General features: G+C 52.6%; 1 long non-coding RNA gene across 1 annotated transcript; it reads right to left on the bottom strand.

The window, feature by feature from the left end:
• Nucleotides 1-35,712: 35,712 nt before the first annotated feature.
• On the bottom strand, nt 35,713-94,547 carry LOC140487211 (uncharacterized). The gene is made up of 5 exons (XR_011962763.1): nt 94,419-94,547; nt 90,388-90,516; nt 80,141-80,275; nt 41,572-41,699; nt 35,713-36,234 (listed from the first exon to the last, which is right to left on the bottom strand). It is a non-coding gene; the product is annotated as an uncharacterized lncRNA (long non-coding RNA).
• Between the last annotated feature and the right edge of the window lie 49,632 nt (nt 94,548-144,179).

Raw genomic sequence — 144,179 nt, 5'->3', positions numbered from 1 at the left:
TGGTGTTTTCTGGCTGGCATAGTTGTACTGGGCTGAAAGGCTCTATGACTCTATCACTTTAATTGTTGGAAACGGAGAATGTAGTCTCACTATTTCCATAGCTTGTGAGTATCAAGTAGTGAGGAATACAATCTCGAAGGGCACATAGGATATGCAGTTATATCATTATCCCTTCACTATCAAATTGTTCAGAACCCTTTTCTCTCTTTGTAACATATCTATGAGTGTTCCTGCAGCACATGAATCCCTGAAGTTCATTACTATATTCTGAATAGAAATTAAACACAGGCAACAGAATGCTGGCCTTGGTAAGGAATCGCACCTCACAAGAACAACTGAAAGGAATCTGAAGTATTAACGTTATCCATTCGACACAATCTGATTTTTAAAGCAGTTTCAAAGCAGGCTTTCCCTTTGTCCTGTGCTCCTGACCTCTCTACAACATCATGAACCTTTCTTGAGTGCTTTTCCCGTGCTCTTTAAAAGTCACATTTGGAAAGCTGTGCCCAATTATCTGAAAGGAGAGTTTTCTTGTTCATAAGAATTGTGTCAGTATTTTTCAGTATTTAACGACAACAGAAATGCAGAAACTAGCATCAGGAGTAAGGAATCAAAACAGCTCCATCATGCGATAAGACGATGGCCTCAATCAGACATTCCTCCTTTGCTCTTAAAACATTAGTGCATCATTCTTAGTCAAGAATCTGCCTGCCTTTGCATAAGGAATATTCAATGTCTTATCCTCCATCGCTCTCTAGGAAGGGAGTTCCACAAAGGCACAATACTTTGAGATGATTACACCAAATCACCATCTTCTTCACTGAGATATTCTTCAGCTTTACAACCCATCCACTCATGGTAATCTCTGACACAAGCTGAAACATTGTTTCAGAATTCAACTTGAAAAGGCTAGTTGGAATATTCTGGGGTTAAACAAGATCACATATTGTTCGCCTAAACTCCAGCAGATCCAGGGCCAGACAGTTCAAGATGTCCCCCATAAATAAACGCTCCTCCCAGGAGTCAGCTGAGTGAACCTTCTCTGGATTGCATTTCATATCATTGTGGCCATCACTCTCTTGGTGTGGTTACATCACAACATTATAAATCTGCACAAAATCGTCCCCACTTTTAAATGTATTCTGTTTCAGAAAGTTTCAACGTCTATTTTACTTCAATAAAAATTTTATTTTGTAATCGAGGTGCCTGGTTCCTCTGTGCCTCAAGTCAATCTCTCCACTGAAATAATCCCCTACTTTCCATTCAACCCGCAAATATCTTTCAGCATAGACACATTTTTTCTACTATATTCCATGCACCAATATATGCCTGTCCGCTTGGCCCACCTTAATCTTCTTATAGACTCATGTCCTCGTCATATCTTCCTTCTCTAAGAGTTTCAAAAGTTTGTATTTTTCCCTACTGCAGACAGAATATTTGGCCAAAGAAACACACTGTGGCGACATTTCAAAGTAATCGACAATGAAATATTTTTACTCCATGTCTAAGCTATAAATTTGATGCAAAGTTAAAGTGTTTTGCAGTCCCATCACTCAGTTCCCATTACTCAAAGTAGCGTCAGATGGTGTGGAGTGTGTGTGGGTAGATTTAAGGAATCACAAAGGTGGAAAACCATCGTTGGAGTAATGAATCGTAGTCAGGAGCTGGGGCGCATGATAGACCAGGAGATAGAAAAGATATGAAGGAGAGGCAAAGTCACAGTGATTGGGGGACTGGGAAAATTAGTGGCAGTAATTTGCAAGGAAACGAATTTGTGGAATGTCTACAATATGATTTTTTGGAGCAGCTTATCGTGCAGGCAACAAGGGAACGGCTAATACTAGATTTAGTATTGTGTAGTGAGACAGACTTGATAAGGAAACTTAAGCTTAAGCATAAGAGAAAGCAGATAACATGGCAAATGGCAGTGGGAAAACAGAGGATTAGGAAGCTTACAAAGAGGAACAGAGGGCAACAAAATAAGAAATAAGGATAGTGACGATTAAATACAAGGGTAAGCTATCCAGTGATATAAAGGACGACTGTAAGAGTCACTTTAGATATATAAAGGGCAAAAAAGAGAAGCATAAATGGATATTGGGGCACTGGAAAATGACGCTGATAAGATAGTAGTGTGGAACAAATAATAGATGAGAAACTAAATAATTATTTCACGTCAGGTTTCAAGGTGGAAGACATGAATAATATCCCAAAAATTCAAGAGAATGAGGAGGCAGAGCTGATTAGGGGAAGTTGCTCGAAAAACTAAATGGGTGAATAAGCCGGATGGAGACATTAACAGTGACCTTCCAGAAATCCTTGGAATCAGGGAGGGTCCCAGCAGACGAAAAAATTGTGAACGTGACACTTTTTTTTAATAGATATTTTTATGAAAAAAGAAGAATTTTGAATTTTTTTTACAAAACTACAAAAATAGTACAAACTAGTGTATTCTGCTTTACAATATAATAACAACCCCAATATAGAATTTAAAAACAAACTACTAATCTATTCTCCAAACTAGCAAAACATAAAATAGGATATCCTACATTACTAACAATAAAACAAAATGAGAAAAGAAAATAAATAAGTAAATAAATAACTAGATACTTTGTTTTATTTTTATAATAAGTCTTAACAGAACCTATATTGATATAGGATTCCTCCTCCCAGGGGCCCCTGAACCAGTCAGAACCATCCCCTTGGCTCAGCGGCACGGTGGCACAGTGGTTAGCACTGCTGCCTCACAGCGCCAGAGACCCGGGTTCAATTCCGCCTCAGGCGACTGACTGTGTGGAGTTTGCACGTTCTCCCCGTGTCTGTGTGGGTTTCCTCCGGGTGCTCCGGTTTCCTCCCACACTCCAAAGATGTGCAGGCCAGGTGAATTGGCCATGCTAAATTGCCCGTAGTGTTAGGTAAGGGGTAGATGTAGCTGTAGGGGTATGGGTGGGTTACGCTTCGGCGGGGCGGTGTGGACTTGTTGGGCCGAAGGGCCTGTTTCCACACTGTAAGTAATCTAATCTAATCAAAGGCTCTGATCAATGTGGCCGATATATCTGTGTCAATGTAGTTCAAAACGGACTGCCATGTTCTATAAAATAATTCCGTCTTTTGGTGCACCATATTCGTAAGGAAGTCAAGGGGGATATATTCCATGAATATCCTGTGACAATTTGAAAGTCTTGGGGGACTTTCACATATCGAATTCACTGAAATGCTTTTCCCACGGACAAAAGGAAATAATACTGAATAATTTCCTCCCATAGACATCCAAAGAGGGGAAATTTGGGGAGCCCAAAAGTAGAGGTATTGGGTCCAACCCAATCTCCGGACCCAAAATCTTTGCCAAGGCATTCGCTACTCTGCCCCAATACAGGCAGATCTTACAGCATATCCACAGACAATGTGTGGAAAGACCAAATCTTAGTTTGCACATAGGACACATTGGAGGTGCTCCTGCCTTGAACTTTGCAAGTCGCTCAGGTGCCATTTGAGCGCTATGAAGTATCTTCATTTGGATAGCCTGAGTTCTGCTAGTGGGCGGCACGGTGGCACAGTAGTTAGCACTGCTACCTCACAGCGCTAGAGACCCGGGTTCAATTCCCGCCTCAGGCGACTCTCTGTATGGAGTTTGCATATTCTCCCCGTGTCTGCCTGGGTTTCCTCCGGGTGCTCCGGTTTCCTCCCACACTCCAAAGATGTGCAGGTCAGGTGAATTGGCCATGCTAAATTGCCCGTAGTGTTAGGTAAGGGGTAAATGTAGGGGTATGGGTGGGTTGCGCTTCGGCAGGGCGGTGTGGACTTGTTGGGCCGAAGGGCCTGTTTCCACACTGTAATTAATCTAAATCTAATAACCAAGATCGAGATCTTCCGGGTGTTTTCCCAGAAGTCCTCCCACATCTCTAAAGATATTTCCATCCCCAACTCTTGACCATTATATAACCGTTCCATGTCCTATGATACCATATTAACTCGTTAGTGGTGGAGAGTACTGACCGCGGGTGGATGCATCCGCCGAAGCACTCTCCTTTCCCTATTAGATTGATATGGATTAATTATCAATGTTTTGTATAAAATCTCGTATTTGAAAATATTGAAAAAGATCTTTGCTAGGCCGCCCAAATTTCTAACGCAGCTGTTTGAAGGACATCGTGACCTCCCCATCAAAAAGGTCTCCCAAACAGGAGACACCGTTGGATTCCCACGTTCTGAATCCAGCATCAGTCTGCCCTGGCTAGAATCTCAACATTCCCACTATAGCAATATAAGGTTTTGTCGGTTGCCCTCATCCTGTTGCATTATCCTCCAGGCTTTGATTGTATTTAATACAATAGGATTTTTACAATGATCGTAATAACTCTCAACTTGTCCATAAATAGTAGATTGATGAAGGGATATTTTGATTGGGAGGCCTCAGTATCTAACCAGATTGTCCCAATCAGCAATATAGAATAATAGAGACCTCAATTGGTACCTCCTAAAATCCGGAAAAACCAGCCCACCCCTTACTTGTGGAAGCTGCAGCTTTTCTAATTTAACAAGGAGCCGTCTATGACTCCAAATAAAAGAGCCAAGCCAACCATAAAGCTTACGCAGCGCCTGTCTCGGCAACATCAAGGGGAGCATTCTCATAGCATATAAAAGGCCAGGTAGGATATTCATGTTGACCAAAGCCAGGATATTGGGAGATCTTCCCAGCATTGAAGGTCCTATCTTATTTTCTCCACTAATGTGTATAATTGACATTATATAGCCGACCAAATGCCGGAGTATTAAAAATACCGAAGTTAAGAAAGCCCCCCAGTGACCACTGAAAACGGAAACAGGATCCATCTGGAAAATTGAATATACTGGCAAGACCTCCCAGCGGCATGGCCTATGATTTCTCAGAATTGAGTTTATAACCTGAGAACATGCCAAGTAAGTTAACCACTTGAATTAAGCGGGGCACAGAAGTCAATGGATCAATTAAGAAAAGGAGGACATCATCCGCAGAGAGAGTAATTTTGTGCTTAACCGATCCAACCTGTGGAGCCATTATATTATGGTCAGCTCGTATAGCTTCCGCCAACGGCTCAATCAGTAGCGTAAATAATAATGGTGAGAGAGGGCATTCCTGACGACAACCTTGGCCAACGCCAAAGCTATCTGAACTTGAATTGTTGGTGATCACCGCTACTTTAGTAAAGACCTCTCCAACACCAAACCGTTCCAGCGTATAAAAGAGATATGGCCATTCTACCCAATCAAATGCCTTCTCTGCCTCTAGGGAGACAACTAATCCCGGTATCGCTCCCTGCTGGCAGGCTTGTACCATATATAAGGCTCTTCCAATGTTATTAGTTGATCTGCGACCCTTTATAAACCCCATCTGGTCCTCTTTTATAATGAATGGTAAAACCCTCTCCAGTCTTAATGCCAACATTTTTGAGAGAACTTTAAAATCCACACTCAACAAGGATATATGTATATACGAAGAGCAGTCATCTGGGGCCTTTCCCTTCTTAAGAATGAGAGAAACATTTGCTTCTCTCAGAGAAGGCGGCAGACAGCCCTGACTATGTGAATCTTTAAGCAAATTTATAAGTGGCCCAAACAATTCCCCAATCAATTCTTTATAGAACTCAGCCTGGAATCCATCTGGTCCGGGCGCTTTGCCACTCTGGAGCTGCTTCATCTCCACCTGTGCTTCCTGGGTTGCCAGGGGGGCATTCAAGAACAATACTTGCTCCGTGGTTAGGCCCGGGAGGGCCAGAGTTTCAAAGAAGACTCTATCTTCCTCGTTCTATCCTCACAGTCCTGTGATGTATGCAATTCGAAATAGAACTTTCTAAAGACTGCATTGATCTTTATACGATCACAAGTCAGGGTTACAGCACTCCTTCTAATAGACTTAATGACTTGTGGAGCCTTTTTCTTTCTGGCAAGGTATGCAAGATACCTGCCAGGCTTGTCACCTATTCAAATAATCTCTGCTTCGCAAGTCATAGCTCCCTCTTTGCTGTTTGAGTAAGTGTGGTATTCAAGTGTGGTAAAGTTGCCCTAAGTGCTGTGATCAGCTGTAGTTGAGTAATGGAGGGTCTGTCAACGTACGCTGTCTCAGCCGCCTTCAGGCGAGCCTCGATCAGACACTGTTGTTCTCCCTTTTGTCTTTTCCAGATCACATAATATGAGATAATCAAACCTCACACATATACCTTAGCAGTCTCCCAAATCACCGAAGGGTTACTGGCCGTGTTGAAGTTGATATCCCAGAAGGTTTTAAATTCCTGCCAGAAATATTTTATGAACTTACTATCCTTCAATACCCCAATGTCGGGAAGCGATATCATCATCACTCGTCTTAACCTTCATATATACTGCGGCAGGGTCGGAAATATTACCTACTTCACAAAACAATATTGAGTTCAAAAGGATTGAGGGGACAGAAACATATCGATTCCGGTATGGCACTTGTGAGGGTTAGAATAAATAGTAAAGTCTCTAGCCTCCGGTTGAAGACACCGCCACACATCCACCACCCCAACTCCATACTCAGATCCGCCAACTGCCTAGGTCTCATAGATATGCCTGCAGAGATCTTAGATATTCTGTCCAGCCCTGGGTTGATGATACAATTACAATCTCCCCCTATAATCATGTGGTGCACCCCGAGAGCGAGCAACTTACAGAACACTTCCATTTCAAATTTAAAAGGGTGCTCCGGGGGGGGGGCAACAGAGATTCAAAATCTCAAATTCCTCTCCATACATTACAGTTTAAATTAATATATACCATCCAGACTTATCTTTTATTGACTGAGCATTTGGAAGGGAAGATTCATCTGAATAAGAATGGCGACTCGCCTACTTTTTGAGCTGAAAGATGAAAAGAACACCTGGCCAAATCCATCCTATTTCAGCCTTAAATGCTCCTTAGAATGTAAATGTGTCTCCTGTAGAAAGGCTACATCCACCCTTCTTTTTTAAGACTTAAGTGGAGCTGAAATGCGCATCAGCCATGATTGAATGGCGGAGTGGACTCGACGGGCCGAATGGCCTTACTTCCACTCCTATGTCTTATGGTCTTATGATCTTTTTCCTTTTGATTTGTGAGTGGCTTTCCTTGACATTACCAGTGCACCACCTAAACGAATGACTAGCCATGATCATCCAAGCAAGCCCAAGACCCGCCAGGAGGAAGAACCCCACCCAAAAGACATCGAATAAAAACCAAAAGCGATTCACACATAAAACATTCTTTAAAGAGTGATACCAAAACAACTAAGAACTACTCCCAAAAACAAATAACATAAAACATACTTAAAAGGAGGCCTTCCCCATTGTTCACAGGAGGCACTACTAGCTTCCAATAATCCCGCAATAACATCTCCCAGCCAGAACCATGTCCTCGGCCCAGGCATTACAAAGTAGAGCAAATAAATTCCAATATCTTATAAAGCAGACATTAAAAATGTGCGAGCTAAACCACCCCCCCCCCCACCATCACCAAGATACACTTAGCAAAACAACACAAGATGAAAATATATAAAATTACAAAATTACAATCCCAGCAAGTAATAAGCAACCAAATAAAAATAACACTCAGAAACGTCCCCTAATAATCAAATAAACAGCACGAGCTCTAGATAAGAGTCCATAGAAAGGATACGGAAGGGGAACCCTAGCCCACACCCCCTCACCAAGGAAAGATGGAGAAGAGAAAGGAAGAAAGGAGGAGGAAAAAACAAAGGAGGGGGAGCAAAATAAAGTCATTATCAATATAATTCAAGTACCACAGTGTATTTGAGAGAAGCCAGGAATTATTTTATTTTTTCCGGTGATCCAAAGTTATATACAGATCCTCCATGACTGCAGCGCATAGATTACTGAATATTTAAATCCCTCAGATGCTTCTTCGCCTCATCAAATGCCTTGATCTTGCAGACCACAGCTGGAGTGAAGTCCTGGAAGAACATTATCCTGGACCCCTTGTATATCATGGCATGAGAATCATTCCCCAAGACTCTGGAGGCCTCTTGCAGCATTTGTTTTTCCCTGTAATGTTGAAGTTGAACTAGGACTGGACGGGGACGCTGGTCCGACCCGGGCCGGCGCACAACAACCCGGTGGGACCGTTCAACCCACACCTGACCCACCCCTGCAGGTGAGTCCCCCAGGACAGCCGCAGACATCTGTCTTGCTGCGGGGTGGGGGGAGGGGTCCCTCTCTGTTGTGAACTGCAAGACCCTTTGCCTTTGGACATTTTAAAAAGTATCAAACTGCTAAATGGCAAGGCTGCAGGGCGAAAACTCTTTTAAACTATTTAACAGGTGAGGTGAGAATGGGTCCCCCACTTTGCCTGAGTCTTGGGCAGAGCTCTGTAGACTCAGACCTGCTGGGTCGCCATCATCTTGGATCTCCCTGATACCCTGTTTAAAAGGGAATAAGACAAAAGGCAGAAAATTACAAACTGATCAACCTAACCTCGATCGTGGGTAACTTCCTGGAATCCACTGTGAAGGATGAGATTTGTGAATAATTAAGTAGGGCGAAGTCAGTATGGTTTCATCAAGGGCAGGTCATGCTAATGAATCTGTTAGAACACTTTGAGGATGTAACAGGCAGGTTAGATCAAGGAGAGCTAATGGATACTATGTGTCTGGACTTCAAGAAGGACGTTAACAAGGTGCTTCACAGGAGGCCTGGAGTAAGGGCCCATGGTATCAGAGATAAGGTACTAGTCTGTACAGAAGCTTGACTGTCTGGCAGAAGATAGAGAGTGGGAATAAAACGGTCCTTCTCCGGATAGCAGTCAATGACAACTGGTGTTTCGCAAGGGAACCACAACTTTATACTTTGTACGTTAACAATCTAGATGAAGGAACTGAGGGCAATCCAGCGAGGATTTCAGATGATGCAAAGGTAGATAGAGGGACAGGTATCATTGAGATGGCAGGGAGGATGCAGAAGGATTCAGACAGGGTAGGAGAGTGGGCAAAGACGTGGCAGATGGAGTACACTTGGGAAAGTGCGAGGTTATGCACTTTAGTCGGAAGAAGAGAGGCATGCACTATTTTATAGCTGGGGAGAAAATTCAGAAGTCTGAAGTGCAAAGTGTTGCGAGTTCCAGTCAGGATTATCTCAAGGTAAATGTGCAGGTTGTGTCAGTAGCTAGGAAGGTGCTGTATCTGTCACACAGTGTGGTTGAAATCTTATATTCAGCAAAAGAACTGAGTCAACTCTTATAAACAATGATATTTGTTTATTGAACGCAATTATAATTAGAACAATAAAACGTATTATAACGTAATGAAAAACACTACAATCTATCTTATGGGTTAACTTAAGCTTTGATGATTACATACCACCCCACCAGAAGTTGACCGGATTCCACGTGGTGAAGTCTTCGTTTTCTTCTGATTGCCTTGTAGGCGTCTTCTCTTTCAGTGGTTATTCTCGAGTTACCGCTCCCTGGGGGGTCTTATGGTGATTCTTATCCTTAAAGTCTTCACGCCTTTTGGGAGGGTGTGGAGGATCTGCCAATGAAATGATCAGGTTCATTTACCCTGATCAATCAGATCCAACCTGGGGTTGTCACATTGATGGCCCAAAGGGCGAATTTCCATTGTCCCATTCAGGTCCAACTTCAGGTTGGTATTACAGGGTCTGGAGCTGTCAGGTTTGTTTGGAAACCATCTCTGGGTAGCTGCAGTCGGTCATGATTCTGCAGCATATGGAAGACCACAGAGAGTTTGGTCAAGGATGGGTTCTACTTCCCAGCATGCTTTAATCATTGTTCATATTTGTAACTCCATGGTAAATTTATTATTGTCCATTGTAAGATTATTATTTCAGGTGGTCAGTCTGGTCAGAATGGCAAATAGAGTGATGACATTTCTTTTGTGATGACTTGAATGGATGGATTTCCGCAGCTCTATAAGACTCTGGTCAGACCACATTTGGTGGATTATGTACAGTTTTGGGCCGCATAACTCATAAAAAATGTAGCACCACGGAGCGTGTTCAGAGGAACTTCATAAGAATGGTCCTAGGAATAAAGAGCTAAACATATGAGGTCTCTCGGTCTATACTCGCTGGAGTGTATAAGCGTGAAGGGGGCTCTAATAGGAGCATACAGAATACTGGTTGCCTGGTCAGAGTAGACTTTGGGAAGATGCTTCCACTGTTCGGAGAGAAAGCACTCAAACATATAGCCTGAGAGTCAAGAGAAATTCTTTACAACGGAGATAAAGAGAAACGTCTTCAGTCTGAGAGTGTTGAGTCTATGGTAAGGATGGCAGTTTCCTTCCCTCAAGGACATCAGTGAACCAGGTATGTTTGTCTTGGCAATCGATTCGTAACCAACATCTCTTAATTCCAGATTTGAATTCAAGCTCCGCCACTTCCTGTGAAGGGATTTGGACCCAGGTCAGCAGAACATTATCTCAGTTTATCACAAAAGAATTCAGTTATAACACCACGAGGCCACTGACTTGCCCAATCCTCCACAGTGTGACTAACGTATGAAGTATGACATACACTGGGAGTTGTCGTCATGTAATCCTTGACTTCCTCATCAAGATATGTATGATTTTTTTCCATAATGCAATTCCTCTTTGGTCTTTAGTAACTCCCTAATTGTTTGCCAAATTTCTTCAGCTGTCCTGCCTTTGACTGTTCTTTTCTTCCCCCAGAGTGTTCACAGCCAAATCCCTCCTTCGGTCTGTATAATTATCATTGCCTAACACTAAAACTCTCATGTATGACTCAGTCTTCACTCTTTCAATCTGAATGTGAAACTCCAGCATGTTGTGGTTTTCCTTCCAAGGCAAAGATTATCCACCAATCCTTCCTTGTTACATAATATCAACTCTAAATTAGATTAGATGCCCTACAATTTGGAAACAGGCCCTTCGGCCCAACAAGTACACACCAACCCTCCGAAAAGTAACCCACCCAGACCCCTCTGAGTTACATACCTCACTCTATGGGCAATTTAGCATGGCCAATTCACCTGACCTGCACATCTTCAGACTGTGGGAGGAAACCCATGCAGACAGTTGGAAAATGTGCAAACTACACGCAGACAGTCCCCCGAGGCTGGAATCGAACCTGGGTGCCTGTTGCTGTGCTAACCACTGAGCCCCATTCTCCGGTTGTTTCCATGATGGCCTGCTCTCAGAAATAATCTCTCATACATTCTCTGAATCTTTATTCAAAGATATTACTGTCAAGTTGATTAATTGAGCCAATTTGCATGTTCAAACCACCCATAGTTACTGTTGTGCCCTTGTTACAAACCCTCACTCTTTTCTACCTTAGAAGTACTTTGGGGGGAATAGTGGCTGAAAATTACTCTTCCCAAGAGGTTTCTTCTCTTGCATTTATTTGCACTGAGACGAATTTCAAATTATTTTTGGCACAAAACACTTTGAAAAGATCTGAGTTCCCACTCGCATGAACAAATGTTTATTTTCTTTTCACTAGCCACATTTCCCCGTAAATATCGAGGATTCAAATGGGCTAAAAGTGGTCATGAGATAGCTTTAGTAAACAGGGTTGAGGAAAATCCCGAAGACTTATTTCCATATATAAGGAGCAAGAGGGTAACTAGTGAAATTTTTGGCCCACACAAGGACAAAGGAAGAAAGTTATGCATGGAGTCAGAGACAATGGGTGAGATTCTTAGGAAGTACTTTGCATCTGTATTCACCAAGGAGAGGGACATGACGGATGTTGAGGTTAGGGATAGATCTCTGAGTACTCTGGGTCAAGTCGACATAAAGAGGAAGGAAGTTTTGGATACTCTGAAAGGTATTAAGGTAGACAAGCCCCCAAGTCTGGATGGGATCAATCACAGGTTACTGAGGGATGTGAGTGTGGAAATAACTGGGGCTTTAACATTTATCTTTGCAGGATGATTGAACATGGGTGAGGTCCCGGAGGACTGGCGAATTTCTAATATTGTCCCCTTGTTTAACAAGGATAGCAGGGATAATCCAGGTAATTGTAGACCGGCAGGCCTGATATCATTGGTAGGGAAGCTGCTGCAGAAGATACTGAGGGACTTGAGTAAGGCGTTTTATTAGGTTCCCCATGGTCGGGTGATGGAGAAGGTGAAGTCGCATGGGGTCCAGAGTGTCCTATCTAGATGCATAGAGAACTGGCTGGCCAACAGGAGACAGAGAGGAGTAGTGGAAGGGGATGTCTCAAAATGGAGACCTATGACCAGTGGTGTGCAACAGCGATCCGTACTGGGACCACTGTTGTTTGTGATATATATCAATGATTTGGAAGAAGGTTGCCTGATTGCCAAGTTTGCAGATGACACCAAGACTGTTGGAGTAGCAGATAGTGAAGGAACTGTCAGAGAATACAGCAGAATATAGATAGATTGGGGAGCTGGGCACAGAAATAGCAGATGGAGTTCAATCTGTGCAACTGCAAGGTCGTGCATTTTAAAAGATCCAGTTCAAGAGTGAACAACACAGTAAACGGAACACTCCTGGGGAAAATTGACTTACAGCGAGATCTGGGTGTTTGGGTCCATTGTTTCCTGAAGATGCCAACACAGGTCAGCAAAGTGGTCAAGGCGGCATATGCCATGCTTTCCTTCATTGGATCAGGTGTTGAGTACAAGCGCTGGCAGGTCATGTTACAGTCGCATAGGACTTTGGTTTGGCCACATTTGGAATGCTGTATATAGATTACTTACAGTGTGGAAACAGGCCCTTCAGCCCAACAAGTCCACACCGATCTGCTGAAGCACAAACAACCCATACCCCTACATTTGCCCCTTACCTAACACTACTGGCAGTTTAGCATGACCAATTCACCTGACCCGCACATTTATTAGGTTCCCCATGGTCGGGTGATGGACAAGGTGAAACCAGAGCACCCAGAGGAAACCCACGCAGACACAGGGAGAATGTGCAAACTCCACACAGTCAGTCGCCTGTGGCGGGAATTGAACTCAGGTCTCTGGCGCTGTGAGGCAGCAGTGCTAACCACTGTGCCACCGTGTCACCTACAAAGATGAAGAAAGAAAGATTGAGTAGATTAGGACTATTTTCATTACAAAGTCGAAGGTTGAGGTCCACAAAATCAAGACAGATATATACAGGATGGATAGGAAGAAGCTTTTTTCCCCAGACTGTGGAACTCAATTAATCAGGGTCATGAGTTCAAAGTGAGAGGGGAAGGGTTTAGTGCAGATATATGTGGGAAGAACTTTACTCACAGGGTTGTGGCAGCCTGGAACGTGTGGCCATCTGAGGCGGTAGGGGCAGGAGTAATAGTGTTATCTAAGATGTATTTAGACAGAAACATGAATGGGGAGGGAGCAAAGGGATACAGACCATTAGAAAATATGTGCAGGTTTAGAAAATATGAGGATCTGGATCAGCACAGGCTAGGAGGGCCGAAGGGTCTGTTCCTGTGTCGGAATGTTCTTTGTTCTTTATCATTCATTCTAAAAATAGCAAGTTTTCAACTTATTGTATGCTACAATTTAATTATAAATAATTTATTTATTTGATAGTGCATGTCAAATTATTGCCATTTCTAAATTACAGTCACAGGGTCAAAGAGATGTACAGCATGGAAACATACCCTTCCGTCCAACTTGTCCATGCCGACCAGATATCCCAACCCAATCTCGTCCCACATGCCAGGACTCAGCCCATATCCCTCTAAATACTTTCTATTCATATACCCATCCAGACGCCATCTAAATGTTGCAATTGTACTAACTGCCACCACTTCCTCTGGCAGCTCATTCCACACACGTACAACTCTCTGAGTGAAAACGTTGCCCCTTACATCTCTTTTATATTTTTCCCTTCCCAACCGAAAACTATGCCCTCTAGTTGTGGGCTCCACCACACCAGGGAAAATACCTTGTCAATTTACCTGATCCATGGCCCCTCATGATTTTATAAACCTCTATAAAGTCACCCCCAGTCTCCAATGTTCCAGGGATAACAGCTCCAGCTTGTTCAACCTCCAGCTGTCGCTCAAACCCTCCAACCTTGGCAACATGCATGTAAATCTTTTCTGAACCCTTTCAAGTTTCACCGAATCTATCAGGTTCTGGGGATTTTTCCTCCTTTATGCATTTCAAGACATCCAGCACTTCTTCCTCTGTAATATGGACATTTTTCAAGACGTCACTATCTATTTCTCAGTATATCTACATCTCCCATGTCCTTCTCCTGAGTAAACACTAATACAAAATACTCGTTTAGTATCTCTCCCATCTCCTGCAGCTCCACACAAAGGCACCTTGCTGATCTTTGAGGACTCTATTCTCTCCCTATTTGCCCTTTTGTTTTCAATGTATTTGTAAAATCCTTTTGGATTCTCCTTAACTCTATTTGTCAAAGCTAACTCATGTCCCCTTTTTGCCTTCCTGATTTCCCTCTTTGGTATACTCCTCCTGCCTTTCTACTCTTCTAAGGATTCACTCGAACTATCCTGCCTGTACCTGTCATATGCTTCCTTCTTTTTCTTAGCCAGACCCTCAATTTCTTTAGTCATTCATCACTCTCTATACCTACCAGCCTTTCCTTTTACCCTAACAAGATTATACTGTCTCTGGACTCTGGCTATCTAATTTCTGAAGGCTTCCCATTTTCTCGCCGTCCACTTACCTGCGAACATTTGCCACCATCAGTTTTTGAAAGATATTGCCTAATACCGTCAAAATTGGCCTTTCTCCAATTTAGAATTTAACTTTTAGATCTAGTCTATCCTTTTCCATCATTATTTTAAAACTAATAGAATTATTGGCAAATAACTGAAACTCACACATTTCAGGTGAGAAATCAAATCGACTGGTTATATTTAAATGTGTAAGAGTTATAATTCTATTTGATTGTTCAATCATTTGCTCACTCTGAATATGCAATTAGTCAGAGGTCAATCATTTTGCAAATGATAGAGCGGCAATGTACGAATTTGAGTACTGAGATTCAATGTGTAATTGTGATCACCAAAATAGTCAGAAAACATTTTCTTCTTCAGTACAAAACAAAATGTAATTCTTTCCTTTTGTATCAAAAAACGTTGTTCGGTGTTTATATTTTAATTCCATCAAATAAAATTAAATTTATTGTTTTCAGAGATGATGCAGTTATTGTTCAGTTAAATAATTATAGCTCATATCTTATTATTGCCCAATTCACAAACATGGCAAACTCTTGATCATTGATCAGGTCAGTCAACCCATCACTTTGCATCATGATCGAAATTAAAAGTGGATTTCAAAAGGGTGAATTCGGGTACAGTGCTACTGAACCTCACAGCTGCCTGTGGCACTGAGTGAGACACCGGCCTGCTCCTGAATCTGCCCAGAGAGTTTCCATCCTGGGTCAGGGCAGTCATTCAAACACTCTCTCACAGAGAATCATTTAGGATCCGCCTTGAGCAGGAGTAAAGAAACCAACAGGATATCACTTCTCTCAGTGTAGGTATCAATGCTGTCTAAATTAGATACCAATGACTGACCAGGAATCAGCTGAAACAAATTCATCATCAGTCAGAGCCTGGCCCATGGAGCAGATGTATGGACATGGTGTGTCAGAATCACAACACACAAGCTACTTATGGTGATGACATCTGGCATGTCCCCCAGAGTCCATACATTTGCCCCCTGGACCAGACACTGGGTGTAAACAATTGACAGTCTATTGCAGCATCTTGTGTCTCACAGTGAACCCTCTGAAACTATATCCAATAAATGTACCTTCATATTCACCAGTATAAAAATAAAATTGTACATGTTTGTGGATGGTCTGATACTAATTGATAGGACACCCAACAGAATGCTTCTGAAGAAACCAGGAGCAAACGTCAAGCCAAGAAGAATTTTAATAATGGCACTTGATGGATTTTGTCTGGTCTAGGTAACCACACATATTGTGCTGGCACTTAGGTGAATGGAACAATGCACATCAAAACTGGAAGTCTTGGTCTAACGCTCTACCCCAGCTTCCTGACTTCACACAGCTCCCTCCCACGCACGCCTCACTCACTCAATCAAAAATTACTGAGAATCCACAAACTGAGTGAAACTTGGGACACAGAACAGTCCAGCACAGTAAGAGCCCTTCAGCCCTCAATGTTTTGCTGGCCTTTTATCCTAATCTTAGATCAGACTAACCTACATGCCCTTCAATGTACTAACTTCCATGTTCCTCTCCAAGAGTCTTCTTAACTATCTCTAATGTATCTGACTCTACTACCACCGCTGGCGGTGCATTCCGCCCACCCACCACTCTCGGAATAAAGAACCTACCTCTGGCATCTCCTCTAAACCTTCCTCCAATCACTTTAAAGTTATGCCCCTTGTTGATAGCCAATTCTACCCTGGGAAAAGGTTCTGGCTATCCACTCTATGTACATCTCTGTCAAGTCACCTCTCATCCTTCTTCGCTCCAGTGAGAAAAGCCCTAGCTCTCTCAACCTTTCTTCCTAAGACATGTCCTCCAGTCCTGGCAGCATCCTGGTAGATATGCTCCGCACATTCTCTGAGACTTCCACAGGTGAGTGCGAGCAGCAGCGGAGGAAAGACGAACCCGAAAGACTGCAGGTAAGGTAAGGCAGTATTACCAGACAGACTGATGTGGTAAAGGAATGAGTTGACATTTGGAGGTGTGACATTTTTGCCATCACAGAGACGTGTTTGAGGGAGGTCAGGGTCAAGAACTCAATGTTCAGTTATACTGTAAAATATGGGCAGGAGAGGAGAGGGTGTTGAAGAGGAGATGGTGTTGTATTATTAATTAAGGAGTCAGTTACAGCAGCAAGGAAGGACAATATCTTGGAAGAGTCTTCAAATGAGGGTTAATCGGCCAAGGTTAGGATCAAAATGTTGACAGAACATACTGCTGGGGATATTTTATATAGCCCCAGAAAGATGAAAATACAGGAGCAGATGTATAACCAATTCACTGAGGTGTCTAGGAATGCAAGGCTGAAGATGTTAGAGATAGGGAAGCAAAGCCTGAGATGTTACCGAGATAGGAAAACAAGGGTGGAGATGTTATGGAGAGAGGAAAGCAAGGCTAGAGATGTTACAGGAAAAGGAAAGCGAGGCTGGAGATGTTACAGGAAAAGGAAAGCGAGGCTGGAGATGGCCGAGAGATAGCGTGGCCTGTGCATGCTAGAACAGGTTAGTGAGATATTTTTAAATTCAATAACAGGATATAGGGAGAAGTGTAGCAGCTGGAAGGTATAGAGATAGGGAAGAATGCAGAGGCTGGCAGAATTTGCAGTCATAGATGGGACTGGAGTATGAGACAAAAATTGTGGAGGTATGGAGGGATACTGAGACACAGATGGATGTAGCGGCTGGAGCAGATGACAAGGAAAGATACAGATATCCAAGTAGATAGTTTAAAAATGGAATTGAGCAATGTCTTAATAGAGAAAATATTATTGAAATCTTTGGAATAGAGAAGACACTGGGAGGAACAGAAGGAGTGAGACCTTGGATTGTCCAATCACGAGAGAAATAGAGTCAGTGTCATACAGCACAGGACAGGCCCTTCGGTTGACAGCGACACAAATAAAAAGCCCTGCAGACCCTGAAAACCCCTCCTTCCTAATGTCTGGGGGAAAGGGTTAGATTTGGGAGAGGTGTCCTATAGACTGCTCAAACAACAATGTGACATAACAATACCAGACGGTGTCAGATCAAACACTGACATGGTAGCCTCCTGCTGATTCCCCTCCCTCAACCTCACGGTGTCAGATCAAACACTGACACAGAAACCTCCTGCTGACCCCCCTCCCTCAGCCTCACGGTGTCAGATCAAACACTGACACAGAAACCTCCTGCTGACCCCCCCCTCCCTCAGCCTCACGGTGTCAGATCAAACACTGACACAGAAACCTCCTGCTGACCCCCCTTCCCTCAGCCTCACGGTGTCAGATCAAACACTGACACAGAAACCTCCTGCTGACCCCCCTCCCTCAGCCTCACGGGGTCAGATCAAACACTGACACAGAAACCTCCTGCTGACCCCCCCCCCCCTCCCTCAGCCTCACGGGGTCAGATCAAACACTGACACAGAAACCTCCTGCTGACCCCCCCCTCCCTCAGCCTCACGGGGTCAGATCAAACACTGACACAGAAACCTCCTGCTGACCCCCCTCCCTCAGCCTCACGGTGTCAGATCAAACACTGACACAGAAACCTCCTGCTGACCCCCCCCCCCCCTCCCTCAGCCTCACGGTGTCAGATCAAACACTGACACAGAAACCTCCTGCTGACCCCCCTCCCTCAGCCTCACGGGGTCAGATCAAACACTGACACAGAAACCTCCTGCTGACCCCCCTCCCTCAGCCTCACGGGGTCAGATCAAACACTGACACAGAAACCTCCTGCTGACCCCCCCCTCCCTCAGCCTCACGGGGTCAGATCAAACACTGACACAGAAACCTCCTGCTGACCCCCCTCCCTCAGCCTCACGGTGTCAGATCAAACACTGACACAGAAACCTCCTGCTGACCCCCCCCTCCCTCAGCCTCACGGGGTCAGATCAAACACTGACACAGAAACCTCCTGCTGACCCCCCTCCCTCAGCCTCACGGTGTCAGATCAAACACTGACACAGAAACCTCCTGCTGAACCCCCACCCTCAGCCTCACGGTGTCCGATCAAACACTGACACAGAAACCTCCTGCTGACCCCCCCCCCCCCTCCCTCAGCCTCACGGTGTCAGATCAAACACTGACACAGAAACCTCCTGCTGACCCCCCTCCCTCAGCCTCACGGTGTCAGATCAAACACTGACACAGAAACCTCCTGCTGACCCCCCCCCCTCCCTCAGCCTCACGGTGTCAGATCAAACACTGACACAGAAACCTCCTGCTGACCCCCCTCCCTCAGTCTCGCGGTGTCAGATCAAACACTGACACAGAAACCTCCTGCTGACCCCCCCCCCTCAGCCTCACGATGTCAGATCAAACACTGACACAGAAACCTCCTGCTGACCCCCCTCCCTCAGCCTCACGGTGTCAGATCAAACACTGACACAGAAACCTCCTGCTGACCCCCCCCTCCCTCAGCCTCACGGTGTCAGATCAAACACTGACACAGAAACCTCCTGCTGACCCCCCCCCCCCCCCCTCACGGTGTCAGATCAAACACTGACACAGAAACCTCCTGCTGACCCCCCTCCCTCCCTCAGCCTCACGGTGTCAGATCAAACACTGACACAGAAACCTCCTGCTGACCCCCCTCCCTCAGCCTCACGGTGTCAGATCAAACACTGACACAGAAACCTCCTGCTGACCCCCCTCCCTCAGCCTCACGGTGTCAGATCAAACACTGACACAGAAACCTCCTGCTGACCCCCCTCCCTCAGCCTCACGGTGTCCGATCAAACACTGACACAGAAACCTCCTGCTGACCCCACCCCCCTCCCTCAGCCTCACGGGGTCAGATCAAACACTGACACAGAAACCTCCTGCTGACCCCCCCCTCCCTCAGCCTCACGGTGTCAGATCAAACACTGACACAGAAACCTCCTGCTGACCCCCCTCCCTCAGCCTCACGGTGTTAGATCAAACACTGACACAGAAACCTCCTGCTGACCCCCCTCCCTCAGCCTCACGGGGTCAGATCAAACACTGACACAGAAACCTCCTGCTGACTCCCCTCCCTCAGCCTCACGGTGTCCGATCAAACACTGACACAGAAACCTCCTGCTGACCCCCCCCCTCCCTCAGCCTCACGGTCAGATCAAACACTGACACAGAAACCTCCTGCTGACCCCACCCCCCTCCCTCAGCCTCACGGGGTCAGATCAAACACTGACACAGAAACCTCCTGCTGACCCCCCCTCCCTCAGCCTCACGGTGTCAGATCAAACACTGACACAGAAACCTCCTGCTGACCCCCCTCCCTCAGCCTCACGGGGTCAGATCAAACACTGACACAGAAACCTCCTGCTGACTCCCCCCTCCCTCAGCCTCACGGTGTCAGATCAAACACTGACACAGAAACCTCCTGCTGACCCCCCTCCCTCAGCCTCACGGGGTCAGATCAAACACTGACACAGAAACCTCCTGCTGACCCCCCCCTCCCTCAGCCTCACGGTGTCAGATCAAACACTGACACGGAAACCTCCTGCTGACCCCCCTCGCTCAGCCTCACGGGGTCAGATCAAACACTGACACAGAAACCTCCTGCTGACCCCCCCCTCCCTCAGCCTCACGGTGTCAGATCAAACACTGACACAGAAACCTCCTGCTGACCCCCCCCCTCCCTCAGCCTCACGGTCAGATCAAACACTGACACAGAAACCTCCTGCTGACTCCCCTCCCTCAGCCTCACGGGGTCAGATCAAACACTGACACAGAAACCTCCTGCTGACCCCCCTCCCTCAGCCTCACGGTGTCAGATCAAACACTGACACAGAAACCTCCTGCTGACTCCCCTCCCTCACGGTGTCAGATCAAACACTGACACAGAAACCTCCTGCTGACCCCCCTCCCTCAGCCTCACGGGGTCAGATCAAACACTGACACAGAAACCTCCTGCTGACCCCCCCCTCCCTCAGCCTCACGGTGTCAGATCAAACACTGACACAGAAACCTCCTGCTGACCCCCCCCCTCCCTCAGCCTCACGGTCAGATCAAACACTGACACAGAAACCTCCTGCTGACCCCCCTCCCTCAGCCTCACGGTGTCTGATCAAACACTGACACAGAAACCTCCTGCTGACCCCCTCCTCCCTCAGCCTCCCGGGGTCAGATCAAACACTGACACAGAAACCTCCTGCTGACCCCCCCCTCCCTCAGCCTCACGGGGTCAGATCAAACACTGACACAGAAACCTCCTGCTGACCCCCCCCCTCCCTCAGCCTCACGGTGTCAGATCAAACACTGACACAGAAACCTCCTGCTGACCCCCCCCTCAGCCTCACGGTGTCAGATCAAACACTGACACAGAAACCTCCTGCTGACTCCCCTCCCTCAGCCTCACGGTGTCCGATCAAACACTGACACAGAAACCTCCTGCTGACCCCACCCCCCTCCCTCAGCCTCACGGGGTCAGATCAAACACTGACACAGAAACCTCCTGCTGACCCCCCCCTCCCTCAGCCTCACGGTGTCAGATCAAACACTGACACAGAAACCTCCTGCTGACCCCCCTCCCTCAGCCTCACGGTGTTAGATCAAACACTGACACAGAAACCTCCTGCTGACCCCCCTCCCTCAGCCTCACGGGGTCAGATCAAACACTGACACAGAAACCTCCTGCTGACTCCCCTCCCTCAGCCTCACGGTGTCCGATCAAACACTGACACAGAAACCTCCTGCTGACCCCCCCCCTCCCTCAGCCTCACGGTCAGATCAAACACTGACACAGAAACCTCCTGCTGACCCCACCCCCCTCCCTCAGCCTCACGGGGTCAGATCAAACACTGACACAGAAACCTCCTGCTGACCCCCCCTCCCTCAGCCTCACGGTGTCAGATCAAACACTGACACAGAAACCTCCTGCTGACCCCCCTCCCTCAGCCTCACGGGGTCAGATCAAACACTGACACAGAAACCTCCTGCTGACTCCCCCCTCCCTCAGCCTCACGGTGTGAGATCAAACACTGACACAGAAACCTCCTGCTGAACCCCCTCCCTCAGCCTCACGGGGTCAGATCAAACACTGACACAGAAACCTCCTGCTGACCCCCCCCTCCCTCAGCCTCACGGTGTCAGATCAAACACTGACACGGAAACCTCCTGCTGACCCCCCTCGCTCAGCCTCACGGGGTCAGATCAAACACTGACACAGAAACCTCCTGCTGACCCCCCCCTCCCTCAGCCTCACGGTGTCAGATCAAACACTGACACAGAAACCTCCTGCTGACCCCCCCCCTCCCTCAGCCTCACGGTCAGATCAAACACTGACACAGAAACCTCCTGCTGACTCCCCTCCCTCAGCCTCACGGGGTCAGATCAAACACTGACACAGAAACCTCCTGCTGACCCCCCTCCCTCAGCCTCACGGTGTCAGATCAAACACTGACACAGAAACCTCCTGCTGACTCCCCTCCCTCACGGTGTCAGATCAAACACTGACACAGAAACCTCCTGCTGACCCCCCTCCCTCAGCCTCACGGGGTCAGATCAAACACTGACACAGAAACCTCCTGCTGACCCCCCCCTCCCTCAGCCTCACGGTGTCAGATCAAACACTGACACAGAAACCTCCTGCTGACCCCCCCCCCTCCCTCAGCCTCACGGTCAGATCAAACACTGACACAGAAACCTCCTGCTGACCCCCCTCCCTCAGCCTCACGGTGTCTGATCAAACACTGACACAGAAACCTCCTGCTGACCCCCTCCTCCCTCAGCCTCCCGGGGTCAGATCAAACACTGACACAGAAACCTCCTGCTGACCCCCCCCTCCCTCAGCCTCACGGGGTCAGATCAAACACTGACACAGAAACCTCCTGCTGACCCCCCCCCTCCCTCAGCCTCACGGTGTCAGATCAAACACTGACACAGAAACCTCCTGCTGACCCCCCCCTCAGCCTCACGGTGTCAGATCAAACACTGACACAGAAACCTCCTGCTGACTCCCCTCCCTCAGCCTCACGGTGTCCGATCAAACACTGACACAGAAACCTCCTGCTGACCCCCCTCCCTCAGCCTCACGGTGTCAGATCAAACACTGACACAGAAACCTCCTGCTGACCCCCCCCTCCCTCAGCCTCACGGTGTCAGATCAAACACTGACACAGAAACCTCCTGCTGACCCCCCCCTCCCTCAGCCTCACGGTGTCAGATCAAACACTGACACAGAAACCTCCTGCTGACCCCCCCCCCCTCCCTCAGCCTCACGGTGTCAGATCAAACACTGACACAGAAACCTCCTGCTGACCCCCCCCTCCCTCAGCCTCACGGTGTCAGATCAAACACTGACACAGAAACCTCCTGCTGACCCCCCTCCCTCAGCCTCACGGGGTCAGAACAAACACTGACACAGAAACCTCCTGCTGACTCCCCTCCCTCAGCCTCACGGTGTCAGATAAAACACTGACGGAAACCTCCTGATGACTCCCCGCCCTCAGCCTCACGGTGACAGATCAAACACTGACACGGAAACCTCCTGCTGACCCCCCTCCTCAGCTGGTGGATCAGTGTCCCTCTACATTGAACACCACTTGGTGGAAGCACTGAGAGAGTGACAGAGCTGGAGAATGTTTACTGGGTGGGCCATTTCAAAACCAACATCAAGAGGGGCTCAGCAGCTGCGTTGCTGATAGAGATGGTCGCGTCCAAAAGGACATAACTGCTTCACTGCGTCTGCACCGAGTCGGGGGGAATGACTGATAGGGAGAAACATCCTTGACTTCATCCTCACCAACCTACCGGCTGCAGACACATTGTTCGATGACCGTATTGGGAACGGCGAATTACCGCACACAGTATTTCTGGAGACAAAGTTCCACTTTTACATCGTGAAGACCCCCTGTGTATATGTGACACCATCACTGTGCTAAACAGGGCAGATTTCCAACAGATTTTGGAACTTTGCACTGGCCTATGTGAGGCAGTTCGGGTCATTACCAACAGCAGCAGAATTGTCCTCCAGCATAAGTTTCACTATCACTGCCTGGTGTATGCTCCACTTTATCCTGACCATCAAGCCAGGGATACAGCCTTATTAAATGGAGAATAATGGAGGGTCTGCCTATAGTAGCACCAAATACACCTCAGAATGAGATGAAGTTCCTAAATTGGGCCACTTACTCACCACATGGTATAAATAGAAAATGATACACAGATCTATCCAATGAATCAGGACTCATCTCTGCAATCCTCTCATATACAGTCTGGGTGAGTGGTGGTGGACAATCACACAACTCACCGGAGGAGGAGGATCCACAAAGACCACCTTCCTCAAAGATTGAAGAGCCCAGCACAATAACAGGAAAGCTAAGGCTGAAACTTTCACAACAATGTTTAGACAGAAATATCGATGGGAGGATCAACTTTAGTCTCCTCCAGATGGCAGTCTTCAGCTAAACGATTTACAACAAGAAAACACACAGCTGAATTCGAGAGGTGAGGTGACAGTGACTTCACTTTTTTAACATGATCATAACTGCATTTGACCAAATGTCGTATCCAGGATTAACGGCAAACCTGGATCAAATAGGAATCGTCTGCATTGGCAGAAGTTACACCTGGTACAAAGGAAGGTGGCTGGGGTTGGTGGAGAGCAACCATCTCAGATCTGCCACAGTTCCCCAAGGGAGGGGTTTCTGGGTAAGCCTGTAGATCAGAAATGGAAAGGTAAGGCACCATACCCCGACAGGATGATTAGGCTGCTCTCTCGTTAGACAGAGACGACTAGCGGTAGATTAACTGGACAGTCATCATGCCTCAAGTGAGGGAGACCTTGAGTAGGACAGCCCTTATCATACACCTCAGTCAGTGCAGGAATTGAACCCACACTGTTAGTATTAATCTGCATTACAAACCAGCTGTCCAACTAACCAAGTCATCACTCAGCTCCATGTGGTAGCTATTGTAATATTATTCCGTTCAGATATGTTGCGAAACACCTTTGGAGCAAGTTGAACTCGAAGCCAGCTTCCGAGCTCAGAGAGAGGGACAGCATCAGTGAGCTGTAAAAGTGCTCTCTGTCCTAGGCCCAATAATTATCAGCTGCTTCATAAATGACCATCCCGACTCAAGTGAAGTCACAACTGGGATTGTTTGCCAATGACTGGACAATATTCACCACTATTAATGATTTACTCTGATACTGAAGCAATCCTTATCCAAATGCAACAAGGCCCTGGAAATATGAAGGTTTGTGTTTAACAGTGACAAGTCCCATTCCCATTGCACACATGACAGACAACAACTACCTCTAATAATTGAAAATGGAATCATATCCTCTAACGTTCAATGTCACCACCATCACTGAACTCCCAACGACCAATATCCCGCGGATTACCATTAACCAGAACTGGTCTGACCGTATACTTTCATTACCCAGTCCTGTAAAGGCCTTATGCTAAAACGTCGACTCTCCTGTACCTCAGATGCTGCCTGACCTGTTGTGCTTTTCCAGTGTCACACTTTGACGCATATAAATTAATTGGCTCCAAGAATATCTCAGGGGCTAGGAATCCTGCAGAAATAACATACCTCATGATTTCCAAAAGCCTGTACACCATCTATAAGACACACACATTGAAGGTGTGTGCGATGAAATACCCGCCCCCTCCCCATTTTCCCTGTGAATGCAGCTTCACCCCTCAACCACTGACACTCAGGAGCATCAATACCTGCCATCTACACGGTGCTCTGCAGAAACTTATCAAGGCTCCTTACAACGTACCTCTGAAACCATGACCGTCAAGAAGGACAAGGGAAACAGACACATGGGATTATCAGCATATTCGTTTTCCATTCCAAGCCAACCACCATCCTGTTTGGGAAGTATATTGCCATTCCTTCAGTATCACTATTTATAGGTCCCCCCCCTAATGGTATTAGAACATAGAACAGTACAGCACAGAACAGGCCCTTCAGCCCACGATGTTGTGCCGACCACTGATCCTCATGTATGCACCCTCAAATTTCTGTGACCATATGCATGTCCAGCAGTCTCTTAAATGTACCCAATGACCTTGCTTCTACAACTACTGTTGGCAACGCATTCCATGCTCTCACAAATCTCTGTGTAACGAACCCGCCTCTGACATCCCCTCTATACTTTCCTCCAACCAGCTGAAAACTATGACCCCTCGTATTAGCCATTTCTGCCCTTTGAAATAGTCTCTGGCTATCGACTCTATCTATGCCTCTCATTATCTTGTATACCTCAATTAGGTCCCCTCTTCTCCTCCTTTTCTCCAATGAAAGGAGTCCGAGCTCAGTCGACCTCTCTTCATAAGATAAGCCCTCCAGTCCAGGCAGCATCCTGGTAAACCTCCTCTGAACCCTCTCCAAAACATCCGCATCTTTCCTATAATAGGGCGACCAGAACTAGAAGCAATATTCCAAGTGCGGTCTAACCAAAGTTTTATAGAGCTGCAACAAGATCTCACGACTCTTGAACTCAATCCCCCGTTAATGAAAGCCAAAACACCATGTGCTTTCTGAACAACCTGTCCACTTGGGTGGCCATTTTAAGGGATCTATGTACCTGCAGAGCAAGATCCCTCTGTTCCTCCACACTGCCAAGAATCCTATCCTTAATCCTGTACTCAGCTTTCAAATTCAAACTTCCAAAATGCATCACCTCACATTTATCCAGGTTGAGGTCCATATACCACCTCTCAGCCCATCTCTGCATCCTGTTAATGTCCTGCTGCAGCCTACAACAGCCCTCTATACTGTGAACAACACCTATAACCTTTGTGTCATCTGCAATCTTGCTGACCCATTCTTCAATCCCCTCACCCAAGTCTTTAATAAAAATTACAAACAGTAGAGGGCCAAGGACAGAGCCCTGTGGAACACCCATTCACTTCCAGGCAGAATATTTTCCTTCTACTACCACTCGCTGTCTTCAGTTGGCCAGCTAATTCTGTATCCAGACAGCTAAGTTCCCTTGTATCCCATTCCTCCTGACCTTCTGATTGAGCCTACCATGGGGAACCTTATCAAATGCCTTGCTGAAGTCCATATACACCACATCCACAGCTCGACCCTCATCAACGTTTCTAGTCAGATCCTCAAAGTATTGTAAGTCTAATTACAGCACATCGACTGCAGTGGTTCAATGTGGCAACACACCCTCACCTTCTCAAGGGCAACAAGGGATGGATAATAAATACTGGCCCAATCATATTCCATGAATAAATGAAATGAAAATATTGTCCAGACCTGCCCAATGTTGGACACTTTGGGTTTTGAGAGCTCAGGCTGTTAGTGTCTAGGCAGTAACCTGTTTGTTTTAAACAGCTGAAGGGATGTGCTGTTTTAAACAATCTGTCAGTCTCTCAGAGGTATGGCCTACATACCGAGCATCACACAGACACTGACATTCACATCTCACATTACTGAGCTCTGAGATAGACAGAAGCAATTCAAAATGTACCCAGATCTGACTGTAACATGTTTAAACACACAGTGATATTGTTGCCATGAGAATGATTATGCGTGAATATTAGCAGGGAGAAAGTGAGGACTGCAGGTGCTGGAGATCAGAGTCAAAAAGGGTGGTTCTGAAAAAATAGCACAGCCAATCATGTAGCCGCTGAGGAGCAGGAGAGTCGACAATGAGTTCACAATGTTAATAAAAGGGATAATAAATGTATATTTTCAAATTCCTTGTACTTAATCATAATTTGGTCTTGGATGCGGGAATGAGACTCATCATTTCAATGTTCCTTACTGTCAGTTGGGCTCTGTTTTCATCATATTGTTGTTATTATAAAGTTGGTATTATGAAAGGATGTCAGACCTTCAGTAAAGAGAGTTTGCTGTTAATGGTTAAAACAATGCTGCAAACATTTACACAGAGATTTCCAGCTCAAGTCACACACAAGAACGTTGGTCTGGGATGATGCCGGCCATCAATGGAGCTGTACAATTCTGTTTGGATACTGACATTGTGGGACTAACATACACTGGATATGGTTTATGAGGGATTCAATGTAAGATGCCATGTGCTGCAGGAGCCCATCACCTTTATAACACCTTCATTCAGGATCAGGTCTAAGGTGCAGAATTACAGAGTTTACGTGCCATACCAGAAGCGTTATACTTGCAAGACATGGTTGTTTACAGATCATTGTTAAAAATGTTGAACTGAGCCATGTAGTAGTCCATTGACCAGTCTGCCCCACACACCTCTCCCCGTTGGTCAGGTATGTCTCTAACCAGTCTATTGCGTGAGTAACTGCCCAGTTCCAGTTTGGAAGCTCTCTGGACAGATTTTGGAGATGGTCAGTGTTTTGGAGGTCATGGTGAGGCCCAGTAACACTGTGTCTGAGTTCAGGCTTGTCCTCAAAGTTATTTCCAACAGCTTTGCTGCCTGCAAGATGGTGTGTTCACTGATCTAAACATGAATTGGCTGTTTACTACAATCACTGAATTGTGTAATAGTTAGGTGTGCGCTCTGGTATTTCAATTATTGTTCACTTCAATTGTTTTCAATTGAAAAATATTGATGTTTGGGTTATTTTAAAATATGTAAGAAACAAAGTGATATTAAAACTTCATTACACAAAATGTAAAAAGTGACCTGTTGTATGTTTCCCACAAACTAATCAAAAAACAGTCAGATATTGCCTGTAAAGCAGGATTCTGTGAACAGGACTATGTCACTGGCAACTTCACCATCCTCTCTGGTAGGTTCTGTCCCACTAACAGGACATAGCCAGGCTGAGGGGAAAGTTCTTGGCATATAGTCAATACAGTGCTCAGCATTGATGCTGGATCCTGTAGCTGCTAGACTGCTCTGCGACAGGTTATGGGGGAATCAGTAAAAGGGAAACATATCATTGACCAAATCATCACCGATCTGCCTGATGCAGATACACTTCTACATTTCATATACAGGTAAGAATGGGCACTGCACAGTCCTTATGGGGAGCAAGGGCTACCTTTACATTTTGCAGACCCACCTCACCATGATATGGGTTTTTAGATTAGATTACTTACAGTGTAGAAACAGGCCCTTCGGCCCAACAAGTCCACACTGCCCCGCCGAAGCGCAACCCACCCATACCCCTGCATCTACCCCTTACCTACACTACAGGCAATTTAGGATGGCCAATTCACCTGACCTGCACATCTTTGGACTGTGGGAGGAAACCGGAGCACCCGGAGGAAACCCACGCAGACACGGGGAGAACGTGCAAACTCCTACTGAGACAGGCGTTAAACAGATTGAGCAACAAATGATGATGCATCTATGAGGTGCAATGGGCCTTCTGCAGCAGCAGAATCATACTCTGTACAACTCAGTCTGCAACCTCACACCCGACATACCTCCCACTGTACAGTAACCATCACGCCCCAACATACCCCCCACTGTACAGTAACCATTACGGCCCGACATACCTCCCACTGTACAGTAACCATCACGGACCGACATACCTCCCACTGTACAGTAACCATCACACCCCGACATACCTCCCACTGTACAGTAACCATCACGGACCGACATACCTCCCACTGTACAGTAACCATCACACCCCGACATACCTCCCACTGCACAGTAACCATTACACCCCGACATACCTCCCACTGTACAGTAACCATCACACCCCGACATACCTCCCACTGCACAGTAACCATCACACCCCGACATACCTCCCACTGTACAGTAACCATCACGGACCGACATACCTCCCACTGTACAGTAACCATCACACCCCGACATACCTCCCACTGCACAGTAACCATTACACCCCGACATACCTCCCACTGTACAGTAACCATCACACCCCAACATACCTCCCACTGTACAGTAACCATCACACCCCAACATACCTCCCACTGTACAGTAACCATCACACCCCGACATACCTCCCACTGTACAGTAACCATCACGGCCCGACATACCTCCCACTGAACAGTAACCATCACAGCCCGACATACCTCCCACTGTACAGTAACCACCACAGCCCGACATACCTCCCACTGTACAGTAACCATCACACCCCGACATACCTCCCACTGTACAGTAACCATCACACCCCGACATACCTCCCACTGTACAGTAACCATCACACCCCGACATACCTCCCACTGTACAGTAACCATCACACCCCGACATACCTCCCACTGAACAGTAACCATCACAGCCCGACATACCTCCCACTGTACAGTAACCATCACACCCCGACATACCTCCCACTGTACAGTAACCATCACACCCCGACATACCTCCCACTGTACAGTAACCATCACACCCCGACATACCTCCCACTGTACAGTAACCATCACGGACCGACATAACTCCCACTGTACAGTAACCATCACGGTCGGACATACCTCCCACTGTACAGTAACCATCACGGACCGACATAACTCCCACTGTACAGGAACCATCATGGCCCAATATACCTCCCACTGTACAGGAACTATCAAGAGCTCAGTGCTTAGCTCTGCTGCCTCACAGCACCAAAATCCGAGGTTCAATTCCGGCCTCGGTGACTGTCTGTGTGGAGTTTGCACATTCCCTCCAGTGCTTGCATAGGTTTCCTCCGGGTGCTCCGGTTTCCTCTCACAGTTCAAAGATGTGCAGTTCAGGTGAATTGGCCATGTTAAATTGCCCATAGTGTTAGGTGCATTAGTCAGGGTAAATATAGGGCAGGGGAATGTGTTTGGGTGGGTTACTCTTCGGAGGGTTGGTGTGAACTGGTTGGGCTGAAAGACCTGTATCCACACAGTAGGGAATCTAATCTAACCTCCAAGGTTCAAGTCAGGAATATGATGGAATAATCACTTGTCTGAATGAGTGCAGCTCCAACAGTACGCTAATATTGACTTACTAGCAACAGGCAACACAGTTGTGTGGGGAATATCCTGTTTCACAAACTTGATTGATTATTTTGAGGAAGTGACAGAATTGATTGATGAGGGCGTGGGGCTGGATGTTGGCCGATTGGACCTTAGCAAGGCCTTGGATATGGTTCCTTATGGCAGACTCATGCAGAAGGTGAAGTGAAGTGGGATCAGAGGTCAGTTAGTAAGATGGAGAGAGAACTGCTTGGTCATAGAAGGCAGAGTAGTGGTGGAACAGTGTTTTTGTGACTGGAGGTCTGTAAATAGATTGGCGGAGTTGCAGATTGTGTGGATGATTGCCAGAGAATACAGCAGGATATAGGTCAGCTGCAGACTTGGACAGTGAAAACACAGATGTAACTTTATTTGGACAGTTGTGACGTGATGTGTTTTCGAAGGTCTAATGCAGCAGTGAAGTATAAACTGGATGGAAAAACTACTGGCTGCATCAACATCCGAAGGGATCTTGGTGTACAGCTCCACAGTTCCCTGAAAGTGGTAACACGGGTGGAGAGGGTGATCAAGACGACTGATGGGAAACTTGCAGACAGGCATCGGAGCATGCAGTATGAAAATTAGCAGGTCATATTGCAGCTGTAGAGAAACTTAGTTCGGGTACATTTAGAATATTGTGTACAGTACTGGTTGCCACACCAGCAGAACAATGTGGAAGTGTTGGAGAGGCTATGGAAAAGGTTTACCAGGATGTTGTCTGGTTTGGAGGGTATTAGCCAGAAGGAGAAATTGAATAAACGTGATTTGTGTGCACCTGGGCATCATTGGCTATGGGGCTACCTGATAGATATTTACAAAATTATCAGAGACATAGAGAGAAGGACAGTTAGAGGCTTTTTCCCAGTCAATTGGTAAAAGGGAGAAAGTTCGGGAGACATGATCGGCAAGGTTTATTTTTGTGTTACAGACAGAATGTGCAAGTGCCTGGAATGCACTGATAGAGGATAAGAAGCTAATATAGCAAGGTTGAAGAAGGATCTTGGCACAAATATGAGTAAGTAGGAAACAGAATGATAGAGGGTGTCGGAGCAAAGACTTTCTTTTTAACTTTAGAAAAGCATCATGTGTCAGTGCGGGCTTACTGGGATGAAGGGCCTGTTCCTGTACTGGACTGATCTCTAAAACAAGATTTGAGCCCGGGAGTGGGAAGATGTTGACTGAATGATTACTGATGATCAACAGTCACATTCAGTGGATCTCTCCTCAACAACTTACAGCTTCATACCCTCCCTCCCTCCCACAGTAGGGAAACTCAATATGGAGAATTGGACGTGAAAGTCAGAGCTGGTAACTGGTGACTCCATCTTGCCCCTCGCTCCTACAGCCTTCTATCTTGGACACCAACGTCTCGGGGGACACTGCACAGACAGAAGCTGCATGTCCTCCACACCCACCAATGCTGGCACATGTCACATGCCATCCTCACCATGCCATCCCAGCACATCTCCGACCCACTGACAGTATACATTTGTACTTCAGTGCTGCAGCTCAGGGTGCACTCACAACTCTCATTACAATTCTGCTGCAAGGACATTATGCTCAGGGGCACGCACCCAGCTCATGGCCTGCCCCTCTGGGATGATCACTCCGTGTTTGTACGCACTCAATGCTGCCGCAAGGACACTGTGCTCAGAGACACACCCAGCTCATGGCCTGTCCCTCTGGGCTACTCACTCCGTGTTTGTACGCACTCAATGCTGCCTCAAGGACACTGTGCTCAGGGACACACCCAACTCATGGCCTGTCCCTCTGGGGTGCTCATTCGATGATTGTACACACTCACTTTGAACTGACTTGAATGCTCACAGAATGATTGCCTTGCTTTACACTGCCCTCAGCAGTGTTTCCCCTCAGCTCGAGCTACGAGGCTCACCCACCTGCTGTATTGTCATGGTGTTTAGCACAGACACAAAACCAGGAAGCCTGATATCATTGTCCACATTCAGTCACGGTGCCCAGCACAGTGAGTCAGGGGGAGTCTCAGATCCCAGTCAGCGAGCTTGGACACGGTCAGTCAGCCTCTCATGGTTGTTAGGGTCAGGATCCTTCCCTGTGATAGAGTGAGGAGCTGAATGTTGGGGAACCCCCTATCCCTCCTGGCTCTTTCTGCTCTTGTGTGGGTTGGTTCCTTCCGAACAGTGAGAATTATCAAACAGTACTAAGAGGGGTGGAATTATTTGTAACAGCTGGTACAGCTACAGGAAAGGTAGCGAGGTGTCCCGAGTGAGTGAGTAGGCTCTTTCTCTTGGGTGCCTTAACTAATGCTAATCAAAACCAATACTTCCACCTTCATCCTTTCCCTTCCCTTCTATAATTTCAGAATCCCTGATACTCAGCAATATTTCACACACAGTCCTGCCATTCCTTGAGCCAGCTCTTGGTGATCAGTCCATCAGATTTCCACACACCAATCTGCATCTAGAACTCCCCGCACTCCGAGTATTCATGTCTATGCAGAGAACCTCAGATTAAGGCTTTCTTTCTTACTCCATCTTCCACTGATAAATTTGTTGTTGTAAATTAGTACCAACTGTATCTCCCATTATTTTGAGAATCCTGGTAGTCTCCTCTACGATTCCTTTTTGGATCCAATGCACCCGCCAAGTTATTTTCAATCCCTCCCAAACACCGCACAAGGAACTCAGTCCCCGTTCTGTCACGTTAGCCCATCCAGCTTGTACAGCTGCTGCCTTCCCCAGAACCAGTCCCAATGTCCCAGGAAACCGAAGCACTTCCTGCTGCACCATCGTTCCAGTCACACTCTCATCTACCTAAAACTCCAAGTTCTGTTCTCACTTGGACACGGCACTGGCAGTAACCAAGAGATTGCGACATTTTCAGGTCCCGCTTGCTAACCATCCACCTAGCTCCCTAAATTCTGATTCCCAGACCGCTTCACCCTTCCTACCCAGGTCATTCCTACCAAAAGGGACATGACATTTGACTGCTCACTGTCCCCCAGATGAATGTCCTGCAGACACCGTTATATTCTTAACCCCACTATCCTGGAATAACAGAAACACTGACACCTTCTTCAATTTCCTGACTCCCCTGTGCCTATTGATCCTCCTTCCTTTTCCCTCCCCTCCTGCACAGTCAGCCTGCTTGTGGTGCCGCAGACATGGCTCCGACTGACCTCCCCTGAACAGCTCACACCTTCATCAGCTTCCAAACCAGGAAACTGAATTGGGAGGGAGATATCAGGATATCCATCCATTCCCTGAATGTTTCTCTTCGATTGTCTAGTCCCTTATTCCCTTTCTTCTTCTTGGCTGTCATGTCTGCAGGGTGATCTGCTCTCTGTGTGAGCTATTCACCTAACTCTCAGCATCACAATGTCCCATAGAGTCTCCAGTTACTATCTGAGCTCCAAGACCCAGTGTTCATCTAGGACACGAGCAGGGGCTATGACTTCACAACATAACAGAACATATTTTCCATCGAACAAACATGTCCTGTCATGTCTTAAAATGCAACCTGTCTAGAGTAACTTAATTAATTACTTACAATTAAATTAACATCAGGGAAAAAACAACATGATTAACTCCCTTATTCAACTGTGGCTTACTGAGGGTAATATATATATTGGCTCAGAATTTCACTTCTCCCTCTTATTTCCTGAGTTCAACCCTTATTTCAGAAGTTGAAAAAATAAATTTGCTAACTTCTATCAATTTACTGACAGTCCCTAATAACGGTGTATTATCTGCCAATGAATTTACAGCCTTTTCTGTGAAGGCTCTTGTACTTCTTCCACACTCAGTGCAGGCCCGTCCCAGCAGCAGAAAGTTATCTGTGTGACTCCCAGGTACGTGTAATCCTCCAGCTCCCACTCCACTCTGCTCCCTCACAGGGTCACTGTCTCTGTAACTCCCAGGTACGTGTAATCCTCCAGCTCCCACTCCACTCTGCTCCCTCACAGGGTCACTGTCTCTGTGACTCCCAGGTCCGTGTAATCCTCCAGCTCCCACTCCACTCTGCTCCCTCACAGGGTCACTGTCTCTGTCACTCCCAGGGATGTGTAATCCTCCAGCTCTCACTCCACTCTGCTCCCTCACAGGGTCACCGTCTCTGTGACTCCCAGGTACGTGTAATCCTCCAGCTCCCACTCTACCCTGTTCGCTCACAGGGTCACCGTCTCTGTGACTCCCAGGTATGTGTAATCCTCCAGCTCCGACTCCACTCTGCTCCCGCACAGGGTCACCGTCTCTGTGACTGCCAGGTACGTGTAATCCTCCAGCTCCCACTCCACTCTGCTCCCTCACTGGGTCACCGTCTCTGTGACTCCCAGGTACGTGTAATCCTCCAGCTCCCACTCCACTCTGCTCCCTCACAGGGTCACTGTCTCTGTGACTCCCAGGTCCGTGTAATCCTCCAGCTCCCACTCCACTCTGCTCCCTCACTGGGTCACCGTCTCTGTGACTCCCAGGCCCGTGTAATCCTCCAGCTCCCACTCCACTCTGCTCCCTCACAGGGTCACTGTCTCTGTGACTCCCAGGTCCGTGTAATCCTCCAGCTCATACTGCACTCTGCTCCCTCACTGGGTCACCGTCTCTGTGACTCCCAGGTACGTGTAATCCTCCAGCTCCCACTCCACTCTGCTCCCTCACAGGGTCACTGTCTCTGTCACTCCCAGGGATGTGTAATCCTCCAGCTCTCACTCCACTCTGCTCCCTCACAGGGTCACCGTCTCTGTGACTCCCAGGTACGTGTAATCCTCCAGCTCCCACTCCACTCTGCTCCCGCACAGGGTCACCGTCTCTGTGACTGCCAGGTACGTGTAATCCTCCAGCTCCCACTCCACTCTGCTCCCTCACAGGGTCACCGTCTCTGTGACTCCCAGGTACGTGTAATCCTCCAGCTCCCACTCCACTCTGCTCCCTCACAGGGTCACTGTCTCTGTCACTCCCAGGTACGTGTAATCCTCCAGCTCCCACTCCACTCTGCTCCCTCACAGGGTCACCGTCTCTGTGACTGCCAGGTACGTGTAATCCTCCAGCTCCCACTCCACTCTGCTCCCTCACTGGGTCACCGTCTCTGTGACTCCCAGGTACGTGTAATCCTCCAGCTCCCACTCCACTCTGCTCCCTCACAGGGTCACCGTCTCTGTGACTCCCAGGTACGTGTAATCCTCCAGCTCCCACTCCACTCTGCTCCCTCACAGGGTCACCGTCTCTGTGACTCCCAGGTACGTGTAATCCTCCAGCTCCCACTCCACTCTGTTCCCTCACAGGGTCACCGTCTCTGTAACTCCCAGGTACGTGTAATCCTCCAGCTCCCACTCCACTCTGCTCCCTCACAGGGTCACCGTCTCTGTGACTCCCAGGTACGTGTAATCCTCCAGCTCCCACTCCACTCTGCTCCCTCACAGGGTCACCGTCTCTGTGACTCCCAGGGACGATAAGGCCATGATCTTCAGTGCTGATTTCTATCCTCCCACTTTGCTGCCTCTGTAACTCCCAGGTGTGAGTGAGCCTCATGCTCCTGCTCCAAGTTGCTCCGTCACACGGTCACTCCTTCTGTGACTCGGTGCTGATATCGAGCCTCCTGCTCTGCTGCTTCTCCAACTCCAAGTCCTAGTCGACCTCGATCCTCGCTACTGATCAATATTCTCCCGCTTTGCGCTGCTCTCTCTCAGGTTCTCTCCCTTTGTGACTCCCAGGTAATGATAGGCCTCAGCCTCATCTAAGATTTACAACATCCCATTCCGCACTGCTGCCTTACAGAATCGCGGTTGTGCCTGGAAGACAGTGGGAAAGAGGAGGATTAGACAGAGCAGAGGGTGTTACAGTGATTGAGCGAGCTATATGGGATGCAGCAGGTTATCTGGGGAGCTAGGCAGACCTGCAGTGTCGAAAGCAGGTCATTGGAAGATACAGTGAGAGTTGCAGACACTGAAGAAGGCAAAGGAAATAGAGATAGTAGCTTGTTCATGACGGAGGTATGTAGAGTCAAAAGTGTTTTTTCTGAGCTGCTCACAGAGATGTGTAGACTTCAACAAATACAAATTGAGAGCCAGCAAGTGTTGTATGGTACTGGATACTGTTGGATATTACCGAATTAGAAGACTAGCAGTACATGAGGGGAATATAAATTTTTGGAGCACTGGTAGTGTTCAAGGACCCTCAGGACATGAGGAGGTGCAGAGAATGGGAGCGTTCCAAATAGTGGGATTGTGGGGGCTGGAAGTCCCGAGATGGATAAGGAGGATGAAAAGTTCCAATTTACCACACGCAACCATCGTAATTATAGAGATTTAAGGAAGGGAACTTGTGCTGTCATTGATTACACTTATATGGAGAGTTACAGAAACTGAAGGGGTTACAAATATAAAAGGGGAGAGATTTTAGGTGATCAGAAATTTAAACAAGAATAAAGAAATTTTAGTGACCTCTAACACAGATGGGAATGGAAGAGGTGCGATAGTGTGAGGAACTATAAGAGTTATAAGTCGGGGAGGATGTCAGATATAAAAGGGAGAGCTGCATTGTCTGTGTGCATTAGAGACATGAGGAGTGTTGTAGAGCCTGCTGGAGGTTACATGGATAACAGCAGTTCCAACGGCTGGTGCAGGGGCTCAGGAAGACAGCTCACTACCACCTTCTCAGGGACAACTCCAAATCAATAATAAATGCTGGCCTAGCCAGCAAAGCTCATGTTCAACAATGAATGAAGGAATAAAAGATCTACAAGTAGCACTGAGGTCACTCAGGAAGGCCCTTTCAACAGCACTTTACAAACCCGGAACCATTATACCCTGGAAGGAGAGGAACTCCAGGTGCAGAGGAACACCAACATTTCCAAGGTGCCCTCCAAGGCACGCTCCATCCTCCCAGCACTGAGTCTGTCCCTACACCCAAAGGGCTGCAATGGGTCAGGAAGGCAACTCCCCACCACCTTCTCCAGGGAATTACAGATGGGAAGGTAATGGGGAAACTCTGCTGTTTACAGCCAGACAGAAAAATAAATCCAGCAGTGGGTGTGAAATGAAATTTCTGTTTCACAACAACTTGTTGAACATGGAGAGAGGATTTGTCTGGTTGGCATAAGGCAGAGAGTGTGAAGGAAGGGGTCTTTTTCACGATGGGATCGGGTGATGGGGGAGCTCCGCAGGGGTCAGTGTTGGGACTACACTCAACACGTTATTCATTCAGAGTCTGAACAAAGGATGTGAAAGGGTATGACAAATGGGTTTCCAAGAAAGATTTCAGGGATGAAATTCGTGTCATATGAGGAGCAGGTGAAGTCTCTGGGTCTTCACTTGATGAAGTTTCAGAGGCGGCGGCAGTCTCATTCAAACTTACAGAATACTGAGGGGCCTGGATAGTGTGGGCAAGATGTTTCTACGAGCAGGAGAGACTCGGCGCCAAGGGCACAGCTTCAGAGTGAAGGGATGACCCTTTACAACAGAGATGTGGAGGAATTTATTCAGCCAGAGCGTGATGGATCTGTGGAACTCACTGCCTCATGGGGCTGTGGATGCGAAGTGATTCAGTGTATCTTACTTAGAGATAAGCAGGTTCTGGGTGAATAAGGAGATCAAGGGTTACAAGGAGTGAGAGAATGGGGTTGAGAAACAATTCATACACAATAGAATAGTGGAATAGACCTGATGGATTGCATGGTCTAATTCTACCCCTATATATGATGGTCTTATGGACTGCGCTTATTCCGTAAGTTTCTAAGTGTGCAGTTAGTATTTCTGGCATATCGTTTAACATACATTCCAGCACTTTCGTGATTATTGCTGTCAGCTCTTGGTTTCAGATCAACTGCAGAAAGCTACGCTATGGTGTAACGTGGGAATCCTGGTGTATAAATCTCAGAAAGGTAGCATACAGGGTCAGCAGGACATTGAGAAGGTAAATGGAATGCTGGCATTGATTTCAAAGGGAATGGAGAATAAAAATAGGGAAGGCTTGTCATAAATATAGAGGACTCCTGTCAGCCCACACTGAGAATACTGTGAACAGGTTTGGTCCCCTATCTGGAGGGAAAATGCCCTTGCAGTGGAGGCAGCCCAGAGAAGGTTCACCAGGCTGGTCTTCAAAATGGAGGGATATTTATGAGAAGAGGTGGAGAAGGTTGAACTTGCAATTGTTAACATTTAGAAAATGAGGCAAATTTATTGATACACCAAAGATTCTTGTGTTCTGACAGATTCGGTACCGAGACATTGTTTCACTGAGCAAGAATCTGTAACTGGAGATGAAGGGGAATACAGTTACTAGAGAAGTTAACAGAAAAGCTGGGCTGTAGAGACTGGAGGATGTTACAGAGTTTGGTGGTTTGAGATCACTGTTGGTGGTTAGAGATCAGGTGGTTGTTGGGCTGAAAGATGTCAAGTGGAGTTACAGGATTATCAATTCTGAAGGATTTACAGAGATCGGGAGGAATATAGGGACTAGAGATTACACAGTAGTAGTTGGAGCTACAGAAGGTTTTAGAGAAAGGGAGTGTTATAGGCACTGGAGAGTAGACAGATGGGGTGGTATTTGGAGCTACAGGAGTTTATAGAGAAAGGGAGGATTGGAGGGACTGGAGAGTACACAGATAGGGGTGATAGTTGGAGCTGCAGGAGTTTATAGAGACTGGGAGGATTCTTGGTGCTCGAATTACAGTGACAGAGGCAACAGATGGAGCTGCAGAAGTGAGTGAGATAGGGAGAGTGAAGGGGCTGGATCAGTTCACACAGCCAGGGAGAAATATAGGGATTGGAGGAGCCAGAGATACTGAGAGTTGTAGGGCTGCAGAAGTTCAGAGAGTTACTGAGGACTGAAGGCAGGTTTACAGCATTCCCATCAGTTACACAGAGATGTGGAGTGCTGTTCTGGAGTGGGTTACAAAAATCAAGAGGGTTGCAGATACTGGAAGATATTACAAAGACGGTGAGCTGTAGTATTTGAGGAGGTTACTGCGACAGGATGCGTTGAGGAGTTGGAGGCTGCTACAGGTGTTAAACATGCTGCAAGGGATCAATATCCTTACATCGATCGGGGGATTGGAAGCTCTGGAGATAAAGAATGAGAATTGCAGTAACTGAAGAATATCACAGAGATGGGGAGGAACATATGAGTTAGAGGAGTTATAACATGAGATGGGCTGTATTCAATGAAGTCAGGGAAGATACAGGGAGATCTGAAGGGACAACAGGTGATCAAAAGGTCAGTGAGGCTTCTCACTGTCGGATTGGGTCAGTTTATGCAGGCATGGGGTATTTTATAGAATTGTGCTACTTACAGAGATTAAGAGAGTTGTGTAGAATTGAGTAACGAACAGAGATATGGAAGGCTGTAGTTAATGAAGACTTTAATTATGTCAGTTAATGATGTCAGATGCTGAGGTTCTGGAAAGAATATTGTCCGGCAAGCTGTACAATCTGTTAGAGCTTACAGAGACAGGAACAGCAATAGATCCTGGGGACACAAACACAGATAGGGAGTATTGCAGACACTGGAGGAGGTTTCTGCTTTAGGGATGGTTGTAGGGGAGTGTAACGTTTACACAGATAGGGATGTAAGAGCTGGAGAAGGTTATGGAGATTATTAGATTGGTGGGGAGACCGGAGGAGTTTACATTGACAGGGCTGGTGATAGTGACGGGAGAATGTTACAGAGATAGTAAGTCTTGTAGAAACTGATCGGGAGAGTCACAAGCATTGGAGCTGGTTCCACAGATCGGTGGTTTTACAGGGTCCTGAGAGGATTACGCAGATAGGGAGGTTTGTAGGATGTCCACATTTTCAGAGTGTTTCAGGAATGGAAAAGGTTACACAGTTAAGGAGGGATGTTGGAGTTGTGGGAGTTCACAGAGATTCAGAGGTTTGAAGGGGTTGGGGCTGATTATGGATAGATGGATATATTTAGGGACAGAGTTTGGATTAGATTCCCTACAGCATGAGAACAGGTACTTCGGCCCAACAAGTCCACACCAACTCGACAAAGAGTAATCCACCCAGACCCATTTCTCTCTGACAATGCACCTAACACTATGGACAATTTAGCATGGCCAATTCACCTGAACTGCACATCTTTGGACTGTGGGAGGAAACTGGAACATCTGGAGGAAACCCACGCAGACACAGGGAGAAGGTGCAAACTCCACACAAACAGACATTCACCGAACGCTGGAATCGAACCTGGGTCCCTGGCAGTGTGAGGCACCATCGCTCACCACTGAGCCACCGTGCTGCCCCAAATTGCAGAATTACACAAACAGAGAGTGTTTGAGGTGCTGGGAGGACTGTAGGAAGTGGACGAGCAAACAGAGATGTGGAGTGCTGCTGTGGCTTGAAGAGGGTCTGGAGGTGTTCATATCGGTAAGGAGGTCGGTAGGGTTGGGAGAAGGTTACTGTGGTCGTGTGGTGCTATAGGCCAGGAGGCAGGAGTGTGATTGGACCTGCAGAAGGTTACAGTGATATCATGTTTTCTTGGGGCTTGTGGAAAGTACACAGGTGGGTATTTTGCTCCAGGCTGGAGGATTTTACAGAGAGAGGGGCACTGTAAGTATTGTGCAAAACTACAGAAAGAGGAATTATTGCACTGAATGCAGGATGATATTATTGAGATTGGGTATGTTATCGACATTGGAGCAATTTACATACAGGGAGAGTCGTCAGCATCGGAGTAGGTTTCAAATATACAGCGGGAATTTGGGAGGGGTGGAGGTTACAGAAATAGGAAAGTTTCTGGGAATTACAAGCATTCAAGAGATTGGCACAAACAAGTTAGACCGAAAGGCATGTTTCCTTGCTGTATGACTCTATCACATGACAAGAGACAGCGTGAGGAGGGAATATAGAACAGAAAGATCCCAGGTTTCAATACCATCTCCTTGAGGGAGGCCTGCTTTCCCCTCTGTTGAACTGATCCTCACTAAGACAGCACAGGCCTGCATTGATAACTGTCAACTTACTATATTGACATAGAAAGGCTCAGTACAGCAGAGATGAAAATTAACAAGCCTGGGACCATCATACTCTATGTTTACCCTTCAACACTGTATCTGTGCCATGTCTTCTGGACCAAAGTTCGATCCCTTAAATCCACTCTGCTCTGTTCACTGTGAGTGATCTTACCTCGCTGCAGGATTTACTGAAGGCTCCAGATCTCACTCTCCATCTCTCTGGCTGACCAACTGTCTTCAGTGTGGTGATGGACGAGACAGGAATTGGGAATTCTGTTGAGTCAGGAGCATCCTGAATATCTACAGGAGATAGAGAAACAGACAGAATGGGAAATGAGACTGATGCAGTGAGGGTTACACAGGGAGAATGGCACTAAGTTCCTCAGAGATCAGGAAAATCCCAGTCTCCATCCCTGGTCTGTGTTGCCTCATCTCCCTGGAGTGGAGAATTCTGTTGGCTCAGGATCTGGAGTAACTGCAAAAGGTGCAGTCACTGGCATCAATTAGACCCTCACAGTGAGGGATACCACATGGAGAGAGAATGTGTGATATCATCAGAGTGCAGGAAGGTATCAGGATCAAATCACGGTCAGGAAGAAGGTGCACTGGGATCAGTACTCAGGGATGAGGGAGCTCTCAGTGGACCAGGCAATGGCTTCGTGTTACTCTCACTAGACTGTTCATCCAGAATTTAACGCTGACCAGATATCCTTTCCTAATTTAATGCCAGAGGCAGGGATACCCATCTAACCACTTAATAATACCCTTTCAGTAAGCAAATCTGTTCTAGGCTGCCAGTCTGGCCTACATATGAATCCAGACCCAGGGCAATGGGATTGACGCTCAAATGCCCACTGTAATGATCTGACAAGTCACTCAGCTCTAAGGCTGGTCAGGGTGGGCATGCGATGCTGGCCAGCCAGAGACAGCAACATCCCATGAGTGATTTAAAATCAACACTGCTGGGAGCAGTGTCCTGTCCGATCATGTCGGTAGGTTTATGGACAGGACTTTAAACTGACAGAGAGGATGCAGGGACATAGTTCAGATGAAAGGAGCTTTCTAAATCCAAAGAGAAAATGTGAAGCCTCGGAACAGCATGGGAATGTGGCTGAAGACAAGCAGAAAGGAACAGGAAGGGACAGAGTTTAACTAAAACTGTACATTGATGAATCGGTTTGTGACAGGACATCGTGGGGAAGAGTAAATTATAATGTTGTTTTGATTTGGAATGGACAAAGTATCTACAATAAGGTAATAGACTTGGGACACAGAGATAAATGAGACTTAGTCACCAGACAGACGTGATTACAGGGTGAACAAAAGATGGAACATAAATATTCAACAGTAAACAACCTTCCAGGATCTCAGGGAGAATGGAAAAACAAGATGGGAACCCTGACACTAATGGATAACAAAGGCATTACAGAGAAAGCATTTGGCCTCAGATTATGCAGCTGAATCAGCCTGAATGCAAATTCTGGGTGCTATGTCAAAAACACAAGCAGGAAAACAGTTTGTATGCTGCCTTGCAGTATTTCATTGCTCATCCCTGCATTAAACAGAAATTCATTAGAAATTGCAGCAAAGGTGGTGTGATAATTTTTGGAGACTTCAATCTTTGTATAATCTGGGACAGACACATTGGCAAGAGTGATATTATCCGAGATCCTCCTTGAATGATTTTGTCAGTATTGCCTCGAATAACACATTGTGCAAATAGCTAGGGATGTAACTATCTCAGATCGACCATTGGGTGATGAAGCTAAGTGAATGAGTAATATCACATCGAGATCCTCCAAGAAATTATACCGGAATTCAAACAGATTACAACATTTTAAAGTGACCATAAAGCACACCCGAGCATCACTAACAAAGACCATTATATGATTTTGAGAGAGAACTGACCAAGGTAAACAGGGGAAACAGACTGAAATGTCAGGCTGTAAATGAACAGTGGAAAACATTTAGAGCCAGAGAGACCTAGAGATGTACAGCACATAAACGGACCCTTCGGTCCAACTCGTCCACGTCCTAATCTCGTCCCATCTGCCAGCACTTGGCCCATATCCCAATAAACCGGTTTTATTCATATACCAATCCAGATGCTTTTTGAATGCTGCAATTGAACCAGCCTCCACCACTTCCTCTGGCAGTACATTCCCTACATAACCTCACTCTGCGTGAAAAGGTTGCCCCTTAGGTCCCTTTTAAATCTTCCATCTCTCACCCTAAACCTACGCCCTCCATTTCTGGTCTCCACTACCCCAGGGAAAAGACCTTGTCTGTTTATCCTATCCATGCCCCTCATGATTTTATAAACCTCAGGAATGTCACCCCTTAGCCTCTGACACTCCAGGGAAAACAGTCTCAGTAGTTTCAGCCTCTCCCGATTGCTCAAATCCTCCAATCCTGGCAACATCCTTGTAAAGCTTTTCTAAACACTTTCAAGTTTCACAACATCCTTCCAATAGGAAAAAGATCAGAACTGCTTGAAATATTCCAAAAGTGCCCTAAACAGTGAGCTGTACAGCTGCAACATGACCTCCGAACTCCTATAATCAATGCTGTGACCAATAAAGGAAAGAATACCAAACACCTTCTTCACTATCTGCTTACCGAGGTAACACTCACGGGGGCATGGGCGTGGACATGGATTGGACGGTGGGTGTGGCGGGTGGGGGGGCGGTGTTGAACGGGTTTGGGGACGGGCTGAGGGTGATGTAGGATGTGTCTGGGAGGTGGGGGCAGGCGGCGAGTGGATGGTGGTGTCGGACACTTTTGGGGGCAGGATTCGCTGTTGGGTCAGTTTGGGGGGTGACGTTGAGAGGCAGGTGGGGGCGGTGTTGGATGGGTTTGGAGGTGAGCGGGGTGTGTTTTTGGGTGTCTGACAGGGTGTGGGGGCTCACTCATGGCTTGCTGCTGCCTAGTCACCTGAACAGGGAGCAGACTGGACTGAAAACTCCGAGCCCCAGAGGAAAGGTATTGAATCGATTAACCGAATAATCAATTATCCAAATGAAATAGTGCCCGCCCATCTCGTTCAGATAATCGAGGTTCCTCTGTAAACCATCTGGACGATACCCTAGTGTCGTGTGATTTTTACCTTCACCCAATCAACCCCTGCTCGATCTTGCTGAATGGTCCCAATATTGGCCCAGTTCCAGTATAAGACCTAAATCTGTCAACCTGCCTGATCTTTTTCCACAACTATGTTAAAACAAAGACCGTTGTGGTGACTGGATGCAATGTGCTCTCCGACTGGTACTTCAGTCACTTGCCTGACCTGGATTTCTGAGGAGAGGTCCAGTGTTGCACCCCCCTGAGTAGCATAGAGCCCTCTACGTCTTGGTTTAGGAAACTTTCTTGGACACATTTTACAAATGCCACCCAGTCCGGGCCTTTTACACTCTGGGTGACCCAGTCAATCCAGGGACAGTTAAAATCTCCATCCAATACTACTCTATTATTTGTATAGGTACCTGCAAACTCACTACACATTTGCTCCTCTCGTACCCGCTGGCTATTTGAGGGTCTAGAACACGATCCCAGCAGACTGACCATCCCCTTTTTGTTTCTAACTTTTAAATTTATGGCCTCATTTGATGACTGCTTAACGGAATTGTCTCGATACACAGGTGTCATGTCCTTCCGAATCAAAAGGACAACTCCCCCTCCTCACTTACTTGCCCTTCTGTCACGCCTGTAGTTTCTGTATCCTGGAACACTGAGCTGACAGTCCTGCCCTTCTCTCAGCCATGATTCTGTTATGGCTATACTATCCCAGTCCTCCAGAGACAATCCATGCTCTGAGCTCGTCTGCCTTACCAGTCAGGCCTCGTGTGTTGAAATAAATGCCCTTTAAACCAGAAGTCTTCTCCCTCCCTCGACTGTGCCCCTGGATATCCTGAATAGGTAACTTGCTCTTGATGGCTGATGTATTTCCCCTGACTTTTCGATGGTCCCTCTCCTCACTCAGAGTCTCAACTCCCTGCCAAACTAGTTTAAATCCTCCCGGGTAACACTAGCAAATCTCCTCCCTGGGATACTTGTGCCCCTTTGCTTCAACTGCAAACCATCCCCTTTGTACAGGTCCCCTCTACCCCAGAAGAGATCCCAATGACCCATGAACTGAAAACCCTGCCCACTATACCAGCTCCTCAGCCACACATCCATCCGGCCGACCTTTCTGTTTCTATCCTCATTGGCACTTGGCACTGGGAGTAATCTGGAGATCATTAAGGTCAATATCCTGCTTTTTTAACTTCTCACCTGACTCCCTGTACTCATTTCACAGGACCCCATCCCTTTGTCTACCCCTGTCATGTGGACCGATGAGCACAATGACCTCTGGATGTTCACCCTCCCCCTTCATAATGTTCAATAACGACTCAGAGACATCCTTGACCCTGGTACCTGGGAGGCAGCACACCATCCTGGGGTCTCCTCTGGAGCCACACAGTCTCCTGTCTGTCCCCCTCACAACTGAGCCTCCTATCAGTATCACGATCATTACAGAGGATCCGGCAAACAGAGACAGGGAGGAACTCCCTACAGTTGGGTCCATGTTAGGAAAGTGGAGAATTTTAAAGTGATGCAGTGAGAACGCAGGGCCAGTGTGCTCCTTGAAGAGTGAATAGTAAAGGCAGCAAGTCCAGGGAAAACTGATCAAGTGAATACCGGAAGTTTGATAAAGAAAATACAGTGCAATAAAATCAGGTGAAGCCCTTCACAAGTATAGAGAGTGCAAGGGGATTGTGGAAAATGAGGGACAAACAATGGTCATGAAATATATTTGGCAGATACAATTGCGGAAAAGCCACAGGTGTTTTATCAGCATCGTGAGAGTCAGAGGATTCCCAGGGAAAGAGGAAGGCCTGTGAGAAACCAAAGGGACAATCTGTGCATGGAGCCAGACAAAGCAGGTGAGGTCTTCAATGAATACTTCCCACCTGTATTCACACAGGAGAAAGGCATCGTAGCCGGGGATTTCAGTTGGGATGCTGAGGTCCCAGAACATGTTAAGATCAATAAGGAGGAGGTATTAAATGTTTTCACAGGCATAAAGGTGGATAAATCCCCAGTGCCCAGGGAAATGTATCCCAGGCTGCTATGTCATTCAGAGAAGGATATCTGTCCACCCTCACGTGGTCTGCACTACATAGCCACAGCAAAGTATTTGCCTCCCAATTACCATCTTCAAAGGCCAAGCAAGTTACTCAGTTCAAGGGCAGCTAGGACTGGGCAAGAAAGGCTGGTCAGCCAGAGACACCCACATCCCATACCTGATTTAATAAATAATCCATTAGGATGGTCCCACAGGAACCGTGCTGGGACCAGGGTCCTGCTGATCAGGTCAGTAGGTTTATGGACAGGGCTTTAAACTGACAGAGAGGATGCTGGGACAGGGTTCAGGTGAAAGGAGCTTTCCCAATCTAAAGGGAAAAGGCGAAGCAACGGAACAGCAAAGGGATGTGGCTGAAGACAAGCAGAGAGGAACAGGATGGGACAGAGTTTAACTAAAACTGTACATCAGCAAAAAGGTTTGTGACAGAAAATTGTGGGAAAGAGTAAGTTATGTTTTTTTTAATGGACAACGTCACTGTAATAAGGTCGATGGATTTGTGACATGGAGATAAAAGAGATTTAGACACCAGGGAGACATGGATACAGGGTGAACAAAAATATTCAATGGTTCACAATCTTGCGAAAACTCAGGAAAAATGGGTAACACTAAAAATAATGGATAACAAAGTCATTACAGAGAAAGCATTTGGCTGCATATCATGAAGTAGAGTCAGTCTGAATGTAATTACTACTTGCCAAGGACACAAGCAGCAGAACAGTTTTAGCCACTGAACAGTATGCCATTGCTCATCATTGCATTACACAGGGACTCGTTGGAATTTTTTAACAAAGGCATTGTGATAATTTTAGAAAACTTCAATATTCGTATAATCTGGGACAACACACGGTCAACATTGATAATGGAAAAGGAGTTCGGTTAATTTTTTTTCAGTGTTTCTTTGAAAAACGAATTGTGCAACTGTTAAGGGACGTAACTATCGCAGAGCGATCGTGTGATGAAACTTAGTGAATGAGTAATGTCACCTGGAGAGATCCTTCGGGAAATTGTGATAAAGTGCAGTTTAAAGAAATATAAAGTTTTAAAGTGATTCACAGAAAGGACAAGCTACAACTAGAAACAAAAATAGCCAATTACATGCGTGTGAGAGGAGAACTGACCAAGGTAAACAGGCTAAACAGACTGAGACATGTATCTGTAAATGGACAGCAGAAAACATTTGAAGGAACAGTGTAAAACACTCAACAGAAGGACATTCCATTGAAACAGTATAAACCTCAGCAAGAAATCCCCACTGGGCCCTCACTCAGGACAAAAGGGATCATACTAGATTATGAGGCTGAGAAGATCACCACAAAGTACTTAAAATTCTAAAGTGAGAGTGTGTTTCAGGAGTAGATGTTAAATAGATTGCAAAGGGTATGCTAGCAGGAGGAGGGCAGTGGGAAGGGGAACCATGGTCAGGGTTTATTGACACAATAGGAACAGGGAGAGGTAAAGGTGCTGGAGGTGGTGAGAGTGTTACTGCGAGTGGTCAGGGTTGGAACGGTGTTACAAAGCCAGTACGGATTGCTGTAGCTGGAGGGATTTGCAGAGGTAGGGAGGGACATATGTATTTTTATTTATTCATTCATGAGATGTGGGTGTCACTGCCTGGACAAACATTCTTTGACCCAACTGCTAATTACCCAGAGGGTAGCTCAGAGTCAGCCATATTGCTGTGGGTCTGGTGTCACATGTCGGTCAGACCAGGTTAGAATATTTGATGTCCATCCCTAAAGGAGGTTAGTGAATGAGATAAGTTCTTCCTCCTGGTCAACAATGTTTTAATGGTGGCCCCACCAATATCTTTTACAGATACAACATGACATCCCAACTCTTACTCCTAATGCTCTCCCCAATGAAGGTAACCATCCCAAACGCCTGCTTCACCAGCCTGTCTACCTGTGACACCACATTCAAAGAACTGTGTACCTGCATCCCTGGGTCTCTGACTGACAACACTACCCAGGGCCCGAACATTAACTGTACAGGTCCCACCCTGGATTGTTTCACCAAAATGGAACACCTCACCTTTATCTAATTAAACTCCATCTGCTATTCTTCAGCCCACTTTCCCAGCAGTACTGTCCATCCTGTTGTATCATAGATAACCTTCTTCACTGACCACTTTACCACCAATTTCAGTGTCACCGAAAACAATGACTTACCAGGAAACCAATATTCCCATCCAAACCATTTATCCAAATGACAAACAACAGTGGACCCACTCCACCGCTGGTCACATGTCTCCAGTCAGAAAAACAACATGTCTCCCATCACCCTCTGTCTCCTACCATCAAGCAAATTTTGTATCCAGTTCACGAGCTCCTCCTGAATGCATTATCCTTTTACACTGATCTGAGCTTATTCCCCAGTTTACCAGACAGAACACAGAACACAGAACAGTTCAGCCCATTACCCTTCGGCCATGATGCTATGCCAACCTTTTATCCAACTGTAAAATCAAACTAACCTACACACCCTTCATTTTACTCTATCCATGTGTCTGTCCAAGAGTCTATTCGCTGTCCCGAATGTGTCCAATTTTACTCCCACCATTGGCAGTCCATCCAACCACCTACCATCTCTATCCTCTTATCCATCTTCCAATCACCTTAAAATTATGCCGCCTTGTAATAGCCATTCATGCCACAGGAGAAAAAGTCTCTGACTATTCACTCTCTCTGTGCCTCTCATCACCTTGTTCACCTCTACCAAGTCACCCCGCCCCCTTCTTCACTCCAATGAGAAAAGCCACAGCTCCCCCATAAGAAATGCCCTCCATTCCAGGCAATATCCTGGTAAATCTCCTATGTACGCTCTCTAAAACTTGTACATCCTTCCTGTAAAGATGGGACAAGAACTGAACACAACATTCCAAGTGTGGTCTCACCAGGTCGCGATAAAGATAAAGTAAAACCTCATGGCTCTTGAAATTGATCCCCTTGCTAAAGAAAGCCAACACAACACTTGACTTTTAAAAAACCCTATCAATGTGCGTGGCAACTTTGAGGGATCTCTGGACATGGACCCCATGATCTCTCTGTTCCTCCACAATGCCAAGTATTCTGCCTTTCCACCTGTATTCTGTATTCAAATTCGACCTTCCAGAATGAATCACTTCACACTTTTCCAGATTGAACTCCATCTGCCACTTCCAGCCCAGCTCTGCGTCCTGTCAATGTCCCATTGCAACCTACAACAGCCCTCCACATTCCTCACCACTCCACTAAACTTGGTGTGATTGGCAAACTTACTAACCCATTCTCCAACATCCACATCCAAGTCATTTACAATAATCACAAACAGCAAAGTCCCAGAGCCGATTGTTACAGAACCCCACTGGTCACTGAGCTCTAGGCTCAAAACTGTCCATCTGCCGCCATACTCTGTCTTCTCTGGGCCATCCAATCCTGCATCCAGACAGACAGATTTCCCTGTATCCCAATCATCCTTCTTTTCTGAATGAGCCATCAACGTATTCTGTCATATCCTCAAAGAATTCAATAAGGTTTGTGAGGCATGACCTGACCCCTCACAAACCCATACTGACTGTGGCTAATGTAACTATGGTTTTCCAAGTTGTCAAAAATCCTTTCTTTAGAGTCCTCACCAATAATCTGCACACCACAAACATTAGACCAAATCTGTAATTCCCAGAATTCTACCTCTGTAACATGGCTCGGACTTTACAAATCTTCCCTCCTCTGCCATGTTCCCCAGAAGGGTACTGGAGGGTGGTGGGGATTACAGACTCAGGGAGGGATATCAGGACAGGAGGATTTTGCAGACATTAGGAGGGTTGCAATGCTAAAAGGAGGCTTCAGTAATTGTGAGGTTTCATGGTGATGAAGGCATTTGAGGAGGGAGGGAGGGAGGATTGTAGGGAAATGAGAGGTTTCACAGTTTAGGTGCTTTGTTAGGACTGTAAGTGGTTACTGAGTTGGGGGGGGTGTAAGCACTGGTGGATATTACATAAACATGTGATTTTGGTTGCAATGCAGGAAGAGGATTCAGGAAGCTGGAGAGTATGGGGTCTGAAAGAAGTTACACAAATGGGAAGAGTTGTCAGGAGTGGAGGTGTTTACAGAGACAGCAATGGTCTGATCTGGAGCAGAGGACCCAGATTGGGAGGGATGGGGGACTGGAGGTGGTTTCACAGGGAGGGAGGACCATAGACCCACAGGAGGTTACAGAAATGTGGAGAGCTGTAGGACTGACAGGGGTTCATGGAGTTGGGAAAGTTGGGAGGGATAGAGAAGTTTACAGGGATAAGGATGTTTGTAGGACAGGGCTAGATCACAGACAGGGACTGTTTTAGGGAGTTGAGCAGATTACAAAGATAAAGATGTTTGTATCATCTGGCGGAACAAACAGAGTTATGGAGGGTCATCGTGACTGAAGATGTTTATAGAGATAGGAAGGCTTAGGTTCTGGGGGTTATTTCAACATGGAGACTGTGGAATCTGGATTCTTTTTTGAGAGAATGAGGAGCAAGATTGGTTGGAGACAGTCTCACAGAGAAGGAAGCATAGCACAAACAGGAGGAAGTTCCTGTGATAGGGAGGGTTCGAGTGGAGAGTAATGTTTACACAGATGGGGGGGTAAGAGCTGGAGAAGGTTATGGAGATGAGTAAATGTTTGGAGATACAGGAGGAGCTTACATTGACGGGGTGGGTGATAGTGACGGGAGGATGTGACATTGTTAATGAGGAACAGGATCGGGAGAGGCACAGGCATTGGAGTGGGATCTACAGATCGGGTTGCAGGGACCTGAGAGGATAACACAGATAGGGATGATGGTAGGGTCTCTACAGACTGATGGCGTTTTAGGGACTGGAAGAGGTTTGGTCGATAGGGAGGGCTGGAAGAGCTGCAGGAGATTATGGAGAGTTGAAGAGTTGGAGCAGTTCACAGAGGGAGGGTTCTCCGACAGGAGTAGGTCACAGATAGTGAGGGATGTGTGGCCTGAGAAAGTTAAAGAGAGGGGAGTTTTCGGGACTGGAAGATATTACACTGACAGGGACAGTTGAAGAGACTGTAGCAAAAATGCATGGAGAAGGTTACACAGATAGGGAGGGATGTAGGGACTGAAGGTGAATACACAGACATGGAGGGTTGTATTTTTAGACGGAGCTGAGAGGGATAGGGACTGGTGTAGGGATTCACACAGATAGGGAAGGTTGTGTTTTTGGTGAAGGTTACACTGATACAGACAGTGTTAGGGAGTGTTTAGTGGACTACAGAGGAGCTCAGAGAAAATATATTATGGGGAGTGGAGGAGATTACAGACACAGAGATGGCTGTCGATTTGAAAAGAGGTTCTACAGATCCTCAGTGCTGTAAGGCTGGAGGGAGGTTACAATAATAAGAGTTACCTAAACTTAATGACTTTTTTTGATATAGAGAAAGTCTCAGAACGGGATTGTCAAAAGGAAGTATAGACAGTCCAGATGAGTTTACAGAGATATAAATGTTTTTGGAGGTTTCAGGATGGAACAGTGATTGGGAGTGATGTAACAAATGGCAATAGTTATCGGAATTGTTCTAAAAGCAGGAAGAGGTGACAGTCGTATCGATCTTTGTAAAGACTGGAGAAGCTGACATCGCCAAGGAATGTTTTAGAAACTGTTGGAGATTACACATATAAGGAGATTATTGGGGATGAGGCAAGGTTCAAGAGACAGGGATGGTTGTCAGGACTGGGCAGTAACCTGAATAGAATCTCCACAGTGAGGGAACAGGCCACTTGGCCCAAAAGTCCACACCAACCCTCTAAAGAGCATCCGAACCAGACCCATCCCTCTCCCTGTCCAATAAACCCTGCATTCCTGATGGTGAACTCACCTAAACCACCACTTGCCTGAATACTACAGTCAATTTATGATGGCCAATCACGTATCTTCTGTCTGTTGGACTATGGCAGGAAACCAGAGCAACCGGAAGAAACCCACACATTCTGGGGGAGAACATGCAAAGTCCACACAGACAGTCGGCCAAGGCTGGAATTGAAGCCAGGTTCCAGGCACAGTGAGGCTGATTATACAGAGCACTGCAGTGATTGGACTAGGTCACAAAGTTCACAAGGGTTTATTGGAACAGGAGGAAAATATAGTCAGGAACAGGAGAAGCTTACAGAGATGGTGTCCATGAGAGGGACTGGAGGGGGTTAACGCAATAGGGAGGGTTGTGCATTCTCTCGACAATTAGAGGTAGGGACGGTTGGGGAGACTGGATGAAGTTAGTCATACTCAGAGTTGTACACACTCTGAGTAATGGCAGATGGAGTTTACTTCTGATCACTGTGAGGTAATGCACTGTGGGAAGTCTCATAACCGAAGGATATACATCATGAAGGGTAGGTCCTCCTGGAGTACTGAGTAACACCGGGACCTTGGTGGGCAAGTCCCTGGATGTCTGAAGGTGTCAGCACAGGTTGACAGGGTGGGGAAGGCACCTGAACTGGGAGCAGGAGGGGGACCCACATCCTGATGGGGCGAATTGTTAGAGCTGCTTGAGAGGATGTAATCTAATCTGGCAGGGTGTTGGACCTTAAACAGTCATAAGGCCAGAAAGAAGATTGAGCTTGGTACACAAGTTAAAGACAGCAAGTTCAGCAGACAAGGCAGGCAAGAACATAGCAGGAAATGGGGGAGGGGGAACTGATGATTAAACTGCATTTATTTCAATGAAAGGGGCCTGCCAGCTAAGGAAGATGAACTCAGGGCATGGATTGGAACATGGGACTGGGATATAATTGTATTACAGAAACACAGCTGAGGGAGGGGCAGGACTGGCATCTCATTGTTTCAAGGTGGAGATGCTACAGGAAACATTGAAGGGGAGGCAAGAGAGGACGCGTGGTGGTGGGTTTTCATTGCATGAATCCCGAGAGAGGCTATTCCTGTGGGATCACCCAGTGACACTATGTTAGTGGAACTGAGAAATAAGAAGGGGTCATCGCTCTGACATGATTATCTTACTGACCCCGAATAATCAGTGGCAGACTGAGGAACAAACATATCAGGAGATCTCAAATATCAATCATAATAATAGGGCTGTTATGGTTGGGGTTTTTAAACTTTCCAAACCTAGACTGGGACTTCCAGTGTTCATTGTTTGGAAGAGAGGAATTTGGTAATTGTGTTCCATAAAACTCCCGATCAATATGTAAATAGCCTGAAAAGAGAAAGGGGCAAAACCTGACCTCCCCTTGGGAATTAAGGTAGGGAAAGGGACTGAGGTGTGAGTGGGAAAGCATTTTGCCAAAGTGACTCAAGTCTATTAGTTTGAAAATAGCGATGGAAAAGGACAGGGCTGGTCCACAGGTTCAAGTTATAAAATGGGGCCAGACTAATCTTGACGATATTAGCCAGGAACTCTCAAAAGGTGGTTGGTGAGTCTATTTGCAGGGAAAGGGAAGTCTGGCAAGTGAGAATATTTTAAAAGTGAGATAAATTGAGAGATCACCACCAGCATGTTCCTGTTTGTGTGCAGGTCAATGCTGACAGCATTCGGAAACACTGGCTGTCTACTGAGGGTCTGGTCAAGGAAAAGGGGGCACATGTCAGGTATAGCCAGATGGACCAAGGGAATCCCTGAGGATCACAGGGACTTTAGGAATACACTTTGGGTAGAAATCAGGATTGCAGAAAGTGTACATGCAATAGCTTTGGCAGAGAATGATAAGGAGAATCTAAAAGTGATTGTAAAAATATATTGAGTAAAAGAGTAACTCGAGACAAAATGCTGTCCCTTAAAGATCAATTAGACCATTGATGTGTGGAACAGCAGGATATGTTTAAGACCGTGAACAAATTTTTTACTCCAGAACTTATTGTGGACAAAGACTGGGGAACTCAGGGAACAAGAGTAATACGTTAGACCACATTTGGAGTTCTCTGCAATTCCAGTCTCCCCGCTATAGGAAGGATGTTGTGAAAGTTCAAAGTGCTCAGAAAAGATTGACAAGATATTACCAGGGTTACTGCTGAATAAGCTGGAGTTGTTTTTACTGGAACATCGGAGACTGAGGGGTGACCACACAGAGGTTTATATAAACATGAGGGGTATGGATTGGGTAAATATTCAAGGTCTTTTCCCAGGGGTTGGAGTGTCCAAAACTAGAGAGCATAAGTTTAAGGTTAAAGGGGAAAGGTTTAAATGGCACTGAAGGGACAGCTTTTTTATGCACACGGTGGTGTGTGTATGGAATGAGCTCAGAACATTACAGGTGATCACCATTGCACTACACACACATACACAGATATTCCTACACACACACACACCCTCACATACACACGGACACAGGTACACACAGACACCCACACACACCCTTATAGACACACACACTCACACATGCACTCCCTCACAGACCTAAGACACTCTGCACCCACTACACACACACTTTCTCACACTCACAACCCCCACCCCAGACAGACAAAGACCCACAGACACACATATATTTTGTGGGGTGAATTTGTACTTGCAGGATTACATTGTACTTTGATCAAATACTGCATGCATTCATGTAGAACTCTGAGCTCAAAAACTGCATGAATTTATGTCAAACTTTTATCTCACTTTTTAGATTAGAATCAATCTAAATATCAGGGCATAGACAGAGAACACAGGGGTCTAACACCTTCAACATATTGTCTAGTTATCACCATTGTTAACAGCTAACCCGAGAATGCAACTTAAAAAAAATGTTTTGTGATTTACACATGAAAGAAGTGAAACTATCACTGTATTCTAAACGATGAAAGGCTTAACAGACAATCAATTCTTCAATGTATAATGTCAGTTACATCACACTGTAATTTTTTGCTATAAATTCTGTGTTACGATCGAGCCCTCCACTATCACCTGATGAAGGAGCATCGCTCCGAAAGCTAGTGTGCTTCCAATTAAACCTGTTGGACTATAACCTGGTGTTGTGTGATTTTTAACTCTCTTCAAGAAGGTAGATTGATTTGTGACACAGAGATAAAATAAATTTAGACACCAGAGAGACCTGGTTACAGGGCGAACAAAAAGTGGACATAAATATTCAATGGATCACAACCTTGTGGAAACTCAGGAAAATGGGTAACGCTAACAATAATGGATAACAAAGGCATTACAGAGAAAGCATTTGGTCTCAGATCATGAAGTAGAGTCAGTCTGAATGTAAATTCTGGCTACTACTTGCCAAGGACACAAGGAGCAGAACAGTTTTAGCCACCGAACAGCATTCCATTGCTCATCACTGCATTACTCAGGAACTCATTGGAATTTTTTAATAAACACTTTGTGATAATTTTGGGAAACTTCAATATTCCCATAATCTGGGACAAACACTGACAACAGGAATATTGGAAGAGGAGTTCAGAGAATTTTTTTTCAGTGTTTCTTTGAATAACAAATTGTGCAACAGGCTAGGGACGTAACTGTCTCAGAGCGACCGTTGTGTGATGAAACTTAGTGAATAAGTAATGTCACCTGGAGAGATCCTTCGGGAAATTGTGATAAAGTGCAGTTGAAAGAAATATAAAGTTTTAAAGTGAATCACAGAAAGGACATGCTACAACGAGAAACAAAAACAGCCAATGACATGGTTTGAGATGAGAACTGACCAAGGTAAAGAGGCGAAACAGACTGAAATCTGTGCCTATAAATGAACAGTGGAAAACATTTGAAAGGACAGTGTAAATCACTCAACAAAAGAACATTCCACTGAAACAGACAAAACCTCAGCAAGAAATTCCCACCGGCCCCTCACTCAGGACAAAATGTATCATATTAGATTATGAGGCTTAGAAGATCACCAAAAAGTACTTAAAATCCTGTAGTGAGAGTGTTTTAAGAGTAAGTGTTAAAGGGATTGCAAAGGGTCTGCTCGCAGAAGTTGGGCAGTGGGAAGGGGAATCAGTGTCAGGGTTCAATGTCACAAAAGGAACAGGGAGAGGTAAAGGTGCCGGAGGTGGTAAGAGTGTTGCTGAGAGTGGTCAGGGCCTGAACGATGTTACAAAACCAGTGCGGATTGCTGCAGCTGGAGGGGTTTGTAGAGGTAGAGAGGGACATATGTATTTTTATTTATTCATTCATGGGATGTGGGAGTCACTGTTAATTACCCAGAGGACAGCTCAGAGTCAGCCGTATTGCAGTGGGTCTGGAGTCACATGTTAGCCAGGTCAGGTTAAAATGTCAGATGGTCTACACAAAAGGAGGTCAGTGAACCAGATGAGTTCTTCCCACTGATCAACAACGCTTTTATGGTGGCCTGACCAATGTCTTGTACAGATACAACATGACATCCCAACTCCTCCTCTCAATGCTCTCCCCAATGAAGGAAACCATCCCAAACGCCTGCTTCACCAGCCTGTCTATCTGTGACACCACTTTCAATGAACTGTGTACCTGCATCCCTGGGTCACTGACTGACAACATTCCCAGGGCCCAAACATTAACTGTACAGGTCCCACCCTGGTTTGTTTCACCAAAATGGAACACTTCACCTTTATCTAATTAAACTCCATCTGCTATTCTTCAGCCCACTTTCCCAGCAGTACTGTTCATCCTGTTGTATCATAGATAACCTTCATCACTGTCCAGTTTACCACCAATTTCAGTGTCACTCAAAAAACTTACTTAAACTTACTTAACAATATTCCCATCCAAACCATTTATCCAAATGACAAACAGCAGGGGACTCACTTCACCGCTGGTCACATGCCTCCAGTCAGAAAAACAACATGTCTCCCACCACCCTCTGTCTCCATCAAGCCCAATTTTCTGTCCAGTTGACAAACTCCTCCTGAACGCCATAACCTTTTACACTGATCTGAGCTTATTACCCAGCTTACCATACGACACGTAGAACACAGAACAAGACAGAACAAGATCCTTTGGCCATGATGACATGTCAATCTTTTATCCGACCATAAGATCAAAAATAAAAGTGGCAGATAGAGTTTAATTCAGATAAATACGAGGTGATGCAATTTGGGAAAGCAAATCTTAGCAGGACTTACACACTTAATGGTAAGGTCCTATGGTGTGTTGCTGAACCAAGAGACCTTCAGGTGCAGGTTCATAGCTCCTTGAAAGTGGAGTCGCAGATAGATAGGATAGTGAAGAAGGCGTTTGGTATGCTTTCCTTTATTGGTCAGAGTACTGAGTACAGGAGTTGGGAGGTCATGTTGCGGCTGTACAGGACTGTTGGAATATTGCGAGCATTTTTGGTTTCCTTACTATCGGAAAGATGTTGGGAAACCTGAAAGGGTTCAGAAAAGATTTACAAGGATGTTGCCAGGGCTGGAGGATTTGAGCTATAGGGAGAGGCTGAACAGGCTGGTGCTGTTTTCCTTGGAGCGTCGGAGGCTGAGGGATGACATGACAGAGGTTTACAAAATTATGAGAGGCATGGATAGGGTAAATAGACAAAGTCTTTTCCCTGGGATTGGGGCATCCAGAACTAGAGGGCATAGGTTATGGATGAAAGGGGATTGATATAAAAGAGACCTAAGGGACAACTTTTTCATGCAGAGGGTAGTAGGTGTATGGAATGAGCTGCCAGAGGAAGTGGTGGAGACTGATACAATTACAACATTTAAGAGGTATTTGTTTGGGTATTTGAATAGTAGGGATTTGGAGGGATATGGACCAGGTGCTGGCAGGTGGGACTCGATTGGGTTGGGATGTCTGGTCAGCATGGACAGGTTGGACTGAAGGGTCTGTTTCCATGCTATACATCTCTATGACTCTAACTTCCATACCCTTCATTTTATTATCATCCATGTTCCTATCCAGAAGTATATTAAATGTCCCTAATACATCGAATTTTACCGCCACCGCTGGCAGTGGATCCCACTCAGCCACCACTCTGTATGTAACGAACCTAGCTCTGAAATCTCCCCTTCACCATCCACTAACCACCCGAAAATTATACCCCCTTGTAATAACTATTTATATGAGGGTAAAAAATATCTCTCTCTATTGACTCTATCTCTGACTTTCATCACCTTGTTCACCTCTGCCAAGTCACCCCTCGTCCTTCTTCACTCCAATGAGAAAAGCCTTAGCTCCCTCAACCTTTCTTCATAAGACATGTTCTCCAGTACAGGCAGCATCCTGGTAAATCTCCTCTTTACCTTCTCTAAAGCTTCTGCATCCTTCGTGCAATGAAGGGACCAAAACTGAACACAATATTCCAAGTGGGGTCGAACTAGGTCTCTATAGAGCTGCAGCATAACCTCACGGCTTTAAAACTCAATCCCCAAACTAATGAAATCCCACAAAATATATTGCTTCTTAACAAGCGTATCAGCTTGGGTGGCTACTTTGAGGGATCTATGGACTTGGTACCCAAGATCCCTCTGTTCCTCCACACTGCCAAAGATCCTACCTGTAACTCTGCATTCTGCATTCAAATTCAATCTTCAAAATGAATGACTTCACACTTTTCCAAGATTGAACTCCATCTGCCACTTCTCAGCCCAACTCTGCATCCTGTCAATGTTCCGTTGCAACCTACAATAGCCCTCCACAATATCAACAACTTCACCATCCTTCGTGTCATTGGGAAACTTACTAACCCCTCTTTCAATCACACATCCAAGTCATTCATAAACTCACAAAGAGCAGAGGTCCTGTAACCTCTCCCTGCAGAAAACCACTGGTCACTGAGCTCCAGGATGAATGCTTTCCATCTATCATCACCCTCTGTCTTCTGTGGGCCAGTAATCCTGTATCCAGACAGACAGGTTTCCCTGTACCCCATGCCTCCGTACTTTCTGAATGAACCATAAAGATGTTTTGTCACATTCTCTAAAGATTCGATAAGACTTGTAAGGCATGTCCTGCCCCTTACAAATCCATACTGACTGTCTCTGATCAAACTAGGGTTTTCCAAGGAATAATAAATCCTGTCTCCCAGAGTCCTCTCCAATAATCTGCACACCACAGACATAAGACTGGCAGATGTGCAATTCCCAGGATTATCCCTATTCCCTTTCCTGAACAAGGGAATAATATTTTCCTGCCTCCAATCATCTGGTCCGACTCCAGTGGACAGTGAGGCTGCAAAGGTCATCACCAGGTGCGCAGCAACCACTCCATTGGTTCCTGTCGTAACTTTGGACGCATCCAGTCTGGTTCAGCGACTTTTCTATCCTTATCTTTTAGAAAATTCTCAGCACATCCTCCTTCTTAACACCCACCTGTTCACGTACATCAGCCTGTTTCACGCTGTCCTCACAAACGAAAAGACCCTTCTCAGCAGTGAATACTGAGACATAGTATTCATTAAGGACCTCCCCTACCTCCTGTGACTCCAGGCACAAGTTCCTTCCACTATCCCAGATTGACCTTATCCTCACTCTGGCCTTGCTCTTGTTCCTCGCATAAGTGGAGAATGCCTCGCGGTTTTCCTTAATCCTTCCCAACAATGCTTTTTCATGCCCCCTTCTAGTTGCCTTAAGTCCGTCTCTCGGTTCCTTCCTGGTACCTTCAGAGAATCCCTACTGTGTCGAAACAGGCCATTTGGCCCAGCACCTCCATATCAACCATCCAAACAGTATCCAACCCAGCCCCATTCCCCCACCCTATTACTCTCCATTTGCCCTGACTAATTCCCCAAACCTACCCATCCCTGAACACTATGGGTAATTTAGCATGGCTAAGGCACCAAACTGGCACATCTTTGGGCTATGGGGGAGAAACCGGAGAACCTGGAGGAAACCCACAGGGAGAATGCGCAAATACCCCAGAGACAGTTGCCTGAGGCTGTAATCGAAATGGAGTCCGTGGTGCTATGAGGTAGCAGTGCTAACCACTGAGACACCGTGCCATCCAATGTAACTCTCTGGAGCCCTGTCTGATCCTTGCTTCCTCGACCTTAAGTAAACTTCCTCCTTCCTCTTGACTAGATGCTAAAGTCCATGTGGACAACGTTGACTGCTCTGCTTTCATCTATCCTTGGCCACCTCCTCGAAGAGTCAATCCAGTTTGTGAAACGTGGTTTCCCACTCACAAAGCCATGCTGACCATCTCAAATCAGCCCTTGCCTTTGTAAATGTAAGGATCTCTTTTCTCTCAGAATCTCCTCCACCAACATCCCCATCACTGGTCTCACGGGGCTGTAATTTCCGGGCTTTTCCCTGCAGTCCTTCAGTGATGGAACAGCATTAGCCAACCTCCAGTCTTCCAACATCTTACTGTGCCTGTTGATAATATACATATCTCTGTAAGGGTTACTGCAATCTCTTCCCTAGCTTCCCACAATATTCTAGCATTGACCTAATGAGCTACTGAGGATTGATCTAGCTTTATTTGTTTTAAGATTCCAGCACTTTCTCTTCTCTGTTGAGGATTCTTTCCAAGACATCACTATTTATTTCCCCACGTTCCCGAGCTTCCATGTCTTTCTCCACAGTAAATACTGAGAAGACTATTTTGTCTATTATCTCACCCATCTCCTCTGGTTCTACATATAGGCGACCTTATGATCTTTAAGGAGCCCTATTCTCTCCCAAGTTACTCTTTAACCCTTATTGAAACTTGCATAAAGGCTTCTGATAATTCAAATACACTATATCCCCTATACTACTACACCCCTCCTACACCCTTACAATTCTGCCATTTATATTCACACCAACTAATTCAATCCAACAGGCTCGTTGCTGTATCAGTCGGCATGGAGACCACTGTCACACAGTTACTGTACTGCCCTTGCCATAAGTACATTCAGTGTCCCGACTGTAACCACATTGACATTCCCATCACAGGTTGGTGCCTACAAAAGAATTCCTGCTAACGGTTGCTGCTGCTTGCTTATTCTCAGCTCCACTTTTCATATTCAGATCCACAAGACTGTCTCATTAATGCATTAACCTCAAGCTTCCTTCATAAGTTGTTGGCTTTATGCCTAGTGTGCATATTGGGACTAGATTGGGTTGGGATATCTGCACAGCGTGGATGGGTTGGACCAAAGGGTCGGTTTCCATGCTGTACATCTCTCTGACACTGACTCTATTAAAACAACCCTTCAATATTCCCTTCCCAGTGATGGTCATTCTGCAGCTAAATCTCCGGAATGACGGTTCCATCATATCTGTTCCCTGTCATTCCATCTGCCTTATGGCGAATACAGGGAGTCATTCCTCAGGAGTGGGAGGGGGTTGAACAGATGGGTAGAGGTTACAGAGATAGGGAGGATTACAGGGACTCGAGGATGTTAGAGTTAAACAGAGTTACATCTGGTCAAGAATGTTCATGGGACAAAGGGGTTTGGGGGGATTGGAGGAATTTACAGAGATAGAGGGAGCTGGATTTGATTCTGGAGATAGGGATAGGGATAGATGTAGGGAGAGGCAGGCAGACTGAGAGGCACAGACAGGGGGCTGTTTCATCTCGGAGATTATTGTGTATACTAACAGAGATATGGAAGGTTGTCCTGACCGAAGACATTTACAGATATAAGAAGGCTTCTAGACTCTGGAGGCCTCATAGATAGGAAGGCAATGGAGAATGCCAGGTTACTGGGTTGGAGACAGTTACACAAATGGGGAGGGTTGCACAAACTGAAAGAGGTTCCTGTGGTCGGGAGGGGTATGGTGTCGGGAATGAGGGTGAAATTTAACAAGATAAAGATCAAAGAATTGGAGAAGGAGAAGGAGATTACAAATTTTTCACAGTTTAAGAAGGGTTGTAGGAGCTGGAGAAGATTACATAGGTAGGGACGGATGGAGAGGTTAAAGACAAATACATTGACATGGAGGGTGGTATTGGTGGGAGGAGCTTACAGGGATAGACAGGTCTATCAGGGTTTACAGGGATGAAGGAATTTAGTATCTACTGGAGAAGGTTAGGGATTAGGGTGTTAGGGACTGGAGAACCTGACAGAGACAGAGACAGAGACACAGAGAATGGTGTGGACGAGAGGAGATTCCAAACAGAGGAAGGATTATCGGGACTGGAGAATATTACAGAGATCGGCATGGGCCAGGATTGGTGCCTGCGATCCCTGTGCTGTCGCATTGAGGAACAGTACAGAAGAGGTGAAAGCAGGACCCTCACAAGATGGTGGGAATGAAACCTAGAATGTTGCTGTTCCTTACCCAGCTCTGTATCTATGTCCTATCTTCCAGGTATGAATATAGACTTCTCCTACCTCCACCCTGTGCTGTTTACTGTGAGTGATCTTACCGGCTGTAGGATTTACTGAAGGCTCCAGATCTCCCTCTCCATCTCTCTCTGGCTGACCAACCAGCTTCAATGAGGTGATGGATGAGACAGGAGTTAGGAACATCCTGATGACTTGCATGAGACAGAAATAGACAGAATGGGAAATTCGACTGATGCAATGAGGATAACTCATGCAGAGTGGCACTGAGTACAGCAGAGATCTCGATAATCCCAGTCTCCATCCCTTGCCTGTGCTGCTGCATGTCTCTGGAATGGACAATTCTGTTGACTCAGGATCTCAGACCATCTGTAAGAGGCAGAAATGCTGACAGAGGCAGTAAATAGACCGACACAGCGAGGGATACCAGATGGAGAGATAGTGAGTGATAGCATATTATTAGACACTGCATTAACAGGGAATTGTTTGAATTTGTAACAAAGGCACTGGGATAATTGTGAGGGGATTCAACCTTCCTATCTCATCATCTCTTTGACGGTGGGTCACAGATGAGGCTGACTCTCCCACTCTCGGGGTGGGGTGGGTTGGGCAGGGGAGGTCTGGAGTTGGCTGTACAGACCGATGTGGCTTTCCACAGACTCTGTTACACTTGGGGCAAAAGGTGGCCAAGGGAAGGGGGTGGGTGTGTGGTCACGCGCTCCTTGTGCTGTTTTCTCCTGGAGTCCCGTTTTCCCCACAGAAAGTCTTGAGGTGCTCGACACCTTCCCAATGCTCCTTCCCCACTTCAGACGGTCTTGGCCGATTTGATTAAGAGATGAAAAAGAACCGATCAATTCTGAAGTAACCAACATTTAGAAATGTGGAGGAGTGCAGTAGGAAGTGGAAATATTGTCAGTGTTTAATCAGAGTAGCGGAACAGGGAGAATTGAAGGTGCTGGAGGTGGTGAGAGTGTTACAGAGAGGGACAAAGGCCTGAACAACATTACAAAGCCAGTACGGATTGCTGCAGCTAGAGCTGTTTGCAAAGGGAGGGATAGACATCTGCATTTTTCATTGATTCATTCATGGCCTAAGGATGTCACCGGTTGGAGCAGCATACATTGCCCTCCTGCTAATTGCCCAGAGGCAGCTCAGACTCAGTTATATTGCTGTGGGACTGGAGTCACATGTGAGCCAGACCAGGTAAGAATGTCAGATATCCCTCCCTAAAGGACATACGTGAACTAGTTGATTTTTACCAGATAATCAACAATGTTTATACAGTGGCCTCACTAATGTCCTGTACAGATACACCATGACATCCCAACTCCTACTCTCAATGCTCTGCCCAATGAAGGGTAACCCTCCCAAACACCTGCTTCACCAGCCTGTCTACCCGTGACGCTACTTTCAAAAAACTGTGTACCTGCATCTTGCAATTCTCCACCTGTTATTCCTAACCTCACTGGTCCAGCAGTACTGCTGATCCCATTGTACTCTTCGATAACCCTCTTCACTGTCCACATTATCACCAATTTCAGTCTCAATCACAAACTTGATAATCATGACTCCTGCTTATCATTTATTATATAAGTGATGCACAACAGTGACCCAGCACCGAACCCCATGGCACACCGTTGGTCACAGGCCTGCAGTTTGAGCAGTAACCCTCTATGAACATGCTCTGTCTCCTACCGTCAATCTGTTTTGTATCTAGTTAGTGAGCGCTCCCTGGTTATGTGTGATCTAAACTTACTAACCAGTCTGCCATGCAGAACCTTGTCAAAGGCCTTGATAAAGTTCATGTGGACATCGTGTACTGCTCTGCTTTGACCTCTCACTTGTCTATCTCCACACTCAGGTTTGAGGCATGATTTCCCGTACACAAAGCCATGCTGATGATCATTAATCTGTCCTTACCTTTCCAAATGCACGATGATCGTTTCTCTCAGAATCTCCTCCAACACCTTACCATCCCTGCCGTCAGTCTCACTGGTCTGTACTAGCTGTTGATGATGCAAATATCTCTGGAAGGGGCCCTGTAATTTCCTCCCTCGCTTCTCACAAGGCGCTGGGGTATATTTGATCATGTCCCAAGGTTTTATCTAACTTTTTGCATTTTAAGACATCCTGTTCTCCAATGTGAACTCTTTTCAAGACATCCCTATGTATTTTCCCAAGTTCCCGAGCTTCCATGTCTTTCACCACAGTAAATCCTAAAACAACATATTTGTTCAATATCTCACCCAACAGCAGTGATCCCACACAGACAGCCTCATTGACCTTTCAGGGGCCCTATTCTCTCACGAGCTAAGTTTTAGCCCTGGTTGAAACTTGTCTAAATGCTTCTGAAATTTCAAATATCCCTCTACCGCAATTAGCCTCCCCACCCTTATCTATTCTGCATTTATGGTCACACCAAAATATAGAATCCATCAGATTTAAAAATATTCCCCTTTTATAAAATCATACACCTCCCATTGTTTCTAAGTATCCAGTTATTATTTATTGTCATATCCTTCATAACACATTCCAGCACGTTCCCGACTTACTGTCAAGCTAACACCGTTTGGTTCAGACTGACTGCACAAAGGTTTTGGGAATCCTTGTGTATCAATCTGAAAAAGGTAGCTTACAGGATCAGCAGGTCATAGAGAAGGCAAAGGGAATGGAGTCTAAAAATAGGGAGGTCTTGCTGAAATGATGTCAGACCACACCTAGATTATAATGAATAGGTTGCGTGCCCTAAGGAAAGACATTCTTGTATTGGAGGCAGGCCAGGGAAGGTTCACTCGGCTGATCCTGGAGATGGCGGGATTTTCCAATGAGAAGAGAACATAGAACATAGAACATAGAACAATACAGCACAGAACAGGCCCTTCGGCCCACGATGTTGTGCCAAACTTCTATCCTAGATTAAGCACCCATCCATGTACCTATCCCAATGTCGCTTAAAGGTCGCCAATGAATCTGACTCTACCACTCCCTCGGGCAGCGCATTCCATGCCCCCACCACTCTCTGGGTAAAGAACCCACCCCTGACATCTCCCCTATACCTTCCACCCTTCACCTTAAATTTATGTCCCCTTGTAACACTCTGTTGTACCCGGGGAAAAAGTTTCTGACTGTCTACTCTATCTATTCCTCTGATCATCTTATAAACCTCTATCAAGTCACCCCTCATCCTTCGCCGTTCCAACGAGAAAAGGCCGAGAACTCTCAACCTATCCTCGTACGACCTACTCTCCATTCCAGGCAACATCCTGGTAAATCTTCTCTGCACCCTCTCCAAAGCTTCCACATCTTTCCTAAAGTGAGGCGACCAGAACTGCACACAGTACTCCAAATGTGGCCTAACCAAAGTCCTGTACAGCTGCAACATCACCTCATGACTCTTGAATTCAATCCCTCTGCTAATGAACGATAATACTCCATAGGCCTTCTTACAAACTCTATCCACCTGAGTGGCAACCTTCAAAGATCTATGTACATAGACCCCAAGATCCCTCTGTTCCTCCACCTGACCAAGAACCCTACCATTAACCCTGTATTCCACATTCTTATTTGTTCTTCCAAAATGGACAACCTCACACTTGGCAGGGTTGAACTCCATCACCCACTCAAATACTAATCACTTACCTTCCCGCCCAGCTATGCGCTCCAACCTCACTTCCGCTGCCCGCTACAGGTAAGTAATTTTGAAACAAACTGTCTTACCTTAGCTGTAGTCTCCCGGGTTAGTTTTTCCTCGGCCGCTGCTCCCACTCAAAATTGCCCTTGAACCTACTGGGGTTTTGAAGAATGGGAGAGAAATTGAATGAAACATCCAGGATTCTGAGGGGCTTTGACAGGGTGGATGCCGGGAAGTTAGAAACTCGAACAGTACAGCAGAGTAATAGGCCCTTCGGCCCACCATGGCTGTGCTGACCATGATGCTATTCTAAACTAATCCCATCTGCCTGCACATGGGAGATATCCCTCTATTCTCGGCCTGTTCATGTTTGTGTCTAAATGCCACTTCAAAACTTTGCTCTTATTTCCACCTCTCCCACCTCCCGAGCAGCTTCTACCCTCTCGGTAAAGACAACTGGCCTCATTCATCTCACTTAAAACTTCTCACTCTCACCTTAAACCGATGCACCCTAGAATTTCATATTTCTACATTGGAAGGAAGATTCCAACTATCCACACTATTCACGCCTTTCCTAATGCTATATACCTGTACCAGGTCACCCCTCAGTCTCCGATACTCACGCAAAACAATCCAATTGCGTCCAACCTCCTTACAGTAAACACATTCTCATCCAGGCAACATTCTGCCAACCCTCTGTTACACCCTCCACATCCTTCCTGTAGTGTGGCAACGAGAATGACACGCAATCTTTCAAACATGGCTGACTGAAGTTTCATTCAGTCACAACATGACATGCAAACGTCTGTACTCAATACTGTGCCCAATAAAGGTAAGCATACCATACTCCCCCCTCGACCACTACATCCTGTGTTGTTATTTTTAGGGAGCTATGGACTTGCTTCCAATGTCTCTCTGTTTATCAATGTTTCCAGCTAGTCAATTAGTGTACTTCTCTCTTCCATTTGGCTTCATAAATGCATCACTTCACACCTGTCCAGATGAAATTCAATTTGCCCCATCTCTGCCCAGCGTTCCAGCTGATCTACATATTGCTGCAACCTTGAACACTCTTCCTCACTATCCACAATTCCCAAACTATCCCTAATCATTACATGCCTTTCCAAATGTCGTCTGTAAAATTACCACTCAAACTGCTGACCTTTTCATCTGAATCACAGATATAAATTACACACAGACATCGCAGCACTGATCCTTGTGAAACATCATTGGCCACAGACGTCCAATCAGAAATTGACCACTCCACATGCCTCTGTCTACTATCACCAAGAAAATATTGTATCCAACTTACCAATGAGCATGGATTGTGATTTGATCTTCCAGATCCCCCTTGCTATTTGGAAGCTGACCATTCAAAATGACTCTATATTTTGATTCCCAGATTAAATTGGCTGTCTCACTAATGCACTGACTGCGTCCTGTCTTCACAACAAAACGGGACCTTGTTTGGTTTTTTGCTGATCTGTCTAAATCCCTACAACCCCTCAATAATCACATTGCTGTCATGATCATTCTGCAGCCACACCTCCACAATAACAGTTCGATCATATCTGTTCCCTTCGGTTAATGCTGTCATTCCATCTGCCTTGTTGCAAATGCATGGCGCGTGTCACCGAGAGAGGGCCTTTGAGGGATGGATAGAGGTCACAGAATGGGAGAGATGTTTGGGGGCGTGACAATGTTGCAGGGTTAAACATAGTTACAGTTGCTACAGAATGTTCGCAGCAGAAAATATTTTATTGTTTGGTGGAAGTTAGACAGATAAAGCGTCTTTGATTAGATTCCAGAGATAGGGATGTGTGTAGGGTTGTGGATCTTTATATGGACTATGTTGATCAGGGTGTAGAAACATTCACAGGATTCCAGGATGTCGTACATTTAGCAACAGTTGTGGGATGTGGAGAATATCACAGTGATAGGGAGGATGGTATGGACTGGAGAATATTACAGGGAAAGGGTGGGTAGTATGGACTGGGGAATGTTGCAAGCACATGGACGATGATATAAGCTGGAGAATGCTGCAGCAATAGAGAGGATTATAGGGACTGGAGGATGTTGCAGGGAAAGGGATGAAGTTGTAGACTGGATACAGTTAGAAGGAGAGATGAATTTATGCACTGGAAGGGATGTCAGAGAGAGTGAGTGGTGTGCAAGCTGCAAGATACAAGAGGGATAGGGAAGCTTGGAGAGACTGGAAGAGAGAGTGATAGAGATCTTGTGAGAGACCAGGTTCACTTATGAGCATAGGATGTGCTACAATGAGCAGAGCCTTTTGCAGATATAAATGAGGATACAATGGCCACAAAGCAGTCACACCTATACATCGGTATATAGGAATTGAAGAGATTACACAGGCTAGGAGTGTTGTATGCAATGGAGGAGATTAACCTGATAGGGAAGCTTTTAGAGACTCAACAATGTTAGGAAATAATGGGAGTTGCAATGGTGAGAGCAGGTTTCAACAATTCGGAGGATATAGACCTGAAGGAGCTTTGACAGATAGTGATGGTACAGTAAAGGGAATTGTAGTGGCTTCCCTTTCATAAGCAATCCATAAGCCCTTAAAACAGCCTGTTTAACATGTGCATTATCTCTCGACCATTCATCAGACAGCGCTGCAAATATTTCACTGGCTCTGCCTCCCAGCTCAGACTGAACTAGCATTATCCAGAAGACCTCGGGCCACTCTACCTGTCTATGCAATTTTTCAAATGAAATCCAGAGTTCCTTGACAGTAGAGTCACAGATAGCGAAGAAGGTGCTTGGTATGCATTCCTTTATTGGTCAGAGTATTGAGTACAGGAGTTGGGAGGTCATGTTGCGGGTGTACAGGACAGTGGTTAGGCCACTTTTGGAATACTGCATGCAACTCTGTTCTACTTCCAATCGGAAGGATTTTGTGAAACTTGAAAGGGTCCAAGAAAAGATTTACAACAACGTTGCCAGGGCTGAGCTGTAGGGAGAGTTTGAACAGGTGGTGGTTGTTTTTCCTGGAGAGTCAGAGGCTGAGGGTGACCTGATAGAGGTTTATAAAATCAAGAGAGGCATGGACAGGGTAAATAGACAAAGGTTTTCTCCTGGGGTGTGCGAGTCCAGAATTATAGGGCGAGGTTTAGGGTGAGAGTAGAAAGATATAAAAGATAAAATGGGGCAACTGTTTCACGCAGAGGATAGTATATGTATGGAATGAGCTGCCAGAGGAAGTGGTGGAGGCTAGTACAACTGCAACAGTTAAAAGCCATCTGGATGGGTATCTGAATAGGAAGGGTTTAGAGGGAGATGGGCCGGGTGCTAGCAGGTGGGACTACATTGGGTTGGGATATCTGATCTGCAGGATGGGACCATGAATGGGTTGTGGAAACTGGAGGGTATTATGATTTGAACCACAGGTAATGTTTGATTGGATCTTTCAGCCAATCTTACAGATGGTACAACTACAACATTTAAGAAGCATTTGGATGGATATATGAATAGAAAGGGTTTGGAGGGAGATAGGCCAGGTACTGGCAGGTGGGACTAGATTGGGTTGGAATATCCTGTCGCCATGGCTGGGTTGGAATGAAGGGTCTGTTTCCATGCTGTACATCTCTATGACTATAAGATCGGCTGAATGTTCCAATCAAAAATTACCTGTGGTTCAAATCATAATATCCTCCAGGTTCCACAAGCCATCCCCTGTCCCATCCTGCAGGTTCAATGAATCCCAGAACACCTAACATTCTTCAAGACCCACGTCCCTTCCGACATTTGTACCATCCTCCAGGTTCTGCAGCCCTTCATACCTTGTAACATGGCCTAGACTCTCCAACTCCTCCTTCCTCTGCAATGTTCCCCAGAAAGGCACTGGAGGATGGTGGGGGTTACAGAGATATGGAGGGACATCAGGACGGGAGGATTTTGCAGACATTAGGAATATATGGACTTGAGGAGGTTTCACAGTTTATGAGTGTTGTAGGGACTGGAGGAACTTACAAAGATAGGGATAGTTTTCGATTGGAGGATTCTGCAAAAAACTTTACGTGGTTAAAGGCAGGATTCTTAGCAGTGTGCAGGAACAAAGGGATCCTGTGTCCCTCAGGTTCCCACCCAAGTTGACAGGCTGTTAAGAAGGCAGATGGTGTGTTGGCTTTCATTAGCAGGGGGATTGAGTTTAAGAGATGTGAGATTTTGCTGCAGCTCTACAGAACCCCAGTTAGACCACACTTCGAATATTGTGAACAGTTCGGTTCGCTTCATTATAGGAAGGATGTGGAAGCTTTAAAGACAGTGCAGAGGAGATTTAGCAGGAAGCTGCCTGGACTGGAGGGCATGCCCATAGAAGGTAGGTTGTGGAAGCTAGGGCTTTTCTGATCACAGCGAAGGAGGAAGAATGGTGACTTGATAGAGGTGTACAAGGGAATGAGAGGCATCGATAGAGCGGATAACCAGAGACTACATCCCATGGCGAAATGGCTATCACAAGGGGACATACGTTTAAGGTAATTGGCAGAAGGTTTAGTTTAGATATCAGAGGGATATGGGCCAGGTGCTGGCAGGTAGGACTAGATTGGGTTGGGATATCCTGTCGGCATGGAAGGGAATGGTACGTTATTTACACAGAGTGTGGTGGGTGCGTGGAATGGACTGCCAGCCATGGTAGTAGATTCAGACACATTACAGACATCTAAGCAAGTCTTGGATAGGCACAACAATGATAGTAATATGTAAGGTATGTAGGTTCGTTTCATCTTCAGAGTAGGATAAAAGGTCAGCACAATATTGAGGGCAGAAGGGCTTGTACTGGAATGTGCTATTCCATGTTGTAAATAGCAAGGGTTATGATGGCAGCAAGAGGTCTCGGGAAGCGGGAGAGGATGCGATCTGAATGAAGTGACACAAATAGGAGGCATTGCTAAAGTTGTATGAGGTAACAGAGACAGCAATGGTCTGATCTGGAGCAGATGACCAGACTGGGAGAATTGTGGGGACTGAAGGTGCTTTCACAGGGAGGGAGGAGCATAGAGCCACAGGAGGTTACAGAAATGTGGAGAGCTGTCGGGCCGACAGGAGTTCATGGAGATGGGGAGGTTGGGAGGAATGGCGCAGTTTACAGGGATAAGGATGTTGGTAGGATGGGGTGTTTTACACAGACAGGAATGTTTCAGGTGAATGGAGGTGAGTACAGAGATAAAGTGGGTTGTACAGATTGGAAAAACAATTAGACGTATGGAGGGTAGTCGTGACAGAAGATGTTTATAGACACAGGAAGGCTTAGGTTCTGCAGGTTATTTAGATAAAGGGGGTGTGGAATCAGACAGATTCTCCAAGTGATAAAGACAGCAATTTTGGTTGGAGACAGTTTCACAGATTAGGGAGCATTAGTAACCTCCTCCAGTTTGGTCAGAGTGGGAAGGGTTGTAGGGGAGGGGGATGTTTACACATGGAAGAGCTGGAGAAGATTGTGGAAATGAGTAGATGGATGGAGACACTGGAGGAGCTTACATTGACAGGGTGGGTGCTGGCAATGAAAAGATATCACATAGATAGTGGGTCTGGTAGGAACTGTATTGAAAGAGTCACAGACATTGGAACGACTTCTGCAGATTGGGAGTATTACAGGGCCTGAGAGGATTGTAGGGTCTCTACAGATTAATCGTGTCTTTAAGAATATGTAGATATGGAAATCTTAAACCCAATGTATGCAGTCTTCATTTCAAGACCAGAGCCTTATTATCCCTCACCAGCCAAGGATCCTTAACCCTGCCAGCTTTTCCCTTTACCCCAATGGGGCATACTGGTCCTGGATTCTTGAGATCACACTTTGAAAAGCCTCCCATTTGCCAGTTGTTCCTTTTCCTTCAAACAGACTCACCCAATCGATTAGAATCATAATATGGAGGTTCCGGTGTCGGACTGGGGGTGGACAAAGTTAAAAATCACCCGACACTCGGTTCCAGTCCAACCGGTTTATTTGAAAGCACTAGCTTTCAGAACACTGCTTCTTCATCAGGTGGTTGTGGAGCACAATCCTAAGGTACAGAATTCATATCAACAGAATGGCAGTGTCATGGAATATAATATCAAACAAATTTAGTTTAAGCCTTTCATCTGTTACAGTGATCACCAGCGCTTCCAAAGCGAGTTGGATTTTAGCTGGGCATTGTGCAATTTTAAATTCACAGCATTGACGCTGGCCAGATCCTGCAGAATGGCCCCAAACCTGGCCCTGTTCCAGTTGTCCTCTTCAATCTGTGGACCTGCTGATCTTTCTCCATAACTATGTTAAAACGAAGACAGTTGTGGGCACTGGACCCAAAGTGCTCTCTGAATGACACTTCAGTCACTTGCCCGACCTCGTTTTCTGAGGGAGGTCCAGTGTTGCACCTGCCTGAGTAGAGTAGGGCCCTCTGCATATTGATTTAGGAACCTCCCTTGGACACATTTGAAAAATTGCCCTCTGTCCAGGTCTTTTTATACTCTAGGTGGCCCAGTCAATACAGGGAATATTAAAATCTCCAGCCTGCACTCCTCTATTATTCCTATAGTTATCTACAATCTCTCTACACAGCTGCTCCTCTGGTATCTGTTGGGTCTACAACAGTCTACAATACAGTCCCAACAAAGTGACCACCCCCTTCTTCTTTCTAACTTCTAACCATGTGGAATTTTAAATGAATATATGTTTCATAAATTGGAAATAACAATCCATAAATACGTATTGATAAAAATCCAAACACTTGACCTTCAGAGAAAGACAACAGTTCACTCTCATGTGGTCTGCACGACATACCCACAGCAAAGTGTTTGCCTCTCAATGACCCTGTGAAATGGGCGAGCCAGCTGCTTAGCTCAAGGGTAGCAAGGGATGGGCAATAAAGGCTAGTCAGCCAGAGACACCCACATCCCATACCTGATTTTTAAAAAAAATCCATCCAGATTGGTCCCAGCACAGTTCCAGTGGAACAATGTCCTGGCCAATCACGTTGGTAGATTTACGGACAGGGCTTTAACCTGACAGAGAGGATGCAGGGACAGGCTTCAGGTGAAAGGAGCTTTCCAAATCCAAAGAGAAAAGGTGAAGCATCAGAGCAGCGTGGGAATGTGACTGAAGACAACAGAAAGGAACAGGATGGGACAAAGTTTAACTAAAACTGTAGATCAGCAAATCCATTTGTGACAGGAAATTGTGGGAACGAGTAAATTATGTTTTTTTTATTAATGGACAAAGTCTCTGCAACAAGGTAGATGGATTTGTGACACAGAGATAAAAGAGATTTAGACACCAGAGAGATGTGGTTACAGGGCGAACAAAAGGTGGAACGTAAATATTCAATGGTTCACAACCTTGTGCAAATTCAGGCAAAATGGATGATGCTAACAATAATGGGTAAGAAAGGCATTACAGAGAAAGGATTTGGCATCAGATCATGAAGTAGAGTCAGTCTGAATGTAAATTCTGGCTACTACTTGCCAAGGACACAAGCAGCAGAACAGTTTTCGACCACCCACCGAACAGCATTTCATGGCTCGTCACTGCAATAAATAGGAATTCATTGGAATGTTTAATACAGGCATGGTGAACATTTAGTGAAACGTCAATATTCGCAAAGTCCGGGACAATCACACTGACAACAGTGATATTGGAAGAGGAGTTCAGAGAATTTTTTTCAGTGTTTCTTAGAATAACACATTGTGCAACTGGCGAGGGACGTAACTGTCTCAGAGAGACTGTTGTGTGATAAAACTTAGTGAATGAGTAATGTCACCTGGAGAGATCCTCTGGGAAATTGTGATAAAGTGCAGTTTAAAGAAATATAAAGTTTTAAAGTGAATCACAGAAAGGACAAGCTACAACTAGAAACAAAAATAGCCAATTACATGAGTTTGAGAGGAGAACTGACCAAGATAAACAGGTGAAACAGACTGAAATATGTGCCTGTAAATGAACAGTGGAAAACTTTTGAAGGACAGTGTAAAATACTCAACAAAAGGACATTCCACTGAAACAGACAAAAACTCAGCAAGAAATCCCCACCGGTCCCTCACTCAGGACAAAATGGATCATATTAGATTATGAGGCTGAGAAGATCACCACAAAGTACTTAAAATCCTGAAGTGAGAGAGAGTTTTAGAGTAAGTTTTAAAGGGATTGCAATGGCTCTGCTCGCAGGAGGGGGGCAATGGGAAGGGGAATCGTTGTCAGGGTTTATTGACACGATACGAACATGGAGAGGTGAAGGTGCTGGAGGTGGTGAGAGTGTTACAGAGAGTGGTCGGGGTCTGAACGGTGTTACAAAGCCAGCACGGATTGCTGCAGCTGGAGGGGTTTGCAGAGGTAGGGAGGGTATATGTATTTTTATTTATTCATTCATGGGATGTGGGTGTCACTGCCTAGACCAGCATTCTATGACCCCACTGCTAATTACCCAGAGATTGTTGGGGCCCTGGTGGATAAATATAATACTTTGCTGGACACAGGTGAAGTGCTGAATGACTGGAGGATCAATAATGTGGGTCCGTTGTTCAAAAAGGGCAGCAGGGATAGGGCCAGGTAATTACAGAGCAGATAGTCTGACAGCAGGGGGAGGAACATTATTGGAAACTACTGTGAGGATGAATCAACACTTGCAAAGGTAAGGATCAACTCGGTTTAGTCATCACGGATTTGGTAGAGGAAGATACTGTCTGAGGAATTCAGTTCAGTTTTTTTGAAATGATGCTTAAGTATATTGATGAAGGCAGTGCAGATGATGTGGTTTACATGGACTTGAATAAGTCCTTAAACAAGATCCAACATGGAAGGCTGGTCCAAAAGGACTGGGTTCCAAGGCAAGTTGGCAAATTGGATGCAAAATTGATGGATAGAATATTTTCACCACCGGGTGTACCACAGGGAACTGTGCAGGAACCATTGAACATTAATAACTCGATGTGAAAGCAGAAGGTATCATTAGTCGGTTTGCAGATGACATGAAAGGTGAGGGTGTCGTTCACAGTGAGGAGGATGGTCTCTGTCTGTGGTCCGATGTCGATCGGATGATAATCTAAGCAGAGTTTAGTTCTGATTGAAGTGAGGTAATACTCTGTGGGAGGTACGATAAGAGAAGTACAGACATAATAAATGGTAGGTCCTTGTGGAGTACTGAGGAATACAGGGACCTTGGTGGACAAGTCCATAGATCCCTGAAGGTGTCAGCACAGGGAGACAGGGGGGCGGGGAAGGCATCTCAACTGGGAGGGGGAGAGGGACCCATATCCTGGTGGGGTGAATTGCTCGAGATGCTTGAGAGGATATAACCTAGTGTGGCAGGGTGTTGGACCTTAAATAAACGTAAGGTCAGAAAGAAGATTGAGGCTGGTACACGAGTTAAAGACAGCAATTTCAGCAGACAAGGCAGGCAAGAACATAGCAGGGAATGGGGAAAAACTGATCATTAAACAGCATTTATTTCAATACAAGGGGCCAGACAGCTAAGGAAGATGAACTCAGGGCATGGATTGGAACATGGGACTGGGATATTATAGTTATTACAGAAACACAGCTGGGGGAGGGACATGACTGGCAGTTCATTGTTTCAAGGTAGAGATGCTACAGGAAGGGGAGGCAAGAGAGGACGTGTGGTGGTGGGTTTTGATTGCATGAATCATCACAGCAGTACTTAGAGAGGATATTCCTGTGGGATCGCCCAGTGAAGCTATGTTAGTGGAACTGAGAAATAAGAATGGGTCATCACTTTGATACGATCGGACTGCTGACCCCGAATAATCTGTGGCAGACTGAGGAACAAATATGTCGGGACATCTTAAATAACAACCATAATAATAGGGCTGTTATGGTATGGCTTTAGAACTTTCCAAACCTAGACTGGGACTGCCAGTGTTCAGCGTTTGCAAGGGAGGAATTTGGTAATTTTGTTCCAGAAAACTCCCAATCAATATGTAAATAGCCTGAAAAGAGAAAGGGGCAAAACATGACCTCCACTTGGGAATTAAGGTAGGGAGAGGGACTGAGATGTGAGTGGGAAAGCATTTTGACAAAGTGAGCACAGTTCTAGTAGTTTGAAAACAGCTTTGGAAAAGGACAGGCCTGGTCCACAAGTGCAAGTTATAAAATGGGGCCCGACCAATCTTGATCGTATTAGCCAGGAAATTTCAAAATGTGATTGGGGAAGGGAATTATTTACAGGAAAAGGGAAGTTTGGCAAGTGAGAATATTTTAAAAGTGAGATAAACTGATCGATCAGCGCCAGCATTTTCCTGTTTGTGTGCAGGTCAATGCTGACAGCATTCGGAAACACTGGCTGGAAATTGAGGGTCTGGTCAAGGAAATGGGGGCAACATGTCAGTATAGCCATCTGGATCAAAGGAATCCCTGAGGATATACAGGGGCTGTTGGAATACACTTTGGGTGGAAAACAGGAATGGAGAAAGGCTAAATGAAATAGCCTCAGCAGAGAAGGAAAGGGTAATCCAAAAGTGATTGTATCAGTGTATTAACAGTGCATAAGTAACTCAGGACAAAATAGTGTCCATTAAAGATCAATGAGGCCATCGAAGTGTGGAATTGCAGGATATTTGCTAAGATCCTAAACATTTTTTTCACTCCAGAACTTACTGTGGAGAAAGACCGGGGAATTCAGGGAACAACAGTAATACATTCGACCACAATTGGAGTTCTCTGCAATTCCAGTCTCTCTGCTACAGGAAGGATGTTGCAAAACTTGAAAGGGCTCAGAAAAGATTAACAAGACATTGCCCGGGTTGTTGCTGAATAAGCTGGGGTTACTGTCACTGGAGAATCGGAGACAGAGGGATGACCTTACAGAGGTCCTGATATGAATATGAGCGGCATGGATAGGGTAAGCATTCAAGGCCTTTTCCCAGAAGTTGGGGAGTCCAAAACTAGAGGGCATAAGTTTAAGGTTAGAGGTGAATGGTTTACAGAGGGACTGAAGGGACAGCTTCTTCACACACATGGTGATGGGTGTATGGAATGAGCTGAGAGAGAAAGTAACGGAGACTGATACAATTACAACATTTAAAAGGGTGTAGTAAGGGTGTAGACGTATGTGGGCCAAATGCTGGAAAAGGGAATGGATTTATTTAGATCTTCTGGGAAGCCTGGATGAGTTGGGGACCGAAGGGTCTGTTTCTATGCTGTATATCTCTATGACTTGAAAAGAGTGCATGTTATAGAAGAGGTGGTGCTGGAGGTTTTAAAACACAAAGCTGTGGCAAGTCCCAGAACCTGATTAAGTGTATCACAGGACACTGTGGGATGCTAGGGAAGAAATTGTGGAGCCCCTAGCAAAGGTATGTGTACTACTGACAGCCATGTGTGATGGGCTGGCAGGCTGGAGGGTGGCATCATGGACAGTGAAGGAGGTTTTCTGAGATTACAAAGGGATCTTGATGAAGGGAGTGAATGGGCTGAAAAAAATGGAATTCAATCTGAATAAATATGAGATAATGCATTTTGTAAAACAAACAAGGGGAGAGCTTATACAATTAATGTTAGAGCTTCCGTTAGTGTTTTAGAGCAGAGGGACCTCCGGGTTCAGGTACATAATCCTTGAAGCTTACATCACAGGATGGATAAGACAGTGTTTGGCATGCCTGACTATTGCTCAGTCCATTGACTGGAGGATTTGGGACGTCATATTGAGATTGTACAGACATTTGTGAGGCCTGTTCTGCAATACTCTGTCCAGTTCTGGTCGCCCAGTTAACAGGGAGGATATTATTAAGCTGCAGGGCATTCAGAAGAGATTTCCCAGGATATTGATTGAGATTTGATTACTTTACAGTGCAGAAACAGGCCCTTCGGCCCAACAAGTCCACACCGACCCGCCGAAGCGCAACCCACCCATACCCCCACATTTACCCCTTACCTAACACTCCAGACAATTTAGCATGGCCTATTCACCTGACTTGCACGTCTTTGGACTGTGGAAACCCACGCTGACACGGGGAGAATGTGCAAACTCCACACAGTTAGTCACCAGAGGCAGGAATTGAACCTGGGACTCTGGCGCTGTGAGGCAGCATTGCTAACCACTGTGCCACTGTGCCACCGTGCCGCCCACTACCATGCTGGGTATGGAAGGCTTGAGTTCTGAAAAATGGCTGGATAGGCTGAGTCTTTTTTCACTGGAGCCTGGAGGTTGAGACATGATGCTATAAAGGTTTATGAAAAAAAATGATTTATAGATCAATTTTATGGTAGTTGCCTTTTCCTCAGGATGGGGGAGTCTCAAGAGGAGGGGCCACATTTTTAAGGTTAGCGGAGAGAGATGTTCAAAAAAAGATATGGGGCAATTTGCTACACAAAGGGTGGTTTGAGTGTGGAATGAACTTCCTGAGAAAGGGGTTGATGTGGGTACAATTACAATGTTTAAAAGATATTTGGATAAACAGGTGAATAGGGAAGGGTTGGAGTGATATGGGTCAGCAACAGGCAGCTGGGAAGAGTTTAGTTTTAGATTATGGTGGGTATCACCTGAAGGGTCAGTTTCCATGCTGTATGGCTCTATGACAAGAATATGGTTTTATTCCATTATTGAAAAAAGGATCGGGCTGGGTCCACTGATGTGCATCATCGACATAAACGATTTGGTTGAAACTTTAGGAGTGATTGTGCGAAAGTCTGTTGATGATCAAATGAATGGTGTCGTGGGCAGTGAATACGGTTATCAAAGGGGATCTTGACCAACTGGGCCAGTGGGCCAAGGAATGAAAGATGGAGTTTAATTCAGGTGTTGGATTTTGTTAAGTCAAACCAGGGAGGACTAATACAGTTAATGGAAGGGCTCTGGGCAGGGTTGTTGAACAGAGAGAGAGAGAGACCAGGGGGTGCAAGTTACATTGTTCCTCGGAAGTGGCATCACAGGTGGACAGGATGGGGAAAGTGGCATTTGGCACATTTGCCATCATTGGCCAATACTTTGTTCCATACATTGGAGATATTTGTAACATTGCCCTAAATATTTCCATTGGGCAGAGGAGGCCACGGGGTGACCCTAAGAATGGTGAATAATCAAATGTAGGTGAGTCCAAACCTAGAGGGTATAAACAGGAGGTGAGAGAGAGAAAGGATTTAAAGAGGAAGCTGAGGGGGATCATTATCCACAGAGGATGGTGCATAGACGGAACAGACTGCCTCAGGCACATGGGAGAAACAAGAACAATTACAGCATGGAAAAGACATTTGGGCAGGTACATGGAGAGGAGAAGGTTTGAAGAGATAAGGGCCAAATGCAGGCAAATGAGACTCATTCAGTTTTGGTAATATGGGCAGCACTGAGGAATTGGACCACAGGTTCTGTTTCCGTGCTGTATCACTCTGTATCCAGTTAAAGAGGATTAGTGTACCAAAATAAGGCATGTTGTAGACACTGAAACAGGTTACAGCGATAGAGATGGTAGTCTGGAATGCAGTACGTCTCAAGTACATGGAGCGACTATCGGGAATGGAGCAGGTTACAGGGACAACGACTGTTATGGGAGTTAAAAATTACTGAAGGCACTGGTGCATAAGCCATGCCATAGATACAGTGTTGCAGCGTAGTGAGTGTTAGTACAGTGTTGGAGGGAGAATACAGAACAGAAAGATCCCAGGTAGCGTTCCCAACCTCTCATCGGAAGCCGGCTTTAATGTCTGTTGTCCTGATGCTCACTAAGACAGTGCAGGCCTGGATTAATAACTCTGAACTCCCGATGCTTTCTCAGTGCAACATAAGTTAAAGTAGACGTGGTGACTGAGCATGGGGTGTGTCCATACTGTGTTCCCCATCCAGCACTTATCTATATCATGTCTTGTCAGCGATGTTTGGAGCCCTCTCATTGCTGTCTGCTCTGTGCACTATCAGTGATCTTACCTCACTGTAGGATTTATTGAAAGCTCCAGATCTCCCTGCCCTTTGCCTCTCTGGCTGACCAACTATCTTCAATGAGGTGATGGATGAGACACACAGCAGTTGGGAAGTCTATTGAGTCAGCAACTTCCTGAGTACCTACAGGAGACAGAGAGACAGACAGAATGGGAAATTAGACTGATGCAGTGACGAGTAGACAAGGAGAATGGAAATGAGCCTCACAGATATCTGGAAAATCCCAGTCTCCATCCCTAGCCTGCACTGTTGCGTCTCTCTGGAGTGGAGAATTCTGTTGGCCCAGGATCTAGAGTAGCTGCAAGAGTGAGAGACACTGACAGAGGCAGCAATTAGAGCCACACAGTGAGGGATACCACATGGAGAGAGACTGAGTGATATCACTGGAGTGCTGGAAGACTTCAGGATCACACAGTCATGTTGGAAGAATGGGTTTAGCTTCATGTATCAGTGCTCAGGGATGAGCAACCAGTGAGCAGGTGAAGTGATGGCCTAATAACATTATTGTTAGCGCATTTGTCCAAAACCTCAGCTAATGTTCAGGGGAGGCAGTTTTGAATCTCATCATAAGATATGGTGGAATTTAAAATCAATAATTTTAAAAATATCAATGAACAATCCATAAACAAATATGAAACCATTGTTGATGTACAAAAAACACAATCCCTTAGATTACCTACAGTGTGGAAACAGCCTTTCGACCCAAGAGTAACCCACTCAGACCCATCATCCTCGACCTAAATCAACTAACATTAGGGGCAATGTAGCATGGCCAATTCGCCCGACCTGCGCATCTTGGGACCGTGGAAGCAAACCGGAGCATCCGGAGGCAATTCACGCAGAGAACGTGCAAACTCCACAAAGTCGCCCGCGGCTGGAATTGAACCTGGGACGCTGGTGCGGTGAGGCAGAAGCGCTAATCACTGAGCCACCGTGCCGCGCACTTGCCCTTTCGACAACGAAATCTGATCATCCTCACTTGGTCTGCACTACATACCCACAGCAAAGTGTTTGCCTCTCAATTGCCTTTTGAAATGGCCGAGCAAGCTATTCAGCTCATGGGCAGCTAGGGATAGGCAATGAAGGCTGGTTAGCCAGAGACACCCACATCCCCTACCTGATTTATAAAAAAATCCATTAGGATGGTCCTACTGGAACTGTGCTTGGGCCTGTGACCTGGCCAATCATGTCTATACGTTTATGGATAGGGCTTAAAACTGACAGAGAGGATGCTGGGACAGGGTCCAGGTGAAAGGAGCTTTCCAAATACAAAGAGAAAAGGTGAAGTATGGGAGCAACATGAGAATGTGGCTGAAGGCAATCAGAAAGGAACAGGATGGGACAGAGTTTAACTAAAACTGTACATCAGTGAATAGGTTTGTGACAGGAAATTGTGGGAAAGAGGAAATTATGATTTTTTTTGAATGGACGAAGTCTTATCAATAAGGTAGATGGATTTCTGACACTGAGATAAAAAAAGATTTAGACACCAGAGAGACGTGGTTACAGGGCCAACAAAAGGTGGACATAAACATTCAATGGATCACAACCTTGCAGAAACTGAGGCAAACTGAGGCTAACAATAATGGGTAAGAAAGACATTACAGTGAAATCATTTGACCTCAGGTCATGAAGTAGATTCAGTCTGAATGTAAATTCTGGCTACTACTTGCTAAGGACACAAGCAGCAGAACAGTTTTAGCCACCGAACAGCATTTCATTGCTCATCACTGCATTACACAGGAACTGATTGGAATTTTTAAACAAACACATTGTGATAATTTTCGGAAACTTCAATATTCACAATATCTGGGACTGTCACACTGACAACAGTGATATTGGAAGAGGACTTCAGAGAACTTTCAGTGTTGCTTTGAATAAATTGTGCAACTGGCTAGGGACATAACTATCTCAGAGCGACCATTGTGTGATGAAACTGAGTGAATGAGTCATGTCACCTGGAGAGATCCTCATGGAAATTGTGATAAAGTGCAGTTTAAAATAATATAAAGTTTTAAAGTGAATCACAGAAAGGACAAGCTACAACTAGAAACAAAAATAACCAATTACATAAGTTTGAGAGAACTGACCAAGGTAAACAGGCTAAACAGACTGAAATATGTGCCTGTCAATGAACAGTGGAAAACATTTGAAGGAGCAGTGTAAAACATCAACAAAAGGACATTCCATTGAAACAGCCAAATCCTCAGCAAGAAATCCCCATCGGTCCCTCACTCAAGTAAAAAGGATCATATTAGATTATCGGGCTTAGAGGATCACCAAAAAGTACTTAAAATCCTGAAGTGAGAGAAAGTTTTAGGAGTAAGTTTTAAAGGGATTGCAAAGGGTCTGCTCACAGGAGGAGGTCAGATGGAAGAGGGAATAATTCTCAAGGTTTTATGTCACAAAAGGAACTGGGAGAGCTGAAGGTGCTGGAGGTGGTGAGAGTGTTACAGAGAGTGGTCAGGGTCTGAACGGTGTTACAAAGCCAGTACGGATTGCTGCAGCTGGAGGGGTTTACAGAGGTTGGGAGGGACATAGGTATTTTTTTTATTCATTCATGGGATGAGGGTATCACTGCTAATTACCCAGAGTATAGCACAGAGTCTACCATATTGCTGTGGGTCTGGTGTCACGTCCAGGACAGACCAGGTTAGAATGTCAGATGTTCTTCTCTCAAGGACGTAAGTGAACCAGATGAGTACTTCCTACTGGTCAACAATGCTTTTATGGTGGCCTCACCAATGTCCTGTACAGCTACAACATGACGTCCCAACTTTTACTCTCAATGCTCTGCCCAAAGAAGGTAACCATCCCAAACACCTGCTTCACTAGCCTGTCTACCTGTGACACCACTTTCAAAGAACGGTCTACCTGCATTCCTGGGTCTCTGACTGACAACACTACCCAGGGCCCAAACATTAACTGTACAAGTCCCACCCTGGTTTGTTTCACTAAAATGGAACACCTCACCTTTATCTAATTAAACTCCATCTGCTATTCTTCAGCCCACTATCCCAGCAGTACTGTCCATCCTGTTGTATCACAGATAACCTTCTTCACTGTCCAGTTTACCACCAATTTCAGTGTCAACCAAGAAGCTTACTTACCACAAAACCAATATTCCCATCCAAACCATTTATCAAAATGACAAACACCAGGAGACCGACTCCACCGCTGGTCACATGTCTCCAGTCAGAAAGGCAATATGTCTCCCATCAGCCTCTGTCTCCTACCATCCAGCCCAATTTTGTATCCAGTTGAATAGCTCCTCCTGAATGCCATATCCTTCTACATTGATCTGAACATATTACCCAGTTTACCATACGGATCGTAGAACACAGAACAGTACAGCACAAGACCATTCGGCCACGATGGCATGCACATCTTTTACCCGACTGTCAGATCAAACTAACCGACATATCCTTCATTTTGTTATCATCCATGTGCCTATCCAAGAGTCTGTTAAAATGTCCCGTTCCACCCACCTATCATTCTCTGTGTAAAGGACCTACATCTGAATTCTCCCCTTACCCAACCTCCAATCACCCTCAAATTATGCCCCTGGTACCATGTATGCCATGGAATAAAGAGGTCTCTCACTACTCAATCTATCTATGCCTCACACCATCTTGTTCACCTCTTCCAAGTCACAGTGCACTCTTCTTCACTCCAATGAGAAAAGCCTTAGTTTCCTCAACCTTTCTTCAAAAGACATGCCCTTCAGTACAGGCAGCATCCTGGTAAATCTCCTCTTTACCCTCTCTAAAGCTTTCATATCCTTCCTGAAATGAAGGGACGAAATCTGAACACAATATTCCAAATGGATCTAAACAGGGCTGCATAGAGCTGTAGCATAACCTCACGCTTTAAAACTCAATTCCGCAGCTAACGAAAGCGAATACAACATATTCCTTCTATCCAACATTATCAGCTTGGGTGGCAAATTTGAAAAGTCTCAGGTCATGAAATCCAAGATCCATCTGTTCCTCCACACTTTCCAGTATTCTGCCTTTATCCCTGTATTCTGTATTCAAGTCTCACCTCCCAAAATGAATTACTTCACACTTTTCCTGATTTAACTCCATCTACCACTTCTCAGCCCAGCTCTCCATCCAGTCAATGTCCCGTTGCAACCTACAACAGATCTCCACACTCTTCACTACTCCACCAACCTTCGTGTCATTGGCAAACTTACTAACCCACTCTTCCACTCACACATCCAAGTCATTCATAAAATCACAACGAGCAGAGGTCCTGTAACCTCTCTCTGCAGAAACCCACTGGTCACTGAGCTCCAGGCTGAAAGATTTCCATCTGTCATCACCCTCTGTCTTCTACGGGCCAGGAATTCTGTATCCAGACAGGCAGGTTTCCCTGTATCCCATGCTCTGCACTTTCTCAATGAGCCATAAATGTGTTTTGTCACATTCTCAAAGGATTCAATAAGATTTGTGAGTCATGACCTGTCCCTTACAAAGCCATGCTGACTTCCTCTAATCAAACTATGGTTTTCCAAGGAATCACAAATCCTGTCTCTCAGAGTCCTCTCCAATAATCTGCACATCACAGAGAGAAGACTGACAGGCCTGTGATTCCCAGGATTATCTCGATTCCCTTTCTTGAACAACACATGGCTGATTCACCAAACCTGCACATCTTTGGGCTGTGGGTGGAAACCGGAGCACCTATTGGAAACTCACACAGACATGGGGAGAATGTGCAAACTCCACACAGACAATTGCCTGGGGCTGGAATCAAAATCACGTCCCTAGTGCTGTGAGGCAGCAGTGCTAACCACTGAGCCACCGTGCTGGCCCATGTAACTCTCTAGAGCCCTGCTTCTGATTCTTGATTCCTCAACCTTCGGTTAGCTTCCTTCTTCCTCTTGACTAGATGTTCTACATCCCTTGGAACCTTGTCAAATGCTTTACTAAATCTCATGTAGACAACGGTGACTGCTCTGCCTTCATCTATCTCTTGGCCAACTCCTCGAAGAATCAATCCGGTTTGTGAAACACGGTTTCCCACTCACAAAGCCATGCGCTGACTATCTCTAATCAGCCCTTGCCTTTCCAAATATATGTAGCTCCTTTCTCTCAGAATCTCCTCCAACAACTTCCCCAACACTGGGCTCACGGGACTATAATTTCCTTGCTTTTCCCTGCAACCCTTAAGTGATGGAATAACATTAGCCACCTTCCAGTCTTCCGGTAACTCATTGTGTCTGTGGATAATATAAATATCTCTGTTAGGGACACCGCAACCTCTTCCCTAGCTTCCCACAATATTCTAGGATAGACATAATGAGCTACTGAGGATTGATCGACCTTTGTTTGTTTTAAGACTCCAACACTTTCTCTTCTCTGGTGAGGATTCTTTCCAAGACATCACTATTTATTTCCCCACGTTCCCGAGCTTCCATGTCTTTCTCCACAGTAACTTCTGACAACACTATCTTGTCCAATATCTCACCCACCTCCTGATAGTTAAGGTGCCCTATTCTCTACCAAGTTACTCCTTAGCCCTTATTGAAACTTGTGTAAAGGCTTCTGATAATTCAAATACACCGTATCCTCGGTACAGCCACTCCTTCACCCTTATCTACTCTGCCATTTATACTCACACCAATAAAAATACAATCCAACAGGCTCAAAAACACATTGTCTTTTTATTAAATGTGTTTCTAAGGGTCCAGTTATTGTATATTGACATATCATTTCAAACATATTTCAGCTCCCGACCTACTGTCAGGCTGACACTGTTTGGTTTCAGACTGGCAGCAGAAATGGTTATGGGAGTTCTTGTTTCTCAGTCTGAAAAAGGGAGATTACAGGTTCAACAGGTAATAGAGGTTTTGGAATTAAGGAGGGAATGATGTGGGGACTGTATTAGATTTTGGACATAGAGATTGCAGTGGTGACTGAAGAACATTATGGAGATAGGGAGTGATGTGGGGACTGTATGAGATTATGGACATAGAGATTGCAGTGGTGACTGAAGAACATTATGGAGATAGGGAGTGTTGTGGGGCCTGAAAGGGGCCAAAGAGATCTACAGGGCTGTTGGGCCCGAAGGAGGTTGCACAGATCAGGAGGATCATGGGGATTGAAGGAGGTTACTCTGAACGGGAGGGTCATCGGGTCTGGATGAGATTATGGAGATAGGGAGGGTCGTGGGGCCTTTTGGAGTTTATGGAGTTAGGGAGGTTTGTGGGGAATGATTCAGGATACATGGATAGGGAGAGTCGTGGGGACTGAAGGAGTTTATGGAGACAGGGAGGGCTGTGGAGACTGAAGGAGGTTATATAGATAGTAAGTTTATAGAGATGCACAGTGACTACTGGCATTTAGTGATGCAGCGGGCTGTAGTTACTGGGACGGGGGGGGCTGTCTTACAGTGATAGGGAGGGTTGTGGAAGATGGAACAGCTTGACAGATATAGGGCGGGCTTTAGGAATGGGAGGACTTTCCAGGGATTTTGAGGAATGCAGGGATGGGACGTGGTAACAATCACAGGGAAGATCTTGGGAACTTGTTCTGAGATGGGGACAACTGAGAACAGAAGTGAGCCAAACAGTTAGGACAGGCAGGGACAAGGTAGGATTAATCAATTAAACTGCATTTATTTCAATGCAAGGGGCCTAACAGGGAAGGCAGATTAACTCAGGGCATGGTTTGGAACATGGGACTGGGATCTCATAGCAATTACAGAAACATGGCTCAGGGGTGGGCAGGACTGGCAGCTTAATGTTCCAGGATACAAATGCTACAGGAACGATAGAAAGGGAGGCAAGAGAGGAGGGGGAGTGGTATCTTTGATAAGGGATAGCATTACAGCTGAGCTGAGGGAGGATATTCCCAGAAATACATCCAGGGAAGTTATTTGGGTGGAACTGAGAAATAAAAAGGGATGATCACCTTATTAGGATTGTATTACAGACCCTCCAACAGTCAAAGGGAAATTGCCAAACAAACTTCTAAGGAGATCTCAGCTATCTGTAAGAATAATAGGGTAGGTATGGGAGGGGATTTTAACTTTCCAAACATCGGCTGGGACTGCCATAGTGTTAAAAGTTTAGATGGAGAGGATTTTTTTTAAGTGTGTAGAAGATAATTTTCTGATTCAGTATATGGATGTACCTACTAGAAAAGGTGCAAAACTTGACCTACTCTTGGCAAATAAGGCAGGGCAGGTGACTGAGGGGTCAGTGGGGGAGCACTTTGGGGCCAGCGACCATAATTCTATTTGTTTTAAAATCGTGATGGAAAAGGATAGACCAGATCTAAAAGTTGATGTTCTAAATTGGAGAAAGGCCAATTTTGATGGTATGAAGCAAGAACTTTTGAAAGCCGATTGGCGGCAGATGTTCGAAGGTAAAGGACGGCTGGAGAATGGGAAGCCTTCAGAAATAAGATAACAAGAGTCCAGAGAAAGTATATTCCTGTCAGGGTGAAAGGGAAGACTGGTAAGTGGAGAGAATCCTGGATGACTAAAGAAATTGAGTGTTTGGTTCAGAAAAAGAAGGAAGCATATGTCAGGTATAGACAGGATAGATCAAGTGAATCCTTAGAAGAGTATAAAGGAAGTAGGAGTATACTTAAGAGGGAAATCAGGAGGGCAAATGCGGACATGAGATAGGTCTGACAAATAGAATTAAGGAGAATGCAAAGGGTTTTTAAAAAATATATTAAGAAAAAAAGGGTAACTAGGGAGAGAATAGGGCCGCACAAAGATCAGCAAGGCGGCCTTTTTGTGCAGCCACAGAAAATGGGGGAGATACTAAATGAATATTTTGCATCAGTATTTATTGTGGAAAAGCATATGGAAGATATAGACTGTAGAGAAAGAGATGGTGACATCTTGCAAAACGTCCAGATTACAGAGGAGGAAGTGCTGGATGTCTTGAAATGGTTAAAGGTGAACAAATCCCCAGGAACTGATCAGGTGAACCCGAGAACTCTGTGGGAAGCTAGAGAAGTGATTGCTGGGCCTCTTGCTGTGATATTTGTATCATCAATAGTCACAGGTGAGGTGCCAGAAGACTGGAGGTTGGCAAAAGTGGTGCCACTGTTTAAGAAGGGTGGTAAAGACAAGCCAGGGAACGACAGACCAGTGAGCCTGACCTCGGCGGTGGGCAAGTTGTTGGAGGGAATCCTGAGGGACAGGATGGACATGTATTTGGAAAGGCAAGGACTGATTAGGGGTAGTCAACAAGGCTTTGTGTGTGGGAAATCATGTGTCATAAACTTGATTGAGTTTTTTGAAGAAGTAAAAAAAAAGATTGAGGAGGGCAGAGTGATAGATGTGATCTATATGGACTTCAGTAAGGCAATCAACAAGGCTCCCCATGGGAGACTGATTAGCAAGGTTAGAACTCATGGAATACAGGGAGATCTAGCCATTTGGATACAGAACTGGCTCAAAGGTAAAAGACAGAGGGTGGTGGTGGAGGGTTGTTTTTCAGACTGGAGGCCTGTGACCAGTGGAGTGCCACAAGGATCGTTGCTGGGTCCTCTACTTTTTGTCATTTACATAAATGATTCGGATGTAAGCAGAAGAGGTACAGTTAGTAAGTTTGCAGATGACACCAAAATTGGAGGAGGTGGAGTGGACAGCGAAGAATGTTCCCTCAGATTACAACAGGATCTGAACCAGCTGAGCCAATGGGCTGAGAGCTCGCAGATGGAGTTAAGTTCAGATATATGCAAGGTGCTGCATTTTAGGAAAGCAAATCTTAGCAGGACTTATACACTTAATGGTAAGGTCCTAGGGTGTGTGGCTGAACAAAGAGACCTTGGAGTGTGGGTTCATAGTTCCTTGAATGAGGAGTCACAGGTAGTCAGGATAGTGAAGGCGGCATTTGGTATGCTTTCCTTTATTGGTCAGAGTGTTGAGTACAGGAGTTGGGAGGTCATGTTGCGGCTGTACAGGACATTGATTCGGCCACTGTTGGAATATTGCATGCAATTTTGGTAGACTTCCTATCGGAAAGGTTTGTAAAACTTGAAATGGTTCAGAAAAGATTTACAAGGATGTTGCCAGGGTTTGAGGATATGAGCTACAGGGAGAGGCTGAACAGGCCGGGGCTCTTTTCACTGGAGCGTCGGAGGCTGAGGGGTGACCTTACAGAAGTTTACAAAATTATGAGGGGTATGGATAGGATAAGTAAACAAAGTCTTTTCCCTTGGGGTCAGGGAGTCCAGAAATAGAGGGCATAGGTTTATGGTGAGAGGGGAAAGTATATAAAAGAGACCCAAGAGGCAACCTTTACACAGAGGGTGGTACGTGTATGGAATGAGCTGCCAGAGGATGTGGTGGAGGCTGGTACAATTACAACATTTAAGAGGCATTTGGATGGGTATATGAATAGGAAGGGTTTGGAGGGATATGGGACAGGTGCTGGCAGGTGGGACGAGATTGGGTTGGGATATCTGGTCGGCATGGACGGGTTGGACCGAAGGGCGAGTTTCCAAATTGTACATCGTTATGACTCTATCACTCATGGAGGTTATAGAAATAAACTGTGTGGTCACGTCTGGAGGAGATTTAAGGTATAAAGATTTGTAGTTACCGAAGGAAATTCCATCAATGGGGACCAGCAGAGTTTACACAGACTGAGTGCGTTTTAGAGACAGGAAGAGTTCATAGTCATCATTAGAAATGGAGAAACTAATTTATGAGAGAAGCAGGGTCACTCTGCACTGTGCCCAGAGACAAGGAGGAGTCTAACAGCTGGAGGAGGTTACTGAGGTACAGAGCTTTTTTGTTGTCGTGACGGGAAGGTTACAGAGATCATGAAGGTAGTAGGAGTTCAAAACAGTCACAAAGACAGGGAGGTTTCTCAGGTCTGGAAAGGACGACACTGACCTGGATGGCTTAAGGAACTGAAGAGTTGTTTTTCTTCAGTTAAGGAGAGATGTGACAGAACCCGGCACTAAAGGCAAAGGCAGAAACTTGGAGAGTTGTACTGGTCGGAGGAGCTTACAGGGATAGGCAGGATTGTTGGGGCTCATAGAGATAGGGAAAGTGGTATTTATGAAACAGACAATGGAGAAACTGACAGACATAGGGAGGGTTCTGTGGAACAGTTGAATTTACAGACATGATGGTGACAATGAAGCCTGAGAATTTTCTCATGTTCCTTGCCCAGCATTGTTCTGACCTCATGCCCTCAGGGTCTGAATTAAAGCCCATGAACTCCTCCCTGTGCTGTTTACTGTGAATGATCTTACCGGCTGCAGGATTTACTGAAGGCTCCAGATCTCCCTCTCCATCTCTCTCTGGCTGACAAACCGTCTTCAATGTGGTGATGGACGATTCAGGAATTGGGAATTCTGCTGAGTCAGGGCCATCAGGAATACCTACAGGAGACAGAGAAATAGACAGAATGGTAAATTACACTGCTGCAATGAAGGCTTCACATGGAGAATGGCACTGAGTCCCACAGAGATATGGAAATTCCCAGTCTCCATCCATGGCCTGTGCAGTTGCTTCCCTCTGGAGTGGAGAATGCTGTTGGCTCAGGATCTGGAGTAGCTGCAAGAGTGAGAGACACTGACAGAGGCAGCAATTAGACCCTCACAGTGAGGAATACCACATGGACAGAGACAGTGTGATATCAGCAGAGTGCAGGAATGTATCAGGATCACACAATGGTATCATCAGAAGTGGTTCTGACCAGTGAGCACTGCTACCAGTACTCAGGGAGGACTGAGCTATTGTATTGGGATAGGCTCCTGTGGTACCAGGATTATGCAGTGTGCTATAAATGGACACAGATGAGGAGGGGGACAGGTCTGAGGTGAATGGAAATTCCCAAGTCCAAAGAGAAAGGTTGAAATATTGGAACACCATGGAGATGTGGATGAAGACCAAAAGAAAGAAACAGTCAGGGACTGAGTTTAATTAAAAATGACATTGTCAAACAGATTTGTGACAGGAAATTATTGGTTAAAATAAAGTAAATGCCATTTCAGTCCCTCACAATTCCTCATACACCACAAGTGACATCACTTCCGCCCGTCACATCATCGCTGATGTCACACACTCAGTGACTTCCACGCCCCCCCCCCCACTGCCGTGTTTGCCACCACTTCCGCCCACACCAACGCCACTCACCTGCATTCTGCTGATACCCCACCACGCCCCACCGTCACCATCCCTGCCCCCAGAACCCTGAGGGGAACCCCACCCCTGCTCATGACTCCATCCCCATCCCCCCTAACACCACACCCACTCCAGTTACAGGCTCAGTTCCCTCCCCCAGCTCCACACCTACGCCTGGTCCCAGCTCCCAGTCCTGCCGAGTTTTCACCATTCCCCCTGACCTCCCCCTCACTGAGGATGAATGATCAGTCCTCAGCAAAGGCCTCACCTTTATCCCCCTCCGTCCACACATCAATGAATTTAATACACACCGTGACATCGAACACTTCTTCCACCACCTCCGCCTCAGAGCTTACTTTTACAATGAAGACTCCCGCCTATTTTCGGAGGACCCCTTTGCTGTCCTCCAATACACTCCATCCACCTGGACACCCTGCACTGGCCTATTACCTGCCTTTGATTTCTTCATTTCCAACTTCCACCGAGACATTAACCGCCTCAACCTATCTCCCCCTCCCCCACTCCAACCTCTCACCCTCACAACGGGCAGCCCTCCACTTCCTCTGCTCCAATACCGACCTCACCATCAAACCAGCAGATAAAGGGGGTGCAGTGGGAGTCTGGTGCACTGACCTTTTCACCACTGAAGCCATGATGCCAACTCAAAGACACCTCCTCCTACCACCCCCTCTCCCACGACCCACCTCCCATCACCAAACCGTCATCTCCCAGAGCAGACAGAACCTCATCACCTCAGGAGGAGATCTCCCACCCACAGCTTCCAACCTCATTGTCCGGGATCCCCCACTGCCCGGTTCTACAAGTCTAACCACCCCAACTGCCCCATTGTCTCAGCATGCTCCTACCCCACCGAACTCATGTCTCCCTACCTCGACATTGTCCTGTCCCCCCTAGTCCAGGAACTACCCACATTCGTTTGAGACACCACTCACACCCTCCACTCCTCCAAAACTTCCATTTCCCTGGCCCACCAACGCCTCACCTTCACCATGAATATCCAATCCCTCTACACCTCCATCCACCATGACCAGGACCTCGAAGCCCTCTGTTTCTTCATCTCCCGACGTCCACAACAGTACCATTCCACCGAGACTCTCATTCGGTTGGCTGAACTTGTCCTCACCCTTAACAATTTTTCCTTTGAATCCTCCCACTTCCTCCAGACCAAAGGGGTAGCCATTAGCACCCGTATGGGCCCCAGCTCTGCCTGTCTCTTTGTTGGCTACGGAGAACAGTCCATCTTCCGTAATTATACCGGCACCACTCCCCACCTCTTCCTCCGCTACAATGATGACTGCATTGGCGCCACCTCGTGCTCCCGCGAGGAGTTTGAGCAATTCATCAACTTCACCAACATATTCCACCCTGACCTTAAATTTACCTGGACCATCTCTGACACCTCCCTTCCCTTCCTGGACCTCTCCATCCCCATTAATGACAACCGACTTGACACTGACATTTTTTACAAACCCACTGACTCCCACAGCTACCTGGATTACACCTCTTCCCACCCTATCTCTTGCAAAAATGCCATCCCGTATTCCCAACTCCTCCACCTTTGCCGTATCTGCTCCCAGGAGGATCAGTTCCACCACAGAACACACCAGGTGTCCTCCTTCTTTAGAGACCGCAATTTCCCTTCCCACGTGGTTAAAGATGCCCTCCAACGCATCTCATCCACATCCCGCACCTCCGCCCTCAGACCCCACCCCTCCAACCGTAACAAGGACAGAACGCCCCTGGTGCTCACCTTCCACCCTACCAACCTTCGCATAAACCAAATTATCCGCTGCCATTTCCGCCACCTCCAAACGGACCCCACCACCAGGGATATATTTCCCTCCCCACCCCTCTCCACTTTCCGCAAAGACCATTCCCTCCATGACTACCTGGTCAGTTCCACGCCCCCGAAAAACCCACCCTCCCTTCCTGGCACCTTCTCCTGCCACTTTAGGGATTGCAAAACCTGCGCCCACACCTCTCCCCTCACCACCATCTAAGGCCCCAAAGGAGCCTTCCACATCCAAAGTTTTACCTGCACGTCCATCAATATCATTTATTGTATCCATTGCTCCCTATGCAGTCTTGTCTACATTGGGGAGACTGGACACCTCCTTGCAGAGCACTCTAGGGAACATCTCTGGTACATCCGCACCAATCAACCGCACCGCCCTGTGACCCAACATTTCAACTCCCCCTCCCACTCTGCCAAGGACATGCAGGTCCTGGGCTTCCTCCACCGCCACTTCCTTACCACCCGACGCCTGGAGGAAGAACGCCTCACCTTCCGCCTCGGAACACTTCAACCCCAGGGCATCAATGTGGACTTCACCAGTTTCCTCATTTCCCCTTCCCCCATCTCACCCCACCTCCAGCCTTCCAGCTCAGCCCCGCCCTCATGACCTGTCCTAATGGCCTCTCTCCCTTCCCACCGATCCACTCCACCCTCCTCTCTGACCTATCACCCCATCCCCTCCCCCATTCACCTATTGTACGCTTTGCTACCTTCCCCATCCTCCTCTCTGACCTATCACCCCCATCCCCACCCCCATTCACCTATTGTACTCTATGCTACTTTCTCCCCATCCCCACCCCCCTCTCATTTATCTCCCCACTCTGCAGGCTCCCGGCCTCTGTTCCTGATCAAGGGCTTTTGCTGTTCGATTTTCCTGCTCCTCGGATGCTGCCTGACCTGCCGTGCTTTTCCAGCACCACTCTCATCTACACTCTGGTTTCCAGCATCTGCAGTCCTTGTTTTTACCTTATTGGAGGAGGAGACTACCGAGATAAGGCATGTTGTAGACACTGAACCACGTTATGGGGATAGGGATGGTAGTCTGGAATGCAGCACATTTCAAATATGTGGAGGGACTATCGGGAAGGGAGGAGGTTACAGCGATAGGATTTGTTATAGGAATTAAAAATTATTGAAGACACTGGACCACAAGACATGCCACAGATACAGTGTTGTAGTGAGTTTCAATATAACAGAACTTACATTGGTGTGGTGATTGAGCCTGGGGTATGTGTGTGTGTACACTGCTCCCCTCCAGCACTGTATCTATGTCATGTTGTGTTAACAGATGTTTGGAGCCCTCTCATTGCTCTTTGCTCTGTGCACTGTGGGTGACCTTACCTCACTACAGGATTTATTAAAGGCTCCAGATCTCCTTTCCCTTTGTCTCTCTCTGGCAGACCAACTGCATTCAATGAGGTGATGGACGATCCACCCAGCAGCTGGGAAGGCTATTGAGTCAGGACTTTCCTGAGCACCTACAGGAGACAGAGAAATAGACAGAATGGGAAAATAAACAGATGCAGTGAGGGTTACACATGGAGAATGGCACTGAGTCCCACAGAGATCAGGAAAATGGAGAGATATGAAGTAATAGTCCCAGATTGCTGGAAGATGTCAGGATCACACAATTGTGTCGGAAGAATGGGTTTAGCTTCATGATGCCCTGGTATCAGTGCTCAGGGATGAGCACCCAGTGAGCAGGTGAAGTAATGGCCGAGTGGTATTATTGCGAGAGAATGTATCCAAAACCTCAGCTAATGTTCAGGGGAGGCAGGATTGAATCCCGCCATCTGAAAAGGAGACATCTGAAATCAATAATTTTAAAAATAATAATTAACAGTCCACAAATATATATGAAACCATTACTGATGTACAACAAATCCAAACACTTGTCCTTTAGAGAAGGACATCTGCCCATCCTCACGTGGTCTGCACGACATCCCCACAGCAAAGGGTTTGCCTCTCAATTACCCTCTGAAATGGCCGAGCAAGTTACTCAGCTCAAGGGCTTCTGGGACTGAGCAAGAAAGGCTGATCAGACAGAGACTCACACATCCCATACCTGATTTAAAAAAAAAAATCTATGAGGATGGTCCCCCTGGAACTGTGCTGGGAGGAGTGTCCTGGCCAATCATGTCGGTAGGTTTATGGACAGGGCATTAAACTGACAGAGAGGATGCAGGTGAAAGGAGCTTTCCAAATCCAAAGGGAAAAGGTGAAGCAATGGAACAGCATGGGAATGTGGCTGAACACAAGCAGAAAGGAACAGGATGGGACAGAGTTTAACTAAAATTGTACATCAGAAAATAGATTTGTGACAGAAAATTGGGGAAGAGAGTATATTATGTTTTTTTTTTGAACAGACAACGTTGCTGCAATAAGGTCGATGGATTTGTGACACAGAGATAAAAGAGATTTAGACACCAGGGAGACATGGATACAGGGTGAACAAAAATATTCAGTGGTTCGTAATCTTGTGCAAACTCAGGCAAAATGGGCAACGCTAACAATAATGGATAACAAAGGCATTACAGAGAAAGTATTTGGCCTCAGGTCATGAAGTAGAGTCAGTCTGAATGTAAATTCTGGCTACTACTTGCCAAGGACACAAGCAGCAGAACAGTTTTAGCCACCGAACAGCATTTCATTGCTCATCACTGCATTACACAGGAACTCATTGGAATTTTTTAACAAAGGCATTGTGATAATTTTGGAAAACTTCAATATTTGTATAATCTGGGACAATCACACGGTCAACATTGATATTGGAAGGAGTTCAGGAGAATTTCTTTTCAGTGTTTCTTTGAAAAACACATTGTGCAATTGGCTCGGGACATAACGATCACAGAGCGACCGTGTAATGAAACTTCGTGAATGAGTAATGTCACCTGCAGAGATCCTTCGGGAAATTGTGATAAAGTGCAGTTTAAAGAAATATAAAGTTTTAAAGTGAATTACAGAAAGGACAAGCTACAGCTAGAAACAAAAATAGCCAATGACATGAGTTGGAGAGGAGAACTGACCAAGGTAAACAGGCTAAACAGACTGAAATATGTGTCTGTAAATGGACAGTGGAAAACATTTACAGGGACAATGCAAAATACTCAACAAAAGGACATTCCATTGAAACAGTAAAAACCTCAGCAAGAAATTCCCACTAATCCCTCACTCAGGACAAAAAGGATCATACTAGATTATGAGGCTGAGAAGATCACCAAAAAGTACTTAAAATCCTGAAGTGAGTGAGTGTTTTAGGAGTAAATGTTAATGAATTGCAATGGGTCTGCTGGCAGGAGGGGGGCAGTGGGAAGGGGAGCCATGGTCAGGGTTCATTGACACAATAGGAACAGGGAGAGGTGAAGGTGCTGGAGGTGGTGAGAGTGTTACAGAGAGGGGTCAGGGTGTTACAAAGCCAGGACGGATTGCTGCAGCTGGAGGGGTTTGCAGAGGTAGGGAGGGACATAGGTATTTTTATATATTCATTCATGGGATGTGGTTGTCACTGCCTGGAACAACGGTATTTGACCCCTCTGCTAATTACCCAGAGGGTAGATCAGAGTCAGCAATATTGCTGTGGGTCTGGAGTCACATGTCGGCCAGACCAGGTTAGAATATTTGATGTCCTTCCCTAAAGGAGGTTAGTTAACTAGATGAGTTCTTCCCACTGATCAACAATGTTTTTATGGTGGCCTGACCAATGTCTTTTACAGCCACAACATGACATCCCAACTCTTACTCTTAATGCTGTCCCCAATGAAGGTAACCATCTCAAACACCTGCTTCACTAGCCTGTCGACCTGTGACACCACATTCAATGAACTGTGTACCTGCATCCCTGGGTCACTGACTGAAAACACCACCCAGGGCCCGAACATTAACTGTACAAGTCCCACCCTGGTTTGTTTCACCAAAATGGAACACCTCACCTTTATCTAATTAAACTCCATCTGCTATTCTTCAGCCCACTATCCCAGCTGTACTGTTCATCCTGTTGTATCATAGATAACCTTCTCCATTGTCCACTTTCCCACCAATTTCAGTGTCACCCAAAACAATTACTTACCAGGAAACCAATATTTCCATCCAAACCATTTACCCAAATGACAAACAACAGGGGACCCACTTCACCGCTGGTCACATGTCTCCAGTCAGAAAAACAAGATGTCTCCCACCACCCTCTGTCTCCTACCATCAAGCAAATTTTGTATCCAGTTCACTAGCTCCTCCTGAATGCCATATCCTTTTTTACACTGATCTGAGCTTATTACCCAGTTTACCAGACAGAACACAGAACGCAGAACAGTTCAGCCCAAGACCCTTCGGCCATGATTTCATGCCAACCTTTTCTCCAACTGTAAACTCAAAATAACTACATACCCTTTATTTTACTATTATCCATGTGTCTGTCCAAGAGTCTATTAAATGTCCCAGATGTGCCTAATTTTACTCCCACCATTGGCAGTCTATCCAACCACCTACCATTCTCTATCCTCTTATCCATCCTCCATTCACCTTAAAATTACACCCCCTTGTAATAGCCATTTAAGCCATAGGAGGAAATGTCTCTGACGATTCACTCACTCTGTGCCTCTCATCATCTTTTTCACCTCCACAAAGTCACCCCGCCCCCTTCTCCAATGAAAAAAGCCTTAGCTCCCTCAACCTATCTCCACAAGAAATGCCCTCCATTGCAGGCAGCATCTTGGTAAATCTCCTGTGTACACTCTCTAAAACTTGCACAGCCTTCCTGTAAACAGGGGACCAGAACTGAACACAATATTCCAAGTGTGGTCTCACCAGGACGCTATAAAGATGCAGTAAAACGTCTCGGCTCTTACAGTCAATCCCCTTCTAAAGGGGAGCCAACACAACATATGCCTTTTTAACAACCCGACCAACGTGCGTGGCGATTTTGAGGGATCTATGGACACCGACCCCATGATCTCTCTGTTCCTCTACACTGCCAAGTATTCTGCCTTTCACCCTGTATTCTATATTCAGGTTTGACCTTCCAGAATGAGTCACTTCACACTTTTCCAGATTGAACTCCATCTGCCACTTCCAGCCCAGCTCTCTGACCTGTCAATGTCCCATCGCAACCTACAACAGCTCTCCACATTCCCCACCACTCCACCAACCTTCACGTTATTGGCAAACTTACTAACCCACTCTCCAACATCCACATCCAAGTCATTTACAAAAATCACAGAGAGCAGAGTCCCGGAGCTCATTGATACAGAACCCCACTGGTCACTGAGCTCCAGGCTCAATACTGTCCATCTACTGCCACCCTCTGTCTTCTCTGGTCCATCCGATCCTGTATCCAGACCGACAGATTTCCCTGTATCCCAATCATCCTTCTTTTCTGAATGAGCCATCAACGTATTCTGTCATATCCTCGAAAAATTCAATAAGGTTTGTGAGGCATGACCTGACCCCTCACAAACCCATACTGACTGTGGCTAATGTAACTATGGTTTTCCAAGTAGTCATAATTCCTTTCTTTAGAGTCCTCGCCAATAATCTGCACACCACAGACATTCGACCAAATCTGTAATTCCCAGAATTCTACCTCCGTAACATGGCTTGGACTTTATAAATCTTCCCTCCTCTGCAATGATCCCCAGAAGGGCACTGGAGGGTGGTGGGGGTTACAGAGATAGAGAGGAATATCAGGACAGGAGGATTTTGCAGACACTAGGAGGCTTCAGTAATTGTGAGGTTTCATGTTGGTGAAGGCATTTGAGGAGGGAGGGAGGGAGGATTGTAGGGAAATGAGAGGTTTCACAGTTTAGGTGTTTTGTTAGAGCTGCAAGTGGTTACTGAGTTGGGGAGGGTGTAAGCACTGGTGGATATTACAGAAACATGTGGTTTTGGTTGCAATGCAGGAAGAGGATTCAGGAAGCAGGAGAGTATGGGGTCTGAACGAGGTTACACAAATGGGAAGAGTTGTCAGGAGAGGAGGTGTTTACAGAGACAACAATGGTCTGATCTGGAGCAGAGGACCCAGATTGGGAGGGATGTGGGGACTGGAGGTGGTTTCACAGGGAGGGAGGACCATAGACCCACAGGAGGTTACAGAAATGTGGAGAGCTGTAGGGCTGACAGGGGTTCATGGAGTTGGGAAAGTTGGGAGGGATAGAGAAGTTTACAGGGATAAGGATGTTTGTAGGACAGGGCTGGATTACACAGACAGGGAGTGTTTTAGGGAGCTGAGCAGATTACAGAGATAAAGATATTTGTATTGACTGGAAGGACAAACAGAGATATGCAGGGGAGTCGTGACTGAAGATGTTTATAGACATAGGAAGGCTTAGGGTCTGGGGGTTATGGAGACTGTGGAATCTGGATTTCTTTTCAGAGACTGGGATAACAATTTTGGTTGGAGACAGTTTCACAGATAAGGGAGCATAGCACAAACAGGAGGAAGTTGTAGAGGAGGGTGACGTTTAACCAGATAGTGGTGTAAGAGCCGGACAAGGTTATGGAGATGGGTAGATGGTGGAGACACAGGAGGAGCTTACATTGACATGGGGGTGATAGTGACAGGAGGGTGTTAAATAGATAGTGGGTTTTGTAGGAACTGGATTGGGAGAGGCACAGGCATGGAGTGAGTTTGACAGATCAGGATTACTGCAGAGACCTGAGAGGATTACACTGATAGGGATGGTGGTCGGGTCTCCACAGACTGTTGGTGTTTAGGGAATGGAAGAGATTTGGTAGATAGGGAGGGATGTAAGAGCTGCAGGAGCTTATGGAGAGTTGAAGAGTTGGAGCAGTTTGCAGAGGTAGGTTTCTCAGACAGGAGTAGGTTATAGATAGTGAGGGCTGTGTGGTCTGAGTAAGTCAAAAAGAGGAGAGTTTTCGGGTCTGGAAGAGGTTACACTGACAGGGACAGTTGAAGAGACTGAAGCAAAAATGCATGGAGAAGGTTACACAGATAGGGAGGTGAGTAGGGACTGAAGGTGAATACACAGACATGGAGGGTTGTGTTGTTAGACGGAGCTGAGAGGGATAGGGACCGGTGTAAGGATTTACACAGATAGGGAAGGTTGTGTTTTTGGAGAAGGTTACACTGATACAGACAGTGTTAAAGAGTGTTTAATGGACGACAGAGGAGCTCAGAGAGAATGTATTGTGGGGAGTGGAGGAGATTACAGACACAGAGATGGCTGTCAGGTTGAAAAGAGCTTCTACAGATCCTCAGTGCTGTAAGGCTGGAGGGAGATTATAACAGTGAGTGTTGCCCAGACTTAATTACTTCACTGATATAGAGCAGGTCTCAGCACGTAACTGTCAAAGGGAAGGTGAGACAGTCCAGACGAGTTTTCAGAGATACAAATGTTTATGGGAGTTTCAAGAGGGAACAGTGATTGGGAGTGCTGTACCAAATGGGAATAGTTATAGGGAGGGTTGTAAAAGCAGGAAGAGGTGACAGACATATCGATCTTTGTAAGGACTGCAGAAGGTTACATAGGCAAGGAGTGTTTTAGAGTCTGGAGGAGATTACTGTGTTAAGGAGAATATTGGGAATAAGGTAAAGTGTAAGAGACGGGGATGGTTGTCAGGGCTGGACAATAACCTGAATAGAATCGCCATCGTGTGCAAGCAGGCCATTCGGCCCAACCAGTCCATTCCAAAACTCTGAAGAGCATCCTACCCAGACCCACCCCTCTACCTGTACATTAAATCCTGCATTTCTCGTGGTGAACTTACTTAAACCACACATTCCTGAATACCACAGTCAATTTATGATGGCCAATTCACTGATGGTGCAAATTTTGGACACACACAGTGTGTCACTCCCTTGCTGTGTGTGTGTGTGTGTGTGTGTGTTTGCGAGGGGGATACACGCAGACACACAGCGAGGGACGGACATACACACGCAAATCGAGGGTGGGACACGCACACACGCAAATCGAGGGTGGGACACGCACACACGCGGCGAGGGTGGGACACGCACACACACGGCGAAGGGGGGGACGTGCATCTGCACACACACACAGACACCACGAGGGAAGGACACGCACAGACACCGAGGAAGGGACACTCACACACACAGCAAGAAAGGGATACGCACACACGAGGAAGAGATACGCACCCACACAGCGAGGGAGAGACACGCACACACACAGCGAGGGGAGACACACACACACACACAGCGAGGGAGGGACACACAGTGAAGGAGGGACAAACACACACACGGTGAGGGGCAGGGCATGTGCGCACAAATTGAGGGGGGCACACACACGCAAAGCGAGGGAGGGACACGCAAACACACACACAGTGAGGGGAATACAGACAGACACACCGCGAAGGAGGGACAAGCACACACATGCCGAGGGGGAGGACATGTGCACAGAAATTGAGAGGGGGCACACACACACAGCGAGAGAGGACACACACAGACATGGCAAGGGTGGGACACATGCACCCAGCAAGCTGGTCACACACTCAAGGGACGGATACACACACACACACGCAAAGCGAAGGAGGGACACGCACACATATAAACACACAAACACACACAGAACAAGGGAAGGATATGCACCCACGCACACAAGGGACGGACACACACACACACACACACACACGCGCACAGCGAGGGAGTGATATGCAAACGCAAACAGAGAGGGGGTTACCCGCAGACACACAGCGAAGGAAGGACACACTAACACACACGCACACTGCGAGGGAGGGACACATATACACACACATAGCGAGGGAGGGACACGCATACGCACAGTGAGGGAGGGATACGCGCACTACACAGAGAGTGGGTTATCTGCAGACACACAGCGAGGGAGGGACACGCATACACACAGCGAGGGAGGGACACACACACACACAGCAAGGGAGGGACACGCACACACACAGCGAGGGGGGGACACACGCACACAGCGAAGGGGTGGACACACACACACACAGCGAGGGAGGGACACGCTCACACACAGCGAGGGGGGGACACGCTCACACACAGCGAGGGGGGGACTCACGCACACAGCGAGGGGGGACACACGCACACAGCGAGGGAGGGACACACGCACACAGCGAGGGGGTGGACACTCACGCACACAGCGAGGGGGGGGACTCACGCACACAGCGAGGGGGGGACTCACGCACACAGCGAGGGGGGGACACACGCACACACAGCGAAGGAGGGACACGCTCATGCACACAGCGAGGTGGGAGACACACGAACACAGCGAGGGGGACACACACACACCCAGCGAGGGGGGGACACGCACGCACACAGCGAGGGGGGGACTCACGCACACACAGCGAAGGAGGGACACGCTCATGCACACAGCGAGGTGGGAGACACACGAACACAGCGAGGGGTGGACACACGCACACAGCGAGGGGGGGGACACACGCACACAGCGAGGGGGGGTCTCACGCACACACAGCAAAGGAGGGACACGCTCATGCACTCAGCGAGTGGGGGGACTCACGCACACACAGCGAAGGAGGGACACGCTCACGCACACAGCGAGGGGGGGACACACGCACACACCGAGGGGGGGACTCACGCACACAGCGAGGGGGGGTACACACACACACACAGCAAGGGGGGGGACACACGCACACAGTGAAGGGGACACACACGCACACAGCGAAGGGGGGACACACGCACACACAGCGAAGGAGGGACACGCTCACGCACACAGCGAGGGGGGAGACTCACGCACACAGCGAGGGGGGGACACGCACACACACAGCAAGGGGGGGGACACACGCACACAGTGAAGGGGACACACACGCACACAGCGAAGGGGGGACACACGCACACACAGCGAAGGAGGGACACGCTCACGCACACAGCGAGGGGGGAGACTCACGCACACAGCGAGGGGGGGACACGCACACAGCGAAGGAGGGACACGCTCATGCACACAGCGAGGGGGGGGACTCACGCACACAGCGAGGGGGGGACTCACGCACACACAGCGAGGGGGGGACTCACGCACACACAGCGAGTGGGGGACACACACGCACACAGCGAGGGGGGGGACACACGCACACAGCGAGGGGGGGGACACACGAACACAGCGAGGGGGGGGACACACGAACACAGCGAGGGGGGACACACGCACACAGCGAGGGGGGGACTCACGCACACACAGCGAGGGGGGGACTCACGCACACACAGCGAGTGGGGGACACACACGCACACAGCGAGGGGGGGGGACACACGCACACAGCGAGGGGGGGGACACACGAACACAGCGAGGGGGGGGACACACGAACACAGCGAGGGGGGACACACGCACACAGCGAGGGGGGGGATTCGCAGGCACACAGCGAGGGGGGGGACACACGCACGCAGCGAGGGGGTACACACGCACACAGCGAGGGGGGACACACACGTACACAGCGAGGGGGGGGACACACGCACGCAGCGAGGGGGTACACACGCACACAGCGAGGGGGGACACACACGCACACAGCAAAGGGGGGATACACGCACACAGCGAGGGGGGGACACGCACACACAGCGAAGGAGGGACACGCTCACGCATACAGCGAGGGGGGGGACTCACGCACACAGCGAGGGGGGGACACACGCACACAGCGAAGGAGGGACACGCTCATGCACACAGCGAGGGGGGGGGACTCAAGCACACACAGCGAGGGGGGGACTCACGCACACACAGCGAGTGGGGGACACGCACAGAGCGAGGGGGGACACACACGCACACAGCGAGGGGGGGACACGCACGCACACAGCGAGGGGGGAGACACGCGCACACAGCGAGGGGTGGTCTCACGCACACACAGCAAAGGAGGGACACGCTCATGCACTCAGCGAGGTGGGGGACTCACGCACACACAGCGAGGGGGGGGACACACGCACACAGCGAGGGGGGGGAAAACACGCTCACACAGCGAAGGAGGGACACACTCACGCACACACCGAGGGGGGGACTCACGCACACAGCGAGGGGGGGACTCACGCACACAGCGATGGGGGGGCTCACGCACACAGCGAGGGGGGGGACACACGCACACATAGCGAAGGAGGGACACGCTCACGCACACAGCGAGGGGGGGGCTCACGCACACAGCGAGGAGGGGGGCTCACGCACACAGCGAGGGGGACACACACGCACACAGCGAGGGGGGGGACTCACGCACACAGCGAGGAGGGGGGCTCACGCACACAGCGAGGAGGGGGGCTCACGCACACAGCGAGGAGGGGGGCTCACGCACACAGCGAGGGGGGGTCTCACGCACACACAGCAAAGCAGGGACACGCTCATGCACACAGCGAGGGGGACACACGCACGCAGCGAGGGCGGACACACACACACAGCGAGGGGGGGGGACTCACGCACACAGCGAGGGGGGGACACACGCACACAGCGAGGGGGGGGGACTCACGCACACAGCGAGGGGGGGGACACACGCTCACAGTGAGGGGGGGACTCACGCACACACAGCGAAGGAGGGACACGCTCATGCACACAGCGAGGGGGGGGACTAACGCACACAGCGAGGGGGGGGACTCACGCACACAGCGAGGAGGGGGGCTCACGCACACAGCGAGGGGACACACACACACACACAGCGAGCGGGGGACACACGCACACAGCGAGGGGGGGTCTCACGCACACACAGCAAAGCAGGGACACGCTCATGCACACAGCGAGGGGGGGACTCACGCACACAGCGAGGGGGGGACTCACACACACAGCGAGGGGGGGACACGCTCACGCACACGGCGAGGGGGGGGGCTCACGAACACAGCGAGGGGAGGGACTCACGCACACAGCGAGGGGGTGACTCACGCACACAGCGAGGGTGGGGACACACGCACACATGGCGAAGGAGGGACACGCGAACGCACACAGCGAGGGGGGGACACGCGCACACAGCGAGGGGGGGACTCACGCACACAGCGAGGGGGGACTCACGCACACAGCGAGGGGGGGGGGACTCACGCACACAGCGAGGGGGGGGACTCACGCACACAGCGAGGGGGGACACACGCACACAGGGAAGGGGTGGACTCACGCACACAGCGAGGGGGTGACTCACGCACACAGCGAGGGGGGGGACACACGCACACAGCGAGGGGGGGACACACGCACACAGCGAGGGGGGGGACACACGCACACAGCGAGGGGGGGGACACACGCACACAGCGAGGGGGGGGACACACACACACACAGAGAAGGAGGGACACGCTCACGCACACAGCGAGGGGGGGACTCACGCACACAGCGAGGGGGGGACTCACGCACACAGCGAGGGGGGGACTCACGCACACAGCGAGGGGGGGACACACACACAGCGAGGGGGGGGACTCACGCACACAGCGAGGGGGGGACACGCGCACACAGCGAGGGGGGGACACGCACACAGCGAGGGGGGGACTCACGCACACAGCGAGGGGGGACTCACGCAACAGCGTGGGGGGGACACACGCACACAGCGAGGGGGGAGACACGCACACAGGGAAGGGGTGGACTCACGCACACAGCGAGGGGGTGACTCACGCAGACAGCGAGGGGGGACACACACGCACACAGCGAGGGGGGGACACACGCACACAGCGAGGGGGGGACACACGCACACAGCGAGGGGGGGACTCACGCACACAGCGAGGGGGGGACTCACGCACACAGCGAGGGGGGACTCACGCACACAGCGAGGGGGGGGACTCACGCACACAGCGAGGGGGGGACACACGCACACACAGCGAGGGGGGGACTCACGCACAGCGAGGCGGGGACACGCTCACAGACAGCGAAGGAGGGACATGCTCGCACACAGCGAGGGGGGAACTCACTCACACAACGAGGGTTGGACTCACGTACACAGCGAGGGGGGGACTCAGGCACACGGCGAGGGGGGGATTCACGCACACAGCGAGGGATGGACACACGCACACAGCGAGGGGGGGACTCACGCACACAGCGAGGGGGGGGACACGCACGCACACAGCGAGGGATGGACACACGCACACAGCGAGGGGGGGACTCACGCACACACAGCGAAGGAGGGACATGCTCACGCAAACAGCGAGGGGACACACACGCACGCACACAGCGAGGGGGGGACAACGCACACAGCAAGGGGGGACACGCACGCACACAGCGAGGGGGGGACTCACGCACACAGCGAGGGGTGGGCACACGCACACAGCGAGGGGTGGGCACACGCACACAGCGAGGGGGGGACACACGCACACAGCGAGGGGGGGGACACACGCACACACAGAGAAGGAGGGACACGCTCACGCACACAGCGAGGGGGGGACTCACGCACACAGCGAGGGGGGGACTCACACACACAGCGAGGGGGGGACACGCTCACGCACACGGCGAGGGGGGGGGCTCACGAACACAGCGAGGGGGGGTCTCACGCACACACAACGAAGGAGGGATACGCTCATGCACACAGCGAGGGGGGGGGACTAACGCACACAGCGAGGGGGGGGACTCACGCACACAGCGAGGGGGGACTCACGCACACAGCGAGGGGGGGGACTCACGCACACAGCGAGGGGGGGGACTCACGCACACAGCGAAGGGGTGGACTCACGCACACAGCGAGGGGGTGACTCACGCACACAGCGAGGGTGGGGACACACGCACACATGGCGAAGGAGGGACACGCGAACGCACACAGCGAGGGGGGACTCACGCACACAGCGAGGGGGGGACACGCGCACACAGCGAGGGGGGGACACGCACACAGCGAGGGGGGGACTCACGCACACAGCGAGGGGGGGACTCACGCACACAGCGTGGGGGGGACTCACGCACACAGGGAAGGGGTGGACTCACGCACACAGCGAGGGGGTGACTCACGCACACAGCGAGGGGGGGGACACACGCACACAGCGAGGGGGGGACACACGCACACAGCGAGGGGGGGACACACGCACACAGCGAGGGGGGGACACACGCACACAGCGAGGGGGGGGACACACGCACACAGCGAGGGGGGGGACACACGCACACAGCGAGGGGGGGGACACACGCACACACAGAGAAGGAGGGACACGCTCACGCACACAGCGAGGGGGGGACTCACGCACACAGCGAGGGGGGGACACACACACAGCGAGGGGGGGGACTCACGCACACAGCGAGGGGGGGACACGCGCACACAGCGAGGGGGGGACACGCACACAGCGAGGGGGGGACTCACGCACACAGCGAGGGGGGACTCACGCACACAGCGTGGGGGGGACACACGCACACAGCGAGGGGGGGACACACGCACACAGCGAGGGGGGAGACACGCACACAGGGAAGGGGTGGACTTACGCACACAGCGAGGGGGTGACTCACGCACACAGCGAGGGGGGGGACACACGCACACAGCGAGGGGGGGACACACGCACACAGCGAGGGGGGGACACACGCACACAGCGAGGGGGGGACACACGCACACAGCGAGGGGGGGACTCACGCACACAGCGAGGGGGGACTCACGCACACAGCGAGGGGGGGGACTCACGCACACAGCATGGGAGGGGACTCACACACAGCGAGGGGGGGACACGCTCACAGACAGCGAAGGAGGGACATGCTCGCACACAGCGAGGGGGGAACTCACTCACACAACGAGGGTTGGACTCACGTACACAGCGAGGGGGGGACTCAGGCACACGGCGAGGGGGGGACTCACGCACACAGCGAGGGATGGACACACGCACACAGCGAGGGGGGGACTCACGCACACAGCGAGGGGGGGGACACGCACGCACACAGCGAGGGATGGACACACGCACACAGCGAGGGGGGGACTCACGCACACACAGCGAAGGAGGGACATGCTCACGCAAACAGCGAGGGGACACACACGCACGCACACAGCGAGGGGGGGGACACACGCACACACAGAGAAGGAGGGACACGCTCACGCACACAGCGAGGGGGGGACTCACGCACACAGCGAGGGGGGGACACGCTCACGCACACAGCGAGGGGGGGACTCAGGCACACGGCGAGGGGGGGACTCACGCACACAGCGAGGGATGGACACACGCACACAGCGAGGGGGGGACCCACGCACACAGCGAGGGGGGGACTCACGCACACAGCGAGGGGGGGACTCACGCACACACAGCGAAGGAGGGACATGCTCACGCAAACAGCGAGGGGACACACACGCACGCACACAGCGAGGGGGGGACTCACGCACACACAGCGAAGGAGGGACATGCTCACGCAAACAGCGAGGGGACACACACGCACGCACACAGCGAGGGGTGGGCACACGCACACAGCAAGGGGTGGGCACACGCACACAGCAAGGGGTGGGCACACGCACACAGTGAGGGGTGGGCACACGCACACAGCGAGGGGGGGGCACACGCACACAGCGAGGTGGGGACACGCACACAGCGAGGGGGGGACTCACGCACACAGCGAGGGGGGACTCACGCACACAGCGTGGGGGGGACACACGCACACAGCGAGGGGGGAGACACGCACACAGGGAAGGGGTGGACTCACGCACACTGCGAGGGGGTGACTCACGCACACAGCGAGGGGGGGGACACACGCACACAGCGAGGGGGACACACACGCACACAGCGAGGGGGGGACACACGCACACAGCGAGGGGGGGACTCACGCACACAGCGAGGGGGGACTCACGCACACAGCGAGGGGGGGGCACACGCACACAGCGAGGGGGGGGCACACGCACACACAGCGAAGGAGGGACACGCTCACGCACACACCGAGGGGGGGACTCACGCACACAGCAAAGGGGGGGACACACGCACACAGCGAGGGGGGGACACACGCACACAGCGAGGGGGGAGACACACGCACACAGCGAGGGGGGGACACACGCACACAGCGAGGGGGGGACTCACGCACACAGCGAGGGGGGGACACACGCACACAGCGAGGGGGACACACACGCACACAGCGAGGGGGGGGACACACGCACACAGCGAGGGGGACACACACGCACACACAGAGAAGGAGGAACACGCTCACGCACACAGCGAGGGGGGGACTCACACACACAGCGAGGTGGGGACTCACGCACACAGCGAGGGGGGGGACTCACGCACACACAACGAAGGAGGGACACGCTCATGCACACAGCGAGGTGGGAGACACACGAACACAGCGAGGGGGGGACACACACACCCAGCGAGGGGGGGAAACGCACGCACACAGCGAGGGGGGGTCTCACGCACACACAGCAAAGGAGGGACACGCTCATGCACTCAGCGAGGGGGGGGACTCACGCACACACAGCGAAGGAGGGACACGCTCACGCACACAGCGAGGGGGGGACACACGCACACACCGAGGGGGGGACCCACGCACACAGCGAGGGGGGGTACACACACACACACAGCAAGGGGGGGACACACGCACACAGCGAAGGGGACACACACGCACACAGCGAAGGGGGGACACACGCACACACAGCGAAGGAGGGACACGCTCACGCACACAGCGAGGGGGGGGACTCACGCACACAGCGAGGGGGGGACACGCACACAGCGAAGGAGGGACACGCTCATGCACACAGCGAGGGGGGGGACTCACGCACACAGCGAGGGGGGGACTCACGCACACACAGCGAGTGGGGGACACACACGCACACAGCGAGGGGGGGGGACACACGAACACAGCGAGGGGGGACACACGCACACAGCGAGGGGGGGGATTCGCACGCACACAGCGAGGGGGGGGACACACGCACGCAGCGAGGGGGTACACACGCACACAGCAAGGGGGGACACACACGCACACAGCGAGGGGGGACACACACGCACGCAGCGAGGGGGTACACACGCACACAGCGAGGGGGGACACACACGCACACAGCAAAGGGGGGATACACGCACACAGCGAGGGGGGGACACACGCACACACAGCGAAGGAGGGACACGCTCACGCACACAGCGAGGGGGGGGACTCACGCACACAGCGAGGGGGACACACACGCACACAGCGAAGGAGGGACACGCTCATGCACACAGCGAGTGGGGGGACTCACGCACACAGCGAGGGGGGGGACTCACGCACACAGCGAGGGGGGGACTCACGCACACACAGCGAGGGGGGGACTCACGCACACACAGCGAGTGGGGGTACACACGCACACAGCGAGGGGGGACACACACGCACACAGCGAGGGGGGGGACACGCACGCACACAGCGAGGGGGGGGGACACACGCACGCATCGAGGGGGGACACAGGAACACAGCGAGGGGGGGGGACACGCGCACACAGCGAGGGGGGGAACACGCGCACACAGCGAGGGGTGGTCTCACGCACACACAGCAAAGGAGGGACACGCTCATGCACTCAGCGAGGTGGGGGACTCACGCACACACAGCGAGGGGGGGACACACGCACACAGCGAGGGGGGGGAAAACACGCTCACACAGCGAAGGAGGGACACACTCACGCACACACCGAGGGGGGGACTCACGCACACAGCGATGGGGGGATTCACGCACACAGCGAGGGGGGGACTCACGCACACAGCGATGGGGGGGCTCACGCACACAGCGATGGGGGGGCTCACGCACACAGCGATGGGGGGGCTCACGCACACAGCGAGGGGGGGACACACGCACACACAGCGAAGGAGGGACACGCTCACGCACACAGCGAGGGGGGGGCTCACGCACACAGCGAGGAGGGGGGCTCACGCACACAGCGAGGGGGACACACACGCACACAGCGAGGGGGGGGACTCACGCACACAGCGAGGAGGGGGGCTCACGCACACAGCGAGGAGGGGGGCTCACGCACACAGCGAGGAGGGGGGCTCACGCACACAGCGAGGGGGGGTCTCACGCACACACAGCAAAGCAGGGACACGCTCATGCACACAGCGAGGGGGACACACGCACGCAGCGAGGGCGGACACACACACACAGCGAGGGGGGGGGACTCACGCACACAGCGAGGGGGGGACACACGCACACAGCGAGGGGGGGGGACTCACGCACACAGCGAGGGGGGGGACACACGCTCACAGTGAGGGGGGGACTCACGCACACACAGCGAAGGAGGGACACGCTCATGCACACAGCGAGGGGGGGGACTAACGCACACAGCGAGGGGGGGGACTCACGCACACAGCGAGGAGGGGGCTCACGCACACAGCGAGGGGACACACACACACACACAGCGAGCGGGGGACACACGCACACAGCGAGGGGGGGTCTCACGCACACACAGCAAAGCAGGGACACGCTCATGCACACAGCGAGGGGGGGACTCACGCACACAGCGAGGGGGGGGACTCACGCACACAGCGAGGGGGGGACACACACACAGCGAGGGGGGGGACTCACGCACACAGCGAGGGGGGGACACATGCACACAGCGAGGGGGGGACACACGCACACAGCGAGGGGGGGGACACACGCACACAGCGAGGGGGGGGCACACGCACACAGCGAGGGGGGGGCACACGCACACAGCGAGGGGGGGACACACGCACACAGCGAGGGGGGGACACACGCACACAGCGAGGGGGGACACCGGCACACAGCGAGTGGGGGGACACATGCACACAGCGAGGGGGGGACTCACGCACACAGCGAGGGGGGGACACACGCACACAGCGAGGGGGGGACTCACGCACACAGCGAGGGGGGGACTCACGCACACAGCGAAGGAGGGACACACTCACGCACACAGCGAGGGGGGGACACACGCACACAGCGAGGGGGGGGACTCACGCACACACAACGAAGGAGGGACACGCTCATGCACACAGCGAGGTGGGAGACACACGAACACAGCGAGGGGGACACACACACACCCAGCGAGGGGGGGAAACGCACGCACACAGCGAGGGGGGGTCTCACGCACACACAGCAAAGGAGGGACACGCTCATGCACTCAGCGAGGGGGGGGACTCACGCACACACAGCGAAGGAGGGACACGCTCACGCACACAGCGAGGGGGGGACACACGCACACACCGAGGGGGGGACCCACGCACACAGCGAGGGGGGGTACACACACACACACAGCAAGGGGGGGACACACGCACACAGCGAAGGGGACACACACGCACACAGCGAAGGGGGGACACACGCACACACAGCGAAGGAGGGACACGCTCACGCACACAGCGAGGGGGGGGACTCACGCACACAGCGAGGGGGGGACACGCACACAGCGAAGGAGGGACACGCTCATGCACACAGCGAGGGGGGGGGACTCACGCACACAGCGAGGGGGGGACTCACGCACACACAGCGAGTGGGGGACACACACGCACACAGCGAGGGGGGGGGACACACGAACACAGCGAGGGGGGACACACGCACACAGCGAGGGGGGGGATTCGCACGCACACAGCGAGGGGGGGGGACACACGCACGCAGCGAGGGGGTACACACGCACACAGCAAGGGGGGACACACACGCACACAGCGAGGGGGGACACACACGCACGCAGCGAGGGGGTACACACGCACACAGCGAGGGGGGACACACACGCACACAGCAAAGGGGGGATACACGCACACAGCGAGGGGGGGACACACGCACACACAGCGAAGGAGGGACACGCTCACGCACACAGCGAGGGGGGGGACTCACGCACACAGCGAGGGGGACACACACGCACACAGCGAAGGAGGGACACGCTCATGCACACAGCGAGTGGGGGGACTCACGCACACAGCGAGGGGGGGGACTCACGCACACAGCGAGGGGGGGACTCACGCACACACAGCGAGGGGGGGACTCACGCACACACAGCGAGTGGGGGTACACACGCACACAGCGAGGGGGGACACACACGCACACAGCGAGGGGGGGACACGCACGCACACAGCGAGGGGGGGGGACACACGCACGCATCGAGGGGGGACACAGGAACACAGCGAGGGGGGGGACACGCGCACACAGCGAGGGGGGGAACACGCGCACACAGCGAGGGGTGGTCTCACGCACACACAGCAAAGGAGGGACACGCTCATGCACTCAGCGAGGTGGGGGACTCACGCACACACAGCGAGGGGGGGACACACGCACACAGCGAGGGGGGGGAAAACACGCTCACACAGCGAAGGAGGGACACACTCACGCACACACCGAGGGGGGGACTCACGCACACAGCGATGGGGGGACTCACGCACACAGCAATGGGGGGGCTCACGCACACAGCGATGGGGGGGCTCACGCACACAGCGATGGGGGGGCTCACGCACACAGCGAGGGGGGGACACACGCACACACAGCGAAGGAGGGACACGCTCACGCACACAGCGAGGGGGGGGCTCACGCACACAGCGAGGAGGGGGGCTCACGCACACAGCGAGGGGGACACACACGCACACAGCGAGGGGGGGGACTCACGCACACAGCGAGGAGGGGGGCTCACGCACACAGCGAGGAGGGGGGCTCACGCACACAGCGAGGAGGGGGGCTCACGCACACAGCGAGGGGGGGTCTCACGCACACACAGCAAAGCAGGGACACGCTCATGCACACAGCGAGGGGGACACACGCACGCAGCGAGGGCGGACACACACACACAGCGAGGGGGGGGGACTCACGCACACAGCGAGGGGGGGACACACGCACACAGCGAGGGGGGGGGACTCACGCACACAGCGAGGGGGGGGACACACGCTCACAGTGAGGGGGGGACTCACGCACACACAGCGAAGGAGGGACACGCTCATGCACACAGCGAGGGGGGGGACTAACGCACACAGCGAGGGGGGGGACTCACGCACACAGCGAGGAGGGGGCTCACGCACACAGCGAGGGGACACACACACACACACAGCGAGCGGGGGACACACGCACACAGCGAGGGGGGGTCTCACGCACACACAGCAAAGCAGGGACACGCTCATGCACACAGCGAGGGGGGGACTCACGCACACAGCGAGGGGGGGACACACACACAGCGAGGGGGGGGACTCACGCACACAGCGAGGGGGGGGACACATGCACACAGCGAGGGGGGGACACACGCACACAGCGAGGGGGGGACACACGCACACAGCGAGGGGGGGGCACACGCACACAGCGAGGGGGGGGCACACGCACACAGCGAGGGGGGACACACGCACACAGCGAGGGGGGACACCGGCACACAGCGAGTGGGGGGACACATGCACACAGCGAGGGGGGGACTCACGCACACAGCGAGGGGGGGACACACGCACACAGCGAGGGGGGGACTCACGCACACAGCGAGGGGGGGACTCACGCACACAGCGAAGGAGGGACACACTCACGCACACAGCGAGGGGGGGACACACGCACACAGCGAGGGGGTGACTCACGCACACAGCGAGGGGGGGACTCACACACACAGCGAGGGGGGGACACACGCACACAGCGAGGGGGTGACACACGCACACACAGAGAAGGAGGGACACGCTCACGCACACAGCGAGGGGGGGACTCACGCACACAGCGAGGGGGGGACTCACACACACAGCGAGGGGGGGACACGCTCACGCACACGGCGAGGGGGGGGGCTCACGAACACAGCGAGGGGAGGACTCACGCACACAGCGAGGGGGGGGACTCACGCACACAGCGAAGGGGGGGACTCACGCACACAGGGAAGGGGTGGACTCACGCACACAGCGAGGGGGGGGACTCACGCACACAGCGAGGGGGGGGACTCACGCACACAGCGAGGGGGGGACACGCGCACACAGCGAGGGGGGGACACGCACACAGCGAGGGGGGGACTCACGCACACAGCGAGGGGGGACTCACGCACACAGCGTGGGGGGGACACACGCACACAGGGAAGGGGTGGACTCACGCACACAGCGAGGGGGGGGACACACGCACACAGCGAGGGGGGGACACACGCACACAGCGAGGGGGGGGACACACGCACACAGCGAGGGGGGGGACACACGCACACACAGAGAAGGAGGGACACGCTCACGCACACAGCGAGGGGGGGACTCACGCACACAGCGAGGGGGGGACTCACGCACACAGCGAGGGGGGGACTCACGCACACAGCGAGGGGGGGACACGCACACAGCGAGGGGGGGACTCACGCACACAGCGAGGGGGGACTCACGCACACAGCGTGGGGGGGACACATGCACACAGCGAGGGGGGAGACACGCACACAGGGAAGGGGTGGACTCACGCACACAGCGAGGGGGTGACTCACGCACACAGCGAGGGGGGGGACACACGCACACAGCGAGGGGGGGACACACGCACACAGCGAGGGGGGGACATACGCACACAGCGAGGGGGGGACTCACGCACACAGCGAGGGGGGACTCACGCACACAGCGAGGGGGGGGACTCACGCACACAGCATGGGAGGGGACTCACACACAGCGAGGGGGGGACACGCTCACAGACAGCGAAGGAGGGACATGCTCGCACGCAGCGAGGGGGGAACTCACTCACACAACGAGGGTTGGACTCACGTACACAGCGAGGGGGGGACTCAGGCACACGGCGAGGGGGGGACTCAGGCACACAGCGAGGGGGGGACTCACGCACACAGCGAGGGATGGACACACGCACACAGCGAGGGGGGGACTCACGCACACAGCGAGGGGGGGGGACACGCACGCACACAGCGAGGGATGGACACACGCACACAGCGAGGGGGGGACTCACGCACACACAGCGAAGGAGGGACATGCTCACGCAAACAGCGAGGGGACACACACGCACGCACACAGCGAGGGGGGGACAACGCACACAGCGAGGGGGGACACGCACGCACACAGCGAGGGGAGGGCACACGCACACAGCGAGGGGTGGGCACACGCACACAGCGAGAGGTGGGCACACGCACACAGCGAGGGGGGGACTCACGCTCACAGTGAGGGGGGGACTCACGCTCACAGTGAGGGGGGGACTCACGCTCACAGTGAGGGGGGGACTCACGCTCACAGTGAGGGGGGGACTCACGCACACACAGCGAAGGAGGGACACGCTCATGCACACAGCGAGGGGGGGACACACGCACACAGCGAGGGGGGGTCTCACGCACACACAGCAAAGCAGGGACACGCTCATGCACACAGCGAGGGGGGGGACTAACGCACACAGCGAGGGGGGGGACTCGCGCAAACAGCGAGGAGGGGGGCTCACGCACACAGCGAGGGGGGGTCTCACGCACACACAGCAAAACAGGGACACGCTCATGCACACAGCGAGGGGGACACACGCACGCAGCGAGGGGACACACTCGCACACAGCGAGGGGGGGGACACACTCACACAGCGAGGGGGGGACTCACGCACACAGCGAGGGGGGGACACACGCACACAGCGAGGGGGGGACACACGCACACAGCGAGGAGGGGGGCTCACGCACACAGCGAGGAGGGGGGCTCACGCACACAGCGAGGAGGGGGGCTCACGCACACAGCGAGGAGGGGGGCTCACGCACACACACAGCGAGCGGGGGACACACGCACACAGCGAGGGGGGGTCTCACGCACACACAGCAAAGCAGGGACACGCTCATGCACACAGCGAGGGGGACACACGCACGCAGCGAGGGGACACACACGCACACAGCGAGGGAGGGGACACACTCACACAGCGAGGGGGGGACACAGGCACACAGCGAGGGGGGGGACACACTCACACAGCGAGGGGGGGGACTCACGCACACAGCGAGGGGGGGGGCACACGCACACAGCGAGGGGGGGGCACACGCACACAGCGAGCGGGAGACTCACGCACACAGCGAGGGGGGGACTCACACACACAGCGAGGGGGGGGCACACGCACACAGCGAGGGGGGGGCACACGCACACACAGCGAAGGAGGGACACGCTCACACACACACCGAGGGGGGGACACACGCACACAGCGAGGGGGGGACTCACGCACACAGCGAAGGGGGGGACTCACGCACACAGCGAGGGGGTGACTCACGCACACAGCGAGGGTGGGGACACACGCACACAGCGAAGGGGGGACACACGCACATAGCGAGGGGGGGACACACGCACACACCGAGGGGGGGACACACGCACACAGCGAGGGGGGACACAGGCACACAGCGAGTGGGGGGACACACGCACACAGCGAGGGGGGGGACTCACGCACACAGCGAGGGGGACACACACGCACACACAGCGAAGGAGGGACACACTCACGCACACACCGACGGGGGGACTCACGCACACAGCGAGGGGGGGGCACACGCACACAGCGAGGGGGGGGCACACGCACACACCGAGGGGGGGGACACACGCACACAGCGAGGGGAGGACACACGCACACAGCGAGGGGGGGGCACATGCACACAGCGAGGGGGGGGCACACGCACACACAGCGAGGGGGGGGGCACACGCACACACAGCGAAGGAGGGACACACTCACGCACACACCGAGGGGGGGGACACACGCACACAGCGAGGGAGGGACACACGCAAACAGCGAGGGGGGGACACACGCACACAGCGAGGGGGGGGCACACGCACACACAGCGAGGGGGGGGCACACACACACACAGCGAAGGAGGGACACACTCACGCACACACCGAGGGGGGGACTCACGCACACAGCGAGGGAGGGACACACGCAAACAGCGAGGGGGGGACACACGCACATAGCGAGGGGGGACACAGGCACACAGCGAGTGGGGGGACACACGCACACAGCGAGGGGGGAGGACTCACGCACACAGCGAGGGGGGGACACACGCACACACAGCGAACGAGGGACACACTCACGCACACACCGAGGGGGGGACTCACGCACACAGCGAGGGGGGGACTCACGCACACAGCGAGGGGGGGACTCACGCACACAGCGAGGGGGGGACTCACACACACAGCAAGGTGGGGGCACACGCACACAGCGAGGGGGGGGCACACGCACACACCGAGGGGGGGACACACGCACACAGCGAGGGGGGGGGCACACGCACACACAGCGAGGGGGGGACACACGCACACAGCGAGGGGGGGACTCACGCACACAGCGAGGGGGGACACACACGCACACAGCGAGGGGGGGGGGCAGACGCACACACAGCGAAGGAGGGACACACTCACGCACACATCAAGGGGGGGACTCACGCACACAGCGAGGGAGGGACACACGCAAACAGCGAGGGGGGGTACTAACGCACACAGTGAGGGGGGGGACTCACGCTCACAGTGCGGGGGGGGGACTCACGCTCACAGTGCGGGGGGGACTCACGCTCACAGTGCGGGGGGGACTCACGCACACACAGCGAAGGAGGGACACGCTCATGCACACAGCGAGGGGGGGGCTCACGCACACAGCGAGGAAGGGGGCTCACGCACACAGCGAGGGGACACACACACACACAGCGAGCGGGGGACACACGCACACACAGCAAAGCAGGGACACGCTCATGCACACAGCGAGGGGTACACACGCACGCAGCGAGGGGACACACACGCACACAGCAAGGGGGACTCATGCACACAGCGAGGGGGGGAACACACACAGCGAGGGGGGGGACTCACGCACACAGCGAGGGGGGGGACACACGCACACAGTGAGGGGGGGGCACACGCACACACAGCGAAGGAGGGACACACTCACGCACACACCGAGGGGGGGACTCACGCACACAGCGAGGGAGGGACACACGCAAACAGCGAGGGGGGGGACACACGCACATAGCGAGGGGGGGACACACGCACACACCGAGGGGGGGGCACACGCACACAGCGAGGGGGGGGACACAGGCACACAGCGAGGGGGGGGACACACGCACACAGCGAGGGGGGGGACTCACGCACACAGCGAGGGGGACACACACGCACACACAGCGAAGGAGGGACACACTCACGCACACACCGACGGGGGGACTCACGCACACACAGCGAAGGAGGGACTCACACACACAGCGAGGGGGGGGCACACGCACACAGCGAGGGGGGGACACACGCACATAGCGAGGGGGGGACACACGCACACACAGCGAAGGAGGGACACGCTCACGCACACACCGAGGGGGGGACACACGCACACAGCGAAGGGGTGACTCACGCACACAGCGAGGGGGGGACACACGCACACAGCGAGGGGTGGACTCACGCACACAGCGAGGGGGTGACTCACACACACAGCAAGGGGGGGGGCACATGCACACACCGAGGGGGGGACACACGCACACAGCGAGGGGGGGACTCACGCACACAGCGAAGGGGGGGAATCACGCACACAGTGTGGGGGGGGACACACGCACACAGCGTGGGGGGGACACACGCACACAGCGAGGGGGGGGACACACGCACACAGCGAGGGGGGGACACACGCACATAGCGAGGGGGGGACACACGCACACAGCGAGGGGGGGACACACGCACACAGCGAGGGGGGGACTCACGCACACAGCGAGGGGGGACTCACGCACACAGCGAGGGGATGGGACAACGCACACAGCGAGGGGGGACACGCACGCACACAGCGAGGGGGGTGACTCACGCACACAGCGGGGGGGGGACTCACGCACACAGCGAGGGGGGGACACGCACGCACACAGCGAGGGGGGGGGACTCACGCACACAGCGAGGGGGGGGACTCGCACACAGCGAAGGAGGGACATGCTCACGCACACAGCGAGGGGGGGACACACACACACAGCGAGGGGGGGGACTCGCACACAGCGAGGGGGGGACTCACGCACACAGCATGGGAGGGGACTCACACACAGCGAGGGGGGGGACTCACGCACACAGCGAAGGGGGGACACATGCACACAGCGAGGGGTGGGACTCACGCACACAGCGAGGGGGGGACTCACGCACACAGCGAGGGTGGGACTCATGCACACAGCGAACGGGGGGACACGCTCACGCACACAGCGAGGGGGGGGACTCACACACACAGCGACGGGGGGAAACACGCACACACAGCGAAGGAGGGACACGCTCACGCACACAGCGAGGGGGGGCTCACGCACACAGCGAGGGGGGGCCTCACGCACACAGCGAGGGGGGGGGACACGCACACAGCGAGGGGGGGACACACGCACACAGCGAGGGGGGGGACACACGCACACAGCGAGGGGGGGGACACACGCACACAGCGAGGGGGGGACACCCGCACGCAGCGAGGGGGGGGACACCCGCACGCAGCGAGGGGGGACACAGGCACACAGCGAGGGGGGGACACACTCACGCACACACCGAGGGGGGGACTCACGCACACAGCGAGGGGGGGGACTCACGCACACAGCGAGGGGGGGGACTCACGCACACAGCGAGGGGGGGGACTCACGCACACAGCGAGGGGAGGGACTCACGCACACAGCGAGGGGGGGGACACACGCACACACAGCGAAGGAGAGACACGCTCACGCACACACCGAGGGGGGGACACACGCACACAGCGAGGGGGGGACTCACGCACACAGCGAAGGGGGGGACTCACGCACACAGCGAAGGAGGGACTCACGCACACAGCGAAGGAGGGACACGCTCACACACACAGCGAGGGGGGACACACGCACACAGTGAGGGTTGGACTCAGGTACACAGCGAGGGGGGGACTCACGCACACAGTGAGGGATGGACAACCGCACACAGCGAGGGGGGGACTCACGCACACAGCGAGGGGGGGACACACGCACGCACACAGCGAGGGGGGGACACACGCACACAGCGAGGGGGGGGACACGCACACAGCGAGGGGGGACACACACGCACACAGCGAGGGGGGGGACACACGCACACAGCGAGGGGGGGACACACGCACACAGCGAGGGGGGGACTCACGCACACAGCGAGGGGGGGGACACACGCACACAGCGAGGGGGGGGGACACGCACACAGCGAGGGGGGGACACACGCACGCACACAGCGAGGGTGGGGACTCACGCACACAGCGAGGGGGACACACACACACACAGCGAGGGGGGTGACTCACGCACACAGCGAGGGGGGGGACTCACGCACACAGCGAGGGTGGGGACACACGCACACAGCGAGGGGGGGGACACACGCACACAGCGAGGGGGGGACACGCACACAGCGAGGGGGGGACTCACGCACACAGCGAGGGGGGGACTCACGCACACAGCGTGGGGGGGACACACGCACACAGCGTGGGGGGGACGCACGCACACAGCGTGGGGGGGACGCACGCACACAGCGTGGGGGGGACGCACGCACACAGCGTGGGGGGGACGTACGCACACAGCGAGGGGGGGACACACGCACACAGCGAGGGGGGGAGACACGCACACAGCGAGGGGGTGACTCGCACACAGCGAGGGGGTGACTCACGCACACAGCGAGGGGGTGACTCTCGCACACAGCGAGGGGGGGGACACACGCACACAGAGAGGGGGGGACACAAGCACACAGCGAGGGGGGGACACACGCACACAGTGAGGGGGGGACACACGCACACAGCGAGGGGGGGACACACGCACACAGCCAGGGGGGGACACACGCACACAGCGAGGGGGGGACACACGCACACACAGCGAGGGGGGGACACACGCACACAGCGAGGGGGGGACACACGCACACAGCGAGGGGGGGACTCACACACACAGCGAGGGGGGACTCACGCACACACAGCGAAGGAGGGACATGCTCACGCACACAGCGAGGGGGGGACACACGCACGCACACAGCGAGGGGATGGGACAACGCACACAGCGAGGGGGGACACGCACGCACACAGCGAGGGGGGTGACTCACACACACAGCGGGGGGGGGACTCACGCACACAGCGAGGGGGGGGACTCACGCACATAGCGAGGGGGGGACACACGCACACACAGCGAAGGAGGGACACGCTCACGCACACACCGAGGGGGGGACACACGCACACAGCGAGGGGGGGACTCACGCACACAGCGAAGGGGGGACACACGCACATAGCGAGGGGGGGACACACGCACACACCGAGGGGGGGACACACGCACACAGCGAGGGGGGACACAGGCACACAGCGAGGGGGGGACACGCACACAGCGAGGGGGGGACTCACGCACACAGCGTGGGGGGGACTCACGCACACAGCGAGGGGGGGACACACGCACACAGCGAGGGGGGGGCACACGCACACACCGAGGGGGGGACACACGCACACAGCGAGGGGAGGACACACGCACACAGCGAGGGGGGGGCACATGCACACAGCGAGGGGGGGGCACACGCACACAGCGAAGGGGGGGGAACACGCACACAGTGTGGGGGGGACACACGCACACAGCGTGGGGGGGACACACGCACACAGCGAGGGGTGGACTCACGCACACAGCGAGGGGGTGACTCACGCACACAGCGAGGGGGGGACACGCACACAGCGAGGGGTGGACTCACGCACACAGCGAGGGGGGGGACACACGCACACAGCGAGGGGGGACACGCACGCACACAGCGAGGGGGGTGACTCACGCACACAGCGGGGGGGGGGACTCACGCACACAGCGAGGGGGGGGGACTCACGCACACAGCGAGGGGGGGGACTCACGCACACAGCGAGGGGGGGGTCTCGCACACAGCGAAGGAGGGACATGCTCACGCACACAGCGAGGGGGGGACACACACACAGCGAGGGGGGGGGACTCGCACACAGCGAGGGGGGGACTCACGCACACAGCATGGGAGGGGACTCACACACAGCGAGGGGGGGGACTCACGCACACAGCGAGGGGTGGGACTCACGCACACAGCGAAGGGGGGACTCATGCACACAGCGAGGGGGGGACTCACGCACACAGCGAAGGGGGGACTCATGCACACAGCGAGGGGGGGACTCACACACAGCGAGGGGGGGGACTCACGCACACAGCGAGGGGGGGGATTCACGCACACAGCGAGGGGGGACACGCTCACGCACACAGCGAGGGGGGGGACTCACGCACACAGCAACGGGGGACTCACACACACAGCAAGGGGGGGAAACACGCACACAGCGAGGGGGGGGACACGCACACAGCGAGGGGGGGGACACGCACACAGCGAGGGGGGACACAGGCACACACATCGAAGGAGGGACACACTCACGCACACATCGAGGGGGGGACTCACGCACACAGCGAGGGGGGGGACACGCTCACGCACACAGCGAGGGGGTGACTCACGCACACAGCGAACGGGGGGACACGCTCACGCACACAGCGAGGGGGGGGACTCACGCACACAGCAACGGGGGACTCACACACACAGCAAGGGGGGGAAACACGCACACAGCGAGGGGGGGGGACACGCACACAGCGAGGGGGGGACACCCGCACGCAGCGAGGGGGGACACAGGCACACACATCGAAGGAGGGACACACTCACGCACACATCGAGGGGGGGACTCACGCACACAGCGAGGGGGGGGGACTCACGCACACTGCGAGGGGGGGGACTCACGCACATAGCGAGGGGGGGGACTCACGCACACAGCGAGGGGGGGGACTCACGCACACAGCGAGGGGGGGGGACTCACGCACACAGCGAGGGGGGGGGACACGCACACAGCGAGTGGGGGGACACACGCACACACAGCGAAGGAGAGACACGCTCACGCACACACCGAGGGGGGGGACACACGCACACAGCGAGGGGGGGGACTCACGCACACAGCGAGGGGGGGGACTCACGCACACAGCGAGGGGGGGGACTCACGCACACAGCGAGGGGGGGGACTCACGTACACAGCGAAGGAGGGACTCACGCACACAGCGAAGGAGGGACTCACGCACACAGCGAAGGAGGGACACGCTCACACACACAGTGAGGGGGGACACACGCACACAGTGAGGGTTGGACTCAGGTACACAGCGAGGGGGGGACTCACGCACACAGCGAGGGGGGGACTCACGCACACAGCGAGAGATGGACAACCGCACACAGCGAGGGGGGGACTCACTCACACAGCGAGGGGGGGACACACGCACGCACACAGCGAGGGGGGGACACACGCACACAGCGAGGGGGGGACACACGCACACAGCGAGGGGGGACACACACGCACACAGCGAGGGGGGGGACACACGCACACAGCGAGGGGGGGACACACGCACACAGCGAGGGGGGGACTCACGCACACAGCGAGGGGGGGGACACACGCACACAGCGAGGGGGGGGACACGCACACAGCGAGGGGGGGACACACGCACGCACACAGCGAGGGTGGGGACTCACGCACACAGCGAGGGGGGACACATACACACACAGCGAGGGGGGGTGACTCACGCACACAGCGAGGGGGGGGACTCACGCACACAGCGAGGGTGGGGACACACGCACACAGCGAGGGGGGGGACACACGCACACAGCGAGGGGACACACACACACACACACAGCGAGGGGGGTGACTCACGCACACAGCGAGGGGGGGGACTCACGCACACAGCGAGGGTGGGGACTCACGCACACAGCGAGGGGACACACACACACACACACAGCGAGGGGGGTGACTCACGCACACAGCGAGGGGGGGGACTCACGCACACAGCGAGGGGGGGGACTCACGCACACAGCGAGGGTGGGGACACACGCACACAGCGAGGGGCGAACACACGCACACACAGCGAAGGAGGGACACGCGAACGCACACAGCGAGGGGGGACACACGCACACAGCGAGGGGGGACTCACGCACACAGCGAGGGGGGGACACGCACACAGCGAGGGGGGGACTCACGCACACAGCGTGGGGGGGACACACGCACACAGCGTGGGGGGGACACACGCACACAGCGTGGGGGGGGACACACGCACACAGCGTGGGGGTGACACACGCACACAGCGTGGGGGGGACACACGCACACAGCGTGGGGGGGGACACACGCACACATCGAGGGGGGGGCACACGCACACAGAGAGGGGGGGGGACACGCACACAGCGCGGGGGTGACTCACGCACACAGCGAGGGGGGGGGACACGCACACAGCGAGGGGGGGGACACACGCACACAGCGAGGGGGGGACACACGCACACAGCGTGGGGGGGACACACGCACACAGCGAGGGGGTGACTCACACACACAGGAGGGGGGGGACACACGCACACAGCGAGGGGGTGACTCACGCACACAGCGAGGGAGGGGGACACACGCACACAGCGAGGGGGGACTCACGCACACACAGCGAAGGAGGGACATGCTCACGCACACAGCGAGGGGGGACTCACGCACACAGCGAGGGGGGACTCACGCACACAGCGAGGGGGGGACTCACGCACACAGCGAGGGGGGACATGCTCACGCACACAGCGAGGGGATGGGACAACGCACACAGCGAGGGGGGACACGCACGCACACAGCGAGGGGGGTGACTCACGCACTCAGCGGGGGGGGGGACTCACGCACACAGCGAGGGGGGACGCACGCACACAGCGGGGGGGGGACTCACGCACACAGCGGGGGGGGGGGACTCACGCACACAGCGAGGGGGGGGACTCACGCACACAGCGAGGGGGGGGACTCGCACACAGCGAAGGAGGGACATGCTCACGCACACAGCGAGTGGGGGACACACGCACACAGCGAGGGGGGGAATACACGCACACAGCGAGGGGGGGACACACGCACACAGCGAGGGGGGGACACACGCACACAGCGAGGGGGGGACACACGCACACAGCGAGGGGGGGACACACGCACACAGCGAGGGGGGGACACGCACGCACACAGCGAGGGGGGGACACACGCACACAGCGAGGGGGAGACACACGCACACAGCGAGGGGGGGACACACGCACACAGCGAGGGGGGGGAATACACGCACACAGCGAGGGGGGGACACACGCACACAGCGAGGGGGGGTACTCACGCACACAGCGAGGGGGGGTACTCACGCACACAGCGAGGGGGGGGACTCAAGCACACAGCGAGGGGGGGACTCACGCACACAGCGAGGGGGGGACACACGCACACAGCGAGGGGGGGGGCTCACGCACACAGCGAGGGGGGGCTCACGCACACAGCGAGGGGGGGGGACACACGCACACAGCGAGGTGGGGACACACGCACACACAGCGAAGGAGAGACACGCTCACGCACACACCGAGGGGGGGACACACGCACACAGCGAGCGGGGGACTCACGCACACAGCGAGGGGGGGGACTCACGCACACAGCGAGGGGGGGGGACTCACGCACACAGCGAGGGGGGGGACTCACGCACACAGTGAGGGGGGGGACTCACGCACACAGCGAAGGAGGGACTCACGCACACAGCGAAGGAGGGACTCACGCACACAGCGAAGGAGGGACACGCTCACACACACAGCGAGGGGGGACACACGCACACAGTGAGGGTTGGACTCAGGTACACAGCGAGGGGGGGGACTCACGCACACAGCGAGGGGGGGACGCACGCACACAGCGGGGGGGGGGACTCACGCACACAGCGGGGGGGGGGACTCACGCACACAGCGAGGGGGGGGACTCACGCACACAGCGAGGGGGGGGACTCGCACACAGCGAAGGAGGGACATGCTCACGCACACAGCGAGTGGGGGACACACGCACACAGCGAGGGGGGGAATACACGCACACAGCGAGGGGGGACACACGCACACAGCGAGGGGGGGACACACGCACACAGCGAGGGGGGGACACACGCACACAGCGAGGGGGGGACACACGCACACAGCGAGGGGGGGACACGCACGCACACAGCGAGGGGGGGACACACGCACACAGCGAGGGGGAGACACACGCACACAGCGAGGGGGGGACACGCACGCACACAGCGAGGGGGGGACACACGCACACAGCGAGGGGGGAGACACACGCACACAGCGAGGGGGGGACACACGCACACAGCGAGGGGGGGAATACACGCACACAGCGAGGGGGGGACACACGCACACAGCGAGGGGGGGTACTCACGCACACAGCGAGGGGGGGTACTCACGCACACAGCGAGGGGGGGGACTCAAGCACACAGCGAGGGGGGGACTCACGCACACAGCGAGGGGGGGACACACGCACACAGCGAGGGGGGGGGCTCACGCACACAGCGAGGGGGGGCTCACGCACACAGCGAGGGGGGGGGACACACGCACACAGCGAGGTGGGGACACACGCACACACAGCGAAGGAGAGACACGCTCACGCACACACCGAGGGGGGGACACACGCACACAGCGAGCGGGGGACTCACGCACTCAGCGGGGGGGGGACTCACGCACACAGCGAGGGGGGGACGCACGCACACAGCGGGGGGGGGACTCACGCACACAGCGGGGGGGGGGACTCACGCACACAGCGAGGGGGGGGACTCACGCACACAGCGAGGGGGGGGACTCGCACACAGCGAAGGAGGGACATGCTCACGCACACAGCGAGTGGGGGACACACGCACACAGCGAGGGGGGGAATACACGCACACAGCGAGGGGGGGACACACGCACACAGCGAGGGGGGGACACACGCACACAGCGAGGGGGGGACACACGCACACAGCGAGGGGGGGACACACGCACACAGCGAGGGGGGGACACGCACGCACACAGCGAGGGGGGGACACACGCACACAGCGAGGGGGAGACACACGCACACAGCGAGGGGGGGACACACGCACACAGCGAGGGGGGGAATACACGCACACAGCGAGGGGGGGACACACGCACACAGCGAGGGGGGGTACTCACGCACACAGCGAGGGGGGGTACTCACGCACACAGCGAGGGGGGAGACTCAAGCACACAGCGAGGGGGGGACTCACGCACACAGCGAGGGGGGGACTCACGCACACAGCGAGGGGGGGGGCTCACGCACACAGCGAGGGGGGGCTCACGCACACAGCGAGGGGGGGGGACACACGCACACAGCGAGGTGGGGACACACGCACACACAGCGAAGGAGAGACACGCTCACGCACACACCGAGGGGGGGACACACGCACACAGCGAGCGGGGGACTCACGCACACAGCGAGGGGGGGGACTCACGCACACAGCGAGGGGGGGGACTCACGCACACAGCGAGGGGGGGGACTCACGCACACAGTGAGGGGGGGGACTCACGCACACAGCGAAGGAGGGACTCACGCACACAGCGAAGGAGGGACTCACGCACACAGCGAAGGAGGGACACGCTCACACACACAGCGAGGGGGGACACACGCACACAGTGAGGGTTGGACTCAGGTACACAGCGAGGGGGGGGACTCACGCACACAGCGAGGGGGGGACTCATGCACACAGCGAGAGATGGACAACCGCACACAGCGAGGGGGGGACTCACGCACACAGCGAGGGGGGGACACACGCACGCACACAGTGAGGGGGGGACACACGCACACAGCGAGGGGGGGACACACGCACACAGCGAGGGGGGACACACACGCACACAGCGAGGGGGGGACACACGCACACAGCGAGGGGGGGACTCACGCACACAGCAAGGGGGGGGACTCACGCACACAGCGAGGGGGGACACACACGCACACAGCGAGGGGGGGACACACGCACACAGCGAGGGGGGGACTCACGCACACAGCAAGGGGGGGGACTCACGCACACAGCGAGGGGGGGGGACTCACGCACACAGCGAGGGGGGGGACTCACGCACACAGCGAGGGGGGGGACTCACGCACACAGCGAGGGGGGGGACTCACGCACACAGCGAGGGGGGGGACTCACGCACACAGCGAAGGAGGGACTCACGCACACAGCGAAGGAGGGACACGCTCACACACACAGCGAGGGGGGACACACGCACACAGTGAGGGTTGGACTCAGGTACACAGCGAGGGGGGGGACTCACGCACACAGCGAAGGAGGGACATGCTCACGCACACAGCGAGGGGGGGACTCACGCACACAGCGAGGGGGGGGACACACGCACACAGCGAGGGGGGACACGCACGCACACAGCGAGGGGATGGGACAACGCACACAGCGAGGGGGGGACTCACGCACACAGCGAGGGGGAGACTCACGCACACAGCGAGGGGGGGTCTCACACACAGTGAGGGGGTGGACACACGCACACACAGCGAAGGAGGGACACGCGAACGCACACAGCGAGGGGGGACACACGCACACAGTGAGGGTTGGACTCAGGTACACAGCGAGAGGGGGGACTCACGCACACAGCGAGGGATGGACACGCACACAGCGAGGGGGGGGACACACGCACACAGCGAGGGGGGGGGACACACGCACACAGCGAGGGGGGACACACGCACACAGTGAGGGGGGGACACACGCACACAGCGAGGGGGGGACACACGCACACAGCGAGGGGGGGACACACGCACACAGCGAGGGGGGGACACACGCACACAGCGAGGGGGGGGACACACGCACACAGCGAGGGGGGACTCACGCACACACAGCGAAGGAGGGACATGCTCACGCACACAGCGAGGGGGGGGACACACGCACGCACACAGCGAGGGGATGGGACAACGCACACAGCGAGGGGGGACACGCACGCACACAGCGAGGGGATGGGACAACGCACACAGCGAGGGGGGGGACTCGCACACAGAGCGAAGGAGGGACACGCTCACGCACACAGCGAGGGGGGGGACTCACGCACACAGCGAGGGGGGGACTCACACACAGTGAGGGGGGGGACACACGCACACACAGCGAAGGAGGGACACGCGAACGCACACAGCGAGGGGGGACACACGCACACAGTGAGGGTTGGACTCAGGTACACAGCGAGGGGGGGGACTCACGCACACAGCGAGGGATGGACACACGCACACAGCGAGGGGGGGGGACACACGCACACAGCGAGGGGTGGGACTCACGCACACAGCGAACGGGGTGACTCACGCACACAGTGAGGGGGGGGACTCACGCACACACCAAAGGGGGGGCACACGAACACACAGCGAAGGAGGGACGCGCTCATGCACACACCGAGGGGGGGACACGCTCACACACAGCGAGGGGGGGACACACGCACACAGTGAGGGGGGGACACGCACGCACACAGCGAGGGGGGGACACACGCACACAGCGAGGGGGGGACACGCACACAGCGAGGGGGGGACACACGCACACAGTGAGGGAGGGACACGCACGCACACAGCGAGGGGGGTACTCACGCACACAGCGAGGGGGGGTACTCACGCACACAGCGAGAGGGGGACACACGCACACAGTGAGGGGGGAACACGCTCATGCACACAGCGAGGGGTGGTCTCACGCACACACAACGAAGGAGGGATACGCTCATGCACACAGCGAGGGGGGGACTAACGCACACAGCGAAGGGGGGGACTCACGCACACAGCGAAGGGGGGGACTCACGCACACAGTGAGGGGGACACACACACACAGCGAAGGAGGGACACGCTCACGCACACAGTTAGGGGGGGGACTCACGCACACAGCAAAGGGGGGGACACACGCACACAGCGAAGTGGGGGACTCGCACACAGCGAAGTGGGAGACTCACGCACACAGAGGGGGGGGGACACACGCACACAGCGAGGGGGGACACACGAACACACAGCGAGGGGGGGGCACACGAACACACAGCGAAGGAGGGACACGCTCATGCACACACCGAGGGGGGGACACACGCACGCACACAGCGAGGGGGGGTCTCACGCACACACAACGAAGGAGGGATACGCTCATGCACACAGCGAGGGGGGGGACTAACGCACACAGCGAGGGGGGGGACTCACGCACACAGCGAGGGGGGACTCACGCACACAGCGAGGGGGGGACTCACACACACAGCGAACGGGGGGAGACTCACGCACACAGAGAGGGGGGAGACACACGAACACACAGCGAGGGGGGGGACACACGAACACACAGCGAGGGGGGGGGCACACGAACACACAGCGAAGGAGGGACACGCTCATGCACACACCGAGGGGGGGACACGCTCACACACAGCGAGGGGGGGACACACGCACGCACACAGCGAGGGGGGGACACACGCACACAGCGAGGGGGGGACACGCACGCACACAGCGAGGGGGGGACACACGCACACAGCGAGGGGGGGACACACGCACACAGCGAGGGGGGGACTCACGCACACAGCGAGGGGGGGTACTCACGCACACAGTGAGAGGGGGACTCACGCACACAGTGAGAGGGGGACTCACGCACACAGCGAGGGGGGACTCACGCACACAGCGAGGGGGGGGACACACGCACACAGCGAGGGGGCGGACACACGCACACAGCGAGGGGGCGGACACACGCACACAGCGAGGGGGGTCTCACGCACACACACCGAAGGAGGGACACGCTCATGCACACAGCGGAGGGGGAACTCACGCACACAGCGAGGGGGGGAATCACGCACACAGCGAGGGGTGGGACTCACGCACACAGCGAGGGGGGGACACACGCACACAGCGAGGGGGGGACTCACGCACACAGCGAGGGGGGGGGACTCACGCACACAGCGAGGGGGGGGGACTCACGCACACAGCGAGGGGGGGGACTCACGCACACAGAGCGAAGGAGGGACACGCCCACGCACACAGCGAGGGGGGGACTCACGCACACAGCGAGGGGGGGAATCACGCACACAGCGAGGGGGGGAATCACGCACACAGCGAGGGGGGGAATCACGCACACAGCGAGGGGTGGGACTCACGCACACAGCGAGGGGGGGACACACGCACACAGCGAGGGGGGACTCACGCACACAGCGAGGGGGGGGACACACGCACACAGCGAGGGGGGGACTCACGCACACAGCGAGGGGGGGACTCACGCACACAGCGAGGGGGGGTCTCACACACAGTGAGGGGGGGGGACACACGCACACAGCGAGGGGGGGACTCGCACACAGCGAGGGGGGGACTCGCACACACAGCGAGGGGGGGGACTCACGCACACAGCGAGGGGGGGACTCACGCACACAGCGAAGGGGGGACTCACGCAAACAGCGAGGGGTGGGACTCACGCACACAGCGAACGGGGTGACTCACGCACACAGTGAGGGGGGGGACTCACGCACACAGCGAGGGGGGGACACACGCACACAGCGAGGGAGGGACACGCACGCACACAGCGAGGGGGGTACTCGCACACAGCGAGGGGGGGTACTCACGCACACAGCGAGAGGGGGACACACGCACACAGTGAGGGGGGAACACGCTCATGCACACAGCGAGGGGTGGTCTCACGCACACACAACGAAGGAGGGATACGCTCATGCACACAGCGAGGGGGGGGACTAACGCACACAGCGAGGGGGGGGACTCACGCACACAGCGAAGGGGGGGACTCACGCACACAGTGAGGGGGACACACACACACAGCGAAGGAGGGACACGCTCACGCACACAGTTAGGGGGGGGACTCACGCACACAGCAAAGGGGGGGACACACGCACACAGCGAAGTGGGGGACTCGCACACAGCGAAGTGGGAGACTCACGCACACAGAGAGGGGGGGGACACACGCACACAGCGAGGGGGGACACACGAACACACAGCGAGGGGGGGGCACACGAACACACAGCGAAGGAGGGGCACGCTCATGCACACACCGAGGGGGGGACACGCTCACACACAGCGAGGGGGGGACACACGCACGCACACAGCGAGGGGGGGTCTCACGCACACACAACGAAGGAGGGATACGCTCATGCACACAGCGAGGGGGGGGACTAACGCACACAGCGAGGGGGGGGACTCACGCACACAGCGAGGGGGGACTCACGCACACAGCGAGGGGGGGACTCACGCACACAGCAAAGGGTGGGACTCACACACACAGCGAACGGGGGGACTCACGCACACAGCGAAGGGGGGGACTAACGCACACAGCGAAGGGGGGGACTAACGCACACAGCGAAGGGGGGGACTCACGCACACAGCGAAGGGGGGGACTCACGCACACAGTGAGGGGGGGGACACACGAACACACAGCGAGGGGGGGGACACACGAACACACAGCGAGGGGGGGGCACACGAACACACAGCGAAGGAGGGACACGCTCATGCACACACCGAGGGGGGGACACGCTCACACACAGCGAGGGGGGGACACACGCACGCACACAGCGAGGGGGGGACACACGCACACAGCGAGGGGGGGGACACGCACGCACACAGCGAAGGGGGGACACGAACGCACACAGCGAGGGGGGGACACACGCACACAGCGAGGGGGGGACTCACACACACAGCGAGGGGGGGGACTCACGCACACAGCGAGGGGGGGTACTCACGCACACAGTGAGAGGGGGACACGCTCATGCACACAGCGAGGGGGGGGACTCACGCACACAGCGAGGGGGGGACTCACGCACACAGCGAGGGGGGACTCACGCACACAGTGAGGGGGGGGACACACGCACACAGCGAGGGGGCGGACACACGCACACAGCGAGGGGGTGGACACACGCACACAGCGAGGGGGGTCTCACGCACACAGCGAGGGGGACACACACGCACACACACCGAAGGAGGGACACGCTCATGCACACAGCGGAGGGGGAACTCACGCACACAGCGAGGGGGGGAATCACGCACACAGCGAGGGGGGGAATCACGCACACAGCGAGGGGTGGGACTCACGCACACAGCGAGGGGGGGACACACGCACACAGCGAGGGGGGACTCACGCACACAGCGAGGGGGGGGACTCGCACACAGCGAGGGGGGGGACTCACGCACACAGCGAGGGGGGGGACTCACGCACACAGCGAGGGGGGGGACTCACGCACACAGCGAGGGGGGGGGACTCACGCACACAGAGCGAAGGAGGGACACGCTCACGCACACAGCGAGGGGGGGGGACTCACGCACACACCGAGGGGGAGACTCATGCACACAGCGAGGGGGGACTCGCGCACACAGCGAGGGGGGGAATCACGCACACAGCGAGGGGGGGAATCACGCACACAGCGAGGGGTGGGACTCACGCACACAGCGAGGGGGGGACACACGCACACAGCGAGGGGGGGACACACGCACACAGCGAGGGGGGGGACACGCACACAGCGAGGGGGGGGGACACGCACACAGCGAGGGGGGGACACGCACACAGCGAGGGGGGGGACACACGCACACAGCGAGGGGGCGGACACACGCACACAGCGAGGGGGCGTACACACGCACACAGCGAGGGGGGGGACTCACGCACACAGTGAGGGGGGGAGCACACGCACACAGCGAGGGGGGGACTCGCACACAGCGAGGGGGGGACTCGCGCACACAGCGAGGGGGGGACTCATGCACACAGCGAGGGGGGGACTCACGCACGCAGCGAGGGGGGGAGCACACGCACACAGCGAGGGGGGGACTCGCACACAGCGAGGGGGGGACTCGCGCACACAGCGAGGGGGGGACTCATGCACACAGCGAGGGGGGGACTCACGCACGCAGCGAGGGGGGGACTCACGCACGCAGCGAGGGGGGGACTCACGCACACAGCGAGGGGGGGACTCACGCACATAGCGAGGGGGGACTCACGCACACAGCGAGGGGGGGACTCACGCACACAGCGAACGGGGTGACTCACGCACACAGTGAGGGGGGGGACTCACGCACACAGCAAAGGGGGGGCACACGAACACACAGCGAAGGAGGGACGCGCTCATGCACACACCGAGGGGGGGACACGCTCACACACAGCGAGGGGGGGACACACGCACACAGCGAGGGGGGGACACGCACACAGCGAGGGGGGGACACGCACGCACACAGCGAGGGGGGGACACGCACACAGCGAGGGGGGGACACGCACACAGCGAGGGGGGGACACACGCACACAGTGAGGGGGGGACACGCACGCACAGAGCGAGGGGGGGTACTCACGCACACAGCGAGGGGGGGACACGCACACAGCGATGGGGGGACACACGCACACAGCGAGGGGGGGACACACGCACACAGCGAGGGGGGGACACACGCACACAGCGAGGGGGGGACATGCACGCACACAGCGAGGGGGGGTACTCACGCCCACAGCGAGGGGGGGGACTCACGCACACAGCGAGGGGGGGTACTCACGCACACAGCGAAGGGGGGGACTGACGCACACAGCGAAGGGGGGGACTAACGCACACAGCGAGGGGGGGGGACTCACGCACACAGCGAAGGGGGGTCTCACGCACACAGCGAAGGGGGGGACTGACGCACACAGCGAAGGGGGGGACTCACGCACACAGCGAAGGGGGGGACTCACGCACACAGTGAGGGGGACACACACACAGCGAAGGAGGGACACGCTCACGCACACAGTTAGGGGGGGGACTCACGCACACAGCAAAGGGGGGGACACACGCACACAGCGAGGGGGGACTCACGCACACAGCGAGGGGGGGACTCACACACACAGCGAACGGGGGGACTCACGCACACAGTGAAGGGGGGGACTCACGCACACAGCGAAGGGGGGGACTCACGCACACAGTGAGGGGGACACACACACAGTGAAGGAGGGACACGCTCACGCACACAGTTGGGGGGGGACTCACGCACACAGCAAAGGGGGACACACACGCACACAGCGAAGTGGGGGACTCACGCACACAGCGAAGTGGGGGACTCACGCACACAGAGAGGGGGGGGACACACGAACACACAGCGAGGGGGGGGACACACGAACACACAGCGAGGGGGGGGCACACGAACACACAGCGAAGGAGGGACACGCTCATGCACACACCGAGGGGGGGACACGCTCACACACAGCGAGGGGGGGACACACGCACGCACACAGCGAGGGGGGGACACACGCACACAGCGAGGGGGGGACACACGCACACAGCGAGGGGGGGACTCACGCACACAGCGAGGGGGGGTACTCACGCACACAGTGAGAGGGGGACACGCTCATGCACACAGCGAGGGGGGGGACTCACGCACACAGCGAGGGGGGTACTCACACACACAGCGAGGGGGGGGACACACGCACACAGCGAGGGGTGGGACTCACGCACACAGCGAGGGGGGGACACACGCACACAGCGAGGGGGGGACTCACGCACACACACCGAAGGAGGGACACGCTCATGCACACAGCGGAGGGGGAACTCACGCACACAGCGAGGGGGGGAATCACGCACACAGCGAGGGGTGGGACTCACGCACACAGCGAGGGGGGGACACACGCACACAGCGAGGGGGGGTCTCACGCACACAGTGAGGGGGGGAATCATGCACACAGCGAGGGGGGGAATCACGCACACAGCGAGGGGGCGACACACGCACACAGCGAGGGGGGGGACTCACGCACACAGCGAGGGGGGGGGACTCACGCACACAGCGAGGGGGGGGACTCACGCACACAGAGCGAAGGAGGGACACGCTCACGCACACAGCGAGGGGGGGGACTCATGCACACAGCGAGGGGGGACTCACGCACACAGCGAGGGGGGGAATCACGCACACAGCGAGGGGGGAATCACGCACACAGCGAGGGGTGGGACTCACGCACACAGCGAGGGGGGGACACACGCACACAGCGAGGGGGGGGACACGCACACAGCGAGGGGGGGGACACGCACACACAGCGAAGGAGGGACACACTCACGCACACAGCGAGGGGGGGACTCACGCACACAGCGAGGGGGGACTCACGCACACAGCGAGGGGGGGGACACACGCACACAGCGAGGGGGCGGACACACGCACACAGCGAGGGGGCGGACACACGCACACAGCGAGGGGGGTCTCACGCACACACACCGAAGGAGGGATACGCTCATGCACACAGCGGAGGGGGAACTCACGCACACAGCGAGGGGGGGACTCACGCACACAGCGAGGGGGGGTCTCACACACACACAGTGAGGGGGGGACTCGCACACAGCGAGGGGGGGACTCGCGCACACAGCGAGGGGGGGACTCACGCACACAGCGAGGGGGGGGACTCACGCACACAGCGAGGGGGGGGACTCACGCACACAGCGAAGGGGGGGACTGACGCACACAGCGAAGGGGGGGACTAACGCACACAGCGAGGGGGGGGACTCACGCACACAGCGAAGGGGGGTCTCACGCACACAGCGAAGGGGGGGACTGACGCACACAGCGAAGGGGGGGACTCACGCACACAGCGAAGGGGGGGACTCACGCACACAGTGAGGGGGACACACACACAGCGAAGGAGGGACACGCTCACGCACACAGTTAGGGGGGGGACTCACGCACACAGCAAAGGGGGGGACACACGCACACAGCGAGGGGGGACTCACGCACACAGCGAGGGGGGGACTCACACACACAGCGAACGGGGGGACTCACGCACACAGTGAAGGGGGGGACTCACGCACACAGCGAAGGGGGGGACTCACGCACACAGTGAGGGGGACACACACACAGTGAAGGAGGGACACGCTCACGCACACAGTTGGGGGGGGACTCACGCACACAGCAAAGGGGGACACACACGCACACAGCGAAGTGGGGGACTCACGCACACAGCGAAGTGGGGGACTCACGCACACAGAGAGGGGGGGGACACACGAACACACAGCGAGGGGGGGGACACACGAACACACAGCGAGGGGGGGGCACACGAACACACAGCGAAGGAGGGACACGCTCATGCACACACCGAGGGGGGGACACGCTCACACACAGCGAGGGGGGGACACACGCACGCACACAGCGAGGGGGGGACACACGCACACAGCGAGGGGGGGACACACGCACACAGCGAGGGGGGGACTCACGCACACAGCGAGGGGGGGTACTCACGCACACAGTGAGAGGGGGACACGCTCATGCACACAGCGAGGGGGGGGACTCACGCACACAGCGAGGGGGGTACTCACACACACAGCGAGGGGGGGGACACACGCACACAGCGAGGGGTGGGACTCACGCACACAGCGAGGGGGGGACACACGCACACAGCGAGGGGGGGACTCACGCACACACACCGAAGGAGGGACACGCTCATGCACACAGCGGAGGGGGAACTCACGCACACAGCGAGGGGGGGAATCACGCACACAGCGAGGGGTGGGACTCACGCACACAGCGAGGGGGGGACACACGCACACAGCGAGGGGGGGTCTCACGCACACAGTGAGGGGGGGAATCATGCACACAGCGAGGGGGGGAATCACGCACACAGCGAGGGGGCGACACACGCACACAGCGAGGGGGGGGACTCACGCACACAGCGAGGGGGGGGGACTCACGCACACAGCGAGGGGGGGGACTCACGCACACAGAGCGAAGGAGGGACACGCTCACGCACACAGCGAGGGGGGGGACTCATGCACACAGCGAGGGGGGACTCACGCACACAGCGAGGGGGGGAATCACGCACACAGCGAGGGGGGAATCACGCACACAGCGAGGGGTGGGACTCACGCACACAGCGAGGGGGGGACACACGCACACAGCGAGGGGGGGGACACGCACACAGCGAGGGGGGGGACACGCACACACAGCGAAGGAGGGACACACTCACGCACACAGCGAGGGGGGGACTCACGCACACAGCGAGGGGGGACTCACGCACACAGCGAGGGGGGGGACACACGCACACAGCGAGGGGGCGGACACACGCACACAGCGAGGGGGCGGACACACGCACACAGCGAGGGGGGTCTCACGCACACACACCGAAGGAGGGATACGCTCATGCACACAGCGGAGGGGGAACTCACGCACACAGCGAGGGGGGGACTCACGCACACAGCGAGGGGGGGTCTCACACACACACAGTGAGGGGGGGACTCGCACACAGCGAGGGGGGGACTCGCGCACACAGCGAGGGGGGGACTCACGCACACAGCGAGGGGGGGGACTCACGCACACAGCGAGGGGGGGGACTCACGCACACAGCGAGGGGGGGGACTCACGCACACAGCGAAGGGGGGACTCACACACACAGCGAGGGGTGGGACTCACGCACACAGCGAACGGGGTGACTCACGCACACAGTGAGGGGGGGGACTCACGCACACACCAAAGGGGAGGCACACGAACACACAGCGAAGGAGAGACGCGCTCATGCACACACCGAAGGGGGGACACGCTCACACACAGCGAGGGGGGGACACACGCACGCAGTGAGGGGGGGACACGCACGCACACAGCGAGGGGGGGACACACGCACACAGCGAGGGGGGGGACACGCACGCACACAGCGAGGGGGGTACTCACGCACACAGCGAGGGGGGTACTCACGCACACAGCGAGGGGGGGTACTCACGCACACAGCGAGGGGGGGTACTCACGCACACAGCGAGAGGGGGACACACGCACACAGTGAGGGGGGAACACGCTCATGCACACAGCGAGGGGTGGTCTCACGCACACACAACGAAGGAGGGATACGCTCATGCACACAGCGAGGGGGGGGACTAACGCACACAGCGAGGGGGGGGGACTCACGCACACAGCGAAGGGGGGGACTCACGCACACAGCGAAGGGGGGGACTGACGCACACAGCGAAGGGGGGGACTCACGCACACAGCGAAGGGGGGGACTCACGCACACAGTGAGGGGGACACACACACAGCGAAGGAGGGACACGCTCACGCACACAGTTAGGGGGGGGGACTCGCACACAGCAAAGGGGGGGACACACGCACACAGCGAAGTGGGGGACTCACGCACACAGCGAAGTGGGAGACACACGCACACAGAGAGGGGGGGGACACACGCACACAGCGAGGGGGGACACACGCACACAGCGAAGTGGGGGACTCACGCACACAGCGAAGTGGGAGACTCACGCACACAGAGAGGGGGGGGACAAACGCACACAGCGAGGGGGGACACACGAACACACAGCGAGGGGGGGGCACACGAACACACAGCGAAGGAGGGACACGCTCATGCACACACCGAGGGGGGGACACGCTCACACACAGCGAGGGGGGGACACACGCACGCACACAGCGAGGGGGGGTCTCACGCACACACAACGAAGGAGGGATACGCTCATGCACACAGCGAGGGGGGGGACTAACGCACACAGCGAGGGGGGGGACTCACGCACACAGCGAGGGGGGACTCACGCACACAGCAAAGGGTGGGACTCACACACACAGTGAAGGGGGGGACTCACGCACACAGCGAAGGGGGGGACTCACGCACACAGCGAAGGGGGGGACTCACGCACACAGCGAAGGGGGGGACTCACGCACACAGTGAGGGGGACACACACACAGCGAAGGAGGGACACGCTCACGCACACAGTTAGGGGGGGGACTCACGCACACAGCAAAGGGGGACACACACGCACACAGCGAAGTGGGGGACTCACGCACACAGAGAGGGGGGGGACACACGAACACACAGCGAGGGGGGGGACACACGAACACACAGCGAGGGGGGGGACACGAACACACAGCGAAGGAGGGACACGCTCATGCACACACCGAGGGGGGGACACGCTCACACACAGCGAGAGGGGGACACACGCACGCACACAGCGAGGGGGGGACACGCACGCACACAGCGAGGGGGGGACACGAACGCACACAGCGAGGGGGGGGACACACGCACACAGCGAGGGGGGGACTCACGCACACAGCGAGGGGGGGTACTCACGCACACAGTGAGAGGGGGACTCACGCACACAGCGAGGGGGGACTCACGCACACAGCGAGGGGGGGGACACACGCACACAGCGAGGGGGCGGACACACGCACACAGCGAGGGGGCGGACACACGCACACAGCGAGGGGGCGGACACACGCACACAGCGAGGGGGGTCTCACGCACACACACCGAAGGAGGGACACGCTCATGCACACAGCGGAGGGGGAACTCACGCACACAGCGAGGGGGGGACACACGCACACAGCGAGGGGGGGGACTCACGCACACAGCGAGGGGGAGGGACTCACGCACACAGCGAGGGGGAGGGACTCACGCACACAGCGAAGTGGGGACTCACGCACACACCGAACGGGGGACACGCTCACGCACACAGCGAGGGGGGGGACTCACGCACACAGCGAGGGGGGGGGACTCACGCACACAGCGAGGGGGGGGACTCACGCACACAGCGAGGGGGGGGACTCACGCACACAGCGAGGGGGGGGACTCACGCACACAGCGAGGGGGGGGACTCGCACACAGCGAGGGGGGGGACTCTCGCACACAGCGAGGGGGGTACTCACGCACACAGCGAGGGGGGACACACGCACACAGCGAGGGGAGGACTCACGCACACAGCGAGGGGGGGTCTCACGCACACAGCGAGGGGGGGGACACACGAACACAGCGAGGGGGGGGACACACGCACGCACACAGCGAGGGGATGGGACAACGCACACAGCGAGGGGGGTGACACACGCACACAGCGAGGGGACACACACGCACACAGCGAGGGGGGGGACTCACGCACACAGCGAGGGGGGGGACTCACGCACACAGCGAGGGGGGGGACACACGAACACAGCGAGGGGGGGGACACATGCACGTACACAGCGAGGGGGGGACACATGCACGTACACAGCGAGGGGGGGACACACGCACACAGCGGGGGGGGGGGGTCTCACACACACAGACAGCGAAGGAGGGACACGCTCATGCCCACAGCGAGGGGGGGCTCACGCACACAGCGAGGGGGGGGACTCACGCACACAGCGAGGGGGGGGACTCACGCACACAGCGAGGGGGGGGACTCACGCACACAGCGAGGGGGGGGACTCACGCACACAGCGAGGGGGGGAGTCACGCACACACAGCGAAGGAGGGACACGCTCATGCACACACCGAGGGGGAGACTCATGCACACAGCGAGGGGGGGACACATGCACGTACACAGCGAGGGGGGGACACATGCACACAGCGGGGGGTGGACACACGCACACAGCGGGGGGGGGGGGTCTCACACACACAGACAGCGAAGGAGGGACACGCTCATGCCCACAGCGAGGGGGGGGCTCACGCACACAGCAAGGGGGGGGACTCACGCACACAGCGAGGGGGGGGGACTCACGCACACAGCGAGGGGGGGGACTCACGCACACAGCGAGGGGGGGAGTCACGCACACACAGCGAAGGAGGGACACGCTCACGCACACAGCGAGGGGGGGACTCACGCACACAGCGAGGGGGGGGGACACGCACACACAGCGAAGGAGGGACACACTCACGCACACAGCGGGGGGGGGGGACACGCACACAGCGAGGGGGGGACACACGCACACACAGCGAAGGAGGGACACGCTCATGCACACACCGAGGGAGTGGACTCACGCACACAGCGAGGGAGGCACACGCACACAGCGAGGGGGGGGGGCTCACGCACACAGCGAGGGGGGGACTCACGCACACAGCGTGGGGGGGACACACGCACACAGCGAGGGGGGGACACACGCACACAGCGAGGGGGGATACACGCACACAGCGTGGGGGGGACACACGCACACAGCGTGGGGGGGACACACGCACACAGCGTGGGGGGGACACACGCACACAGCGAGGGATGGACACACGCACACAGCGAGGGGGGACACACGCACACAGAGAGGGGGGGGACACACGCACACAGCGAGGGGGTGACTCACGCACACAGAGAGGGGGGTGACTCACGCACACAGCGAGGGGGGGGACTCACGCACACAGCGAGGGGGGGGACTCACGCACACAGCGAGGGGGGGGACTCACGCACACAGCGAGGGGGGGGACTCACGCACACAGCGAGGGGGGGACTCACGCACACAGCGAGGGGGGGGACTCACGCACACAGCGAGGGGGGGAGTCACGCACACACAGCGAAGGAGGGACACGCTCACGCACACACCGAGGGGGAGACTCATGCACACAGCGAGGGGGGGGACTCACGCACACAGCGAGGGGGGGGACTCACGCACACAGCGAGGGGGGGGACTCACGCACACAGCGAGGGGGGGGACTCACGCACACAGCGAGGGGGGGGACTCACGCACACAGCGAGGGGGGGGACACACGAACACAGCGAGGGGGGGGACACATGCACGTACACAGCGAGGGGGGGACACATGCACACAGCGGGGGGTGGACACACGCACACAGCGGGGGGGGGGGTCTCACACACACAGACAGCGAAGGAGGGACACGCTCATGCCCACAGCGAGGGGGGGCTCACGCACACAGCAAGGGGGGGGACTCACGCACACAGCGAGGGGGGGGACTCACGCACACAGCGAGGGGGGGGACTCACGCACACAGCGAGGGGGGGGACTCACGCACACAGCGAGGGGGGGGACTCACGCACACAGCGAGGGGGGGAGTCACGCACACACAGCGAAGGAGGGACACGCTCACGCACACACCGAGGGGGAGACTCATGCACACAGCGAGGGGGGGACTCACGCACACAGCGAGGGGGGGGGACACGCACACACAGCGAAGGAGGGACACACTCACGCACACAGTGAGAGGGGGACACACGCACACAGCGAGGGGGGACACACGCACACAGCAAGGGGGGGACTCACGCACACAGTGAGGGGGGGACACACGCACACAGCGAGGGGGGGACTCACGCACACAGCGAGGGGGGGACTCACGCACACAGCGAGGGGGGACTCACGCACACAGCGAGGGGGGGACACACGCACACAGCGAGGGGGGGACACACGCACACAGCGAGGGGAGGGACTCGCACACAGTGAGGGGGGGTCTCACGCACACAGCGAGGGGGGGACTCACGCACAGTGAGGGAGGGGACTCACGCACACAGCGAGGGGGGGACACACACACACAGCGAGGGAGGGGACTCACGCACAGTGAGGGAGGAGACACGCGCACACAGCGAGGGGGGGACACACTCACACAGCGAAGGAGGAACACGCTCACGCATTCAGTGAGGGGGGAACTCACGTACACAGCGAGGGGTGACACACGCACGCACACAGCGAGGGGGGGGACAACGCACACAGCGAGGGGGGGACACACTCACACAGCGAAGGAGGAACACGCTCACGCATTCAGTGAGGGGGGAACTCACGCACACAGCGAGGGGGGGGACACACGCACGCACACAGCGAGGGGGGGACACACGCACAAATAGCGAAGGAGGGACACGCTCACGCACACACCGAGGGGGGGACTCACGCACACAGCGAGGGGGGGGGACTCACGCACACAGCGAGGGGGGGACACACGCACACAGCGAGGGGGAGGGACTCACGCACACAGCGAAGTGGGGGACTCATGCACACAGCGAAGTGGGGGACTCACGCACACAGCGAGGGGAGGAATCACGCACACAGCGAGGGGGGGGACTCACGCACACAGCGAGGGAAGGAATCACGCACACAGCGAGGGGGGGGACTCACGCACACAGCGGGGGGGGGGACACGCACACAGC

This window comes from Chiloscyllium punctatum, chromosome 16 (genome assembly GCF_047496795.1).
Source record: "Chiloscyllium punctatum isolate Juve2018m chromosome 16, sChiPun1.3, whole genome shotgun sequence".
NCBI classification, from domain to species: Eukaryota; Metazoa; Chordata; class Chondrichthyes; order Orectolobiformes; family Hemiscylliidae; genus Chiloscyllium; species Chiloscyllium punctatum.
Note: the sequence above shows the minus strand (reverse complement) of the source record. Positions and strands in the feature narration are given on the sequence as shown.